The sequence below is a fragment of the Pteronotus mesoamericanus genome, unplaced genomic scaffold, assembly GCF_021234165.1.
Source record: "Pteronotus mesoamericanus isolate MK-2021 breed Mesoamerican mustached bat unplaced genomic scaffold, CSHL_Meso_final scaffold_21, whole genome shotgun sequence".
NCBI classification, from domain to species: domain Eukaryota; kingdom Metazoa; phylum Chordata; class Mammalia; order Chiroptera; family Mormoopidae; genus Pteronotus; species Pteronotus mesoamericanus.
Genome location: NW_026555310.1, coordinates 7,435,155 through 7,579,333, shown reverse-complemented (window position 1 = coordinate 7,579,333; position 144,179 = coordinate 7,435,155). Strand labels below are relative to the sequence as shown.

Below are 144,179 nucleotides of genomic sequence, written 5' to 3'. Positions count from 1 at the left end.
TGATTCCCAGTCAGGGCACATTCCCAGGACAACCAGTCTGGGTTGCAGGCCTGGTCCCCAGTAGGGGGCATGCAAGTGAAAACCACGTATTGATCTGTCTGTCCCCTTCTTTCTCCCTCCCTTCTCCTCTGTCTAAAAATAAATAAATAAAATATTTTAAAACTAAATATATGCTTTACAGCTCAAATCTATTTGCAACTTTCTCTTTTCACTAATCATATTTTCAGATGTATCTGTATGTGTGTATGTGTTTTAACTGTCAAATAGTGTTACTTTGTATGAATAAACCACCATTTATATATTTCTCATACATACATAGTCTCTCTTTATTAAAAAAAAAAATGTTGCTGTGGCCCTGGCCAGGTGGCTCAGTTGGCTGGAGCATCATCCCATATACCAGAAGGTTGTGGGTTCAGTCCCCAGTCAGGGCACACACCTAGGCTGCAGGTTCCGTCCCTGGTAGGGCACATACAGGAGACCCCCAGGAGACACCAGAGTGATGTTTCTCTCTCATATCCATGTTTTTCTCTCACTTTCCCCCCTCCTTTCCTTTATCTCTAAAATCAACAAACATCTCCTCAGGTGAGGAATAAAAATTTTTTTTAAACGTTACTACTAAACTGTTGTACATGTCTCTCCTTAAGTATAAGTTTAAGAATTTTGTTAGGACTTTTTTGTCCAGTATGGGAGTCATTAGCTACATGTGGCTATTGAGCACTTAAAATTCAAATTGAGTATGCTCTTGGCAAAATAAAAAAAAAAACTGAGTATGTTTTAATTATAAAATACATATCAGAAGATTTAGTACCAAAAACATAAAATGCCTCAATACTTTAAAATATTGATTACATATTGAAGTGGTGTTTTGAATATGTTAATTACAAATATTATTAAAATTAATTTTACTTCTTACCTTTTTCGTGTGGCTGCTAGAATATTTAAAATTGTATATGTGGTTCACATTATATTTCTACTAGAGAGGCTTTTTCAGAGGGTTTTCATCTCCCGCTCTGCTAGATATTGCCAAATTGTTCTCCCAAGAGGTTGCCCCAGTGTGCTTTTCCCTAGTACTGTTTCCAGACAGCACTTTCTGCCAGTTTGATAAGATATGAAAAATGGTATCTAATCATTGTTTTCATTAGCATTTCCTGATTACTAGTGAAGTTAAGAACTTCTCATATGCTTATTGGCCATTTTTCTAATAATGATTTTTAAGGTCCATTTTTATGTGGTTTTAATATAGCAGTGCTACCTTTTTTGGATTACAGTTTGCCAGTTTTACTCTCTGCTTTTCCATGAATTACTGTTTTGAGTTTGTACCTTCATTAATTCTTCGACTACCTAGAATAACTTAGAAGGGTAAAGGAAAATTTCTTTCTCCCTTCAGATGCATAAAATTTTTTTTTAGAGAAAGTAGATATATCAAAATGTTATCTTGAATGTACTGAAGAAATAGCACCAAGTTTCTGCACCCCTCCTCTTTAAATTTCAGAATGTTATTTTCATCTTTTTACCTTGGAATTTTAACAAAGATAGTTTAGTTTGACAGTCTGTGAACTTATAGACATTTTAAAATCTGAGAGAAAAGTTAATATGATCAATAAAAGCACTACTCACCAAAACAAACAAAAAAATATGCGAGGGCACAGATTTAGGATAGAGATGGTGGATTCGTTCTCTGTTGCTACTGTACCACATTTCCACAGACTTAGTGGCTTGAAACAACAGGAATTTGTTACTGAAAGTTCTGCAGGTGAGACATCCCACAGGAATCTCACTGCGCTGCAGTCAGGGTGTCAGCAGGGCTGTGGTCCTTTGTGGAGGCTCTGGGAGAGAATCCATTTCCTGGCCTTTTCTATTTTCTAGGATGCGCACTTTCCTTGGCTCCTGTCCCCCACTTCCTCCATTCTCAAAGCCAATGGCAACTCTCTTCTCACCTGTAAGGGCCCTTGTGAGTACAGTGGGCTCATCTGGATAAGCCAGGACAGTGTCTCTAGTTTAAGTTCATTTGATTAGCAATGTTAATTCCATCTGCAACCTTAATTCCCTTTTTACCATGTATTACCATGTAATATAGTCTCAGGACCTGGGGATTAGGATGCGGATGTCATCGAAGGGCCATTATTCTGCCTACGATAGATGCCCAGTTCCATTTGGGACATGTTAAATTTAAAGTCTCTGTGGTATATCAAAGTGGGATTTCTTATATGTTGCTGTGAAGATGAATTTAAAGCTCAGTATACATATATGTATATATATATATACACACACACACAGATTTAAAGAGGTATCAATATATTTGTAGTCAAAGCTGTGCATATTGTAGAGTTTATGATGGAATAGTGAATAGAATGAAGGCTTGAAGTGGTCATGGGGGACTGAAGGAAGGGGAGCTGACTATAGATTGGGTAAAAGGATTGCTGAGTTGTTGCTGGGCCTTAACTGGGCTTATTCTAATATTCTTTTGAAAGAATGGTGAAAACTAAAATTCTCCAAGAAAGAATAAAGATTCTTGATAATTAATTTTGAAGCTATCTAGTCACTGCATGAAGAGAGGAATGTGTATATTAGGGCTCTTCATGACTTAGATCATGATTTGTATCCTTGTTTCATATGAAAAAAAATACGATTTCTAAACAACAATCTAAAGCACAAACTTTGGCACTTGATTCACTGATAATTCACCTGTCTTTTCATGTTCTTTATTACCTGGTCCTACATATTAGCTAACCTCATTTTTGACTTTAAGTCTCCCTGGTCTAGTTAGCTAGTTGCTTCACTGACTCAATACTTTTTTTTACCTTTTGGCCTTCACTTACGATCTTCCGCTTCTACCTGACGTGTGGGCGCCCTCTCCCCAGTGCTTCTGCCAATAGTCCTTGAAAGTTTGCATGCGTGCTCACTGTAATGACCTCAGTCCATAGTAATCCCTCTCTTCTCTGCATTCCCGTATCTCTGTCTCTCATCACCTATGGGAGCCCTTAGCTATGAATTAACTTGCAACATTCTTTATAGCTTCTCATGTGTTAGTTTTCTCAGAGCTCCTATTCACTCATTCAATTAATATTTTTTATTGTTTCACATGTGTCAGACCCTATATCAGGGGCTGGGTATAAGGTCATGTTAAAAAAAAATGTGGTCCTTATTTCTACTTCTGAATCTCCCACATCACACATGCTATTGATTGTGATATGAGGCAAGATACCCATCAAGGCTATACTTGATGCTGGTGTTGCAGTCTGGAGTGGGAATCCAGGCCTCTACTATACTAGACGTACTGTACCATGTGCTTAATCTTGGAAATCCATTGGTAGGCCCCAGATGTTTTCCAGAGAGCAAAGAGATGCTGAGTAAAAGACTGATTTTAGGTTTGGAATGTAAATGCTTCAGACGATAACAGACCTTTGTCAGACTAATGAATGGGCAGGGAAACCAAAATACAGGCTGCAGAAGATTCTGAAATTATAGGTCACCATACTGAGGGTACAGAATGAAGCATTCTAGATTTCCTGGAAACTGAAAGACACTTTAAATCTGCAGCACTTTACAGTAAATATGAAGGCACCCTATTGAGCTGTCTTGTAACAAGTAGAAATAATATCATTCATGGAGGTCCTAGGACACACTTAAGGTGAAATTAAGCAATTCAAAGTCTACATGCACAGAATTTGGTGTCCAAGATGGGGGAGGGGAGGATGGACCAGTAGACCAACTGACTCACATTGGGGTCTTTGGAATCTCCTTCTCCCATAGCCAAGGAGTAGATCAAAGCTGTTCTTTTTTTTTTTTTAATGGAAAAAATAGCTTTGTTACATGTATATGTGTGAGTGTGTGTGTGGCACACATAAGGGTGTGGGGAATGCTAACTTTGTATGGGGGTTACGGTTAACAGGAAACTAAATCATTATGGGGCTGAGAAGCTAAGATTAGATACGACTGGGATGAAAAATTTTATAAGGAAATGAAAAACCAAAATGAACAAGGAGAAAATATCCAAAATGAAAAAGGAGAGAACGAGTGAGGAAGTTAGAAAGATAACCTTTTGCATTCGGTGAGGCAGTGAGGCAGTGAGGCAGCGGTCCGCGGGCAGAGGGTGTGCGCGCAGTCAGGGGAGGCTGGCAGAGCAGCCTGCGGAACCTGACTGGGACCTGGAAGGGCTGGGAGAGGTGGGTAGGGCTGTTTACTGTGGGCATGGGGGGAAGAAGCCCAGGGCGTCAGGGACCTTCAGGAAGAGAAATGTTGGCTCGCACCCACGGATGATCACGTTGAACTAGTCAGAAAGAGACTGGGGGCTCATTTGATATTCAGAATAACTGTTAGGAAAGTATTAGCACTGTTTTTATTTTCCAGATGAGGAAGCCAATTCATAAAATGACATGAGGCTACTAGATGGACAATTCAGGAGTTGAACCTCGTTTTAAAAATATGCAAGCCCATTTCTTTTTTCATTGATGGATATGAACTCCTGTCATACCCATAGGCAGGCAGAATGAGGAATTTTGAATCAAGTGGTTTGACTTTGGCCACCTTTGTGTCCTCACTGATTTTATCTCCATCCAAGACTTTACTTTTACCTCTAAATTGAAGATAGTTAATCTAAGTTTTACTTCTCTTCTGAGGTCCATAGATACAGTTGTGACTGTTTATCGGAACCTCTAACTGGCTAATTTTCCCCTGAGCCACTTTCCCCTCATATGCCTGTTTTTCCTCAGAATGTTTTTCTAGCACCCACGTTCCAAAGCTTGAAGATGCTTTTGACTCCTCTCCCTCCCTTCCCTGTCATACTGCGTCTTATCAATTATTTCTCTTAAAGGTTTTCAAAATTGTCCCTTCTTTTCTGCTGCACCTTCTGTCTTCTGCCACCTTATATGTCATTTTTATTCTCATTACTTCTTTCCTAGACAGTTGTTAAAATCTCCCTACCTGGTATCCTTAATCACAACTTCTTTATCTTCCTTTAATTTCATAAGTCTCATGGATAAAGTAATCACCCTAAAGTTTCAGCTTCAGATATTCAGCTCTTCTGCTCAGAAACCTTTGATAGCTCCCTGTTGTTTAGTAAATCAAGCACACACTTGCCAAGTAATAGGTAATACTTACTGAGCATTTACTATCTTCCAGGCACTAACCGTAGGACATGATTTTTTTCATTTAATCCTGAAAACAACTCTATGAGTTAAGCCCTACCATTGTTGTCATTTTACAGAAAAGGCGATTGAGGACCAGACAGACAAAATAACTTGCTCAAGGTCACAGGAAGGGCAAGTGGCGGGGCCTGGGTCTGACCTGACGCCTGATTTCAGAGCCTGTATGTAATGCTGCCATCCTAACTCAGCTGCCATTTTTTGGCTGCAAAGATTAGGCTCAGAGTAGCCAAACTGAACACATCCTTTTCATAAACATGATCGGTATCTCCTAAATGTTTGTGAATTTCTTCTCCGCACCCAAATCCCAAACTACAAAATTCTACTTCTTCTTGAGCTCTATTCAAATTCTACCTCCTTAATGATTGTTGATCACAGTGTCTCCAACCAGGTGTGCTCTTGCCCATCTTTGAATCCTATGTGGTTTCAAATATTATAATCACTTGTTTAGCTTATCTTTGCCACTGGTAGTATTCCCCTCCCTTCCAAAACAGAGGCTCTTTTCTTATTCATATGGTGGAAAGTGCATTAGGTTGGATGGGCTGATACCACGTTCCTGGAAAAACTGCAATTGCTCCAGGGGCTAGACTCTGTGCCCATGTCTGTGCAGATCTTCCTAATCAATGCCCCCTGCAGAGCTGAGGGTGCTGGATGGAGTAGGCAGCCACACCACAGTCTGCTGGGTCATGCGAGCAAGTGATTATTGGGAGACAAATTTAATGCGAAATTGCTTGGCCCCTCCCTGTCTCTGGCTCTATGAGTCTAGTTTTCATGGACTAAAGAAGAGAAAGTGCCTTCCCAAACTAAATGATTTTCTTTTCATCAGGAAGGCTGAGATAATCGTTCTCAAACTCCTTTCTAACCCTGACTAGGTGCAGGCTCTTCAACTTTCTTCCTGGATTTGCCCCCTGGATGACACATTTAGGTTAACTTTTAGCATTGAGCCAGGTTTGCCACTTCAATTTACAATTTACTAAAACCTTAATTGATAAGTAGTGTTTACTGAAGTGGAAAATTGAGGAGTTATCTTAGTGATTCAGGCCCAAGCAAATTTTTCCCCAGAAATATGCAAATAATCAAGCAAAACAGAAGCAGGATCATACAGAGGCTGATGCACTCCTTGGAGCTCAAACCCAGAAAATTGAAGAAAAATAGAAAGAGGCTCTACTTATTTATTTTAAATTCAACCAATATTGATGAAATACCTTAGCATACAGTGGGAACTGCACACACGGCCAGAAATATGTGGGTAAATATGGAAGTTCAGGTCCTTGCTATCCTCTGTTTACATTATTCATAGCATATTGATCAGGAAACAGCTCACCTGAAGAATGGACCACCTGGAAACATGCTTTCAGGAAGCGTTTAGGTTCATTTATAGATGTGTATAGGGTCACTGAGGGGAAAATAGGGCACTGTGAGAAAACATCCTTCTCTCCCTTTGAGGAATAGCAAATAACCGTATTCTTCCTGCACAAAATTCCTCAGTGACGCAGGGTTGGACTGACGGCACCACCAGATATCTTAGCATAGAAATGTTTATGTTGCTTTGTCTCTTTTTCTTGTTAATGTGTTAATAGAATGATTCAACTGTTAATTCAGTCCTCCATTGAAGTAGGCAGTTTAGCTTTCTAACCTTTAAATTCAGACACATGCCTTGGTTTTCTTTTTCAATTATACCAAGTTGCATGATGATTATACCCCGTAAAGTTAACAGTCTTGTAAGTGTCAATTACTGTGTTCAAAGTAAGAAAATATAAACATCTATTCTGAAGTTTTTGTTTAACCGTTTTAAAAAACATTCCATACATACCTTTGTGTTCTAATCTGCACTTTTATTCAGTTGTCAGTAGGTGACAGCACATTATTTTTTTTTGCTCACTGATGAAGGAGCGAGGCAGAGAAAGAGCTTTTTCAATGAACTCTTTGTAAAGACAACCCTGTTTAGAACAAGGCAAATAGTTTCCATAGATAATTCACATTATCTCATAAAGGTATTCCTTTAATTCTATACATTATTTTGTGGTTGTAGTGCCTTTATTTTAAATTATGTCCTTATCATCTCATTATTGACACACAATTATATGTACAAAATTAGTTTTATTTTGAGTTTTGGGAAATGTAGCATTTTTTGTGACTTAAGGGCCTATTTACAAATGAAAACCCTGAGGAATATGAACTCGTTGTGGGCAGTATTCTCTGAGCCAATGTTGGATTTTTGTGATTGGGGAACTAGGGAAAAATTATCTTCCCTGTGTCAGTTTTCAGGATTGTTGTTGTACCTCCTCAGGGTAAAACAGATAGAAATAAAAATCACTAATCTATTATTTATCTATTTGGACCTTATAGCCATGTAAGGATTTTTAGAGAAAGGGGACATATTTGCTCTTTATAAAAACTCAAAATAATTCTACTTGTTTTTTAAAGCTAAAAGACTTTGAAGCTTCAAAATAAAAATGTCTAAGGACAAAGTAAGTTCAGTTCAACAAATACTTATTGAGTGATGCTTTATTTAGTTATCCAACAAACACTTTTTTGCATTCCTTTATTTTTTTAATCATGTCTATTCTGTTACAGTTTTCTCAATTTTTCCCCCTTTGCCCTCCTCCACCCATCCCACCCTGCCCCCCTCACCCACAGTCAGTTCCCACTCTGTTGTCCGTGTCCATGGGTTTTTCTTTGTCTAGTCCCTTCCCCTTCTTTCCACCATTGTCCTCCTTCCCCATCCCCACTGGTCACTTTCAGTCTGCTCCGTGTTTCCATGCCTGTGGTTCGTTTTGTTCATTAGTTTATTTTGTTGGATAGAGTCCACTTATAGGTGAGATCATATTTATAGGTATTTGTCTTTCACTGACTGGCTTATTTCACTTAGCTTAATATTCTCCAACTCCATCCAAATGGTAGGAGTTCCTTCCTTCTTTCTTTCTTTCTTTTTTTAAAATGCAGATTGATTTTATTTATTTTTTAAATGTCAAAGTTAATTATAAAATATTTAAAAAATTTAAAACCATTATAAAGTCTCAGCAATTAAAACAACATGACACCAGCACAGAAATAATCAAGTAGATCAATGAAATAAAAAGAGTATCCTAGAAACAAATGTATATATCTAACAGTGTAATATATGATTAAATTGATATTTCAAATCAATAGGGAAAATAAGGCTTATTTAACAAATAAGATGCATGGACCATTAATACTTGAAATAAAACAAATATAGAGCCCTATTTCACACAGTATACAAAAAATATTCAGGTGAGTTAAAAATCAATATGTAAAATCTAAGGAGTTTTAGGGAAAAATACAAACTATTTTTCTTACCCAGAAGCAATAAAGTAAAATATTGACAACATGACTATATTAAACATTTAAGACTATACAGTAATATACATATAAAAAAAGTTAAAGGACAAGTAATAGAATAGGAAATTATTTGTAACACATCTAAAAAAGGATTAATAGTTTTATTTGGTTTTTTTAGGGAAAAAAATTCTACAAAAATTTAGTCAAAAAATGAATAAAGAATACCAAAAAGTCATTTAAAGCTTTTTAAAAATAATAGAAGTAGGCAAGAAATATATAAAAACAGGTTTAGTTTCAACAAATAATAAAGTAACAAAATAACACACCATTGTCACAATCAGATTAATAAGTATTAAAAATATTGGTAATATCAAGTATTGGAGACTCTGAAAGGAACTGGGTATTCATAGGCTCTTTTTCTTCATCTTCTTAAAGCAGTCCCTTTAGCATATCTTGCAATGCTGGTTTGGTGGAGGTGTATTCTTTTAGCCTTCTTTTGTCTGGGAAACTTCTTATTTCACCTTCCATTTTAATTGAGACCCTTGCTGGGTAGAACAGTCTTGGTTGCAGACCTTTGCTTTTAATACGTGGAATAATTCTTGCCATTCCTTTCATGCTTGTAGTGTTTCTGTTGAGAGGTCAGCTGCTAGCTGTACTGGGGCTCGCTTATATGTTAGTACCCCTTTCTCCCTTGCTTCCTTTAGGATTCTCTGTTTGTCTTTGATATTTGCCATTTTAATGATGATGTGTCTTGGAGTGTGCCTCCTTGGGTTCCTCTTGAATGGGACTCTCTGTGCTTTTGGACTTGTGTGACTTTTTCTCTCCTCAAATGAGGGAAGTTTTCTTCCATCATTACTTTTTCAAACATGTTCTCTATCCCTTGCTCCTCTTCTTCTCCTTCTGGTATCCCTATTATACAGATATTATTACATTTCAGGTTGTCCTGCATTTTCCTAAAGACCTCTTCATTCTTTCTGAGTCTTTTTTCATTTTCTTGCTCTTTCTGGGAGCTTTTTTGTACCTTATCCTCCAGCTCACTGATTCGATTCTCTGCTTCATCCAGCCTGCTTTTGATTCCTTCTACTGTGTTCTTCCATTCAGAAATTGTATTCTTCATTTCCTCTTGCATCTTGTTGAGAGTTTCTCTGTTTTCTCATGCTGATATAGTTTGTAGTAAGTTCCCCTAGTTTCCCTATAGTTTTCAGTAATTCTCTCCGAGCTCACTGAGCTCATTGAGGTTCCTTAGAACCATTGTTTGGAACTCAATATCTGATAGTTTACTTGCCTCTATTTCATTTATTTCTCTTTCTGGGGATTCCTCCTTTCCCTTCAACTGGGAGGTTTTTCTCTGTCTTCCCATTATTTGTGAGAATGTTCTTTTTTGCTTCTGATTTTGTCTTGATTTCGTGACTTTGTGCTGTGAACTTCTATGTTAGGAGACTGCCGTTTTTTCTTTCTGAATATGCCCCTGATGATGTCAGCTGTTGACCCTGTCTGACCTTAGGCAGTCTGTTTGAGAATTCCAGGAATCTTCTGTCTGTGGCTGTCTCCTTCAGTTGTGCCCAACAAAAGTTTCTGACCTTTGTTCTTTAAAAGGTATTACGCTAGATTCTTTGAAAATACCAAATGATGACAACCTACTTCCTGCTTTCAGGTCATTGTTCAAAGGCAGAGGATGAGACACGTATGCAAACAAAAAGTGAAGCACCTGGTGTGTGTTCAATAAACATTTATTAAATGAATGAATTACCATAAATAATTGTTAAAATGTGCTATGGGGCTTCAAAGAGGGAAATCAGGTAGACAAGGTTATGGAAAAGTACATAGAAGAACTGGTTTCTGCCATGGCTTTGGAGAAAAGATGCACTGAGGGGTCAGGAGGTGGAAGGTACTCTAGGTGCTTGGGCCACCAGGAACAAAGGCATACTGGGAAGTAAACAGCACATAGTCCAGTATGGCAGGAGGGTAGCTAAGACCTCAGCCTTCCATTTATAGAGTTAGCGAGGTACACTGTGAGACATAATAATCCCCTGGCAGTGCATTTGCTAGCTCACAAGTTCATGCATGGATTCACACTACCAGAGCTTTATCAGGGCCCTCCAGGGTGGCATTTGGCATTCAGAGCCCAGACCCTTGTAAGGTAAGGACAAATCCCTTGTTCTTCTTTGTCAACCAAGCTAACAATTGGAAAGAATTTTTCTTGGTTTATGTAGAACAATGACTTTTTAGAAATAATATATACTTCACAATTCAAGCAATTCTGAGAAATATGAATAAGAAAAAAATACCCCAAATGTCATCATCTAAGAAATAATCAATGTTAACATTAGGTGTCACTTCATACCTCTTTCTTTGCATGTATACACCTGGAGGGCTGGCTGGCTGGCTGGCTAGGAATACTTTAGCAAAACTGGGACCACATTGTGCATGGTAATTACATTAAAGTATTAAATTTAATTCTACTTGAATTTTAGAAGAAAAAAAAGAAACTGTGGTTAAAAAATGAAGAAATTATAGATCCTTGGGTGTTTCTTTACTTATATTTGCTTTTTCAAAAAGTAGGTAATATATCCACATTGCACAAATTTTAAAAACCACATGTTGGGGAAAAGCCAGTGATAATCCTCCCCTCTCTCTGCCTCTCATCTACCCAGTGTTCTTACCCAGAGGTATTCATGTTATCAGTTTCCTGTCCACCTTTCCAGAGAGTTCAATGTTTTAAAAATGTCTTTACCACAGAGGCATTTGTTTCTAAGAATAAGAAAAAAAAAAGATTATAAAGGATTATATAAAACCCTACAAATTTGGAGCTATTATGTTTTTATAATTATATGTTTTAATTTTTTTAAAAATAATAGTAGTATCTAATGCTAGGCACTGTGCTAAGAACTTTACATGGATTATTTCATTTGATACCCATAACCCTCACCCACATCTTACCAATAACTTACCAAGGCAGATTAAATAATTGTCTGAGGCCAAAAATGAGAATGGGCAGAACCAAGATCAAAACTGAGGTAGTCTAAATCCTGAACTACCCGCTACATATACTGCGTCCTTTTAAGACTGAATATAACACCAGTGTTTTTCCCCTAGTGTGTCCTCTTATTTCTTGTGTAGCTTGATTTCGTATCTGGTAGTTTTTCCCAAGAAGGGCTGTATCTGCTAAGGTCTTCTGTGTTTGAGAATGCATACCTGCTGCCTTTATTCTCAAGCAACAAAACTGTCTGGATATTTTTAAGACACACTTTCCTTCCCTTTGAATTTTGCAAACAAAGCTTCATTATCTTCTGGCATTGATTGTTTTGGAGAATTTTAAGCCAACCTACCCGTCTAACTTTGTTCTCCCATGTAGGTAACTTGCTTTTTTTTTGAACCTTCATTCCTCTAACTCTTCCTTTTAGTCTCTAGAGGTAATTAACCCAGCCAGGCTATGCATCAGTTTTAATTATTCTATCAGTTTTTCCTAGAACTCAAACTGTCTATTTTACATGCAAAATTACTTCTTTGTTAATTTTAGGGAAATTTTCCTTTTAAAATACTCTTTTTTTGTTTTATTTTTCTGGTTCTCCACCTCAGAGACACCAATTATCCTTGTATAGGATCATCCCTACCTCTTATTTACATGTTATTGAACACTTCCTCTCTATTTTGTCAAATTCTTTATTCTTTGTTTTGAATGCGTAATGACAGTAGCAGACCTCCCCTCTCTGTCAGTATTGCAGTTCTATTTTCAGCCTGTTTGATCTTTGATCTTTCTCATTTAGTAGTTCGTTTATCATGTTATTTTCATCCCAAGTTGTAGTCTTCAGCACTGTTTCCCTTCTCACCTCTATTATTTTATTATTTTGTCTTTGAGAGTCTATTAAGTTTTTCTATAATGTAAAACACTGACAGGGAATTATTTCTAATTTTTGAGTCATATATTCTTTCAGATTGGGTCCTTCACCTGTCTTTTATATGCTTGTTCTTACCTGCACTCCCTTTAATTTTTTTTTTTTTTGCCGTAGTATATTTTCACAGTCATCATATTTATTTCCCTCTTGCTTATGCTTAACAGAGAAAGCATTTGCCAACACTTTCTACTTACTTTGATATATTATGAGTAAATTCTTCTTGATTTCCTCCCCGTACTACATAGGATGTGTTGTTCCCTCTAAGTTGCCGATGAGGACCAAGATGCTATATTTATTGATTCTCTGTCACCAGAGGTGTGCAGTGGGGATGGGGATGGTAATAGGCAGCTGGGCCAGTGTGCAGCCTTTGATGGAAAATCATATATTCCTATTGAAGCACACACACATATACACATACAGCAATGCTGCACTTTAATTCCCAGAGATGATAAAATCAACATTTATATTTAAAAAGAAAAATGTTGTCCTAACTACAGTGTAAACTGCACCACTGCATCTGTAAACACAGAAATATTTCTTTCCTTATCATACAAGGGGCTGTATAATGTGGTGGCTAGAGCTAGGTTCAAATCCTAGATCTGCTACTGAACTAGCTATATAACCATGAACAAGGCACATGACTTCTAAGCCTCAGTTTCCAGATTGAGGATGATAATAGAACCTACCCATAGTCCTGTTGTGAGTAATTAGTGGATTTGTATATAGGACGCCTTTAAGCAGAATGCCTGGCATGCAGTAAGCACTCAGTTAATGTCAGCTGTTATCATCTGGAAGAGTAGCAGTTTCCTTTTGTTCATCCTCCTGATTTTGGAGTTTGACCAGGCCATTAGATAGCCATCCACTTTCTGTTAGCACGTCTTGGCTAAACAAGGACTAAAAGGGCATCTAACGGTAAAAATGTCCATCACACATGCATTGATGGTGGGAAGGTAAATGATAGTCACTCTGTAAAGCAGTTTAGCAGTTTTTAAAAAACTAAACACAGAATTACTGTTCAACCTGGCAATTGTACTCTTGGGCATTTACCACCCCCGCAAAATGAAAATATGTTCACTCAAAGACCTGTGCATGAATGTTCATGGCAGTTTCGTTTGTGGCAGCTAAAAATTAGAATCAATCCTATACTTCTATGGGAACTAGTGATGGCTATAGTGGTATATTTTACCTGTACAGGCACCTAAAATACTTGTTAGGCAGTTTCGATTTCTCTTTCTCCTTTTTAAAAGTTGTCAAAGACTTTTGATTTATGCCTACCAGTGTCAAAATATCAACCCCCCTTGAGCATTTTCATCAAGCGACCAGCTAATTCATTGAAAAAGAGAGGGAATGAGAGCAAGCATTCACTGAGAGGACGTGTTGTTTAGCTGGATTGGCTGGCCGCTTGAAAGGGCTGACATCAGTCCGGTCCGGGTTGTCAATCCAGCCCCGCGGGACAGACGGCCTCTCTCTCTCTCTGCCAAATCACAGCATAATCAAGTTTTGTCTACATTTCTACCTTCACATGGAAATGTTTAGAAGAATACACAATCCAAATTTTTCGTTTAAATCATAAATATGATGTGTTATCCCTTGTACTAAGCATTGTGTTTTCTTTGGAGGGGGACGAAATAATCTCAGGCTTTTGTGTTTCTCCTGGCTTTTCCTTTAGGTCAAATCAGGTAAAATGCCAAATGGAAAAATCTTTATTATTAGACTTCTTTAACAAACATGCTCTTTGAAGGAGGACTGTTACCTAAGCAGCACACTCTCTGAAAGGGTGACTTTAGAGATCTTTATATTTTGTCAAAATCCAGCCTAGGTTGGTGGTGATCTGACCAGGGACATCTGCACAGTCATCCACGGGCAATGAGGTGGTCCCTTCTCTGTACCACAGGGCCTCAGAGCTGGTACTAAGTGGCACCATTGTTGGCAGGCCCAGCAAAAGGCCAGGGACCGGGTAATCACTAGGCTCCGTCTCTGCGCCCGGGTGAGGAAACACTGGTGCACCATTGTAAGGAGGCTTGTTGTCCTGTGCATGTGGCCCTCGAATGAACAGTACCAGGGCACCTCAGCTCTGGAGTGAACTGCTTGCCCTGTTCACAAACTCAAGCCCACATAGTATTTAGGAGAATCACTCTGTATTTTCACAATGCATTTTGCCTTTTGTTTGTTTGACTTTGTTCTACGGAATGTCTCATTCCTCAAGTCCCATTGAAAAAAGTATCATGTTGATTTCAATTTGGGCAGAGACTATTATTACGATTGTTGTTATTTTGCTACAACAGTCCTATCATAGAAAACACTTTTATAGGATGTTGATTAGAAATATACTCTGGTTTGCATATAACTTGCATTAAATTTGCGTGTTCATTTATGGCCAAAAATCATAGATGCTTCTTTTCTTAAAAGTATATTCTACTGATTATGCTATTACCCTTGTCCCAATTTTTTCCCCTTTGCCCCTCTCGCCCAGCACCCCATTCCCCCCAGCAGTCCCGCTCCTCAATTCATGTCCATTGGCCACGCATAGAAGTTCTTTGGCTTCTCCATTTCCTATACTGTTCTTAACATCCCCCTGTCTGTTTTGTACCTACCAATTATACTTCTTAATCCCTGCACCTTTTCCCCATTCTTTCCCTTCCCCCTCCCAGCTGATTACCCTCCAATGATCTCTGCATCTGTGATTCTGTTCTTGTTCTGCTTGTTTGCTTAATTTGTTTGTTTTAGATTTAGTTGTTGATAGTTGTGAGTTTCTTGCCATTTTAATGTTCAAAGTTTTTTTTTATTGTTGTTCAATTACAGTTGTCTCCATTTTCCCCCATTTCTCTCCCCTGCCCTATCCACACTAATGTTCATAGTTTTGATCTTCTTCCTTTACTTAAATAAGCTCCTTTACCATTTCATGTCATAATGGCTTAGTGATGATGAACTCCTCTGGCTTTACCTTGTCTGGAAAGCACTCTATCTGCCCTTCCATTCTGCTCGATAGCTTTGCTGGATGAGTAATCTAGGTTGTATGTCCTTGATTTTCATCACTTTGAATACTTCAAGCCAGTTGCTTCTTGCCTGAAAATTTTCTTTTGAGAAACCAGCTGATAGTCTTATTGAAACTCCTTTTTAGTTAACTCTCTGCTTTTCTCTCGCTGCTTTTAAGATTCTCTTTATCTTTAAACTCTGGCATTTTAATTATAGTGTGTCTTGGTGTGGTCCACTTTGGGTCCAACTTGTTTGGGACTCTCTGTGCTTCCTGGATATGTATGTCTATTTCCTTAATCAAATTAGAAAAGTTTTCTTTCATTTTTTTTTTCAAATAAGTTTTCAATCTTGCTTTTCCTCTTCTTCTTCTGGCATCCCTATGATTTGGATGTTGGCACATTTGGAGATGTCCCAGAGTCTTCTTATACTCTCCTCATTTTTTTGAATTTTTGTTTCTTCTTTCTGTTCTGGTTGAATGTTTATTTCTTCCTTATGTTCCAAATCATTGATTTGAATCCCAGCTTCCTTCCTTCTACTGTTGGTTTCCTGTGGATTTTTCTTTATCTCATTTAGTGTAACCTTCAATTCTTCCTTACTGTTATTGCCATACTCAATGAGTTCTCTGAGCATCCTGATCACTAGTGTTTTTTTTTTCCCAAAGTTTTTATTTATTTTTAGAGAAAGGGAAGGAGAAAGCGAGGGAGAGATACACCAATGTGTAGTTGCCTCTCACACACGGCTAGCTGAGGACCTGGCCTGCAACCCATGCATGTGTCCTGACTGGGAATCAAATCAGCGACCCTTTGGTTTGCAGGCTGGCACTCAATCCACTGTGCCACACTAGCCAGGGCCTGATCACCAGCGTTGTTTACTCTGCATCTGATAGGTTGTCTATCTCCATTTCATTTAGTTCTTTTTCTAGTGTTTTGTTCTTTTCTTTCATTTGGGCCATAGTTCTTTGTCTCCTCAATTTGGCGGCCTCCCTGTGTTTGTTTCTGTGTATTAGGTAGAGCTGCTTCGACTCCCTGTCTTAATGCACCTGTAAAGTTGAATGGGGTGAAGCCTTTGGTATTCGCTAGGGCAGGGCAACCCGCTTCACTGCTTTTTGCCTCTGTGTTGCGGGAGGGCGTGGAGATAGGACAGTGCTGCTGCCTGGGGTCCAGAGGTTTCCCTGGCATTTGCCCCATTTCCAGTCACTTCATCCACTTCTTTGTAACTGGTGCCCTAGTGAGTCGGTTTGCATATGTTCTAAGTCCATGACTGGCAGTTTCTTCTGGCACCCCAACCCCCACTGGTTTTACACCCAGAAGTCATGGGGGTTTATCTTCCTGGTGGTGGAACCCTGGGCTGTGCAGTCTGGGCTGTGCGGTCTGGCCTGGGGCTGGGGTCACTCCCTCCTGCATCCCTCCTGATTTTTACCCACCACATGTGAATGTGGGGCTGCCTGTTCTAGCCCTGCCCCTGCTCCTCTGCACCACACCACATCTCCTCACCTTCCCTCCCTGACTCTGCATCTCTGCGCCTCCTATCCACCTGGATGAGTGTGGCTTCTTTAAATCATTGGTTGTCAAACTTCCATACACTTCAATTTTCTGGCAGTTCTGGGTGTTATTTCTTTTGAGGTTAGTTGTATTTCTTCTTGTAGTTGCACGGGGAGGAGGCATAGCATGTCTACCTACACCTCTGTCTTGAGTGGAAGTCTGCATAGGTGCTTCTTTACACCCTAATACGCCTTCCCCCCCAGACATTTTGAACACCATTTCTTTTAAACTTAATCCTCCTAGACTCTCTGTCTTCACTCCAAAGAAAAAATCATTTGTAGGAGGGGTTCTGAGTATATGAATAAAATATTGACATTTCACAGATGACATAAAGATGAATAGAGTATTGAAGTCCCACATTTTGGTGAGGCTCTGTTTGGAGTTCTAGTTGATTTGTTATCTGTTATTTCATGCTTATTAAATAAGAAACTGTTATTTTATGAAGAAGTTTTGAAGTGGTTATTATTTTTAAAGAAGGATATGGACAGTTATTTAAATGATTGAAACTTTTGCTATTTTACAGACCTGTGATATCACTTTGAAATCTCCTTTGTTCAGTTATTTAGTATATATTTTTTGGACATCTGTTATGTGCCAAGGAATGTGCCGGGTACTGGGAATGTAAGATGGTACTGGTGAACCAAGAGACTTGCCTTAGTCTCTTCCCTTATTGCAGCTCACAGTCTGAAGAGATGGACAAATAAAGAGGGAGTTACAATACTGAATTGCAAGGGTAATAGTAAGGGCATAGTAGAAATCCTAGTTGCATTCAAATTGAGTCTTGACTATATTTAAATTATGAAACGAAACAACACTTCTTTCCTTAGAAATCTACTCTACCCACACAGAATGGAGAAAACCTTGGGAGTGTGTTTAAAATTGAATGTAGACATAATTGAACATTTGGGGTGTGTGTGTGTGTGTGTGTGTGTGTGTGTGTGTGTGTGTGTGTATTACATCTGAAGTGCATCAGGGGTCATGATAGAAACCCTATTGTAGGAAGGTAGACCCTGGTATGATGAGCCAAATTTAGCAAAGGACTAACTGATGGATGGAGAGAAGTTGTTATTTCATATATGGCATGGCAGTGGGCTCTGAACTCATTTAATCTTTCCCAGCATCCCTAGATCTCTGTGTGTGAATTAAAATTCCTCTTGTTTTAAAATTCAAGCAACCCTCTGCAGTGGGATCCTCTAAATAATCAATGACAGATAATAAAAAACCCTCTAACTAATGGACAACAGAGAATCTCTTCACTTTGCAAGAGATTGCAGAGAAGTCAAAGCGCTGTGAAGATGGCTAGCATCAGTAGTAACGGCGACGAGCAGTAGTAATCTCCATCTCAGGAGGGACCCTGCAGAGCTTGGAGTGACTGAGGTCAGTGCTCCTGAATGGCTTGGATTGCTGGAAGCTAGCAGGAGTAGCAGTGTATGTAGTTTTGCACCTTTGAACATTCCTGGGGTCCCTCAAGCACACTGCATGAAATGGTCATAGAGACGAGTGCAAACAGTGGCCCAGACTGATTCTTATGTGGGTGCAAGACCCTCCTTGGAAACTCCCGTGAACTCCTAAAGGACCTCACAAGGAAGCTCCTTTATGAACTAACTAGTGGGGGCTTAGCACAGTCAAGATTTGGTATGAATATTAATGAATCCTGTATTCCTCAACTGGGAAGAACTCTTAATCCTGAATCAAATCCTTGTTTTTGTTACTTTTTTTTCCTCAGTCTCATTCCAAACCTGCCTAGATGCCCTTTATACTGAATCCACTTTGTTGGTTCAGTTGTTTTCAATTCTCTCTCCAGCTGGAATCCTAAATAGAGTGAGCCAGTACACACTGTTCTTACGTGTACCTTATCACTGTCTGTAGAAAGCAAGGAGGGCTAACATCAGTGATGTTCTTGCAGAGCACCATCCTCGGCCCCGCCTCTTACACAAAGACAGAATTCCTCATTGGTGTGTCACATGAGGAACTTCTCTCTTGTATGTTATTTAGCTTGCACAACGTCTGACATTGTTAATCATGAATGCAATCCCCCCATCCAGGAACAGTACTTGGAATTCACGCCAGTGATAAATGTAAGAAATAAATTATTTAACAAACCAGTGGGAGCAAAAGAGAAAAAGGCAAAGTTTCCAAATTTAAAAACATTTTCTCCACAATTACATAGTATATATCTTCATTTTCAGGATAATAAAAGGGTACCAAAGGGAAAGACAGCGTAGATATGCACAGACACACACACACCAGCTTGTATTTTGCCACATATAAAGAAAACATGAATTGTGAAATATTCATTGTTGTATTATTGAAAATTAGGCAAAAATTATTTTCAAATTGTCAGGAGTACTTAAATGCATATGCTACTGTATACTTAAATGTACCTTTTCAAATAAAAAAGAGATCTGAGGCCAAGTTTTCCTTTAACACATTTTACCAACAATTGGCACATATAAATAAATAGGTCCTAGGAGGGTTCAGAAACCCTCTGCATAGCCAAAGCAACTGCCCTCTTCCTACAACCAAATACCTAAAAAGGCCCCTTTGTTTAGGAGCTAAAAGACATAGAATGAGCAAACTCTATGCTTTAGTATAGGTGCCTCTATCCTCCAATGGATTCCTTCCCTTAGGTAGTTTTCAAACGAGACCTCAAATTCTTTGCCCCACTTTGAGGTGGCATCTGTGTTCCCCTCCCTGAGTTTGGGAAGATTTGTGAGTCCCCAACCGACAGAGTAGGATGTAAATGTGTGTGAATGTTGCCGTGTGACTTCCTCCTGGAGGCCTCGGATGCCACATGAGAAGTCTCACTTCCTGTGACCACTCGCTGGCAAGGCAACAAGCAGGTGCTCTGGCGGACAGTCCCACCGAGCCCAGCCTTCCTGACGTCCCTGCACCAGACTTGAGATGAGCCATCTTGGATTCTCCAAACCCATCGCCTGCCAGCTGACCCCTGGGTAACTGGCCAGCAGCATCATGAGGAACAGACAAATCACCCAAAGTCCCTCAAAAATACTGTTTCTCCATGCTATTTCAATTGTTATGGCTCATATTTAAAAACCTCATTTTTAATAAAAAGTTTACCGGTAGGAACTGTATAAGTGAAAAAAAGTTCCTCCTTCAAATCTGCTCACACCCATAAAATCATAATAGAACAAAATGGCCATTGTTTTGTGCCACTCTGTTTTGGGATAGGTTGTTACCCAGCTATAGAAAAGGTAAATGGAGCAATCCCCTTCAGAGTCACTTTTTTAGGAAGCCTGTTGTGCCCTGAAATGACATGTTCTTGTTTTTAGAGTTCAGAATTGCATTTTGTACAGTGTTGACTCTATGGGGTTAAACAATGTCAAAGCAGTCTTATTAGTTCTGTGTGAGAGTTATCTTATGGCTTGAATTGGCTTTATTGGCTGGTCTGGGGACATCATCGCCAATCAGGAATCATGAGTGGGTGCTGAGTACCGAACACCTAACTAATGAATGGATTTCTGGAGTTTAGCTGTTTGTTGATTGGGAACTGTTTCTATCGAAAGCAGTCGCAGCTCTGGGAATAAGCTCAGCCGCGCAGCTCAGTGCCGTCTGCAGACTGAGTGGGTGTGGCTGCGGACAGGGCCCCGGGGCCAGCTCCTCGGCCTTCCTCCAGCGCGCTCCCCTCCGCGCTCCGCTCCAAGTCAGTGGGAGCCTCGCCGACAGCCCTTAGAAATGCTCGGTAACTTCCTGCTTATATGTCTTTCCTGGTGTTTCCCACACTCCGCCTTGAATTTTACTTAGTCCTACATATTTATAATCCTCTCTTCTACTAAACTGTTAGCTCCTCAAGAGTGGGAGTTATGCTGCATTAACTTTCTGTCTTTGGGCAGAGCGTGCTGCCTTGTGAGACAAATATTTGACAAAATGGATGCTTCTTTCCTAAAATGACTGTAACGACCAATGGATGATCTAGCCATAACCTGCCAGCCTGTGGAACTTTGCTCCTTTCTCTTCATGGTTGAAAGTCACAGAGTATCCGAGCTGGCTGGGGACTTAAGAGACCGTGTGCAGATAGAGGCACTGAGAACAGGGGCTGGAGCCCAGGACTCCCGACTCCACGCCAGAGCTGCTTCCTGCCAGCGAAGCCGGCTCTGAGTGTCCCTGACTTACTGCTGTACTCATCCTGGCAACAGTGACAATGCACCACAAAGCAGCTGCTCCTCAGGTCTCTCTAGCCACTTTGCATCTTTGACCATTTCCCTCAATTTTGCTTTTCCATCCCATCTTAATTGTTGTGGTTACATCATTTTAACGACTCATTTTCAAGTGTTAGCTTTCAGGTAGGAAATTGGTAGGGGGAAGGTCTCCTTCAAGTAATACTTCTCCTAATGCTCTCAAAACCACATTAAATGTATTCATTGATTCAGTAGGTATTCATCATACATTTATCCTTAATTAGCATTGCAACAGATTGCTCCTCAGTGTTTTTTCTATTTTTCATGCTATCATAAGTTGCTTTTTCATATCCTCAACATTATTGTTTGCTTTCATTTCTTACTCAGAATATTTACTGTTGTTTTGGATTTGCTTTTCATTCATTCATTCAGCAAATATTCCTTAGAGCTCCTGTGCGCTCTGTCCTAGGAACTGCGGATAGAATGCTGGACGAAACAGGTATGGTCCTTGACTTCACAGAGTTTACAGATTAGCCTTGTCTTGGTTATCTTGGTTCTGCCTTTCCCTCCACCCCATTCTGAAATTCCCTGGGCGAGAAAAAAAAAAGCAGCACATTTTGCATCTCATCACATTCTGTCTTACATCTAAAGGTTTGGCCCTGGCTTTTGCTCATGGCCACACTTCTCTCTCCTACACCCATTCCCAGAACCTGGGGTTCTATTGTTCCTTTGCACTGCTTGCTCATACCTCTGGGTCTTTTTGCAAGGCCATTCTCAGACTCTGCAGTGCCTCCGCCACTCCTCTCTGTCAGTGACACCCATTCATCTTTCAATGTCTAGACCGCATGTTCCTTTCTCACGGAACTTCCCATTCCTCAGCCACACTAACCACCTTTCAAGTGCTCAGTAGCACCCAGATTCTTATTTACGAACACAGAACTAGTCTAGAATATATGTGAATACAATTAAAATTAGAATACTAAGATTTTATAAAGAAGAAAAACTCAGAACTTTTTATTTTTTTAAAGTAATATATGCACATGTTAAAAATTCAGTTGTGTGAAGTCCCAGCTTATTCCCTTCCATAGAGGAAACTATGGTTAGAAATCTGTTGTAATCTTTTCCAGATACAAACTCTCCACATATATAAATAGGAATCCTAAGAATTTTGTAGGGGAACTGGACAGAATTATTTTAAGTTCACTTAGACAAATAAAAACCAGAGAAGAAATAAGAAAACTATAAGAATAGCGAAAGAAAATGTAGGAGGGGGGAATGTTTTCCTCAACCCTCTTTGGGTCCCAGGCTGGGTCTGAAAATTAAACTGACAAAGACAGATTTCCAGGAAAAAAAACATACAGATTTATTTAATATAAGTTTCATGCGACAAGCAGGTCTTCATAAGAAAAATGAAGACTCTAAGAAACAGACCTGAGTATTTTTATGCTGGGTCAACAAAGAGTAGATGGTCCTGGAGGAATATGATGGGTCAGAGAGTGGGAAGTAAGTGCGGGAAACTGGGGGAACTTCAATAAAACCTGTTTGTTAAGATTCCTCTGTGTCTGTCTGTCTTCGGAGATAAGGATGCTGCTTTCTTCTAGGGTGTAGGTGGGCACCTGTCACATGGGGGCTTTATGACATTTCAGGAGAAAATGACTGTGGGAAGATCAGAGGGACCTTCTTGCTTCTGCTGTTTTCTCAAAATCCTACATCTTAAAATATTCAGTAAGCCATGGTGCCGTATTTGGGAGTAGAGTGTCCTGAACCCTATCAATGACATGCCTTATCAGTTATTATAATCATGACTAATACTTACCACTTGCCCCATGCCAAGCATTGTTGTGAACACTACGTGCATTAGTTATTTAATCCTCACAACAACCCCCTGAGTTAGGTATTTTTATTCGCTCCATTTATAGATGAAGATATCGAGGTAATTTGCCTGAGATCACAAAGTAGGTGGACTCTGATTGAAACCCAGACTTTCGGTTTCAAGAACCCACATGCTTACGTATGATTGCATCCTGTTCAAGATCATAAAGACAGTCATTAAAGCTATAGCAATAAAAAGTATAATATTGACGTAAGAATAGATAAATAGACCACTGGAACAGAACAGGAAGTCCAGAAATAGATTCGTGGTAAAGGTGACAGTCCAAGCTGTGGGAAAGGGCGGCATGGCTAGGGAGCAATGGCAGCGCAGTGCGCGGTGCCTTCAGGATAAACCGCACTTGGAGCCGTCCCTCACTGTGTAAAACGTCTAGATGAATTGAAAGGCTCCGATCAAAAGACATTAAAAATTGAGAAATTCAAAAGAAACTCAAATGTCATAAAGGAAAAAAAACAGACACATTTAACTACGTGAAGTGAATTAAAATCAAAAGAATGATTAGAGGGTGAAGAAAATGTTTGCATTGCATGCAGGATCCAAAGGACTTCTATAAAATGTTAAGACAAATAAAGAAGACCTAATGGGAAAATAAGCAAGGAACATGAACAGAAAATGCACAGAATAGAAACTCTTTGGTCCAATAAACATAGGAAAATTTATTCAATTTTCTAACTAACCAGGGATATTTAAATACATTGTATTATTTTCCATCTACCAGACTGACAAAGTCTAAAAATTAATAAATAAATTAATAAATAAACAAACCTAAGCAAAAGTTTGGAAAAAAAATTTTTTTTTTTTTTAATTGTTTTACAAAACAAAGTGAGAAAAATTTTTTTTTTTTTTAAACGTGTGGTTCTGAGAGAGAGAATAAATTTTCTAACTACCAGGGATATTTAAATTTGTTTTTTCCATCTACCAGACTGAAGTTAATTATAAATTAATACCGCAAAAGTTCTAGGGGAAAAAACAATTATTTATTTTTTATGTCAGACATTGCACTGGTTACACAAAAGCGAGTGAGACAAAATTTCTGCATTTACTAAATGTGGAGTCAACTTGGAGAGAGAGATATAAATCAGATATTTTGTAAAGTAAATTGACAGATGCAAATCTAAGGACTAATAATAGTAAAATAAACTTTCTTTACCCCATTGAATAATTTCAATTCTCCCAATTTGAACTCTTAAATATTTTATGGCAGTGATATACTGAACTTTGTTATATACTCTTAATTGTTTAAGGATTTCCAAAAGCAAACATGATACATTGATAAATAACATTTGCATTATTACTGTTATTTTTAATATAAGAGCTTTTAATGCTAGAGAAGCTATCAAGGAGCTTATTGTTTAAAGAGCTACAGATACATTTAACAAATAAAGCTGACTGAAACTTGAGCCCTCATCCATTGTTAATATGCAAATTACTAGAAGTTTTTTGAAAGGAAGTTGGTGTATCTATTAAGATTTGAAGTCCATGTAGTCTCTGACTCAGAAAATACATACTCAGAAGCCCATCCCATATAAATAAATACACAAGAAAATAAGGATACACACCAAAGGGTGGTCATTAAAGCACTGTTTGTTTTTGGAAAGAAGGAAAAAGAACGAAATGAAATAAGATGAATGTCTAAGAATAGGGAAATGATTGAATAGTGCACAGTCTGCAATGTGAGGCAGTTATTTAAAAAACATATCAGATCTATACTCATTGACCAAAAGAGAGATCCTTAGGTAGATTGTTAATTAAATTTTAAAAAGAAAATTGCAGAATAATGTGGGAAGCATGATTCCATATTTGCTAAGTAAAGCAAACCAAAAGGAAGCAAATAGAACCATTGTAGGTGTGTTTATGTATTTGATGGAGAAGGTGTGGGCAGAATCACTTCAGGCTGTTAACTCTTACTACCTTAGGAAGTGAGAACGAAGGAGTGGGGATAGGGGAAGGTAATGAATGCTTTGGACTTTTTAATTAAGTGTTTTTCTATTGCTTAATTTGTTACAAGGACATACTACTTTGTAAGGTTTTAAAACTCTTCTTCTTTGAGCACTCCAGTAGGATTATAGCTTCCCTCTTTCATTATGCCTTGGACTGCTACTGATACTCTATCATCACTTCACATACCTTGCTGAAGAAGAAAAGTATTTTCACATGGGGCTTAAGAGCTTCTCCATCAAGAAGCTTTTCTCACTTGTTGCCCATGTACACTTTTTTTGTACCCCTGTTTGTTACTGCTGCATAGCAACTATCAGAGTTAATAGTGTTTTAGGTTTATTTCTCTGTCTGCCCTTTGCTACAAAGTAAACCTTCTAAGGGTAGGGACTGTAGTAACCTCTGAGTAACCTCTGAGTTTCACCACTTAGTAACCTCTGACTCAGTAGGACTTAATAAATGTTTCTTAAGTGGGGAGGCTAAGTCTTTGAAGGAGAAACTTACCTTGGCTGGTGTAGTTCATGAGCCTATTTATGGTGCTGTTCAAAAATATCATTGTTCCAGTCAGCAACCTTTTAAAAAAACTGATGATTAAGGAAATTATAAACTCTCTTCGGCTGAAACTTAATGGAAAAAAAAATCCCTAGGATAGTTATATTTAAATTAGCCTTGGGAGGTTAAGCCCTTATATCAAGTATTTATATTTGTAATAAAAGTGAATTTTCTCCCTAGTTTGCATTCACTCTTCTGCCCACCAAACACATACAAACATTGCTGACAGATGTAAATGGTGATAGGAAAGGGATATATCATACTCACCTTTAAAGGCTTACTTCTGTTTTGATTTCCCCAATGGAAAATATTTTTTTAAAAATTGCTATAAAAGTAATACCTAATATATTTTTAAAAAATACATACAATGCAGAAATTTAAAAAGAAGAAAGTAAAAATTTCCTGGAATCTTATTATCTAATAATTAACACAGTTAGCATTTTAGCAATATATATTTTTTCAGGCTTTTTTCTATGCCCACACCCACAAAATTTTTACAAAAAAGGGTCATAGTAATCATGCTATTTTGCAATCTGATTTTTTCTCTTAAAATAAATCTGATAATTTTCCATATTAATCAATATAGATCTGTGTTATCACTTTTAGTAGTATTTCTTATCTGGATGTATCATAAATTATTGAAAAAATTTCCTGTTGATGGACATTTTAAGTTGCTTCTAATTTTTCACTGGTATAAAAACATGTCTTGGGGTTGTCACCTTGGAGTCTGCAGTTGTCTCATTATTTTCCTAGGATAAATTCCTTATTGTGGAATTGCTAGGCCAAAGGGCAGATACATTTTAAAGTTTTGGAAACAGATGGCAAATTTTTCTCTGGAAAACATTTTCCACTTTCTACTTTGGTCAACACTATAGATAAATGCCTGTTTTGCCTCATTTATCTGCAGCACTGAATATGGTCATTCTTCTTAATTTGCATTTCCTGATCACTAGTGAAATAAAATATTTCCTATTGTTTTTCTTTAAACTTTCATTACAGAGAGTTTGTCTTTATGTGTAGTATGTCACAGAAATTTTCAATTTTTTAGGCATTCCATCTATCATTTTTTAAGGTATTGGTTTTTATGATCATATTTAGAAAGTTTTCTTTGATGACTAAGATAATAAATTAATACACCTATGCTTTCTACTATACCATATCATTTTGTTTTTTTCATGTTTAAATCTTTGATCCGCCTTCCAATTATTTTGGGTAAAGTATGAAATAAAGTTCTAGCTTAATTCCCCACCACCACCATTTTAATTGGTTATCATACTTCCTTTTAAAAATAATTTATCCTTCCTCTGTTCAATTATACTGTAATAGCAAATATTTAAATAATGATTTGCATGCCAGGCACTGTTCTGCATGTGTTATGTATATGAACTCATTTAATCCTGGCCACTACATGATGAAACAGGTACTCATATTATTATCATCCCCAATTTATTAATAAAGAAACTGAGGGCAGAGACCTTGCCAAAGGTCATGTGGCAAATTATTCTGGGCCAGGTTGGAATCCAGGGAACTCAGGTCTAGAATCCACTCTCCTAAGTGTTACCTGCCTCAGTGAAACACCTCCAGATCCACTTCGAACGCTGCTCCCTGTCCCACCCCTACAACTCCTCTGCTCCAGTGAGACCTGCTCTTTCTCCTTCTGCTTGAAACGGGAGCACTCACAGCCCTTCCGTTCTTGCACGTGGCTCCTCTTCCCCAACAAGTGCCCGTTTCCTTGGTTGCAGGGACAGGAGATTAAGTATATTTGCCCCAAAAGCAGTGCTTTGCTCATAGAAGCACAAATTTTTCTTTTCTCTATCAACAGTTTCTGTATTAAGTGAAAAATAACATGAATGTAGTGAGCATTTCTGCAGCACAGGAGTAAACACTGAAATATCTCGTTGCTTCTACAATCTCCTTCCAGAGACGGTTACTAGAATTTCTAAAATGTAGTATATACAGGTATATGTGGATACTGTTGCTTCACATAAATAGGAATATTCTAAGTATGTCTTCAACTTTTTTCTGTTTTTTAAACTCAAAAACATTTTTGTCGCTTAAAAAAACATTTAGAATATATAAACCAAAGAAACCTTTACTCTTTTTTTCTCATCTTCCAGTGTGGGATCTGTCAGTGGCTTCTGCACTCTTGGGCTGCTGCTCTCCGAGCCAGTGTTCCCACCACTGGTCCCTGCCTCTGTCACACTGTGCGCCCCTCCCGTCCACTCTCCTTGTCCTCAGGAGCAGGTGTGACTTCTTCACTGTTCTGTTGACTTTCCCTCATTTCTTGAAGGCGTGTCTCCTGTGTCTCCCTTGGAACGCTCTCGTCTTCTTTCTCCAGTCTTCTCACCGCCTGTTCTCCCTCGGGATCGACGCTGCGCTGGCTGCTGGCCGGCTGCCTTCAGTGTGCTCTGCTTCTCCTTCCCCCTTTCCGCCTGCCCTCTGTGAGCCTGCGTCTCTGCCTGTGCAATTTCAGCTGCAGTTTTTCCACATCCACTTCCACAGTATTTAACCAGTTCCCTGTGGTCGAGTGGACATTTAGATTGTTTCCAACCTTTTGTTCTGACTATGATGAAATGAGCATCCTTATACATTAGTCTTTAAGGACATATGGGAGAAATATACATATAAGATAAAATTATAGCCCTGGAATTGTTATTTCAAAATATATGTGTGTCATAAATTTTGACAGGCAATGCCAAATTGAACCATAGTTTCTTTTCAAAGACAATTATGATTTGCATTTATTATACATTTAGTTTCTCAGCTCTTAAATGGGTAAAATACCACCTACTTCACAAAGCTATGCCATGAATTAAATGCAGTAATAAATGTGAACATTTTTTGTAAATTGCTAATTACTAAGGTATCATCATCCATATTATTATTTAAGGATATTATTTTGAGTGGGTATTCATGTTTTATGGCCAGTGCAATTTTGAATGGAAAGAGACAGCCACATTTACACATTAATACCTACAACACTAACTAAAAATGCCTTTTTTATTCCTTAAGTTCAAAAGCAATTCAGGGCCTCACAATGTAAGATAAACAACCCAGTAGTAAATAGGGTGCAAAGTGAAAATTCCCCTTTACCTTCTTCCTTAAATCCTACTTCTCTGTTAGCATAACAGAGTCATAGATTTTTTAAAAGTTAGGTAATATTTTATAAACTACATAGTTGAAATTCAATAAACAGTTATTGAATACAGAATTACTTTTGAAGCAAGTTAAACCTATGTAGACAAAAACAAATATTAATAAGTACGGGAAAAGGCTTACAAATTGACTTGATATTTATTCCAAAGTAAGATAAGCTTGGATTGAATTAATAAAATGGTAAGGGGTAGCCAAAGTCAAAGACCACTCACGCCCCTCCTGCCATACACTGGTTGAGAAGCAGCATTAGCGTGATTAAAATTAGGGCACTGGAAACCAGGCTGCCTGTGTTGGAATCCATGGTATGCCTCTTCTTGGTTGTGTGACTTGGGCAAATTTACTTAACTTCTATGGACCTCAGCTTCCTCATCTTTACAAATGAAGGAAGTCATAGTTCTTGCTTCACGTGAATAAATGAATACCAAGGTTGGTACAAGGCAAGTGCATGGACACTGTTAGCCACCAAGTTAAGTATCAATAAACTAATAGTGGTAAATGAAAAAAGATGATCAAATGAGCTGACTGGTAACATATTGACAGACTAGAGAATTGAAACACAAAAGTGCAATTAGGGATAGATATAATAACCGTGTTTATCCACAGTGCTCATCTGACATAGCTGCAGAATCTTCGCCTTTGTTTTCCAGGAAACACAATTGATCTTGGCTCCACACTAGAGGACGCACATGGCTCAGGGCAGGATGAGACCAGTTTTGGCAACTGAATGGAACACTGGAATGTTCAGTTTAAAGGCTGATTTATGAAAAAACAATGGCAATAAAGTCATTGATTTAAACATCATAATACAACAATACAAAAAAAAGATTGTTTAGAGTGTTAGACATGATTTTCAACTCTTGAATAAATTGCTTTGTTCTATTCATGAGAATAGCAGAGATTTTAACAAATATTGTCAGTGTTTTCCATTTTTTGAAGACTTTAAGTTTGTATAATTTTATATACAGTTGAAAAAAACTATTATATAGAGCTATACTTGATCCACATGTGAATCCTTATATATTCCATACTATTAATGGTCCCTTGAACTTATACAGTAATGACAATAATTCTGTACACTTGTATAGTGCTTAAAATTTTAAAACAAATTTTTCAATTTTTGAAGGAGACTGGTTCCTTATTTTTTTCTTTTTCATTTGCCCTGATTAATCTCTACTCTTAAAGAAAATGTAGGAAATTGAAACATCAAACTTATTTAACATCAGGTTAAAGGAAAAGTATTTCCTGTTGTAGAGAAAACGCATAGTCAGAAGGACATATAAAATTGATCCTTGTTGAAATATTAATTTTATAATAGCATTAGCTATAAAAGAAATCATGTGATAGTCTGATACCATTAAAATTAGTTGATTTTTTTAGGACACAAACTATATGAATCCCTTGTGGTGGTGGGGGAGGAATACACTATTTTTAACTTGACTTTGAAAATGCTGTTTCTGCGTTATTTTTTACCTGTAAAACCTCTTAGGAAGAAAAAAATGAAACCTTGCAATTTGGTTTTTTTTTTTATTGCACTAACTGTAGAATTACAGATGGTGGTGCTATTTTCATGAAGGAAAACATTCTATAAATCTTTTTTGATTTTTAAGAGGCAAATTATTATAATTGTTCTTTTACTTGCAAATTAAGCTGTTAAAACAGTACAATATAAATACAATTTATATTAACCATTAAAAACTACCCTTTTTTTCAATTTGGGATTATTTTAATCAGTAGTGATTAATCAGCAATGCACTTAGCAAAAAGATAGGGGTATGTACTTGCATATTTATTTATGGTAGTTAGTAATGTAAAAATGTTCATCACCATTCTTTGTAGTATTTGAAAAACCAAATGTCCAGAGAATGCCCTTATCTTTGCTAAACACAGTGCTGCATTTATGAAAATATAAAAACCTGTCAAAAAAAACAGTGCTAAAATCAAGAAAAAACTATTACTAAAGTGATTGAACTGGCAATGCTATTCAAATTCAAACAAGGAAGCAGACTCTTAAAGCCACACAATCTATAACTGCCAATAGCACTGCTTTTACTTTTATTTCTTACTGCTTTTACTTTAGAAAACGTTTTGTCATTGTTCTCTTTTCAGTTTGGTCTCCTTGGTGTGAAAGTCATAAAGCAAGAAAAGTAGGTACTTAATATATTTTTATTTTCAAAAATCACTTCCCAAGAGATGAAAATTTCTTTGTTCCCTTATAAAATTTCCTATATGAAATAATGCCTGAATATCTGTATATGGCACTCTGAATGCCTGTGGATGCTTATAGGGGAAAAAATCACCACATATTTACTTAAATTTGATAAAAGCAAGTGTTTTTGGTGAGCGGTCTGCAGCAATTCTGTGAATTTAGTCATGGGATTGTTGGTGGCGTGGAAATTGCTCCCCAAGGGGAAGCCCATATTAAAACGATGGAATGGCTCTCTCACTGTTTTAAAATCAGTCACTCCTGATCAGGAAATTAGATACCTGATGTACCTTCCCTCAGTTAAAATGTCCTGAAAGTTTTTGAATTACTTTCTATTTCTATAGGAATAGGCAGCATCGTGGACTCAGAAAGTGTTCCAAGAACCTGGATTCTAGAATCTCATCAACTACTAACATTTAACCTTGGGAAAAGTGCCTCACTTGTTTGAGCTGTTCCTTATAAATAAATGAAAGGGTTGGACTAGTAGGACTCGTAGGACATAGGCAACCTCTAAGGCTACTTCTAAATCTGTAACTAGGATTCCTCATCAAAGATATCAGCAGAAATGCAAACATATATTAACTATGTAAATGAATATATATAATTATATAGTAAATACATATTTAAACAATAAGCAAAAATCTATTATTTCCCATAACAGGCAAGGGGATAGGATGATAATAAGGCTGCTTAATTTTCAGTCAGTGACATTATCAAGGATGTAGTTCTTTTTCGTCTGTTCTGTTATCTTCACTGCCTTGGGTTTTGTACTTAAACTTATCTCCTCATGGTTGCAAGATGACTACTGTAGTTGTAGGTTTTACATGTAGACATGACCATATCAAATAGATGAAGAGGGGCCATTTCATTCTGTGGGCCTCTTGTTATTAGAAAGGAAAATCTTTCATGGAAGCACCCCTGCCCCAACCCCACAGACTGGCTTTCATGAATCATGTGTCATTAGCCGAAATTATGTATCACATGTTCATGCCTAAGCCATGACAGGCTTAGACCAATAAAAATTCACCTCCTGGAAGAAGAAAGGACCCAGATATCCATAGCTCAATGAAATCGGGGTTCTATCAGCAAAGAAAGAGTAAGAGGAAGGAATGATGGTTGGGTAGGCAACCAACAGAGCCAGCTCCACAGCTGAGTAGTGATTATTTGATGTCATCATGCCCACAGGTTAGGATCAGAACTATGTTGCATGGCTACTAACATACTGTACCCATAATACATGTCATAAATCAATAATGATGTGACTCTCTTATGAGTCACTTCCTCAACATCAGAGGTTATATTGGAGTGCTGAGCAAGAATAATACAAATAACTCATTACCACCACCATTTGGGCTTAAGTTGCTAATGTGGTGCCCCATCACTCACAAATATTTTAGAGTGCAATTTCTACACACATGGATGTACTCCTACATAACAACAATACATCCATCAAAATCAGGAAATTAACACTGATACATTACTACCACCTTATTCTCAAAACTATTCACATTCACCCAATGTCCCAATAATGTTCTTTATAGCTATAGGATCTAATTCAGGATTATGTGATGCATTTTGTTATGCCCTTCAATCTGGAACACTATTCCTTAATCTTCCTTTGATTCGTATGACCTTGACACTTTTAAAGATTATAGGCCAGTTATTTTGTAGGATATTTCTCAATTTGGGTTTGTCTAATGCTTCCTTATAATTAGATTCAGGTAATGCATTTTTGGTAGAATTATCACAGAAATGATGCTGTAATATATACACATATATTTTGGAAAGCCTTGATAAATAATCCTTAAAGTTTTAATTTAATTTTTTGCCCAACTTAAAAAAAAAACAATTGCTCAAAAATTATGCCCATATTAATAGTATATATTCCATCCCTTGTTGGCCAGAATTTCTGAGCTTCCTAAGAGACAAAACTGGTTAAAAAGAGAAATAAAAAGTATATCAATTATCTTCTCTGAGCAGATTGTGACACATAACTTGTTCAAAAGGAAAGGACGGTTTGTGTGGCAACGTTTAGAATATAAACTCTAGTGGATCATAGACTAAATGCAAAAGCTAAAACTACAAAACCCTTAGAGGAAAACAGGAATAAGTTTTATGACTTTGGGTTAGGTGATGATTTCTTAGTTACAACACCAAAAGCACAAGTGACAGAAGATTGATTATTGGAATTCATCAAAATTTAAAATGTATGTGCTTCAAAGGACACTATGAAAATAAAATGACAACCCACAAAATGGGAGAATATTCGCAAGTCATGTCTTTGATAAGACACTTATATTTAGAATAAAGAACACTTAACTCAATAATTAAAAAACAGCCCAATTTAAATATGGGCAAAAGACTTGAATAAACATTTCTCCAAACAAGATTTATGGATGATAATAAGCACACAAAAAGATGTTTTCCTAGGAAAACACAAATCAAAATCACAATGAGCTACCAATTTAAATCTGCTAGCATGTCTGTAATAAAAAAAGACAGACAATAACAGCTACTGGCAAGGATGTGGAAAAATTGGAACCTTCATACATTGCTGATAGGAACGTAAAATGGTGCAGCCACTTTGAAAAATGCTTGCCGGTTCCTCAAACAGTTAAATATAAGAAACAGATATCCCACTCCTAGCTATCTATACAAGAGGAATGAAAATACAAGTCCATGCAAAAACGTGTACATGAATGGCATGGCAACAGTATTCATTAATAGTCAAAAGTAGAAATAATCCAAATGTCCATTCAATGAAATATTAGTTGGCCATAAAAGGAAAGAAGTACTGATACATTCTAGATGATGGATGTACCCTCTAAATGGGTGAGCTGTGTAGTATATAAATTTATCTTAATAAATTTGTTTTAAAAACATATACATGTATATGTGTAATACATATGTGTACAAACTCCAACATGGCCTGGCATTCCTTGCACTGCAGCATGCAGCATGATCTTAGAGCTTCCGTATGTGTAACATGTTATGGGGTCCTACGAGGAGGAAACACAAACATACAGAACAGTAATTTGGCTTTTTAAGTGCCCGATTTCAAGGCAGATGCTCTGGACAGGCCTGGGTTCAATGTCATCCTTCACTGGAACAAAAGTTGTAAGACCAAGGACCTTACACCTAGGATGCTGTATTCTGAAGCCCATTTTCATTGTTCTCGGTATCCCAGGTAAGTTTATAAAAAAATTGTACAATCTTTGCTTCCTGAGCACAAACTTCTTTATATATATTAGACCTGCTTTTAAACCATGCTTCAAATTCTATGCAATTTTTTTTGGCCTACCTGATTTCTCCGTCTCTAAGAGAGGTGGGTTAGAGCTTTCCACTCAGGCTGTGTTTTGACCTGTCTTTGCGCACCCACCGCCCATCCCCTAGTTATTATCACCCTGTAGCGCTAGGGGCATAAGGGCTTATGATTGCTCTGCCCTCTTAGTCAATTGTTCTGTCAATATAAAATGTTTCTCTTTATTCTTGGTAGATTTCATCTTGAATTCTATTTCTGTTTGATAGGAATGGTGCTAATTCCTTTCTATTTCTTAACATTTGCCTGGAAAATGCCTTTTTTCCCCCCTCCTTCCTGTTTCAGGCATGTCTCTTACCAATAGCATATAGTTGAGGTTTTTTTCTTTGTTTTATTTTAACCCAGTCTGAGAATCTCTGCTTTTTGATAAAGGAATTTAATCTATTTGTGTTTTCATGATGTTGATTATTATACTTATTTCAGCCATATTAATTTGTTGTTACTTTTTAAAAATAGTTTCATACTTAGGGAGTATTTGTAAGACTAGTACAAAGGACTTCAATATACTTTTCACCTAAACTCACCAATTGTTAATATTTTGCCACATTCTTTATCATTCTAACTCTCTCTCTCTCTACACACACACACACACACACACCTATATCAGATGTATGTATTATATATTTCATAGTTATATATATACACATACAATTAGTTTTCATTTCTGAACCATTTGAGATTACATTGCAAAGGTCATATCCCTTTATTCCTCTATACTTCAATGTGAATATTCTAAGAAAAAGAAAATTATCTTATAAAACCACAGTATTATCATTAAAGTCAGGATATTTAACATTGCAATGATACTATTGTATAATCTACAATCCATATTTAATTTTTTCCAATACTGTGACTTACAACACTTCCTCCCACCCCCATATCCAATCTAGGATTGTGCATTACATTTAGTTCAGATATCTTTAGTATCTTTCACTTTGGAACATTTTTAGCCTTTTTATCCCTTTTATTTTCATGATTTTTACATTATTTGAAGAGTATAAGTAAGTCAGTTATGTCATAGATTGCACCTCAATTTGAATTTTCTATCATCCTGTTATGTATTTTTCATTGCTCTTTTTCTCCTCTTCGTGGTTTTTTGTTCACTTGAATTTTTTCGTTTGTTTATTTGTTTTATTTTGGTTGCATTTAATTTCTCTAGTTGCTTGAAAGTTACACAATCAATTTCTACTCTTCTAATGCTTATTCTTACATGTTTACTATACCTATAAAACATTTGTCTATCTTCGTCTAGAATTATCTAGCATTTACCTCCACCCTAAGACAGGGATAACTTTTGCACACTTTAATTTACCAGCTCCTTCTGCCTTTGCTGCCATTTTCTACCCTGAGATCATCTGAGATGAGCATTTTTAATTGTTATTCTTTTATCACTCTCCCAACGGTTAGTTTAACTATAACTTATTCTGGTTTCTTTATCCTCCTCCTGTTTTTTCTTGGGTTCATTTTTCATTACATTCTTTACTAATCTTTCCAGAGATGAATCATGATATTGATAGAATTTATAAGTCCTTACAATTTATAAAAATGTCTTTGCTTTCACACTTGAATTATAGCTTAGCTATGTCCAAATATTAGGTCAGTTTTTTTCTTCAGAACTTTGGTGATGTTGTTTCTAATTTTTTCTTGATTTTAGTATTATTGGTGAGGTCTGATGTGAATATGATTTTTGTTCATATGTTAGTTAACCATTTTTTTGCTCTCTAGAAGACTTCCAAATGCCCTCTTTATTCTTTTGGTTCTTAAATTTCACAAGAATGGATCTAGATGCAAATTCTTTTATTATTTATCCTGCCTGGAACCTGGTGGATACCAATATGAATATTTTCTCTCTCTGAGAATTTTATTTTACTAATTCCCAATTATTCCCTATCTTACATTCTCTCTGTTCTCTTTTTCCAGAATCCTCATTAAATGGTTATGGCAATTTCTGAGTCAGTGCTTCATGTTTCTTAACTCTTTTTTCACACTTTCTTTGTTTCCCCATTATGCTTTAAGAGAATTCCTCATCCTGGTATTTCAAGATGTTATTTATATATGTCCATTTTACTATTTAGCTGGCAAATTGATCTCTTTATTTCGATTACCAAAGTTTTAATTTCTACAATATTCATTTATATTTTAATTATAGTATCCTACATCTTTCCAGATATGTTGTTGTACTTATTCTAAAACCTTGTGAACTCTTTTAACTCTGATTCTTTGGCTTATTTTATTTGTTGAGGTTTGGCCTTTGTTTTAAGGTGTTAGTTTCCCCCATTCTAAGTTGTTTGTTCACATTTTGAGAATCGGTAAATTTGTTCTGTCGAAATAACAATAGCAAAACCTTCTACTGCATAGGATGAAAGATGCTGTTTCAACCATTTGCAGAATTTTTTTTCCTCTTAGTAAGCAAGTGGAACCACATGCTTTAGAAATGTCTTTTGACATTGCAGAGGAATGAATGCAGAGTTTTCAAGAAAGAAAAATGTAGATGGAAAGAACAATAATGAGTGTACCAATATCCATAGTGTACCAATATCTGAAACATAGGACAAGCTTGCTGTCATTAATCTAGGCAATAAGACAGATAAGGATGTCAAGGTAATGCATCAACAAATGTGGGAAAAGAAGAGTGTAAAAATACAAAGTAAACTAACTTTCAAAAAAAAGAAAAAAAAAAGAAACACTGTCTCTGTGAGAGAGGGGAGACACACTTGGGGTTCAGGCTGGTGCTGGTAGTTTGTCTTCTCCTGGTGTACCGTTTCCAGCCCTTAGAGGGCACCCTTGGTTCCTCGCGCTGCATCCCCAGGCCCAGGACACAGCTTCCCGGATTTAGTGTGAGTCAGTACTACTGCTTTTCTGTGTCTCACTGTGTCTTTCAGTCTTACTTGGCTGGCTGGCCCACTGCCCTCTTCCTGTTGTGGGCTGTAATTTCCTGAGTAAAGGGGAGAATATGATGGTGAGGTCTCTGTTATTTTTGAATTGTACTGTTTTTAACCATGTTTTAGGAACTCAGGGAATTACAAATCTTGAGGTGAAGAATCAAAGAATGTTTAACCAAAAAGATGAGGTCCCTGCCTCAAACTATATACTGTTAACTTCTTTAGCCTTAAGTACTGCTTAAAACATGGGATGTGAAATTAGGAAAGCTAATGTTTGAGTTCTGGTTCTGCCACGTTTTCTAGGTGTTGCAATCAATCTCTGAGCCCTAGTTTCTTCATCAATTAAGTTGAAGATAATAAGAATATGTGCTACATGTGTTATGTGATGATGAAACATAGCAGAAATGTAAACATGTTTTGTGACTGTCAAAAAACAACTGAGAAGCTATTATTCATCAGACTAAATAATGCTTCCTCGGAACTTCTGTGTGTGGGAGGGTGGAGTGGGGAGTAGGAGGAAGTAAGAGCCCAAGATGGGGAAGAGGAGACTGCCACAAACTCTTGACCCAGACTTCTGTTTTACAATCACGGCTCTCAATTCCATAGAATTCATAGCGCAAGATTTTCCGTATGACAAATGCAGAAACCCTGCTTTCCTTATGGTATAAAACCTAGCCAACGGAATCGCTGTAAAGGCTCCCATTTAACCACAGCAGATGATTGGTTTGTTGGTGAGGAGGGAGAAGATAAGGGAGGGCTATTGGCACTCAGCAGATAGGATTATAAAATTACATTCACTATTTTTTGGGAATTTCATCAAAGTAACAGTGTTATATGTATCTTGTCCTCTGTGTAAAAAAACAAACAAAAAGAGGAAAAACCTTGGAGTTATCTAAAATACAAACTTTAAAACATCTTTTATAAAGAGAGGACTTTGTAGGGTTTTGTTTTTTTTTCCTCAGTGATGAAAATCTGGATAGAGCTGTAAACATTTCAAGGGATCTGAAATCCATGTGGGCTGGATCCCTCTCCTCAGGGGATTCTCATGCTTTCCCTTTCTTTAGGGAATACAATTTCCCAGCCAACTCAGCTCCAGATGTGCTACAGTTACAGGTACTCGCTTTGGGGTCTAATGTTAAGTGTTCCAATGAGTATTGATAATACCACAAGGCAATGGATAGATTTCCTTCCAATGCACTTTCACATGGCTTATAACAGATGGCCCTAGCTAAGATTGGAATTCTGTGTTTTACTTCTTGGTTAAAATAATCCTTTGCCAAAATGTTTCCTCACTAGTGTGAAACTGTCTAGCTGAATGAAAATGGTGCTGTCTGCCTACGGATTTCTTACGTGGGTGATTACCGTTTTTTAGAGAGGCAAGGATATTTGTTTCCCTCCATTTTCATTCTTCAGAAGTATTCTATCATACAGGATACGGGACTCACTCACTCTTTGGGGTTCAATTAAAGGATGAATTTGGTCCAAAGTTTACCGTATTTTGAAATGGAGCCACCTCCTGATGGTCACGATTTGAGGAGAAAGTAGATTTATAGACCTGGAGAAGGGAAAGAAACTGGACATCATCTGGAGCTATTTTTAGCTAGATCAGCCAGATTGTTATTGACCTAAAGCTGGCAGCTTTTCTGTGGCCTACACAATATGAATATAGTGAGCTCAGCCAATTCTCAGCTGACAGGCTCTCATATTTCTAGACTTTCCAGTAGTGGTTCCCAGAAAGTAGCTTTCAGGGATGAGTACAATTAAAATAAAAGACATATGGAGATACATAGAAAACCAAAAAAAAAAAAATCTTAGAATAAAGATTAGCTCTTTAAATGGAATAATGTCAAATACATGAAAAAAAACCCTCACTATAATGTCCTTAATTTTCTCATTTTTTCCTGACCAGTGAAAATCACACCCTCAGTCAGCACTAGGACCCACACCTAGATGTTTGAGAACCACTATCCCTAGTCTGTGGAATAGTCTGTCACTTTTCTTTTTTTTAAAATATATTTTATTGACTATGCTATTACAGTTGTCCCAATTTTTCTCCCTTTCCCCCCCTCCACTTGGTACCCCCATTCCCTCCAGCAATCCCCCTTTAGTTCATGTCCATATGTGAATAAGTTCTTTCGGTTGTGAGTATAAGTTCTTTGGCTTCTCCATTTCCTATACTGTTCCTAACATCCCCCTGTCCTTTCTGAACCTGCCAATTTGTACTTCTTAATCCCTGTGCCCTTTCCCCCATTTTCTCACTTCCTCCTCCCAACTGATAACTGTCCGAATGATCTCCATATCTATGATTCTGTTCGTGTTCTGCTTGTTTGCTTAGTTTGTTTTTTAGATTCAATTGTTGATAGTTTTGAGTTCATTGCCATTTTAATATTCATAGTTTTGATCTTCTTCTTTTTCTTAAATAATTCCCTTTAACATTTCATATAATAATGGTTCGGTGCTGATGAGGTCCTTTAGCTTTACGTTATCTGGGAAACACTTTACCTGCCCTTCCATTCTAAATGATAGCTTTGCTGGACAGAGTAATCTAGATTGTAGGTTCTTGCTTTTCATCGCTTTGAATATTTCTCATCAGTCCCTTCTAGCCTGCAAAATTTCTTTTGAGAAATCAGCTGACAGTCTTATAGGAACTTCTTTGTAGGTAACTCTCTGTTTTTCTCTTGCTGCTTTTAAGATTCTCTCTTTGTCTTTAACCTTTGGCGTTTTAATCATGATGTGTCTTGGTGTGGTCCTCTTTGTGTCCATCTTGTTTGGGTCTCTGTACTTCCTGGACATGTATGTCTATTTCTTTCACTAAATTCGGGAAGTTTTCTTTCATTATTTTTTCAAATAAATTTTCAGTTTCTTGCTTTTCCTCTTTTCCTTCTGGCACCCCTATGATTTGGATGTTGGCATGTTTGAAGGTGTCCCAGAGGCTCCTTAGCCTATTCTCATTTTTTTTTATTCATTTTTCTTCTTGCTGTTCTGATTGAATGCTTTTTTCTTCCTTATGTTCCAAATCATTGATTTGATTCTCAACTTCGTCCTCCGCACTGTTGGTTCCCTGTAGATTTTTCTTTATTTCACTTAATGTAACCTTCATTTCTTCCTGGGTCTTTTTTATGCTGTTGAAGTACCCAACAAGTTCCTTGAGCATCCTGATCACCAGTGTTTTGCAATCTCTGCATCTGGTAGGTTGGTTATCTCCATTTTGTTTAGTTCTTTTTCTGGAGTGTTGGTATGTTCTCTCATTTAGCCCATATTTCTTTGTCATCTCATTTTGGCAGCCTTCCTTTGTTTGCTTCTGTGTATTAGGCAGAGCTGCTTTGACTTCCTTAGTAGCATGGCCTCTTGTAGAAAAATGCACCTGTAAGTTGGATGGGGCAGAGCCTTAGGTAGTTGCCAGGGCAGAGCAACCTGTGTCACCATTCTGTGGCTCCACATGGGGGAGGGCTCGGAGAGGGGACAATGCTGCTGCCTGGCCTCTGGAGTTTTGCCCAGGAGGAAACTGTCTCTTGGCACTCGCCCTGTTGCCAGTCACTTCAATTTCTTCCCATGTGCTACTGGAGCCCTTCCAGCTGTTGCCCTGGTGCTAAATCCCAGAGCAGGTGAGTCTGCGTAAGTCCTGAGTCTGTTGTGGTCCCTTTAAGTGGAGTCTCCTGAGAATCCCATATTTTCTCCTGTTGTCCCAACCCCCATTGGTTTTTACAGCCAGACATTACGGAGATTTATCTTGGTGCTGGAACCCTGGGCTGAGTGGTCTGGTTTGGGACTAGGATTCCTCACTCTGAAGGCATCCTTCCTGATATTTATCCACCATACGTGGATTGGAACTGTCCATTCCATGTCTCTGTGCCTCTTTATTCCTCTCCTCATCTCTGCCCCTCCTACCTGTCTAGATGAATGTAGCTTCTTTAAATCCTTGGTTGTCAGACTTCATGAAGCTTGATTTACTAACAATTCTGGGGGACATTTGTTCTGTAGTCTAGTTGTAATTTTTGCTGTAATTGTGTGAGGAGGTGAGGCGTGCTTAACTACACCTCCATCTTGACGGGAAGTCATCTGTCACTTTCCAATCTGCAAATGCACTTCAATTATTTAAAGAGCACCTACTATGTGGGAATAAAAAAGTCAACAACAATAGTTTTCCATTCTAAACAAACCTGTGTAGCTAATTGTTCAAAACTCTTCACCAATAAGGTCTTACTTGAGTTCACTATTGTTTTTAAATAAAAGACAAGTTTGTGCAATTAAAATCACTCCAATAGCCAGTTTTGGCTATTGTTTCAATCACAAATTTAAATGGCCCTGAGGGGAGGCAAAGGGTAACATTGAAACATTACTTGTACAAATGTAAAAACATCAAGAGTATTTTTATATTTGAGCTGATGATTTTAAACCTCTGAATGATGAAAAAGCAAGAAAGTATGAAAAGCATGTATTGTGTGCTTGTTTCTTTGGTGTTTTGTATATGAAACTAAGAAGTCAGAACTCAGATAAATGATTTGCAGTGTTAATAGCATGCTCCAGGAAGGCCAAAGCTGTATTTCTCTTTTGTTAGGACTGGAAATATGCAAATTGATTGCCCAATTAAGGAAAAGTTGACTAAAGGTAAGGAAGGTTTTACTGTTCCCGCCTTTATTGCTCAAAAAGCTCTTTGAACAGGCTAACTGGGAGCAGGGCAGTGTTCTGGGGGTGGGCAAGGGACTATTTCTCTCCAAGGATTATTGGGCAGCTGCCAAAACAGTTAAAAAAATAAAATAAAATAAAACTGTGTAAGCATCTAATGCCATGAAGTGCAAGATTGACATGTTGGTGCTTCCAGTTTTTGTTACAGCAAACAAATTTCTGCACGAGTAATTTCTAGTTATGGATACGGTGTCATTTGCACAGCACCTGGTACTTTTTATATTAATTTTATCTCCCCTTGGAATCTGCAGATTAATAGAGGTGATATATTATTAGGGAAAAAGATTGAATCTGGCAAGGATCTCAAACACTGAAGGAACCAGGTGTCCCACAGCACATGTGATTTTTCATGCTTCTTGGGAGTCCTTCCACTTTCACTGATACTCGCTTTTAGACATGAGCTTTCAGCCTGCAGGCCTTATGTGGCAGCCCACATATCTGATGTCACAAGGTCATGCTCTCCCCTCTGCCTGGAGTCTCTGTTGCGGGCACACTTCCCTGATGGCAATCTGCCCTGCTTTGACTCTTGACTGCATCAGTCTCTGCAATTACTCTTGTGAAAGAAAAACCTTTTTAAAGCACTCAGTGTATTTGGTTTTTATACAATGGTCTAGTCACAAACTCTCTGTGACAGCTCTACCTAGAGTAGAGCTAGAGTAGCCCCTTAGGGAATTCAGAAGGCCGAAGGTTGAAAACTGTAAGAGCATAAACAATAAAATAAAATAAAATAAAATAAAGTAAAATAAAGTAAAATAAAATAAAGTAAAATGAACAAAAAAGAGCTAGTGCTGTGTTTGGACTCTCTTTTAACTACAACATTCTTTTTGCATTAATATTGGCCTCAAACCTGGCATAAACAGTGATTTTTGTACTTGCTGAATAGTGTTTCCTCACCCATTTCTGTCATCAACTCAAAAGAAACATGAGGTTGTGGAGAAAAGGGAACCCTAGTACACCATTGGTAGGAATGCAGACTGGTGCAGCCACTGTGGAAAATAGTATTGAATTTCCTTAAAAAACTAAAAATGGCACTGCCTTTTGACCCAGCAATTCTACTGCTGGGATTGTACCCAAAGAATTCTGAAACACCAATTCACAAGAACCTATGCACTTCAATGTTCACAGCAGCATTATTTACAATAGCCAAGTGCTGGAAATAGCCCAAGTGCCCATCAGTAAAGGAGCAGATCAAAAAACTGTGGTGCATTACACAATGGAACACTATGCAGCAGAAAGGAAGAAGGAACTCTTATCCTTCACGACACAATGGATGGAACTGGAGAGCATCATGCTAAATGAAATGAGCCAGGCGGTGAAAGACAAATACCGCGTGATCTTACCTATAAGTGGAACCTAATCAACAAAACAAACAAGTGAGCAAAATAGAACCAAAAACATGGAAATAAAGAACAAACTGACAGTGACCAGAGTGGTGGAGGGAGGGGCTAACGGGCGAAAGAAGGGGAGGGGTTAAGTCAAAAACAGGTATAAAGGGCCCACGGACAAAGCCAATGGGGGGATTGAGTGTGGGAGGTGGGGGTGGGTAGGGCAGGGGAGAGTAATGGGGGAAAAATGGGGACAACTGTAACTGAACAACAAGTTTTAAAATTTTTGCATTTATTCTTACATGTTTTAAAAAAGAAACATGGACTATGGGCCCACAAGTAAGATAATCATAATGATAATAAGCTACCTTCATTGTGGGCTTCCTATGTGACAGATACTGTGCTAAGCAATTTACAATGTGCTGTCCCACTTATACCTCGCAACCAATCTATGGGATGGACGTAAGTTCCCATTTTATGATTAAGGAAACAGACCGAGAAAGATTAAGAAAACCTACCCCAGCCCTGGCTGGTGTAGCTCAGTGGATTGAACACTGGCCTGCGACCTGAGAGGCTGTCAGTTCAATTCCCAGTCAATGCACATGCCTGGGTTGTGGGACAGATCTCCAGTTCGGGGTGTGTAAGAGGTAATTGATTTACGTTTCTCTTGCACACTGATATTTCTCTCCCTTTCTCCCTCCCTCCCTTCCCCTTCTCTAAAATTAAATAAATAATATCTTGAAAAAAAGAAAAGGAAACCTGCCCCAAATCACTTAACTTGTATGTGGCAGAGTCAGGATTTCAGAATAAGTCTGAGTCCAAAGGCATGTTCTTACCTCCTTACACTTTCTCCTGGACAAGCCATTTGTCCTTGGGCCATGTGGAGAATCCTGAAAGAGAAGATTAAGCAACACACACACACCCCCACCCCTGAGTGTAGCTTTGCTCTTAATCAAACATGGTATTAGTGCTTGTGGAGCTGACTGAAGGGTGTGTCTACTGTGCTCAGGAAAGGAAAGCCCTTTCTTGCAGCCTCACTGACTTTGGGTGGCGTTAATGAATACTTCTGTTGAGGCCAGTTCAGCACCCCAAAAATGGAAGTTTGCCTCTAACTCACCGCTTAAGGATCACTCCCCTAAAGGAAGGCCAAGCCAGTTTTCCAAAAGGCACGGCATGCTGTATGACTCTTTGGACAGGACGAAAGGCATGTTTCCCAGCTTATTCTCACATTATGTAGAGGTTTGATCTAAGGCTCTGCATGGGGGCTGCGCTTGGCACTGGCGTGAGCGGGAAGCCCCGAGTGAGGGCAGCCTCCTTCACCAGTTAACGCTTCCCTTCACTCGCTTGCCTTGTAAGACGAACACTCCTTACCAAATTCCTCTCTGTAGTAAACAGTGTTATGAGGTTCTAGTCTATATTTAATAAGTTTAGGGTGGGGTAAAAGCAGGTTTACAGTTGTGAATACACAAAACAGAGTTTACCCTTGCATTATTATTATTATTTATTAATTATTGTTTTATTCTCCATATGAACAACTGGAAGCCTATTGCCCCACCCTGTATACAAAGTATATACCCCTCTCCCCCAGAGTTGGGAAAATTGGAAAAGTAGTCATTTTTGCAGTATTATTCAGAGAACTCAAAATTAACAAATAGTATAGAATAAATAGGAATTCCAAAATGATAAACATTTCAGCATGCCATTCTAAAATGATGATAAAGAGAACTCTCCTTTCTAAAAGCAACTGAGTTCTGAAGAGATGAATGTGTTGAAAGTTTTCGGTCCCCTAAGAGGGTTTTTTAATTCTGCTTGGTAGTCAGAGATAGTTGGGATTTCACTTCGAAAATGAGATAATCTAACACTCAAAAAGGGTCTGGTTGGAATTATCCTCAAGTCGGCTGCAATTGCTTTTAACTTCAATGATAAGAGAGAGAAACTGAACAGAAAGATCTTCCTTTGAGGGCCCCTTTAATGAAAGCTGAATCATTTCATTTTAAAGAGAACCTGAAATGATAGGAATTATATTACCCAAACTTCCTCTATTGAACTTTTCTTTAAGAAACCTTCTGGAAGATCTTAAGAGTATTTAAATATTAGCTAAAATCAAACTGAATGACTTCCTGACCTTGGACTTCTTTGCCGCTCAGTCAATGGGTTGGTCTGTGAGGGAGGCGTGGCCCAGGTCTGAGGTTCGTGATGCGTTGTTCTAGATAATGGATGATGTTATAGATGATGGTGCGCCCAGAACATTTTTGTCTTGGGTTAACTGACATTTTGAGGCATATTTTAGCCTCAAGTTCTGCTGTGTTCCTGTATTTGTTGTGAAACCATTCACTTTCTGCATAGACAAACCTTAAATTCAAAGGACTTACTGCTCTGGAGTTGGGGATAAAGCAGTTCAACAGTTCAATAAAAGCCAAACTAGGAGAACAGAGCAATTTGTGTGCTTAGGTAGAGTATGAGTGGATGCCCTTCTTATCCCCTACCTACAAGAAAGTAAAGTGGAATAAAATGGTCACAGGAATCACTGGATCAGGTACATTCCATCCCTAACTTCCCAATCAGTTCCAAACATGGACTCTTTTCAGAATAGTCTTTTTAAATGTTTTTCAAAAGTGAAGTTAAAAGTTGAGATACAGAATAAAAGATAAAACAGTACAGACAATTTAAACTAGAGCAAAGCGAGTTCCTTCCCCAAGAGTAGTGGCCTGCAAACTCTAGAATGCATCAGAATTCTCTAGGGAGATTATTGAGTTTGCAGATTCCTGGCCTTACCATGCAATTTAATAGGTCTGGGAAGGACTCAGGAATTTACATTTTTAAGAGACACCCTGCAGACCATACTTGAAAGACGACTAAGCCATACAAGAAGACATTTATGTCTGTAGATGCTAGGATAGAATTTCTTCTGGGAGTGAAATTTCATAAAAGTTGGGCAGAGAAGCCTGAACAGAGGACCTTTGGGGCCCACATTTGGTGTGGTGTTTACGTGCTGTTTTTTCCCCTATGGATTGTATAAACTACATTCAGGTAAAGGTGTGGAACAACAATAACACTGTACACACACATATACATATCTACAATTTCTAGACTCATTAATATCTTCTACAGATATATTCTGAGATGCTTGTTTCATCATTAGCAAAGGTTTTCTTTAGTCTGGTCTACGAATGAACTCTTGACCTTTCTTTCTTCAAACCTCGACCATCTAGAACTCTCTAAATTCCAATCATTACTTACAAGGGAACTCTCAGCTGAGCCTTAAACTGCTCCGAGGTTGGGGGGAACTGCTGGCCGTTCTTTCCCTTTCCCCACACCTGCTTCTGCTTTGACTAGACCCTCCTATCCGGGTTCTTTGAGGTAGGCTCCATCTATAAGCTCTGACCTGGCCCAGTTCCTGACCCTACTTTTTCTGAGTTAAGCAGCACGTGAACAGACCCCAAACCAGCAGGATTTAAAATTTAAATCACCTTCCATTCATTCAACAATATTTGAGTGCATACTCAATATTTGAGTGCCTACTATGTGCATGGGCATGCCTGTGGGCATGGTTCTTAGCCCTTGGGATACATCAGTGAACACAACGGAAAGATCCCTGGTTTACAGAGCTTATATTCTAGCAAGGGATACAGACAACAAACAATGAATATTATTAGCAGTAATTGGTATGAGAAAATGTAAAAGTAGAACAGGGGATGGGGGGGTGTGTGTGTCAATTGTGGTATTACATAGAGTGGTCAGGATAAGCCTTATTAATAAAGTGAGAATTGTTCAAGGATTTAAAGAGTGGGAGGGAGTTAGCCAGAGGATATTTGTGGGAGTGTTCCAGCCCGAGGGATAAGCTAAAGCAATGACCCCATGGCAGGGATGTGACCTGCATGTTCAAAGAACAGTCAGGAAGCTGGCCCAGCTGGAACAGATTGAACAAGAGGATAATAGGAGATAAAATAAGAAGTAATGGTGGGAAAAGTCAAGAATAAATTTTTGTGTGAGCTACCAGGAGATTGGAGTTGATATTGGCTGAGGACGGAGAATGTTTAGGGAATAGGGCAAAATCAAGAGGTTTGTTTTGGAAATGTTAGAAATCTAAGTAGAGATGTTGGGTGGGCATATAAGTATATGAGCTTGGAGTTCAAGAGAGGTATAAACATGGGAAAGATCAGCACACTGATTTTATTTAAGATACGGGACCACTTGAGATTAACAAGATGCGAATGAAGAAAAGGTTGGAGAAGTGTCCCGGTTGCCACGTACTGTCATATGAACTGGGAATCACTTCTGATTCCCTGCTGCAGTTTCACCACTAGGAGGAACCTGGCCACTTTCCTCGTGGCCTCTGCAGCTTTTCAGTTGGTTGATCACGACAGGAGCGGGTATGACACTGCCCCCGGGCCTCCCTCGCCTCTCCCCATCTTCAGAGTCAGCCTTGGCAGCTGCGTGGGGTCCCCCAACAGCCTGTTCTCGTGCAGAATTGTTCTCCCTCCGCGTCTGTTCCTGCTACAAAGAGGCCGTTACACCTGGTGCCAGAGGACTGTGTTATGAAAATATGACTGAAGGGAGGATCCATAAACAGGCACAAGAAAAGTGGCAGATACGAGTCACATAGCAATCCTTTAAAAAGTAATCTTATGTCCAACTCCAGATCCTGTATACCTAGGGTTTCTTCTCATAAATATTTGCAAAATACTTTTTTGGTTCAGAGCTAAACATAAGCATTATGTTAAACTTTCTGGCAAAGGAAAATTATAAGTCAAATATAAAGCACATGATATAAAGCAGAAATAGCTTTCCAAACATGCTGTAATTTTTTAGAACTAGAGTAATGGTAAATTGTAAAAGAAAAAAGAATGCCAATGATACTTTGATAATGGTGAAAAGGAGGTACTTCTTCTACCTGACATAGTAAAATAAGGAATCTAGAGTCTGCTAATAATTAGTTAGAAATGGATATGGGGGAAAATATTCAGTTTATAATAGTTACAAAAACTGTAAAATTCTTAGGAATAAAATTATAAGGGAATGGGATCTTTATGAAGTAGACTGTAAAAATCTTTCTGAAAGATATCAAATGAGACCTACATAAATTGAAAGACATTTTTGTTTTGGATAGAGAAAAAACTCAACATAAAAAATATCTGTTCCTCCCAAATAAGTATGATTAGTGACCTGTTATTCCAACATGAATCCTAAAAGTCTTTTTAAAAAAAAAATGACCAATAATTTTTTAAAATAAGGATTTAAGAGCCTTGTCTTAGCAATTATTAAAACATAAAACAGATGTGTACATAGTTGATAGCACTGTATTATGTAAATGAAATTTGCTAAAAGAGTTAAATGTAACTGTTCTCACACACACACAAAAAGGGATAAATACGTGAGGTGATAAATGTGTTAATTAACTAGATGAGAGGAATTCTTTCACAATGTATACATATATCAAATCATTGTGATGTACACTTTAAATATCTCACAATTTTATTTGTCAATTATACCTCAAAAAAACTAAAAAAGAGGAAAAAAGCAAAAAGACAATGCATGAAGCAAGTTGAAAATGTTTTAGAAACCAAAAAATAAAAATAAAAAATTAAATGATTGTAACTTAGATAGTTTTAGCACAGGAACAGAAAAATTGTTAGGACAGATAGAATAGGAAGCCCAGAAACAGATCAAAATTTATTAAAAATCTTAATAAAAATTAACAAAGCATGGTTTATATAATAAATGGTATGGACTTAATTGAATTCATCTATGTACTGGTAAAAACTGTAAAAATCTGTATGTCTATCAATAGGAGAAAGATTGAAAAAAAATTACATCCTTGGCTTATCCATATTAGAGAATGCTATGCAACTACTCCTAGAATGAGTTAAATCTATAGGTACTATGTTGGAGGGATAGCCGAGATCACGTGCTAAGTGGGGAAAAAATTAGATAATTTACTGCATGCCCACAGTACAATGTATACTATTCTGGCTTTTGTTGTTGTTTTAATTAAGTCACTTTATCCTCACAAGAAGTCTATGAAAAGGTCTTGTTATTACTTCTATTTTACAAAGGGAAACCAAGCATCAAGGTATTAAGAAACATGTCTGAGCTTGTAGAGTCTATAAATTTGAATCCAGACAGTCTGACTTTAGAATCTTGTGTGTAACCACCATACTGAATGTATTTCTGATGTTTAGTATTGGTCTAGTAATCTAAAAACAAAGTCAGACCTACATCTATGTAGATCTGTATGCATATAAGAAAAAAGGTGTTCATTGTGGCTACTCCAGATTATAAGAGAAGATTATTAACCATTTCATCGTGCATCTCTATAATATTTGACTTGTTGAAAGGGGGGGCTTATAATTTTTAAAAATCTACAAAGAAAGATATTTTAAAATTAAAACTTAAAAATTGTAAAGGGGGATAAAATCAAATCTAGGAACATGATATTGAATGCTGTATCTGATTATTACACTTCAGAAAGGAAAGTGACTTACTGTAAACTCTTTAATTTAATCATTCAGTCATTTAACAAATATTTATTGCATGCCTACCCTGGCCCAGGTGCTGGGGATACAGCAATGAAGAAAATAGACATAGACCCTGTCTTCATGGAATTATATTGTAGATAAGGATAGTCTATACACAAACAAGCAAACCAAAGCATTTAAGATGGAGACAAGGTTTCTAGCAATAAGATTCAAGCAAGCCAAGGGATATAGGGAGTGAGATATGAGTGCTACAGGTAGGCAAATTGCTATTTTTATAGAATGGTCCAAGAAGGTCTTAGGGATAAGGTGACATTTGAGAAGAGACCTAAAGGCAGTGAGGATAACTGGCACGTGGATAGCTGTGGGAAGACTGTAACAGGAGAAATAGCAAGTCCCAAGGCCCTGAGGTCAGAGTAGGCTTGGTATGTACGTTCAAGGAACAGAAAGACCCATTTGGGGCGGGGTTGGGAGGGAGGAAGAGATCATGGGAAGACCACGGAGAGAAAGACTTCAGTGACGTGAGTGATATAGGAAGGCACTGGAAAATTTTGAATCAACAGTGACGTGAAGTGACTTAAGCTATGACCTGAAGAATATTTACTGGCCATCTTGAATTTGAAAGTAGTACAGTAGTTGCCATTCACTCCACATAAGACACACAAACACTGCAGAGTATCCCCCAAGAGCATCATTTGAAAATGTCCTGGGAGAGTTTTCAGAGAAAGCTGAGAGGGGAACTGAGTGGGATAACTGAGAATGTTCGAAAACCCCGTCACATTTGAATGGACCCTGCTGGCAGAAGACGCTGTTCCGCGTGGTTTGTTTGAGGCCGTCCCAGGCAAAGAAAGAACCTTGGGAAAGTGATAAGGACGTCATATTCCTGAAGGAATACTGTTTGTTTGATTTTGAGTGAGGGGAAGAACATTTGTAGGACCTAGCTAAGGCTGGATCCCCTATTCCCCCAAAACAAAAAACAAACCTCTCAGGATTTTGTCAACAAAGCTCAAAAAGTTTACGTCATTTAACATATATTGCACACATTGCGAGCTGAAGCAAACTTAGTGTTTTAGGTCAGGTTCCCCAGAAGCAAATCCTGAGACAGAACTTGTGTCAAAATGATTTATTAGGAGGTGTTTCTAAGAAGAACCCACAAGGGGTCAGGGAGTGAGGCTTGGAAGGGAAGCAGCCAAACAAGGAATGGTGCAGTACTGAGAAAGTCTGGAGGGAAATGCTCCACCCCACGGGGGAGTTCCGCAGAGAGTGGGCCCCCTCCAGGCCGGCTCTCAGGACAAGGCCGTTGAGCTGTCTGTGCATCACACTTGTCAGTCATTGGTAAAGTGCTGTGGGAAGGGGGCGGGATGCTAAATCCTCAGGCATGGAGTTCACAGAGTGGGCTCCACCAAAACTTTTCTTCTGAGAGAAAAGACCCAGGGATTAGGAAACCATTTGACTGCCAAAGGGGGTCTTTGAAAACTGTAATGGAAAGTAGATCTCCCACTTTCCTTCATACTCTGTCAAATCATCAAGCTGTTCCACAGGAAAAGAATTCTTTACCTCCAACATAAACTTTGATGTTTGAGAAGTGAAAGCAAGCTGCTTCCCCAGGCAAAAAGGACTGCTTCTAAACGACTTAGAAGAGACATCTTTTCAAATGGTAGGGACAGTACATAATCTGTTCTCTGATGCCCGATTTCTAAGCCCTGAGCTGCCAATAGAGACCCAGTTTGCTTCCAATTGCCTGACTGAGGCCAGGGACCTCAGATTCACTCTGTTTGGCCTGCCTAACATGTTTAAAAATTGGAATTGCAATATTTTCTTCAAAAAAGATGTATTTTGCCTACAAAAAAAGTATTAAAAATTATTCTGTGTCCAGAGTGTTCATATTATGAATAAAAGGCTGAGAAACAAATATAAAAAAAATCACATGCTAGGGGGGCAGTGAGTATGACAACATAAATTATCATAACAGAGATAGGAATTTCATGTCTGTAGGGAACATTTTATTTTCCTTAATGAAAACAATAAGCCAAAGGTAACACACAACCAACGTGAAGTAAAATGGCAAAACCAGAGTAAAGGGAATTTTGAGAAAGTGGTTGTTTACTGATATTTAAGGAGGAATGATAGACTAAGACTGCTAACTTAGATACAAAGTTTTTGAGGTTATATTTTTACTGGGCAGAAATCATTTATATCTCAACCAGACAAAAATCTGTAAGTTAACATTTAACATGTAATGCTTACCTTTTACAATATGTAATATTTATATATTATATAGTACATTATAATTATGCAGTTCCATATTACAAATTACATGTGTAAATATGTAATTACATATTACAGTTAAATATTATAATATGTAATACTTACATATTATAACTTATAGATTTATTATAAGATCAGAGTCTTTAGTAAATAGTAAACAACATATCAAACAAAAGTACATTCCTCTAGATGATTAGATATAGATCATCCATGGCTGGCACTGATAAATAATGTCCCAGTCCAATATCATGTCCTGTCTTATTTCTAAGTTTTGGATAATTTTTGCAACATCTCTGCCTACGCATGAGTTGTTAGATTGATAGATGATCATGATAGATTATGATTTAATTGGCCTGAAAAACAAATCTGTCATAATTATTTTTTAAAGCAGTCATACATTTTTAAAATACATAAAACCCACTCATCATTTTGGAACTAGCTATGAAGAACCAAGTTGAGGCTGAACAGTATCTAGCAATTAAAATTTTCTGATGCATAAAATCAAAAAATGTCTCTAGTTTCTATCTGTGATATGAAGTTAGGCTAACTGGGAGCCTGTGTGTGGGAAATAGGGATTGGGTTTGGGTTTAGTGGGGAAGAGTGTTAAAATAAAGATTGTTCAAGAGCTTATTAGGTAAAGAGAAGAGATGAAGAAATTGCACAAAGGACAACAGAAAAAGTAAAAGAAGAGAGACTAGAATGTGAATTGAGATGAAAAGATAAGAAAAAAATCTAACAGTACATTATTCCTATATTTTGTACCTTCTTGTGAGTTAGAAAAATTCACAGACATGGAATTGATGGGGCAAAAAGTTAAGAGCATTTATAAAATTAATAGATAGTGCCAAATTTCTCTCCAAAAAACTTTGTGACAATTTGCACTCTCATTGGCTGCATATGAATATGGCTGTTTCTTACAGCTCTACCAGAACTATAATCTTTGCCAATATGAAAGGAAAAAATTTTAAAGATATACGTAGATGTTCTAATTTGCATTTATTTACTTATGAGTTAGATTATCATTAGATTGAACATCTTTCTACATGGTATTTCTTTTTCTGGTAAGTCCTTTTATATTTTGTAACCCATTTTTCTATCAGGTTTTTAATTTTTTTTATAGTGATTTTTAAAAGCTCTTAATTGGTTAAGGAGATTAGCTCTCTGCTATGTAGCCAAGCACTGTGTTGGCAGAACTTTAAGACGCTCCTAGGAGCTTCTTTGAAAAGACAACTTAGTCACTTTTAAACAAGGAAAGTTAATCAAATGGCCCCTCTTAAGTTCTAAATAGGAGCCAAACAGGCAGGCATCACCTCAAGGGAAGGATGTAACTGGAACATTTTTGTGGTTTCATGTCCGTCCAAAGCCACACAGCCTTTGGTGTAGTGAAACAATGACTGTTGAAAGGAGCGGGAGAGTTTGAAGAGGCACCAGGGAACAGTGTATTAAGTCTCTCACCAATTCCTCCTCTTTGGATTTCTACTGGTTTTAGACCCTCTCTTGCAGATCGAGATGCTCAGAAAGGGGCTTGCGATAGTCCTAAACTCCTCACGGAGGAACGCACTGCGAGGGACATCTCAAGTCCAGAACTGGGGTCAGTGTCAACCAAATGGCCCAGGCTTGGGGGAAGGGAGAAGGCTGGCTCTGACACAGTGGGCGGCTGTAAGTGGAGCCCTTTCTGAGCCAGACAGCCTGGAGGGCATGAGTTGGGAACAAACTTGTAGCAAACTGAGGTGTCATTCCTTGCTTAGGCTCCTAAGGGTTCAGCCACCAAAGCACTGCATGGATTAGGGCCATTTTTCCTCCATCACTTCAGCCGTCGCATTGTGGGCCTGTGAGGGCAGGATCACAGCAGAGCGCAGGTGTAACAGATTGTGCAGAGCCAGTGTTCACAGTGATACTGTGTGGCAGGCAGCGACAGAAGCTTCCCTGCACTGGGAAAAGCGGCCTGCTGTGATCTGATTAATTTCACCAGTTAGCTCTCCTTTGCCTGGGGTTCCAAAGCAGGCTCGTCCGCAGTCAAACGCCTCAAGAGTTCATGGACAACTTGGAGGTGGGAGTAGCAAGAAAGAATGTTGGGCATCTTGGTGATTTGACATGGGATTACTTTGAATAATTTCAAGCTAAAACTTGAGTCAGGTCCTATCAGTTGCAATATATGTGTTGCAAATGTTAGTTTTCTTTTGGGTATTTTTTTGTTTTTTGTTTTTGTTGGTTTGTTTTTTTGCATTTTGGTACTATTGTTACATCATAGAGTTTTAAAATATTTATTGATCAATTATTTCCTTTGTGATACCTGTGTTTTTATACCAAGAAAGGCCTTCCCCTCTCCAAGGTAGTATGTAGATGAAGTATAGAGAGAATGAGAGGAATATTGTGAAAGACTTTGAAATGTGCACAAAAGATTACTGGGTGACCTTTCAGTGGACTATTACACAGTTCTTCAAGGTTATCTGGAAAGATATCTATGATAGAATGCATACTTATGATAAAATGGGTGCCTGTGATAGAATTGCTGTAGTAAATTAACCAGCCTGTCAGTCATTTTATTAAATAGGTTTCTGCTTCCTGAAACTTCCCTGAGACTATACCATAAGCTACAGGCCAAATTCTGTTTTTTGTTTTTTGTTTTTTTTTAAAGATTTTATTTATTTTTTTAGAGACAGGGAGAGAGGGACAGAAAAATCAATGTGTGGTTGCATTTCATACTCCCCCTGCCGGGGACCTGGCCTGCAACCCAGACATGTGCCCTACACTGGGAATCAAATCAGGGACCCTTTGGTTTGCAGGCTGGTGCTCAATCCAGTGAGCCACACCAGCCAGGGCTAAATTCTGCTTCTTTAACAAAGACACAACCCCAGAGTCTCATGGAAAAGGACTGTGTCAGGTACAACAACTGACATTTCAAGGAATAGACTCTTGGGTCCAGGCTTCTGAGCTGACATTACATAGACTACTTTCAGGCTGTACCTGTGGAGTGAGTGTTGATTTACAGGACTCTTGTTAGTTCAGAAGCAGACAACTTTATGAGAGCAAAATGCTAACCCAAAGACTCAACAGAACACAATTACAAAGGATGGAATGGACTGATGAAGGAAATTTACTGTGGTTGTGTTGAGGCTGTTTTAATGCCCTATTTTCTGGATATATAGGAGGCCATTTCTTTTTCTTCTTAAGCTATCTTTAATCTACAACAATTCAGTGGACTCTGCTTTTGTAAAGTGAAATTAAACTTCCTTCTGCTTCTCACTGAATTTGCCTTCATTTTCCCCCCAAATTAAAAATTCTACTTGCTTACTTTTTTTACAATATTGGTATTGGCATAGATTCAATGAGAACTTTTCATTTCTACCAGTATACAATTTTTTAAAAAATTGATTATGGACCCATGGATTTCTTGGAATGTCATATTTGAGAATGATGATCACTTAATCAGTTAGGTCAAACAACTCTAAGGAACAAAGGTTTTTTAACTTATGGAGCCAAGGAGAACAAAACTGTCCTAGGGAAGCTGGCCTGCTACCATCGTTACAGGTGGTGAGAAAGGGCATTTCCTTTCAGGCCAGTAATCTTATCACACTTTGGGGAACTCAGGCAGAGAGGAATCCCCCCAAATCTACAGACTGTGTTGATGAAATAAAGTGGAGTTTCTTGGGCTTGCTTTCCTGGCCTTGAGCTAGCAAATAATAGATTTGTAAAAGTGCAATTCTGTGGCTACTAACTGTCCAATCCTCCAGATTACAAAGCAAACCCAGGGAAGCCTATTGGTTAATTAACACTGTTGGACCTATGCAAACAATCAGGCTAGACTTAATAACATCAGCCTTTATTTTTATAACCAAGAATAACCTTTGAAATTTTATATTCACAAATGAGGAAATTGGAAAGCATTTTGAAAGGCAACTTTTTGAAAGATTGCCAGGTGTATTTTCTATGCAATTCTAGATGTCCCTTCTAGGTTACCTAATTCTAGACAAATTTTGCCACCCCACACACTTTTGGGGGAGGTTTTGAGCTATTTTATAATTCTGTAAATTTCAGGAAAATCATAGAGAAATTATTATTGCCCAGAGAAGCAAATGGATTCTGTCTGGTGAGATGCAATTAATGACCCCCTGTGAGGAAGGCCAGTTTCACATCTATTAGCAAATTCATTTTAGCATCCCTGATTGCTCATATATGTGCTGTTCCTTGAATTCTCCTTTGAATTATTTTTGAACATTTTACTTGTTCCTTCATTAATAATGAGCTAAATAAAATTTTTGACACAACTTCTTTATATGAGAGTAATATATTTACATCTGTACAAGAAGATATATTTACCTGTGTCATGATTAAAGTCTTTAATATATTTGAGCTTTCTCTAGATACAGGGGATGATATAGGGATCTAACTTAATTTTCTTCAAAATGCTAGTCATTATCTTTTAATATTAACTCTGTGATGTTAGGAAATTCAATTAAACTTTGCTGGCCTTGTTTAAAAAAAAAAACTAGTCATCTTTTTTCACCATTGAGTGACTCTTATTCTCCCTATTGATTTGAAAGGCCATTTTTCTGGTGTTATTTGGGCCATTTACCTATATGTTCTCTATTATGTTCTATTTATTTATTTGTACGTCTGTATAAATCTATGTCATATTATAGCTTCATAATACATTTTGATAATTTAACAGGTTATTTTGATGTTGCATTGACCATACTGAAGAACAGATTATCCTGTAAATTTGGATTAGTCTAAAACTTAAACTAATGAAAGATAAAGAATTGGTATACAAAAAACTGGCCTCATTATTTGGGCCTTATTAGCCCCTTCCAGACTATCCTAACCAGGCAGAACACAATTATAAGTCTAGAAGGTAAGTGAAGAGGTCCTTAGAATTGCAAAGGTATCAGTAACTCCATAGTTTATTCCATAGGAGAGAAGGAGAATAACCCTTACCCAGACAATTAAGTGTCAAACAGGGCAGAGTAGAATGGTATTAGCAGACACTCCTGGAACCATAGTGGAAAAAGAGCCATCAAAAGTACAGCAGGACTGGGGACATTTTGACTTAGAGCAAAACCCACAATAGCCTTTTGGATGCATGCACTTTCACAACCACTTGGGTTTTAAAGCGATCATTACTCACACACCCTTTGCCCCTGAAGTTTTGGTCAGTTATGAAATACAAACAGCATGCACATAAGTATAAAAATGTCAGCTTTATTGCTAACGGAGCAAGAGTGGAGTGTACAACTCGGACTCCTGTGCTCCAGATTTCCACCCTGATACTCACATCTGCACCAGCGTCGCCCCACAGAATGGGTGGCCACATCCAAGCACGCTGGGAGGCCCGGGTGTTCCTACACTGACTCTGCCCACCGGAGAAATCTGGTTATTAGACTCCGGCTATCTTGCTGGTCTGATGCAGCTTTCCTAAATTCATGGGACAGGGCTGGTGAGGGACAAGAAAAGGCCAGGCTGTAAAAGCTTTCCCCTCAATCATTCCTGGACAAGTAGAAATGTGGACACAATTTCCTGTTTTATGAGCAGCTGTAATTCAGGTAGAGGAAGACTAGAGTCCCTCCTCCAACATACAACAAAAATGGTATTTGTAAAGAAAAGATGAACTCAAGTTTAAAATGTTATGTTAAACCTACTCTGATTATGAAGAGGGGAGGAATATGTAATATGTTCTGGACCAGATTACTAGCATGGACTTCGGTGTTCTAGAACACTGACAAATGAGAGCAAGTCTGTCTTCAAGAATCCTGAATAGAGTGCATAGTAAGTACTCAAACATCCCCATCTTTTAGCATTACATCCCAAAAGAATGAACACAAGATTCACAAATAGTTTTAGTTCATGTTTTTAATGTTTAAAAACTATGTTAATAGAGCAGTTATAGAACAGAATTTCTTACATTTCTTTATTTACACCACATTCTGGGTGGGAGGAACAAAACCTCTATTTGATTAACAAAGTTTTGTAACTTGTGACTCACTTAAATTATTCCTCTATAATTCATTTACAAGGTTCTTACATTAATAAAACAGAGGTGTGCCTACATGTACTGGACTTAGATGAGGTCTAATACACACTAGACTCCAGAGAACGGGCTACATACTAATGATGAAGACTCATGTGCTTTGGGAAAAAATTACTGAAGACAGTCTGTGTTGGCGTCAATACTGAAAATAAACAGCAAACATGCAAGGCTTTCAAAAGCTTGATAAAATAATGTTTTTTTTTCCTCCTTCAAATTTGTGCTCCTAGTTAATGTTCAGATTCTTCCCCCTTTCAAAAATTCCAAAGTTTGGGAAATGCAGCAATTCAATTTTGAAAAATACAACATTCTCCCCCTCAGCTTCTGTTTTTATAAATACTGTGTAGTGGTATGTGCCAGTGTTAACAGTGGAAGAGCATTATGAAGAAACCGTTTGTCACTTTAGGTCATCTATCTATATGATAATAATTTGGGTCTAAATATTCCTTAGTTGTAGCTCAGAGGACTACCTTTTGAATAACTGACTTTAATATCAGTATAAGAAATCAATACAACTATTTCTGAGACACGCCTCTTCCTAAACAATTAAGTAAGATTTTTAGGTTCCAAGTTTACATTGAGAGAACTATGTTACCTGGAAGAGAATGTAAAATTTTCTAATTCCCAAATGAAACCACTAATATCTATGAAAACTTTAATTCTTGATATACAGAAGCTAGAGACTTCTATTTCAGTGTGGATCAACAACTGCAAAAATATACAGCCTCCTATTTATTTACAGCATATTTACATACAAGTGAAGTATTTCCTACAATAAAGCCTCAGCTGCATAGATACTTCCTTTTAAAAACACAAATTCAAGCCTGTATACAGATGAGCCCAGTTTCATAGCCCTTCCCTGCGAGAAAACCCAAAAGGGGAATGCTTAAGCCTTGTGAATTTTATATATTTTCCAAAAACTTTCCCTTTTATATTTGGTGATATTTTTTCAGTTGTTAGCCACCCCACCCCCAATTTGTACCCAAAAACCTTATATCATAAATAATTCACTGTATTTTAGAGGAAGTAGGTTCTATCGCTGAAGGATTCTCAGACCTGCCCATCCCTAAGGAAATCATTTATTAGCACTGCTAAATGCTGTAGTATGTAACTTCTTTGTTTTGAAAGTGGCTAGAAGTTTACTGTGAATTGGAATGGAGGAGTTATATCCTTGAGGCTTATGCCCTTTCTAAGCCTCAAGCCATTTATATTGATAAACTGAGAGAAACTAATGGTTTTTGCTCTAAGGCATAAAATCAAATATCTGATCATATCACCGGCCTCCTCCCCAAGCCACTTAACTGCGCTGCCCAGCATTCTGATCTACGGAAACGGAACTGAGCTCCACTTTCTTTTCCAAGCAGTTTGTAGCTCCTTATTCTCCTTACTCAGTGCAGACCTTTCCGTAGAGAATTCACTTTAAAAAAAACCCCTTTGGGATTGATCACATCATGAACCCAAACGTTCTGCAGAACTTACTCCTGACATGAATTCATTATTTCCTTTAAGGTTGCATTTACAAAGGGTGTATTCTTTAAATACCCCTAAGCAAACAAACCAGGAAACAGTAGCACCTCACCTTCTTCCTATGTCTGAAAAATGTGAACTTACTGTGCCTCAACCCGAAGTTCTGCCAGAGTGCAGACAGCCTCCGCTTACAATTCAACACCTGCATCAGCTTTCAGTGGGAAGGGGGCGGAGGCCCTGCTGCTGAGGCATCCCCTCCCCTCGCTAAGTCCTAGCCCCTGGTTCTTGTCCTGCGAGGAGTAGGACTAACGGGGAGAACAAAAGCGAGATTAACTGGCTCAGAGTGGTACTCAAACTTAATGTGCATCAAGACCAGGGGGTCTCGTTAAAACTCCGGGGGTTCCTCCAGCCCCCTCCCCCAGAGTCGGCTGACTTCACTAGCTCTGGGGCGGGGCCTGAGAATTTGCATTCCCGCTAGTTCCCATCTGATGCTGATGCTGCTGGTCTGAGGGCCACACTTCGAGAACCGCTGGCTTAGAGGCTTGTAGTCCAACTCTAGAAAAAAGTCAGTTCAGGGATAACTGCGGGGTCCTCTGAAATACCATGGAATCCTACCAGTCCTTTGTCCACTCCAAGCCCCAAGACCATCATCCAGCTGTGCCTTTCTCTACAGGGTGTGCAAATGGGGGAAAAAGGGAAAGTGGGTAGAGCGTGGTTTCACCCCCATCTGATTACTGGGCAGTGAAACCATGGTTAGCCAGCCCTAAACCCATTAAAAGTGCTATATGCTGGCTCCAGGAACTGGCATATGGCAGAGGCTCTGCAGCAACATCATTTCTGTGTGTGTAGTGAGCAGGGAAGATGAACTATTGCAGCAAAGGTCCTAAAAATAGAAGCAGGCAGGCCAAGCCTGGGACCTCCAGGGAAAAGAAGGTATCAGCTGAGGAAGGTCGGTCCCTGGAGGTTTACAACTCACAAGAGGCCCCCTCGTCCTCTCTCATACTCCTCCTACCACTAGGTTCTCTGGCGGCCCCAGATTTACTCTTCCCCTCCTTTGCCAGGGACCCTGCTTCAGGCCACTCTGGTCCCCTCTAACTGGTGGCGACCCTGCGCCCACCATCTGGCAGGTGTGTGTGCTGCGGTGGGCACTCCACATTCCACTAATAATAGGAATGACACGTCCTTGGCGACTCTGAACAACTACCCCTAGAAAGACTACAATATTTAGTGGTCAAGTTCTTTAACAATCTTGTTACATTATCTAAGTTCAGCTAAACCATGGGTCTAACAATCTTTTCTAGCCGGTCTGGGGGCCTAACCACCATGTATACCTGTTATAGTCCAGGTTGCAAATAATCAACTAACAGTGTTCTGCAATATGATCAGCTTATAAATTGGAGACTGCCTCTGTGACAAGACTAAATTTCTTTCCTGTGCATACTTCACCACCCCTACTTCCAATAAGTAACATTAAGGAAATTAGGGATTTACAGTATTCTGTATTGCAATAACTAGAGAACAGTTCTAAATCTAAAGTCTGAAACTGGCACTGTTCACTAGTGCTGAGAGCTATCTACCAAAGGAAAACGTGCTGCTCCCAATGGCTAAGGTGTAAGAGTCTGTAGTCTACTAATTTAGCAGAAAAACTCCTATAGTACTTGACTATGTTGTTTAAATTCTACCTAACATCTGTGATACATGTATTTTTGGCTACCAGTTTGCTACTCTGAACAAGAGAACAGTATACTTTACAGCTAATCTGACACAAATGGTGTAATTAATTGGTGATATTTGACAAATTACGGTAGGGACTGTTATAGTCAATCAAAAACAAACAAACATATAAAGAATATTTTTAAAAACCTGTGGTATCACAGACATCAACAATGTATCTCCTCTAAATAAATATATTTTAAATAATAATTATCCCTTGCACTAACACATAAAATCCAGAGATCCAAAAATATCACTACACATCCTTCTTTCCCCCAAGAGTTAATGATTAATTTCTAATTTGACGTTGGGAGTATAAAATAAATTGTTATAAATTAATGAGGAAAATAAGAAGTAGAATATAGCTTGGAAACTAAATTATGTGTTTTTTTTTTTAATGGTCACTCCCACTATCTAGCTACTTCATTGCTCGGTGCTCTAGACAAGCTCCAGGGCCAACTGACTTGGCTTGTTTTGCTCAGTTTCTCTTCCCGCTCCTCTGATGGTATGGAAGACACTGCTGAGAAGGACAGAGCATTTTACTGGATTAGGTATTCATTTACAGGTAGTTATTCATATCTAAATATCTGAACTCTGACCTAACATGGATGTAATTCTGGGACATTACATTAAAAGTTATGATGGCCCTACCCAGAAATGCAGGAAGTAACCTTTCTCCTCCCCCAGGAGGATCACAACAAGGCACCTGCCTCTTCTTTGGGGCATTAGTCTGTAAAGGGGAGGGGACAGTTCCATGTTCTCTCAGTGAGTGTGGAGGTTTCTGGGGATTTGAGTGAGGGAGGAACAGAAGCCAGAGCTCGGGACCTGGAAACTCTGCCAAGAGTCTGTGGTTAAATCCTACTTATCTCAGGATAAGAAATCTGTGCTCTGTGAACTTAGGTGTTTGGGAAATTCAGTCAGAATATACCAACTGAAACACAAGGCCTGATTCAACAGACCGGCTCTGAGAGCACACACATTTCTTACTGTGTAATCTGGACGATCCAGTCACAGGCAACGGCCCAGCCCAGGGGCCAGGCAGTTCTGGGCTTCTGTTCCCCACTGCTTTCCAAGCTAATTTGTCCCACACCCTCTTCTTTTCCAGACTCAGTGTAGCTTCCTTCCTGTGCCTTAAGGACAGGGGCTGGGGTAAGAGTGTGAGGCAGCTCTGTCCTCCTGCGCGGGTGGCGGGGAACGCCCTGTGGCCGGGAGCAAAAACAAAGAGCACAGACACACAGACAGCAAGGTCCTCATCTGGGGGGAGGAAGGTCCTTAGTGGTTTTGTCACAAGTTCTCCTCAAAGACTATCTCTGAGGGGTCTCTTTCTTCAAGACTCTGGATGGGTTGTTAATGGAGAAGAAATAGGAATGAGGCTTATTTAAGATACAAAAATCTTATATTTGAAATAACCTAAATTTATAGATATAAAACAAGTCTTTTAAAGACCCCCCCAAAGTACCCAATATAAAACAGGAATTACTTATCCTAGATCATCCTTGGTTAGATACATGTTATTCTCTGTGCAAAAGCTGGTGGACATGAGTAAAACTGCTGACTTTGTAATTTAAGAAAATGTTTTCCCTCTTCAACAGTACAGTGTAGGGTACAGGGCTGAAGACTACCTGCATCCGAGGAATATTTTCTCAGGCATTTTGGACAGTCTTTTTGCAGCATCTTTGCTCTTCAACTTATTATGAAGGCATCATGGGACTCCTCCAGTAGAAATTGACTCAGATCAGAGTAATTTTGACACAAGTTGCCAAGAACAGAAAAAAAAACTTCACTTGCTAGATTATCCAGATGTGTAGTTTGATATATTTACCAAGGTAAGAATCCTTCCCACCCCCCAACCCCCACCCCCAGCTGCGAGCCCTTCACCAGAGAACGTCTCCGCGTGGAGCAGGACAGTACCGGTGAGGCCACCGGACTGCAGGAGCGCCGCGACCGGGTGATCACAGCCACCTCAAGTATCGGACGGGCTCTGCCCCAGCAACGGCACACGCCCTGCGACTCTCGTACGACTATCCCTGCGTGTGCTATGTTAACCAAAATAGGCAAATTATTTATGAAACCATTTTTTTCTGTAAAGCAAAATAAATATATACAATTCAAGAGTCTTGTCTCTTCTAAAAAGGTACAGATAGTATGAGCTGAACATCAGTAAGAAAATTATTTCAGAATCTGTATCTCTAATAAATAAACATGATTGGTGATCATGATTTTAAAGTTCTAAGAGACCATGACATCACAAAAAATTGAGTTAGGAGAGTGAAAAATAACTGACTGTGGAAAGTACTAGGAAATATGATTGCATGAAATTTGGAAAAAAAAAATCCATGATCTTTACATTGATCCCAAACCTTCGAGAGACATGAGCCATTAAAGAAACAGGTCCATTTTGCTACCAAAGTGCTATTCCATTTTAAGTATCTTGTACATTTTTGTTTGCTTCTGTAAACTTGCAAAAGAAGATGATGAGAGTGGCTGATGTATGGTGACTGGACTGAGCAGCAGACAGGACTGTTCCTTTTCTCAGCTGGACTCAGTGGCCTTTGTCACCACTCGATGAGCAGGCCCAGTCGTAGATGACCAAGGGGATGCTGATCAGGGAGAACAACACCCCTAGACCCAAGAAAAGGGCAGCCTGGGACAACAGAAAGGCACGGGTTATTTTCAGTGACACAAATATGTCCCACATGCACCTGGGAAATGAACATCAGCGCTTTCCCCCTCCGTTTGTGCGCCCTTGTATTTGGAGTTTGTGGCAACCAATGATGAACCGTGAGGATCTTTCTGAAACTGTGTGTGAATCTGGGTCTCCAAGGATGGGGAAATAAGAGCAAACTATACAAAGCCGTCCTCTACATTCTGTGTTTTGACTTTATGGTCACCACAGAGTGAAATCTGTTCTACAGCTGACTGGGTGTCCTTAAAGCTGCTTTCAAACTAAGATTACAACTTAAAAAAAAATGGCCTTGGAAAACATACAGGCCATTTCATTACTCTTTACCAACCAACCTAGGTTATTGTTGGCAGGCAAACATTTCTGTGTGAAAAGTGGAAAAAAGATACAAAAGCAAAGTAAATCTGATCAAGTGAGATAGAAAATGGGTTCAAAAACTAACTTACTTCTTCAGTAATAATTATATATGGTGCCAAGTGGGTGCTTGAAATTGCTGGGGGACCACTTTGTAAATGACTGTCTAACCACTAGCCTGACACTAATACAAGATAATATTAAGTGTAAAAAAAAAGAAAACAATTAAGTTATTTAAAGGATTGGAGAAGGCCACAAGTGGATAGATTGTTAAATCCAGAATCTGGAGAACACAAGCTTATGAGTTGTTTGGCCTTGAGACTGTCCAGTGAGAGCTCTGCAGGGACGGGGTGAAGCATCATGAGGGCCAAGGGGCTGGACCGGAACCTGGAGGACAGAGCTAAGGGAAGGACAGGGGGCGAATGGCGGGATCTAGAGGGATGCTCATGGGCCAACCATCAAGGGTCTGGTCTAACTCCAGGGGGTCCTCAAATGGGTAGGAGCCCTTATCTAATGCTGTTCAGTATTTCCTACCACCAGTTTCATTATGGGAGCAGGGTTGGGGAAGCCCAGAGAATTCACGGGCAACAGGCCTCTTCCATCTTCAGACCTTAGTATATTTTAGTGCTGAGCCAGAGAGACCGCTCCTTCCTCTCTGTCCTCATGGAGCAATGACTGGTAAGGTTTAGAAGGACTTGGGAGTTATGGCTTCAGGGATAATCCTGTTGGAGAAGGAGATGCTCTAGCAGCGCCAATGCTACTTCTCCTAACTGCAGAAGGATGATCCCTCCTGCCTACGTCTCTTTTTCAGGCCTGTTGACTCTGGTAATATGTGCAAGTGGAGTGCTTACACTATCTGGGAGGGCAGCTGAGAAGCCTTCTCCGAAGCCAAACAAAATGGTGCTCCAGAAGGTACTCATGTAGCAGCCACTTCACCCCTGCTTCCCTCACTGTCTCCAAGTGCACCACCTTGAAGATGCCCTTGAACTTCACCAGACCTGGAAACAAGAATCCCAATATAGAAAGGTAGTTTCTGAATCCAGGTCTGCTGCTCCAAAGCACTTCTGTCAAATTATAAAAAGACTCTTGAAAAGCTAACTCAGCCATCTAAAGTAAGGCATCACATGTTTCCTGAACTGCAGGGGGAATTACAAGACTAGGAACTGTACAGAGACAGTGGACTGCCTAAAGTCTGTGAGTCCCTTTCCACTACATTTTGTTGCAAAAGACAAAGCATCACCTTATAGAGACATAGGATGATAAACATCCAGCCTCCCAGCAGGCCCTGCCCTAGCTCAGAGCAAAAGCAAAGGTAGAGCAAGAGTAACCTGAAAAGATATTTTTGAGGTAATAGAATTCTGATGATATATTTTAAATCTCCCAAAGGGGAAATCTACAGTGCTGCTGCATTTCTTCAAGGCTGCTAAAATTAGTATTAGATGGTAGAGGTGGACTACTTCTTTGGCAAATTTAAGTGTAAAAGTAATCAGAAAAATTAGGGTGGCTAGCATAAGACATACCCAAATTCTTTGAGTTCCTTTATCTCCATCCTGGTTTGTGATTTTTAAATAAAGAGATGAAGGAAGAATGAAAATAAGCATATTAGCAGATGTAACACCTGTAAAATAAGAAAAAAAAGTTTGAAGTTATTGTGACATTTTAGTTTCTTAAATAGCTGCTGTAGAACAAGCATGGAGGCATAAAGCCATACCTACGACTCCAAAAATGTCCTTCATAGAGGGGATGAAGATGACCAGCAGGTTGATAATAACCAAGAGTATGAGGGTAACAAAGATGTGACGACATAGATTAAACTTTGTTTTCTTAGCCAGTTCAAATAAAGATGAGCGAACCTGCAAGGAGAGAAAACAAAGGTCTGTCACAGCCTGCAGCCAATTGGCACCGCTCTCGGCAGAAGCGGACGTCCTGGTGCACAGGGCTTTGTGAAATGTTTGTAATTCATCATAGCCTAACAGTTTGAGGAGCAGAGGGGCTTCATTTAAGATAGAAAGGTGTTTTTGTTTATGAACAGATTGTTTCCTTGTAGGGGGGATAATTTCTGTTTTTGTTTTCTCTATGGCAAAAGTGTTCCCTTCAGGTCCTTCTCCATTCTCTCATCGTAGAATTCAAACATTCTACCTGCATCTCGCTACAAAAAAGAGGGATGGGTTCCTTAGAAATAAGATTCGCTCCATCGGTGTCTACCCTATCTCACTGATCCCGCTTTGTTTCTGAAGGGTCTCAACAGCGTCTTGGGAGCTTTCTCCCTGACGCAGGTTCAGTGACACAGGAAAGCTACCTGCATCCGGCCTCCTCTGGACTGGGCCCTTGAAGACAGAGGGAAAGGCGAGCCCTCGGCATTTCTCGGGTTGCACTGAGGCTGTACTCACTGTGAAAAACAACACCGGCACTGTGAGGATGACAGCAACAATGACAGCCAGCCGCACTGTCAGGATGAGAATGTCATCTTTACTCTGGTACTTGTGAAGGAGGTCTGACTGCACGTTTTCTAAAATAAGGGAAAAAAAGAGGGTGTCAACAAGAAACAAAGCACATTCCTGAATGATGGTTTTCCTGAACAACCCAACTAAAGGGTAAGAAAAGCAATGATCTGGGTTGTCAAAACAATTGACAGAGTTTAAAAGAAAAGTCCCCTGTCCACTGTAACCTAATTTTAACTAAAAGGAATTTAGAGTATTCACTAGAAGCAGCTACCCAGAGTAGGTATGCTTTGTTTATGCTAAATTAATCTTAGGGGTAAATTGCGATTATACATAATATAGGTTGAAGCACAAAGCTATTCTTAATCTAGATTTCCTCCCACTTGGTGCCACTCGTCAAATGCCAAATAGCCACAGTCTGGTGAGTGGACGGGCAGGCGGCAGGCCACTCGGGGCCTGTTTCACACTCTCCTCTTACAACTCAGCCTTCAGTGGCCAAGCAGCAGAGGTGCCAATGGAACTTAATCACCATCAAGAAATAAATCTTCTCTTTCATGTATGTTTTTCTTACCGAAAAAAAAAAAATTATTTTGCTTATGTACCACTTTGACCTTTTTTCCACTCTGAACTTCAGAAAGTTTGCTTCAAAACCCCCAGAGGCAGAATGGCGGTCACTGAGAGCTGACAACGCTCACTCCTTTGACAGAGACTGTCCCCCCCACCACACCCCGTCTCCTTTCAAGGGCTCTTCACTGCACCTCAGGTTTCATGCACTTGAACTTTATGTCATTCCTCCAAATCTTCGCAAGGCTCCAACTTCCGGTGAAAAAGTAGGCATTTTATTTTTAATTAATGAGAAGTGTCATGAGTGTGGCACTTCGCTCTTTCTCACTTTCAACATCTGTCTCTATTTCTCCTTTCTATTAATGGAATCTGACCCAATTTGCAACAGCAATTAGGAAATTCTCTGATATAGTTTTCACTTTCCTCGGTACCAGGTGGTATGCTTATAAAAGGCTATTTCTTTTAAGGACTGTGTTAGGAGAAAAAAAATACAGTATATCATTTTGGTAACTATTCTATTGTGCAGCTGCTTTAAGTAGAGGAAAAGACCAGCAAAATCAATGGATAGATGGGTTGTTTTTTTCACTGTCATGTTAAACACTATTTTGAGATTGCTTTTTACTAATTCATTTACAATTATCTACATTTATGCACAGACAGGAATTACTTACCATAGAATGTCAAGTAGCCAAAAATGGCAGTCAAGAAGTACATAACAAACATGGCAAAAAAGGAGATATTTGAGACCATCTGCATCTTTTTCTGGGATCGACTAAAAACAAAAATAAAAAATTTTGAAAAATTAAAAACCATGTTATGGAATTTAAACACCAGTGTTCATATGGAAGTGTTAATTAATACTAAACTTCCTATCAGGGTGGGCAGATCTGACCAGCTGAATTAACCCTGGGCAATTTTGCCAGTTTAGAATAACTTCTTTTCTACCAGATGGGTATTGTGAGTGAGAGATCTATGGAACTAACAATTATTTGCATGTTCTTACCTATTCTTTTGAAAGAATATCAAGTTGTTATCTGAAGGGCAGAGAGTATTTTTTAAATATTTGTGTGATATTATCTCCACATTCAGCCTTCAGAGGAAAAAAGGCAGAATAAATTCAAATACTGTTCTCCTAGCCCCAGAGACTAAGGGCAGAGCTGGAACTTGACCTCAGGTGTTCTGTTGCTAAAGCTGTTAGTTAGGTTCCAGTTTTCCCACTGAGTAGCCCGAGGGACGCATCTAGAAGTCTATTTCTCCACAGCAATAACTACCCAAAAGATCACAGGAAGGTGATGTTGAGGGACCCTGGCTCTTAGGTCAGGTTTACTCTGGGAGTTTGGATGGGCCTTTAAGTTTCTTTAACTGCCCAGATAATTAATCCACAAGACTTGTAACTCAGTAACAGACGACCAATAGTCATATCTGCCTGTGTCATAACAGGGAGTACGGAAGACAAGAAAAATTGAGAAGTACACACATGAGAAAATTAGAAACTAAAAGCTGGACAATAAAATTTAAAAGATGCCAAAGATATTTAAATACTCTAAATACAGGATCATAAAGGTAGCATTGATATACCCATAGATAAGTAGATGTAAATATTTCAAAATTTACCTATAATGATTAAGTATGAAAGAGGAAGAATCATGACTGAATTAAATGCTAAATGATATTAACTTTATTTTTGTTTCAAAATGGTAATAGCTATGTTATGTATCTTTTCTGAGCTTAAGATTAGGTCAAGATGACTTTTTATATAGAAAGTATGATAGCAGTAAGCTAAAAAGAGGACCAATGAGGAAATCTGTAAGGACACCTTTAATTTTCTCTAGAATAACAATCAAAAAATAAATGCTCAGAAACATCTTAATAATTTAAAATGAACAACAAAATTCTTTTGTCTAGTTTGTGGTCTTATCATTAATTTCTCTCTGCCTGATTTACCAGCCTTTTCCACTTAAACCAACAGGCAGGTCAAATATAATGTATTTAGCAGTTTACAGAGGAATCTGAAGATTATATTCTACCTGCCAAATAAGTGTAAGTTACATAGAGCAACACAAATACTTGAATTCTCCTAAGTAATACACACTTGAAAATCCAGATTAACAACAACAAAAAAAGCCCACATAGTTGGCTACTTAATATATTTACACCCAAAATATACTGCAGATTTCTGGTTTTTCTTGCTTTTTTTTCCCCTTAAAATACAGCACTGCTCAAGAACGGCACAACATGCATGTTGAAACTGGGTGGTAAGGCCATGGGAGCTCGTTACATGAGTCTTTATTTTAATACAGTGCTTGCCCATTAATGAGGGATTATAAAATGATTAAGATTAAAAAACTCTTACTCTTTAAGCTCGCTGTAAATTGGCAGAACTGATGGATGGCAGACAAATGCAAATGCAATGGTTGGTAGAGCATACACGGTCTATTTAAAAGAAAAAAAAACATTAAAAAAGGTATTTTTACCATAAAATTATATAGCCCCAGTATTTCTCAGCTGTCTTTTTTTATCTGACAGTTCTTCAGAATCCCTGGATTATTTGGTTATTAGGAGGGCTTTGATATCTAAAATAGGAGTAGCTTTTCCAAGACAGCTTATCTAGCTTGAGACATTAGGTGCTTGGCACAGAAGGATTTTAATTCAGCTCACCTACAGAGTACTCTACATACTCTAGACATAGCATAACCCATATTTACATGGCGCTAACCAGTTACATAGCACTTTACTACATTCTCTCGCTGGGTCCCTCGCAACCCTGAGCAGAAGACAGGCCACTGCTGTTTTCCTGACTCCCTCCAAAGGTTAGGGGACATGCTTAGGACTTCCACATCCATTTTACTGCTCTTTGCTATGTATAAGGTACCTTTAATCAGATTTAAAAGATGGCATCTAAAAACAAAATTAGCTCCACATTCACTGCTTTGGTTGCATCCATAGAGTTAAGAGAGAGAGAGAAAGGGAGAGACTTAGTTTTCTTAGATATGACTTTTTAAAACTTTCACATTCAACTTCTTATGCAAAAAGAAGCTGGTAGAGAAGGAAAAGTAGCATTTCTCATGCTCTAATTCTGCCCAAGCATTATACCAGGCACAGTCTTTAACAAACAAACAAATAAATAAAACCAAACCCTGTAAGCCCTGGCCAGTGTGGCTCAGTTGGCTGGAGCATTTTTCTGCAAACCAAAAGGTCACGTGTTTGATTCCTGGTCAGGGCCCATGTCTCGGCTGCGGGTTCAGCCTTCCAGTCGGAGTGTGTACAAGAGGCAACCAATCGATGTTTCTCTCTCACATTGATGTTTCTCTGACCCCCTCTTTCCCTCCCTTCCCCTCTCTCTAAAATCAATAAGCATGTCCTTGGGTGAGGATAAAAAAAAGAAAAAAAGATTCTAACTGAAGAAAAGAAAAAACCTGTAAGATATAGAATAAAATACTCGCTTTCACACATAGGATTGGGTAACCTGCTTGAGCATTCGAATCCAAGCCTACGTGGTTCCACAGTCCCCTGTTCCCTATACCATTAGCAATATCTCAGTAGTATGAAAGCTTCTTAAGTGCCATTGTGGCAGCATCTATATTTCAGCTGTGCAAGCTGGAGAAATTTGAAGTATTCCTTTTTGTTTCCACCAGAGAGGAAGCAGTGGGCTACGGGTGTTATAAATCCTTAACATCCTAAGGATGTTTTTTAAAGATCTATAAGGAAGAGAAGAACTGAGACAATTATTGAGAAAGAGATTTTCACAGAGAATACTTAAGGTTGTCCTACATGTAAACTAGGTTAAGAGAGAGCATGAAATCCAATATTTGTGTATTTCTCAAAGGTCTCTAAATGCATTGTGGAATTTGGAAGCAGGGATACTGTATTGTTTTAAGATTGAATGCATTCAAAACAGTTTAATTACTACAAGAATAAGAAATATAATGCCCTTAATAAAAATGTTCTTTTTATATTTAAGGATAAAGAAACTTACCTTTGAATTGAGGGTAACATATTTTGGCGTACACATGTCAGCATTTGCTGAACTAGCATTCGTTGAATTTAGATGTTGAACAGTGCAGGGAATCTGAAATTTCTTATAGATAACCTGATATAGGAGAAACAATATAGAATTTCTCAACCAAAGTCAAATAAAGAATAATTGTTACATGGCATTGTACTATGGCAAAACCAAACCAACCATTCCAACCAGCACTTACCACTATTAGGAAAAAAACCATACAGCTCAAGGAAAATCCACTGGTATAGCCAAGATACCCTAAAGAAAGTTTTAAAAAAGTATTATGATTTCATCCATCACCTGATTTCTTTCAATGCATTTTTTCAAGTGTAGTTTGGGGTTCCAACAGTATACATACATGCCAATATGAATATAAGATTTATTATTATATAGTGCTATTTTACTTGGCAAAAATGTGACTTTAATTAAAAACATTATATTATGTGCTTTGATTCCAGTTCTCCCTGGCACACTGGAGAACACAGATTCCTAGAATTCAGGGAAAACCAGCCTCTCAGACGTAGTCATAGGTTTCTGCTGCTGTATTCTGGTAGATACCTGCAGCCAAATCCATTACTCTTTATTGTTCACTTATTGTGTGCATGACGGCTATCAGCCACAATACCTCTCTTCCCCAATGAGGCATGCACAGAGGAGATGAAGTGATATCTAGGGATAAATTGAGCATCCGTGGATCTTTTCCTTGCTCCCCTTAGAATGCCTGACCGAGCTCCCACCACCGTAACCTCCAGAAAGGCAGAGTTAACTGGCCTCTAGGGGCTGCACTATTCTCATCCCTAGGGGAGAAGAGCCCTCCTCCACTTAAACTGAAGAGTTATGTGGTCATGCATAGAAAAGCCTAAACACAGACCCAGAAACCAGAGAATTAGGTAGGGTTTTTTTTGTTTGTTTGTTTTAAGTCTACTTATAGATCTTACAGGACAGCTACAAAGAAAGGCTTGATAATTTTTTATACAAAATAAAACAAAAAACTATGGTTAGCTCTCATTTTGGGAAGAACTTTAAATGTCTGCCTGGAATTAGCCCAGAACTAAAGAAAACACATTTCAGAGGCTTTGGAGCAGACAGCAGTGCGGCCACATTATTCAGTGTGTGAAACTCCCGTAATATCAGGCACACTTGCCTCTGATTGTAAGCACACACAAAAAAAGTCAAAACAGAATGGGTATGACGACTTAGTGACTGTTCACCACTTCTGACTTTTCACTTCTCTTTCCCTTTAATGAAGCAAATAATTGAGATTGGTTAGACTTTGATAATTTAAGAGTAATTCATTTTACTTTGGGGTATAAAAATATGCAATTTTCTGTCTTGAGATTAGATTTAAAAATCTAACTGACTAAATAATCAGGGTATTTAAGACCTTGCATGAGAAGCATTCCATTTTTTGGCCTTTTCTCAGAATAGCCTACGAGCACTGTCTGTTGCTGGCCCAGAACCTCACTTCTCCCCTCCACAGCTAATTAGAGCAATTGCTTAGGACCAGTGTTTTTATGCCTTATTAAAGCTAACACTGATTAATACTTGTAATTTACCATTTACTCAGTCTTTACCATACAAGTAAAAGTAAAAGGCAAAGTTGTTCATTTTGTTAGGTGTCTGATTCATCTGGGCACTGTAAGAGAGTATGATAAAAGCAAGGTCTTGCCTTACCTAAATTCTTCAAGAGACACAGAGGGAGAATTATGCCGACAGTAACTATCACCACCAGAACACGGCCATCCACGTACCAGGCTCTGAAAGGCATTTAAGCAGTTAGGTCATAGTTCCTTGAAAGCTACACTTTTTTCTTAGGCGTAAAATTTCACAATACATTTTAACTAATTTTTTTACTATTATTAATTTTTATCATTATTCAGAATCTATAAACACGTTAACCCAACCACTCATTTATTATTGTCTTTCTCTCAAGTGATGGAAGGAGGGATGTTGTTTTCTTTTTCTTCCCCATTGGCTAAATGTGGCATTCCTTTGAATTATTTATGTGGTTTCAAAGCTGAATGCACACATTGCATTCTGTCAGATTACAACTTGTATTATCAATTATTTAAAGAGAAAGTTCCTTTTTGTTTTGCTTGGCTACTATCACCAAAAAACAAGTCCTCACAGGTAGGCATTGCTCTCTCCCTTCTCTCTTGTATTTGACCTTGAATCCTGATTATAGAAGACTAGGAACTATGGCTTCTATGATTCTCCCTTGAAGGAAAACAGAGAAACCGAGACCGACAAGAACTGTTAAAACAATGGAGAGTCAAAATATAATGGATGTGCCAAATGTAGCTGCAACATTTTCCAGGATTAACTGCATTATTAATGAAGGTGGCTCATGTAAATTCTGATACTAAAATGCTGTGTCCCTTCTTTAAGAAAGGTTCTTCTTCTTATTTTTTGCCTGTTCCACCTCTGTGTTAAAAATATTCCATATATGCTCTATTTCACATAAACCAGATACAGATTTCAAACTCTTGGGAAAAAGCAGCATCTACCATTTGCAGCATGGCAGACGAATCTACCTTTTAAATGCTCATATTCAAGTGGTTCTCTCTCCTTCTTTTATTTATATGACTCCAGAGAAATTTGTTATAGAAACAACAAAGAAAAAAACAGCCTGGGGAAAACTTTGTTTTGACAATTTTCATAAAATGAAAACCTTGGTTAGCTCACATTTAAATTAAAAACATTTTAGTTATCTTACAAAATAAAAAAGGGACTATAACTTACGAAAATGCCTCTTCCTTTCCCATTAGAAACTTTAGGGCAGAGGGTAGTTCATTTTTTACTATGAAGAGGTAGCTCAGCATTGCTAGAGGAAAATGAGAACATTTTAGAAAGAAGATACTGAGGCTCATGTTGCAAGCTATATAAAAGGTTACCAGCCTGTTCTTAGACTAACCTTCAATAAGGCACAAAGTCTGCTTTAGATACTCTCGCAGTATCCTTGGTTTTAAATAAGTTACTGCCGTCTCTGCTTTACTTTCCATGTGCCATTTTAGCCGTGAGGATAATACGTTCTGAATTATGTTAAAATCCATATGACCACCCAACCACCAGAGTTAGAGAACATAATAGTGTTCACCTACTTTAACGTTATGTACAGAGAAGCGCACTTGCGTTTGTCTTTACCTCCGGTGTTCTGTAGAGAGGTGGCTCCAAAGATGACAAACTTCCCCGTGGTGCCAAAGACCTGTTCACCCAGCTTCTCATAAACCATGCAGCCTATTTAGAAATCATATTTGAGAATATGAGAAATGGCAGGGCTGTAAAAGTTAAAAACTGCCAAGATTTTATCATGCTTTGACTATTTCCCACGTTATTTTGTGCCTTTTTCAGAATCACACCAGCAGCCTCCCTGGCTTTGCGAGGGTTAAGGCATTCTTACTATAAAACACTCTCCTGACATTTTCAAATGTCAGCCATGACCACAGTTTCTCCTTTTTCACATTGTCTACAAACTGTTAAACTATTAGGTCATAAGGCCTATTTTTAACTACCTGTACCTCAGATAATCTTTTTACATTATTGGGGGAAAATTCCCACTCTGATCTTATTCTCGGGTCTGGGGAGTATCATTAAAATAAAGATTTGATCTAAAACTAAAAATCCTGATGGTTGGGATGAAAGGTTCCTTTCGAATTAATAAGCTGAGTGATTAGCTAACAAAGAACTATCTTGGTCATATTCCATCAATGCCTGTGCCCCAAATATAACATGTTTAAAAACATGCAACAGTTGTGACATCAGAATTCTGACCGTTTATAAAACTTAGTTCAAAGATAAGCAACTCACAAAAAAGCAGTAGAGAAGTTTACCTAAGAACAATTTGGCTACAGCAAAATTCTAAAGTGTTCAACTAGCTTATCTCAATAAATACTAAGATTCTAAACCATTCATTTAAAAAATGTTTATATTTCTTTATGACAGTTCAGCTCACATTTTCAAAAGGTTCACAGAAAGTAATATGGGTCAGGCTAAATTAAACTTTTGTTTAATCTCTCGTAAGGTTGGTGTTTAAACCAGACAATGGTTAGATCCTCAATTTATTACAAAATGTGCCACTTAAATGGAGTTGTCTATATACAATAGTTGGCCAATGTGGTTTTAGCTAATGTAAAAGTCAAAGTATTACAAACATAAGCCTGTATCCCAGGAACAGAAAATAAACACTTCAGGTGTTACATTGCCCAGAGTACTTTAAATCTTTCCATAGCACACTCACTCCCACATTGCCTCAGAAGTAACATTTTCTCCTTGGAATATGTACAAAAGAGAATGAAAGCTCTGTTTACTTTTAAAACCTGGAGGCTATAATATAAAAAAACATGGGATCCTTGTTCTGAATTTATAAAGAGCCAAAGAAAAAGTGAAGCCTTTAAAATGAAGTCATCTTAAACTAGAAAAAATGGGTATAATTGAGGGTTTACTTCAAATGACACTATTGTTCATTGTTCATGATAATTTACTTTATAGTTGCTCTATCTGTTTCTCTAGGTAAAAACTAATATAGGTCTCCCAGTGACTAGATCTAAGTACTCTTTTTCTTTAATGATCAAGTTTCTGAACAGGGGGAGCATCATTTGTTGACGATATCACCATCAAAATCATTCATCCTGGCCTTAACTGAATTAGACATATTATCAGCTTACCTGTTTCTTTTGAACAGATCAACAGAAGGTTTATCGAATATATAGACAGCAGTGTCACTGAAGACAAAAGTATCCTAAAGCAAAGACAAGATGTTGTGTAATAACTATAAAAGAACATACTCTCACACCTTACATTTTAGAAGGACAAGGGTTTATTTATATGGTTAACACTATTTGTTGATGGTATCCAAATTTTGTAAACTATTAATCACACTTTCTTTAAAACCCTCGATAAAAATGTTCTACCAAATAAAGAACTGTCCATTAGAATCTGAGTAACGGACAGTCCAAAGCCTAAATAGCAATTGGGAGGGGGGTCTCTTCAGTTAGGATGATTCTAAAACATTATGAAAGAAAGCTTTTGCAGTCTGTGGTGCCCTGTTCCATCCGAATAAGAAGGCATGAGGAAGGGGTCCGGGGACTGGGGAGGCTGGGGAGGACCCTTAGGTCAGTGACCATGGGTGGGACTTTGGGCAAGTGGCTCGGTTTCTCTCGTCCCTAGATTCCTCACCTACAATCTAAAGACACAAGCCAATTAATGTCCAAAGTTCTTTTCATCTAATAAATGGCTATTTATGAGTCTATATGTTGGACCACTGATATAATTCACTCCCCCCCCCCACACCTGGTCCCTCTTGAAAGAATAAGCATCTCTTCTAATGGATGGGAAAATTTTTGACAATCAAGCACAATGAAAATACATTTTTGAATGATGAACTCATGTTTTTGTTTTAGTACATCTGGCTTATTATGAAATCTTCCTCAAGGAAAAGCAGTTAAAATGATGTGGCAGATTACACAGATTATTTCTGAATCATTTGGTGGAAACAGACATATAATTAAAACTAAAGCCTATTTATTAAAAAGAAAAAAATGTCCAGTCCCCCAGATGAAACCACTCATTTCCTGATATAAGGAAATATATTCCTAAAACAGTACATTACTGTGATGGATTCCGTGTTTGAGTAATTGAGGCAATTATTTTTCTAGCAGGTGCTCCTGAGAGGTACTTGACACAGCATGTGATTCTGTGTGGGCTGTCTCCTTCCCAAACCCTTTCCCCACCTCTCCCACCTGTTGAATCACCGCCTTTTGGCCCAGCTTGCAATTCCCCTCCTCAGGTGCCTTCCCTTGCCCTCGACAGAAAGACGGTTCCTTAGCTCTCTCAGGCACTACGGCATTTTGTTTCCACTATGGGCGGTACAGCCGTGAGAAGGTAAATGGGGAGAACAAAATGGCCAACTGCAGAGCAGATGGGCTGCCAAGGATGGCCAGAAAACACAAGAGGGACAGAGCTCAGCAGGAGTAAAGCAAACACTGGGAGAAAGAATAGAAAACCTAGCATTTTGGGTGAAGGTTAGTAAATAAAAGGGACCAGCTAGTAAAGGGAAATTTAGGTAAAGATATGACTGTAAGGAAGTACATTCAAATATGCACTGACTTGGCTCTGAAATCCCCTGAGCAGAAGGGTGATTAGTAGAAGTCCCTTGTTATCTCTTCTGGTTGAGGGACACAAGAAACTGAGAGCAAGCATTTATTAACCAGTCCAGTAGTTTTGAGATACGAATGGAACATAATTTGATATGCTCTGCCAGAAAGTAAGATACAGGATACAACAGATGTTTCTTTCATCTTATCAGATAAACAATATTTATGCTGAAGAAGTAAACTTTGAATTTTACTCAGAGTTCACACATGATTTTAAAGTCACTGAACACTAAGGGGCAACTTCTACACGCACATGTGACAGGCCATCGAGGATCTGTGTGTGGCATAGAATAGCATGGGCTTCCCAGTTGGGGGTAGGATGGGTGCCAGATTAGGATTAGCCCTGTGCTATTCTGGCGTGACCGTGCAGCCTGTGGAATCAGTTCTCCTGGGACTGACCTGGGGAAGTAAGGTGTTTTACCGCTGAGCTCCAGGCTAATGAGTAAAGAGTATGACCTTGTAGGAGTTGTGTACCTAGCAGAAGGGGTAATTACTAAAATCTACATAATGATTAACCAAAGGCCTTTTGTCTGGGAGAACTAGTTACCTATTAGCAAAAGAAATATTCTAAGGCAACTTCTGTTGAACAGCCCCTGGGACCACGTGGCTCCTGCACGGGGTTACCTCGTTAAGCAGTCCAGCAGTCTGTTAGGCTGCATCTCTTCGTAGATGATGCTTAGCTGGCTGCTGTGGCCCTTGCCAAGAGATAAAGGATTTCTTCATAAACTCCTATCACTTATTTTTCTTTTTCAAGTAAGAGAGTGCTTTTTAAAAGATTTTATTTATTTACACTTAGAGAGAGGGGTAAAAAGGGAGAAAAAGAAGGAGAGAGGGACAATAACATCCATGTGTGAGAGATACATCGATTGGTTGCTTCTTGCACGCCCTGAAACCTGGCCCACAACCCAGGCATGTGCCCTGACTAGGAATCAAACTGGTGACCTTTCTGTTCACAGGCTGCTGCTCAATCCACTGAGCTACACCAGCCAGGGCAAGAGAAGTACTGATCAGGGAGGATTTTAGTAAGGAGTTCACCAATCCTCTTCCCCACACTTAAAGGGAGAATGAGGTCCTCCCACAGTGATGAAGCAACCCCTTGTTCCCATGTTTAAGAGATATAACACTGCCCCCAGACAAAGGACCTGTACAGTGCAAGTAGGGTAGCATTCGTCCTTGGCCACCCACTCTCTGAAGGCTCTCCACTTCTCTCAAAACACAGATTTGCCTTTCGAAGACTAAAAACTAATAAAAACAAAATCCTTTTTCTATTTGGTCACTAAAAGGCAAATTCTGTATGTGAAATTCTAAGACTGCTCTAGGCTATCACAGATTCCAGTACTAACAGGACTACACTTTAGAAAAATCTATCTCCTTGTTTAGATTCTTAGAAGCAGTAAGTCATCTAATTGGATATAACAGATCCTAGAAGAGTTTAAGAGGATCCAGTCATGAGACATCCAGAGATGTCAGAGACATAGAAAATGTGACATCTAGAAGAAAATAAACTCAAAGACACAGATAACAGGAAGGTGGTTACCAGAGGGGAAGGGTGGGTGAGGGAAGATAAAGAGAGTAATGGGGTCAAATACATGGTGACGGAGGGACTTTGGGACTTTGGGGGACTGTATACTGCACGATGCAGTATACAGATGATGTATTACAGAATTGTACACTTGAAACTTATATAATGTTACTAACCAATGTCATCCCAATAAATTTAATTGAAAATAATAGCAAGTGAATGTGATTGTCTAAGAATTTTAGAGTACTCAAGTTTATTTTTTCTTAATTTAAATACTTTTTAATATCCTCTGAGTGGTACTTTTTTCCCCTCTTGGGGTAGGAGATTTTTGCTTCCAAGAGAAAGTAATAATAATAATAGAAATTAAAAAAAAAAAAAAGCAGGAGCAATGACTCAGGAGAATACAATGACTTACTTGAACATTGCTTCTATTCTAAGCAAGATGGTGCCCCTATTTGTCCAATTATATATTTCTACATATAATTATAGTTTTCAGGAAGAGAAACATAAGCTGGTATTCCTGTGCTAAGAGAAATACTAATGATTCATTTTTTCACTTCACCTGGATATCATGTAAGCTTTCGCACTTCTAACCATTAACCTACAGTTTTAATATGACTAGGGCAAAAGCTGCTTGCCGAAAAACATTTCAATGGAAACTGAACCTCAGCAACAGGGAATTTGAGTTGCCAGGGTGTTGATATTTCAGACTCAGCATTAAGGCTTGAAGAGACAGGGACCTAGAACATGTGACTGGACCTGGGCCCGGGGGGAGGCAGAGGCAGGGGCAGGGGAGCGAGCCTTGTGCAGAACGTGATCAGGGAGCTTTTGAGAACCTTCTGTCAGCCTCACTTTGGAAGATGTGGCGCAAGAACATCCTAGGAGACTTTGTGTCCCCTTAGAAGAAAGAGGCTTGTTAAGAAACACAATTGTAGACTCCTGGAGTGGGAAGAGACCTTTAGAGACCACACTGTCTGGCTTTTCACCCAGGACAGGAGCTCCCCGTGCTCCATGCCAACACACAGGCATCGAGGTTTGCTAAATGTCTTCTGTCAGGGGACACATATACAACCTATCCAGTTTCTTGAAAGGGCTATGCATTGGGTCTGACGCTGAGCTAAAACTACTGTAGCTATTTCTACCCTGGGGTCTTCATTTTACTCTCTGGCCCTACTTGAATCTACTTGAAATTAAACCCTCTTCCACCTTACAGTCCGCCTGATGGGGCTTATTTCAGGATTGTGCTTTTTGACTTCAGCGTCTCCAGTTCTTCAAGCTGTTCATCCCGTGATGCAGAGTCAGGCTGTGTACATGTCAGTCATGGTCCAGTTTCTCAACCATCCTTTTTTAATGGCTGTGTGCCACGAAAAGCACAATGCCATCACAGCGGTTTTGGTCCAAACAGTACAAAGCATGGTAAAAGTATTAATTAGAGTTGGGCATCATGCTTCTCTTAAGGCAGACTATTTCAGTATTCATTTCTATGGCATCCACGTCACACTTTTCATTCTTACTGAGCTTCTGGTGTGAACTGCTATTAGGCTAATCTTCCTTGTCCTGTCCTACATAATATTTTACCCCCTGCACTTACTTCCATTCCATTTTATCTCTCCAGCCTTGTGATTTTTAAAAATTGTTGATCCTTTTTACTAATGTATCAATGACCTCATCAAGCTTCCTATCTTGAATCGGACTTCATCCAAGTCACTGAGACTATGAATAGGAAACCATCTGGAAAATGGCTCATCATCCAGCCAACTGCTCAAGCCAGACACCTGGAAGTCCTCTCTGACGTCCTAACTACTCTCATCCTTCATCTACCATTCATCACGTGTTCTATCATTTCTGCCTCCAAAACATCCCAAATCTACACGCTTCTCCCTCCACCACCCATCTCCAGGGCCACTGCTCTAATACAAGCAACCATCACCTTTAATCTCTGGGCAACTGTCATAATCACTACTTGTCTTTCTTTTCTTGCCCCACCTGATCCACCCTCCACCCAGAAGCAAGAATAATCATTTTATTTTATTGCTTTTATTATGTTTCTTTTTTACTGGACAGTAGGACTTAAAGATTTAATGCACAGTCATAGCCATAATGATTTAATGCACAGTCATAGCCATAATGATTTAATGCACAGTCATAGCCTGTCCTCTTTACCTATTTATACACAATATCAAACATAATGCATAGTAGACTCTTAGCTAAGAATAAGTGTCTCATGACATTTGTAAGTCATGTAGGACTATGTCAAATATCTTGCTAAAATCAAGATACATGCTGCTTAAGATGGTCCTGTGACCTACTCATTCACTCATTTCAAAAGATGAAGTTAGTTTAGCATGACTATTTAGGAAAAACCCTATTGGCCTGTATGGATCAATATTTTCTGCAGTAATTGCACATAAAAAGCTATTTAATAATTTACAATATTGCTTGGGATCTTTTCAAAGCTGGGATAACATTTGCCCATTTCCAGTCCTCTGGCAATAGTCCTGCTTGCCATGATTTCTTAAATAGTCCTGACAGTGGTCTTAGATACATTTACTCTATTCGCTACATGAAAATTTTGGACACCAGACTGGTCATACCTTACACAATGAACATCTAAATATCTATTTTAAAAATATTTCTTCATCCTTGCCTTGAATCATATTGATAAGACTTCAAATCTTTGTTTTTCCCCAATTTAACCCAAAGATTATATGGACAATATTATAATAAATTTCATTTTTTAAAATACTAAATGCTAATAAAATGAAAAGTGATAATAAATGGAACCAAAACATTTTTGGTGATTGAAATGCTCTACACAATGATTGTGCTGGTGATTTCACAACTATAGTTTAGGTAAATTTATCAAATCTTATCCTTTAAATTGGGAGATTTTATTGTTTATAAATTATATCTCCAAACCTGGCTGGTGTGGCTGAGTGGATTAAGTGCCAGTCTGAGAACCAAACGGTCCCAGGTTTGATTCCCAGTCAGGGCACATGCCTGGGTTGCAGGCCAGGTCCCCAGTAGGGGGCATGCAAGAGGCAACCACACATTGATGTTTCTCTCCCTCTCTCTCTCCTTCCCCCTCTCTCTAAAAATAAATAAAATATTAAAAAAAAATTATATCTCCAAAGTAAATTTAAAAAGAAAACCAAAACCTCACAACACTGTAAGGGAGATGAGACTACTGTATTTTGAAAGCCTTGCTATAAAATGAGAGATCATATGACATATTCCCCTCCCAGCATCAGAGCCCTTGGAAGAGATGGAGGTGAAGCAGGAGTCACTGCTGCGGATCCAGAAATAGCTCAGGTGGAGGTGTTCAGGGCTGCCATGTGGATGAGCGCTTTCACCTCTTCCAGGACCCATGCATCTCAAAATACAGAACCCTTACCCACCCTCCCCAGCATGACTCTGCCAAAGTTTAGCAGCTCTTCTCAGACTTTAATGTGTATATGTGAATTATGTTAGGATCTTGTTAAAATGAAGATTCTAATTCAGTAGGTCTGGGGTGGGACTTGAGATTCTGCATTTCTAACAAGATCCGCAGTAAAGCTGATGCTGCTGGTCCATGCACCACACTTGGAGCAGCAAGGATTTAAAGCTGTGAACTCTGGCCCCACGGTATATACACCTCAGAGTTTCTGATTCTCACAGCCACCGAGGGAGCACCAAATCGCCTGCCGTGCTGTCTGCAGGTGGGGTGCCATGACAGCATTACAGCACCATTTCCTGTAACATGGTCCCCATGGCGGCGCAGGTGAGACTGCAATGCAGGGAAGCGGTTACAGTTGAATTGTCATTCCTGTGAGACACTGGCCAGCCCTCAGTGTGAAGGCAGGGCCTTATCTACTTCTTTGGTCGACTTCCCCAGGGCATTGGGGCATTACTTACTTCACCAATGTATGTATTTTTAAATTATTTCCAGCTCCACCTCCCTCCTCTCTTGGCTATGTCCCTATCCTTTCAAAAGGGGAATGAGGCTCATCACACTGTATAATTTCTTCCTCTTTTAAACCTGGTTAAAAGTATAAAGCTTTTACCACCCTCAATCAAATGAGCAGAAAATCCACATGAAAACTCCCCACACTGGAGGAAAAGCGGTCTCTTTCACTAGTCCTGCTATCGGCGTCTCCCACCGGTCTCGGGACGTCACTCCAAAAATCACAGACATCTGTGCTGGCTGAGGCAAAATATTTACAAGAAAATTTAAAACTTCAGTACGAGGGAACTGGGTAAGCTGTAGTCATCAACAGACTGTTTACGGGCCAGCCATCTTTCTCCAGTCCTTCCCCCTGCTACTGGTCTCTCCCTCACTCTCTCCTACCCCTTACCTTTCTTCTACATTTCCAAGCTGTCTTCCCCTTCCTGCACGTCTTCATTCATCTTTCATCAGCACTAACTCTCCCTGCTCTTCCACTCCACCTCCAACTTTTCCTAAGGGAAATAGCAGTACGGAGTGAGTTAAGGTTTAAAAACACTGCTGAAGAGAGCACAGCGCCAGCTGGGGATGAAGGAAGCTCTGGGCCTCCTGGAGGACCTGAGGACGGTCAAATTCAGGGGTTTCCCAGGCTAGTGTGACGGAGAGCCAGGGCAGAAGGGAAATTTAGGGTGTGGGCAAGAGAGGCATTTAAATTAGAGACCATGACGTCTGAGCTAAATGGGGAAGGAAACACAGACCAAAGGTTCTCAATGACATTCAAGGACAGGTACAGTGGGAATATCCAAGGCAAGATCCTGGGAGTAGAAGAGGTTGTGGTCAGAAGTAGGGTAACTGCACAGGTGGCGTGGTGCCATGTGGCTCCAGGCTCAGGGAACCCATGCTGGCGGGAGACTTACGTGGAGAGGAAAGCGGGCACAGAGAAAGAACCATTTATTGCATGAGAGCTCAAGTGGAAGGGGCGGAGGGAGGTAAGGTATGTCCTGGTTCCCTAAATCATGTGAAAATTTTAAATATTTTGAAAAACTCAAAATTACCTTTTATATACAAATGCACTTCCAGGAGCTTTAGTTTACTTTAATGGGGATTCAATATAATCAATACAACCGTTTCTTGATCATTACTAAAGTTAAATTTAGGGATACTCACTACGTCAGGCCCCTACTAAGCACTGTAAAAAAAAAATTTCACTTATGTGTAGTACAATTACTATCTATTTTACAGATAAGGAAATTGAAGTTCGGAGAGGATAAATATTTTGTCTAAGGTCACGTACTAACGGAGCCGTCAAGCCCCGGTAGTCGGACTCCAAAGTCCCTCCCGCTACACTCTGCTGTCTGCCAAAGGCCTATGTGCAGAGGGTGTGTGGGAATGACAGCATAGAAAGTAAGACCTAGCAGAAGACACCAAAAAATTAGAATAAAGTACATCGAAATGTTAACAGAGCTCATGTTTTCACAGTGAGACTTTGAAAGATTTCTTTATACTTTATTGTATTTATTTTATGCATTTTTAAAAAAGTCTTCAATACTTATCTTACTTTGTGTGTGTGTGTGTATGTGTGTTTTATTGTTCAAATACATTTGTCTCCATTTTCCCACCACCACTTTCCCTTACCCCACCCACCTTATCTTACTTTTATAATAAAAGTATTGAAACAAAAAATATAAACAGCCTTTCAAATGATAGCATTATTATTCCAAACCTTTTGTGGGGGCTTTAAGTCCCAAGCTCATTAATATAGCCCCTGTTTCATTTAAAGAGTTCACAAAACACTTATGAAAAGGAACAGAAACATACAGTCACTCAGTCCCAAAGTGAACTTCTTAGTCACTAAATCCTGATTAAATTTTGACATTCTGAGAGTCAGAGGACCAGCACACTAGGATCTGATTCTGAGAGCATGTGATTGTGTGTAATATTTACAGACTGAACTAGGGAACAAAAGAGATGGTTTCAAAAGGTTGGACAGGGAACAGGTGGTAGTCAATTATCTGTACAGTTCCCTCTATGTTTTTCCTTGTAGGTAAATCCAAATTCTTTAGTGCAGAGCTGCTCTTAAAATAGCCTCACTGTTGGTTAAGTATTTTGTTTTGTCTAGAGAAAGAAATATGCATTGCTGATCACCAAATCAAACAGTATCTAACAAAATCCTAAAAAGAAAGAAGTATTTAAAGAGGTATGCAAATAGAAATAGAATTTGTCAGTTTAGCTGATACTTTGTGAGGCTGAACGAATTAGGAGGAGGTCTGAGTCCAAATGCGGGTGTTACACCAGTAAGAAAAAAAGTCACACGCCACCACCACTTCCTGTTTTTGCCTATAGTCGTTGGTAGAGGGCTGTGGGTTTTGTGGGTGCTCCATTTATAACTCTTAACATTCCCTCCCTCCTCTCCTTCCATTCCACAAGGATTAACTGGTTTCCCTTCTCTTCAAACCTAGAATCCTACCGTTCGAAATGATGCCCCCTTTATCATAATGTAAACACGTTACTCCTCAGTGACAGAGAAATCCCATATAACCACGAAATAAAGGAAATGGGCTGTACTTGGTGAATGTTTTGGACTCCCATTCCATTAGGAATGACGCATTTGGGGCTTCATCCACACTCTCCTACTGTTTCTGTGGTAGGCGCACATTTAACGAGAGATGGAAGATGGAAGCCCACTCCATGGGCTTGTTCTCCACCCTTCCCCCTCCCACTGCCAGCCAGTGTCCTCCGGGGCAAATTACTTAGCCTCTGTGAATCTTTCTTTATGCTTAAAAGGAGGATGATAAATACAGCTGTTATAAAGATCCCATGATACAATGTATACTTCATAACTATCTTCTTTCTTTTAATCTTTAAAAAACTAAAAGCCATTCTGAGCTAGCAAGCCATACAAAGGGAGGCTGCCAGGGGCTTTGATCTGTAGGCTGTAGTTTGCTGATACAGATGTAGATCCGTGATAACCATGTAAGGCGAAGCCTGTGGCTGCAAAACAAAGCAAAACTAACTGGCCCACAAAGGGGCAGTTTTTCCAGTCTACTAAACCAACTACCATTCCATGAGTAATAAAAGTTCAAGTCAACCTTGAAAATCCAAACTCTGAACTCTACTGACCTACTGTGCTGATACACACGTGGCCTACTATAACCCAGAACAGTGAACGGAAAAGGCACTTTTCGTGCACCAAGGAGGCAAATAGTACTATGAAAACCTTGGTATAGTTAAGTTGCTTCTTGCAACCTAAGAAATGCTCCAAAGTGGACTGGATGCAACTCAGCATCGACAGGACTGAGCTCCGAGTACCTCTCTCACACACGCACAGACACACGCCCCTCTGGGGCGGCAAGAATTGACTTCTTGGAAACCCTTATCAGACAAATCTTCGATGACTCACCAACTAAACATAACTGCTCAATTTTTAAAAACCATTACTGGGACTCATCTGCTACAATTGCCAACTCTTTCTGTTTACAAAACATGCACTCATTTTTGGCACACCACTCACCACTTTCCTATTTCCCTATTTTGAAGAGCTTCTTAACCAATGCATTTCAATAGAGGTCAGTGGCACCGCACTGTCCTTTTTTTCCTGTATTTCAAATGTTGGCAAGCCCGAATGTGCCATTTCTCCCCTTCCAGTATTATTATTCTCAAACAAGAGACTCTGATGCCCATGATTTTTGCTGCCAGCTGAAGGACAATTTTCTCTTCAGATCATTTCTAAGGAGCAATGACTATAACTCAAAGAATTTTAAAAACAAGTAACTGACTGACAAGATGGAAGACGAATATAACTATACCCATGGACCTCCTAGGATCATCCGGAAGAGCAGGGTTTCCTTACTGACTTCCTGTTTTGCCCCATTTTTATATCACAAGATCCAATTTGGTTTTTCCTTGGGAGACAAAGAACTTCTGGCTTAGGGGTGTACAGAAAAGGCAATGTAACATTTACAAGGAATAACTTGAGAAAGATCACACAAACCATCTTTGTCACCACTGAGAGCAACACTGTCATCTTGGTGGGTGTGATCTAACTTTTTGTAATATATATAACGTAATAAAGCAACAAGAGCTCAGGAAAATGTATTTACAACGGTACACTGCAATTTTGCTCCAATTTAGTAGAATTTGCTGGAAAAGATGTAGAGACTTCAGAGAGCTATGTTGATGTAGTTATTTAAGAACATAAACCTGACAATGAGAAATTTATTTCTGCAGCACAACAGTGATGATCAAATACCTATAATATATGACCAGGACTTAGGGCAACATGTTTATGAGTCTATGTTCCAATTGCATTCCTACCTATCCCTTATGCAGGCTCAACTGTAAAGCACTGAATTTAAAATGAGAAGGCACCTGATTGTCCGATCGTAGTTTACAGAGATCCTTATTTTTTAGATATACCCTAACTAGCATGGCTATTTACTGGTTTGTTTTATAAACACTATACTTATAGACAACACAATCTTGGTAGAAAGATAATGAAAAATGTAAATATTGAGAGAGAGAAAGAGAGAGGGGATTCACCTACAGTTGAAGCAAACAATTGACAAAGTGAAGGTAATTGCTGTAAACCAACAATGAAAACTATTATCCTTTGTGTAAATATCAATTTAACAACAAATGCCCTTGTAGCAATACAATACTAACGTCAAATAGTATTTCTTAACAGCCTCTGAACTATTTTGAATTTTCAAACAAAGGAGGCATTCCCAGGAAAGTAACTGTGGTAACCTTGTGATTATTTATCATTATATCGCCATAGCCTACTTAAAATTTGAGGGTGAATTAAACTTTTCAGTTAATTTTATCTTCCTCTAATAAGTTTGCAGCTATTATGAGAGCCACTGTTTTGTCTCAAAGCCTTGTTTTTGGTCTTGCAAAATCTAATTCTTACTTATTCATTGGTTCGTTCGTTCGTTCGTTCATTCATTCATTCATTCATTCATTCATTTCAGTGAAACAATCTTGAGACTCAACCACAGGCAGGCATTGCTTTAGATCTTGCTGGGGGAGAGGCATGAATTGAACAAGAAAGAATGAGATGTTAATTCTGCCTTTATAGGGCTCAGAGTTTGACAGGGAAGATAAAATATATGCCTAAACAATGTCTTCCATCTGGAAGAATCAGAGAAACATTTTGAGAAACAGCTTCTGACCTGAGCCTCACAGGACCATCAGGCTATACCAGGGGGATGCGTATCCATCCCCAAAGCAGGGGAGGGGTGGGGAAAGGCTGAGGGGAGAAGCACAGCGCAGGCGGCCTCTGCAGAAAAGAGGGAGGTCAAGTGTGGCTGATGCAGAGGCAATCTGCGGGTAGACATGGTTGAAAATATAGTTTGGAACAGGTGGCACAGCACCAATTTCTCATTCTAGCTCTCATGGTCTATATATCTACACTGAAACTATTTTTTCCCTCAAGTGTTCTGTAGGTAAGAGGAAAAGGAAAAAGTCTCATTGCACTGGTTTTAAGTTCTCGAAAAAACAGTTTACAGTAGCTTCTTTCCGTAAAAGCACATGGTTAAAAAAGGTAATTTAAAGACTATAAACTTTCCACTCCCACTCCATCCCCAGACCCTGAGTCACTCTCCAGAAGTAACCGCCATCAACAGTTCCCTCGTGGACCCTCCTCCCCAAACAGTCTGTGCAACACACACGCACGATCTCACTCCATGCTCACCACACCCGGTATTCAGTTTGTTTTTGCATAATAATAGTCCTGGGAAATCTTTCCGTACCAGTACAGATCAGTCTATTTTACTGTTTTAAATATTCTAGTTTATGAAACTACTATGGTTATTGAACCAGTTCCTAATAATGGACTCAGCATTATTTGACTTTGGTCAAATATTACTTGGTTTAGAACCCAGTACTACTAGGTTTTTAATTCTTCAATACAAAAACTACAGTTAAATCCTTAGAAGAAATTAAATCCAAGAGCTACTGAAGGCAGTGGGAAAGCTTAAATAGCACATGAGACAATGTCAGGCACAGCTACGACAAATATGAAGCAGTTCAGAAGGTTTACTGGTTTTGCAATATACTTTAGGCATGTATGTCACTTGCCATGACTGGGAACGCCCACCCCCATCTATGGTTTGGTACTTGATGTTGCAAAACTTCTTTCAGTACAACAAAGGCGAGGGTTTTTGGTGAAACAGTGGTAAAATATAATTCAGGGATACTGACTGGTTTTACAAGGTGATTTAAAAGCTAAAGTATCAACTTGGAAGTTTCCACTGAAAAGAATATTTCTCTCGTGATATACATTAGTAACACAAGTTTGGTTTCTGCAGAAGCCACCACTAAAAGGAAGCGGTGTTTCTGATCACACAGGTTCCAGGGTCAAGAAAGCCTGGGCGGAACCCGGACTCCCCTACTCTCTCAGTCATTGTCAAGCCGCAGTTACTTCATCTGTAAAATGGCGCCGACGTTCACAGCGCTGTTGGTCGGGATAAAATGAGGTAACACGGCGTACACAGGGTGGGGCAAAAGTAGGTTTACAGCTGTTCATATGGAAAATAATACAGTAACAAATAATAACACAAGAATACAGTTTCATGTAATCACAACTGTAAACCTACTTTTGCCCCACCCTGTATAGTTACCATTCTATAAATTTTAACCATTATAGTGGCTACCTAATTAATACTTTAACAAGTATTTACTATGTAGTGTTACTGTATACCAGGCACTACTAGTGCGTGCGCATTCTCTATCTCTCTCACACACACACACACACACACACACACACACACACACACACACACGTGCGCGCTACTCATTAACATATATGGCAGCCCTATGAGGTTAATATTAATTAAATAAATGTTTTCTTACATACCACTTTTCAAAATGTGCTTATAGATATATTATCTCTTTTATTCTTACAAACACTACCCAAGTGAGATAGAAAATGGAAAACAAGACCCACAAAAATCTGGGATTACAATCAACCAAAATAAAATTTAAACCACAGTTTTATACAGATGTTGTTCTACAATTATCATTTCAAACAGACTGTTCACAAACTCGGTGTTTACAATAAACTATGATACCATTTTGAGCTCTCCAAAGTGTAATGAATTACATTCTGCTCTTTCATAGTTTTAAATTTAAGAGCTACATTATTAAAACAATAATAAATAATAATACATGCTAAAGAGTTATGGAAAACTATAAAGCATTTGTTGCTTTATCAGATTCTGTATGATGCAATAAATCTCTCATTTACCTAAAACTGTGAGGAGATAATATGTTCTAAAGAGATTCATTTTCTATAAAATGTATGCCTGTTGTAGAAATCTTTATAAAATATAACTTTTCTGTTTTGGGGTGCGGGGAGGGACATAGTAATGTACACAGAACAAAGCCAAGCCCACCATTCTTCCATGCCAGTATTTACGTTCATGCCAATCCCTACTTTTGCTTTGATGGAATTATGGGAAAGCTGTGCAAAAAGATTAACTATAGAAGAGGGAGTTACAGTGGAAGGAGATTTCTTCAGAACCCATTGCCTTTTCCTTGGATCCCACTCAGGAAAACTCAGTTCAACGGGAGCATTTCACCCTGGGGAACTTATGCCTCAGCACACTTGTGAATTACTGCTTCAGGATATAGCCCCTTTTTGTTTCCAACAGAGAACATAGACCTTCAGAACAGTCGATCGTAAACTGACATTCCCCCTACCATACTTCCTCTCCCTCAGATAGAATTGTAAGGCCTCAGAATTCAGGGAAACACAAAACCTCACAGCATTCTTACAATAGGGCAGAACTCACTGAATCTACCCTAATTGAATCAGATGTGTGTTAAAGAGGGATGACAGCCATTATGGTTAGGTCAAAAAAAATGAGTCCCAAACTCATCCGAGAAAAGGAAATCACGCCAGCAAGTTTCCAGATGAGCCCAGGGAAGAGCCCGCACCCAGCCTCAGTGAGACACAGAGGAGCCTTCCCAGCTGCTTTTCTAAAGAAGCCTGGGCAGGCTTGGAGTCGTCTTCCGTGTTGGCCAATATGAGTCTGGAACAGGGCCCCGTACCAGATGAAATATCCTGATCCTGCCAACTGCTTCTTGGCTTGGAGCAGCTGTGGGAGCAGCTGGTTTTACAACACACAGAGCAAGTCCTTGTTCTGAGCGAGGAGACTTCGACATTTTACAAAAAACTTAAAAGTTTGGGTCTTTATATACAACTACCTTCATGAGCTTTAACCTGAAGATTTGGTGTGTTGTACTTGCTATTCATGCATCTTGCAAATAACCAAATGATCTATAATAGTTTTATCCATGGGAAATCATCCTGCAACTATAAATGTCCAGTTTATACAATTCTTTGCTTTCAGTCAGAAACTGAAGTGTCACGAGATAAGAAATCAATTATCTCTGAACCAGTAAAATTAAAAATCAACTGAATTCCAAGAATCATAGATTGAATATAAAAATTTACTCGTGCTCTCTCCTGATATCCCAGTAGAGGGATTTTTTTAAAGGTATAAAACCACTAGAATAGTAAGAACATGAGAGAAGACAACAATAACAAAATTTCAGAAGCTGGAAAGTAGCAGAGCTGAATCTTAAATTGGCAGTGCAGAAAGCCAAGACTAATCCAATTTATACCACAGAGTTCCCAAAAGGCCCTGATGGCATTACTGGAAGTAGGTGACAATGGAATGGCTAAAATAAAGAGGATCTGTTGAGCTTTTAAGAAACAGCAAGATTCCACAGGCACCTACTCTGTAAAGCTAAGTGACTGAGTGTCTCCCATCCTGGCAAAAGATACGCATCTCTAGATGCATTCTCTGGAAAGTATAAAAAGTCTCTGGGTGAGGGACTCAGCACAACTTGTAGGGGCAGGGGTACTATAATGAAAACTAGGGTTGGATGAACACACGCATGCTGAGATGGTCACCCTACCCTTTTCTTCCACTTGTTTCTCAGAAAGATGGCAGCAATGCCCAGACCTTCCAGGCAGGTGATTGGAAGATCCTTGGATGATCTGAGTAACCAAAGAGAAACTGACACTGGTGGTCCCCTAATTAAAGAGCAATTAACAGCACCTCAGGTGAAGCTATTGCCAACAAGCCCCACTCACGTGTGCCAGGCTCAAATTAACTTTGCCCCCGTCCCCATTCTTGAATAGAGCAAAGAAGGACCACCTGACATCTGAGGAAAGATTCAAAAATGAAAGAATCCAAAACAAACAAAAATATCAATATGCACCATTAGAATACAATCAGCAGGATTCAAATTGTTGAAAACTCTGTATGACAAATGGCCCAGTTTCTTCAACATATAAATTGCATGGGAAAAAAGTGGGGGAGAGAAATGGGGGGGAACCTATAGAGTAAAAGAGACTTAAAACACATATCAACCAATTGCACTATACGGACCTATTTGAGTATTGGTTTGAACAATCCAATTGTTTTTTTATTGTTTTTATCAGAGCGCTTTAAATATTGGTTGGATATTTGATGATATTAAGAAACTTGTTAATCTTTTAGGTATGACATCTGGTTGTTTTAACAGTCCTTTTATTTTAGAGAAATATACTGAAATATTTATGGAGGAGAGTATATAATAGCTGGGATTTGCTTCAAGACATTCTGGGTGAGGAGCCTGACTGAACAAGCATGGCCATGGGATAAAGGACACAAGGACAGTTTTTATAATATTATTTTTATATATAATATTATATATACTATAATATTATATTATTATTATAATATGTTTGAAATTTTCCATAACAAAGAAAACCATCATTAGAAGGCAATGAAATCATAAAACAGAAACAAAATAATGTTAAAAATTTAAAGAATTTTTAAAAGCTCATGTAAATAACAAAAATAAAACATTCAGTAAATAATTAAGGAAAAAGTTGAGGACATATCCCAGAAGATACAAGTGAAAAATGACAGAAATGAGAATAAAGAAAAGAATAAAAAATTAGAGGACTAGTCCAAAATCTCAGTAACAGTCCCAGAAAGAGTGAAAAGAGGAAGAAGAAGGAATTCATCAACCAATAATATAAGAAAATTTCCCAAAATTGAAGAACACAAATTTCTAAAAGAAAAGAATGCACCAGCAGCCTGACGTGATCCAACAAGCTCACATCAAGACACATTGTAGTGAAACTGCAGAACACCAGGAGCCAAGAGATTTGACAAGTTTCCAGAAAAATCAAAAAACAAAAACAAACCCCCGCAAAACAAAATACCCTAGCTATATTTGAAAGATCAGGAATCAGAGGTATACAGGACTTCACAACAGAAAAAAACTAGAAAGCAATGAAGTAATACCTTCAAAATTCTGAAGGAAAATTATTGCCAATCTAGAGTTTCTATGTCCAACCAAACCACCAATCAAAGGTGAAAGGTAGAATAAAAACATTTTTCAGGCATGAAGGTCTCAAAAATTTTATTTCTATTTGTTATTTATCAACAACAAAAGCAAGAAAGCAAATACAGAAAGAGGAAGGAATGGAATAGAGGGAACAAGGGGCCTGGCAGAGAAGAGAGGTGAAGTGAATTCCCAGAATAGTGACAAATAAAGATATCAAAATACAAGTTACTCTCTATGTCTCAGTTCTCTTACCTGTGAATCAGGGAACTAACAACAGTACCTATCTCATAGACTTGGAAGGATTCAGCATAAAACAGAGTAGTCAGTACCTGGCACAACGTAAGAGCTGCAAGAGCTGACTTTACCCTATGTTAACACGTAACTACTTGACATATTACAATAACTAAAAAAAGAGAAATCAATGTAAAACACATTTCTGAACTGAACATATTTCTAGCTTTGGAATGACTAAAAATAGTCAATAGAACCATAGGATTCTGGAGGTTGGCAGGGTTCTGAGGTTTTTCAGCGTAATTTCCTTGTTTTAAAGAACAGGACATTGAAGTTCAGAGTGGCTATGTAGCTTAAGGCTACATAGGCATTTAGAAGAGGAGTTGGGACTAGAAGTCAGGTATTTCATGCCAATGCACTGAAAAATCAGAAGTGCAGCTATTCTTTGAGGGTCAGAGTTTCACACATACAAAAAAATCACAGTAGAAATATTTTGTCCTACTCAGTGGTTTTTCCCTAACACCTGGCACTTGGCTTAATACACACATCAAAAGGAAGGCCAAATAGAAAGATCTGCTTTGCAAGAAAGAGAGAAAGCTACAGTTGGGTTTACTACAGAGTTAGGTTGACCATAAGGAAGAAAATGCATTGCATTCTCCACACAGAGGTATTTTAATCCTAGGAAGGACATCTCTAGTGGGTTTACACACAACAGTGACAATATTAATCCATAGTGCTCTAGACCAATAAGAGGCAGCATGGATGGGCATTTCTGATCCCTGAGTAATGGGAATGGGAAGCAATGCACTTCCATCAGTTTTCTAAGTCTTTCTAAAGGAATACATACCGTTTTTAGAATTATTGGCCTTTTTGGTCACTGCAACCAAGAAAATGATCTTCTATCAAAGTGATCTGACAATGAGGACTACTGAGTAGGGCCAATGGGGAGCATGAGTGTAGTCAGGGGAGAAAAGGCAACTCCTGGGAGAAGGGAATTTCTTATCAAGCAAAGCACCACTGATACTCCTTTGAGGTTTGAGAGGGTGAGAATCAGGTTGGGTGAGAATTTTCCTGGTAGAAATCCTATGATCTGTTTTCAGCTTGTGCCAGCTGAAAACAAGCCCTCTGTACATTGGCACCAAGTTCCACTCAACAGTTTGAGATGAACTTATTTTAAAAGAAAACTTCCCATTTTCTTTTCACTGAATCTCAGAGGAAAAGTACATGCTAATTTCTCATCTTTAAAATACTGGCAACTTCTATGCTTCTTGAATATTTATTACAAACAAATTTGTAATAACTTTTGGATATAGTACATGTCTCATAGCAATCCAAATACCACAGTGGCGACTGGCTGGATTAAATACCTCTTAATATTTTGACCACTTAGCTGAGGTTTAAAGGGACAGGTAAAGAGTTCAAAAATACCAGAGAATGCTATTTTAAAATCTTTTTAATCCTTTTCATAAATGCCAGTTCAGTGTTTTTGACTAAGATTTTCTCCTTTCAATTTCTTATAAACATTAGGTGCATCTTGGAAAATCACTCAAACAATCAATATAAAAGTATGTACTGGTGACTTAGCTAAGTTAGTAAAAACATAAAAAGAAATAAAAACTATTTAGAAATATTTCTAATTTCTTCTGTGTTTGGACAAAACTATACATACAGAAAATACAGTTTAAAATTGAAAAATATTGCAATGTCAACACTCACAGGAAAAGTAGGATGCCGGTGTTTGCCAGGGCAAAGGCGAGTCCCAAAATCCCACTGCCCATAATGGCGTTGCTTAAGTTGAAAACTGACATGCCTAAGGAGGTTGTTCCTGGAATCTGGATAGAGACAAACATTCACACTAAGCGAAACAGTCCCCAAATCCGTTCATCACACCAAAGCCTTTAGAGCACTATTAGGAACCAACACAAATTAAATTCAAGAAATCCTTCCATAGTGGTCTAGTTATTTTTTTAAAGGATTTTCAGAGACAATACATAGGATCTGAGGAATATCTTGGTGAATATAGATAGTTGCCTTTGGTACTATGCTGCATGAATTAAAAACAACTGTCACAATTTACGTGGTTAAAAATATAAGCATACTTATCATAATGACACTTACGTATTCATCACATTTCTTTTTTTCCAAATGGCTGTTTGTGAGACTTCTTCTACTTTCACGATCAGAAATAAATTTGCTGTAAAGACATGTATAATACATTTAGCTTCATGGTAATGATTTGAAGTTTAATATTACATCTAAGTGATTATTACTTACAAAAACATACACACATGAAAAGTTACCAATTTAACTTCAAAATATTTTAATACTAATAAATTAAAACACTATATGCAACGTATGTTAACTTTTATGTAGATTTTTCTCTAACTAAAAATTAGATGTCAAAAATACTATAAAGCTGTGATGTAAAAGAATACTAGAGGCAGGATTCCTTTTGAGCTCACCCTCCTAGAGTACACAGTCATTAATCAGGAATTCTATCTCCCCTGCAAAAAAGGAAACAACTCTTTTCCCATCAAATATTCCTTCAGCACCAGTTATATGCATGTCACTAGACAAAGTGATTAGGGAGGCATGAGGGTATGTAAGAGAAGATGTAGGCACTAAGCTACAGGAGTTCAGGAGAGGAAATTGTGGTGACGGAAGGCAGGGCATTAGTCCATGGGGCAGAGCTAGGGCTTTAAGAAAAGCATGGGATTTTGAACGTGAGTTCTAATCCTTACTAGCTATGAGGGCCAGGGTATGCCACCTCAGTTTCCTCTGTGAAATTAGAGTAACACTATTATATTATTTCATGGTGTTACTGGGAAAATTAAATGATCAGTACAGCTCCAGGCACAGAGTAAGAGCAACAGACGTTAATCACTCCTCCAGAGGAGTGGGACTTGAGACAGGCTAAGTGGAATAAACGATCTGCAAATACACAGAAGGAATTCAGAATGCTCTAGGGATCATATCCAGAATTAACATCAGAAAATTATGGCCTAAATTTCTAATTTTTAAAAAATCCACTATTAAAAAATAAGTCCACTCATTGACAAATTGTTGCATACACTAGTAAAACATGTTAGGTAAATAAGCTTCTTAGGTCTTCTTCTGGAAATTTAATTATCTGGTCTTAGTAAGAACTAATTGTGGTAGGTTTTTTACTAATAAATGTAAAGCCACTTGAACTGAACTATTTTAAAGAAGCATACATCTTTAAATTGTACATTATATTGTCATATGCTTTTTTGAACAATGCTATATCTCACAATAAACCATTTTTAATGAAAAACATACATCATTAATGTTGGCTTTATTCACCTATCTTTTTCACTTTTAATCCAAGGGGGTCTAGCTTCTCCCTGGCATTACTTCTCCAAGTTTGCATCATTTTGTCAAGATATATCAGACAGGCAATATACATACTACATACTTCCTCTGAGATCATCACCTGGAATAAGCAGCACAATCTGCAGTTTATTCCCTTCTGCATCTGCCTTTGCCTAGGACCTGGTCAGTTACTAAGAGAGATCAATCAGAAGGTGAAGAAAACCTTGGTCTGAAAAAGGAGCAAGCACACCAGCTAACACCAAAATAGGAATGTCAGGCTGTGCAAAATTGAGATGAGATAAGGAATCCAGAGAAGGAAGAACCATTATTGGGAGGGATTAACCAGAGGAAACTTAAAGCCAGAGGCCTGAGAAACAGTATTACAGGAAAACAACATAATGAAAGCAGTATCTTTGGAGACGAATCTGGCACTTGTACAGTGTTTGGCCCTTCTTTTGCCCTTCACATTTTAAATCTTTCCACAGAATTGAGGAATACAGATCTGGCTAGAGAGGCACACGGCAACACAGCCTTCCTTTTCACACAGGCAGCCCAAGGGAACATGGGTGCTGGACTTACCAAAATGAAATTGATTTCCAAAATAAAATTGCCAGTAAATAAAAGACTGTATCTAAGCAGGCTAATTTTAATAATCAACTCACATCTATCAACTCTTTATCCAGAAGGTCCCCGATTTGCCTTTCTTGTGGAGGGACTTCTGTTCCAAAGAGAATTTTCATTATTTTTATATAAAGGGAAAAGCCTGCACATTTTCAAACAAACTGAACAAAACGCCAACAAACTACCTGTGGCAGATGGAAGTTCCCTGGCCTGGCCACATTCACCAGAATTGGTGGCAGAGGACTAGTGGGCAGAGAAGAAAGGGATACAGACAGGCATTGTAACACAAGAGCTACTCAGTCGAGTCAAACACTGCGCAACGCAGGAGGATGAAGGATGAGGCCCCTGCACGACTGCCAGGGCTTTGCTGCAGAGCTTTTGCAGGATGAGGATGATCAAACCGACTTACGGAGCTGCTGGAATGAATAACCACTAAAACGCATTGCGTGTCAAGTTCCTCCCTGATTCTGCCTCTTCTGGTGCACTTTCTGCAGCAAGACTTTAACAGGTTTTCCCAAAAATCTTCGCTGGCTCAGCCACTGAAAAGTTTCAAGTATAAATTTCTCACCCTGCAATTCCAGATACTGCTGAATTTTATTTTGCCTCAGTGGCCCAAACTCAGCTCCCCCTGCTTCTCAAAATGATCTTCCCAAGAGGGGGTGATGACCTGAGACAAGATCATAGCACTTTGAGAGTAGAGACGGAAAAACAAAGCAGTACTGGGAATCCACTCTCCGCCCAGGAGACCCTCTATCCTCTCGCCAGTGCCTCCCTGCCCACTCAAACCTCCTTCTTCCACGAGTCTTCTGGCACGCTGGTTTGAACTGAGTTTTCTGACTCTGTGCTACTGAACTCATCTGGCATCCAGACTGGCTGTATAGTTCTCTCAGTCCCTCAGCTCCTTCTTAAATGTATCTGCCCAAGTGTTAGCAACTCAGAGGAACCCTTCATAAAACCGATAATGCATCTTCTATCTGGGAATTAGGGAGTAGCTCAAGCTGCAGGGAAATCGAGTTTAATAAGAATGAAGAACTTAAAGAAATCCTCTTTGGTCTCTTTATGACATTTCAATTTTTTCTTTAGTCTTTAAATCTTTGCATTGTATTTCTGTAAACTTCTTTTTTTAAACAAAATAAAACCAATCTTTTCAGTAATGGAAAAGTCCATTCAAAATAACTAGGTTAAGCAGCTCATCACAAGTGTCTGTTATCTTACCATTTGAAAAATGCAATAGTGTGTTAAAAAGCACTGACCTCTGGCAAAGAAGTTGAGTTAAAATTTTCTTTATTCAATGAAAAATGGGCTATGGGAGACGGTGCCTTTGGCATGTGGTCTCGGGATGATAAAAGTATTATTTAAAAAGAGTTTTTACTGGATCAGTCTGTACCCAGAAAGGAGGATTCAATCAACAGTTAGGTTGCCAGTTGTTCTGAGAACAAAACCAAACAAAACATTACAGTGGCTGTCATGGTGACCTTTAATAGACAAAGCCTTAAAAAGGAGCAGGCGTTAGATTGAGGTAGTGCGACAAGAGGCTGAGCAATGTAGAGCAGCTGTTGAAAAACAAAAATAAATCAACATTAACAATAATTGAACAAGGATCAGTTGTGCAATAGAAAAATAATCTTCCTACTGTAATCCCTATCAATCAGACTCTTACTAGATTATAGTGTTTCATTTGAAGATTCATAACACAAAAGAGAGAAATGAACTTAGATGACCTTTCCCAGTTTGTTCACTGAAATTCTAACATTCTATAAAAGAGGAAAAGCGAATAGGAGGAAAGAAACTGGAGAACATGAAAAAATTAAGCAGCAGGCATTTAAAGAGTAGACTGAGAGGTAAGCGAGGCCTTACTTGGTGAATAAACTCTACTGAAAATAGGAGAAATCCAGACTTTAATTGTAGCAGGAGCTATTAAAGCAAAGAAAGAATTTTCTAATGTAAAAACCGAATATAGGAAGAAGTGATAGAATCTTCTTAACATATAAAAAGATTATTAGAAGAAAAGGGATGACTTTTCAAGATCCTCCCAAGTGATATAAATTTAGTACATAAACTCTGAAGGATATGCAGTAACAAACAGACAAACAAACAAAAAAACAGGGGCTGATGCAGGGTGTAGTGACAAGAGTTGCTCCAAATTCTTTTCAGAAAAATTTTAATGAGGGACTCTCAAACTTTGTTAGATGCTTCCTGGGTCATGACAACAATAACTATGCATAGAGATGAGAACAGTAAATAAATATTAAAATATGTGACTATTTGCTAGGAGACAGCTAGGAGAATGTACTAATATTCTGACAGCTTTAAAGTAACAACAGTCAGCAATCATCCAAAACCTAAAGCAATGTTATTATTCCTTGGGGTAGACAAGAAAGAAGTGCTAGCCAAAGAAAGAGGATGCACTTTTATTGATAAAGACTCATCTTATACTAAAAGGCTTATTATTGCCAGACACTGTGCCAAGTACTTTGCACGATCTTCTCATCTATTTTTGCAATTGCATGGGGTTGGTACTATTATTAGCTCCATTTTATAGAAATTAAAGTGACTTGATCAAAGTAATACCGCTAATAACTAAACCACTGAGCCGGGACTTTAACCTAAGCTGGCTGATTGCAGAGCCTACAAGTAGTGTTACATTTAATGCTCCCCAACACTCCCATGAAGTAACTACTATTACTGTTCCTGTCTTGCAGGCACGGAACTGAAACTCAAAGAACAAAGTCACACAAGACCCATTGATAGAGCCAGGCGTCAATACAAGTCTAAATTCAAACCTGCTCTCCCTCTCTTCTTTGTCTGTCTCTGTTTTCCTCTCATTTAACACATATTTTTGCAATGTCCTTTCTGTGTCAGCACTATTATCTATCATTTCAAAGTACGAGAGATATAATCCTTCTCTCCAGAAGCTCACATCTAGAAGAAGAGTCTAAAGCTTGCTACTCAAAGTGTGATTTATGGAGCAGCAGTATGACCATTACCTGGAGGCTTGGGAGAAATTCGAATCCCAGGCTCTATCCCAGACTTACTGAATCAGAATTTGCACTTTAACATGGTTTCTGAATGTTTCATATGCTCATTAAAATGGGAGCAGAACTGGTCTAGCATTTTCAAAGGGCATTTTCAAAGGTTTGCTGTCCCAGGTATAGATTTCTATGACTATAACCCAAAAATTAGGGCATAAAATAAAACTGAACTGGAATAAAGGCAGGTGTCCTAATGCCCGAATGGCTCTACTCTATTTTTTTACCTAAACTTAAAAAAATGATTCTTACTGACTCCTACTGGGGAGTTTCCAGGCAAAGCTATTAGCTAGATGGCCAGGTTATCAGAGATCACCATTTGTTTTTAACATTTTTTCTAGTTCCTAAAAAAAAAAACTGTCACATGAAAGTTCACTGTTTGGGGGGATGGTTCTCTTACATGCATATCATTGGGCCTGCTTTCCTCCCATCAATGTAAAAAAGTTGCAAAAAGAATGAGAGGTATTTAAGTGTAGCTTTTGCAGCAATCATGGTGGGGGTTTTTTTCTGATTTTAGTTACCTTTTTGGCTTCATGACATAATATGTTGCTTTTAATTTTACTTGTCCTAGAGCCAAAAATAAAGTGAAGTTCATTAACTGTGTTGGTGAAAAGGGAGAGATAAGATAAAAGAAGAAATAAATGCATCACACTTTATTTTTGGTAATGGAACCAAATTCTGTGAAACAAATGGTCAACACCCAACAGCAAAGCCACTGTACCAGCTCACTGCCTTAGTCATAGTCTAGAGGGAAGTGAGCTCGCTCACTGGGCTTGCCTATATGGCTGAGTCAGGGGCGAGAAGGGTTGCTTCCATCTACTGCAGGTGGTATCCACTTCAAAAATTTAATATTTTTAGTAAGTAAAACTTTTAAAGATCAAGTTCAGATTCTAAACGGAATATTATAAATGACTTTCATTTTAAGGTCTTCAAGGTTTGCATTGCTTTAGGAATGAAGCTCCATTATAACACCAAAGTGTCCTGCTTGTGAAATGGCTGGAATCCCGTGCACGGTTAAGTGGAGGTCAGCAGTGACTACAGAACACTCCAGGAGTACAGAGCATAAAGTAGCACTGGTAGAATTTAACAGAACCAGTAAACTCTGTCTTTTTCACCAATGCCTGAGCATTATAATCAGAGGCAGCAAGATGGAGTAGAAAGACATGGATTTCACAGGGACCTTTGTATGCCCTTGAGCAAGTTTTTTTATTCCTCTGAGGCTGTTTCCTTACTAGTAAACCAAAATTTTAAATTTTCCTCATTTGAAAAAGAACACTTTGCATGATGTTATAAGGATAAGTGGCAATATATATAAACACAGCTGGCAGTTAAGAAATATAAGTTATTACTAATAAGCACTCAGAAAAGGTAAAAGAAGTAAACTTGAGTCCAAAAAGAAGAAATATCACAACAGAGTAAACGATACTTGAACTATGAGGAAGTATCTGGTTGGAGATATAACCTCTAAGAACATTTAAGGAAGAGAAGAGGGAGGAGAGGCAGGGCAGAAATTTCTGAGTGTATGTCAATGATGGCAGCTAAGTCCTAGCCTGGACTTCCATTTATTTATGTATACACTTTATCAGAATATAGAAAAGACTATCAGAAATTATTTCTACGAAGATGCCTGGTTAAGTGGTAAAATGTTTTCATCTTCCTCTGCCCCCATTTGCTTTTGACAACCCTCCCACCCCAAAAAGTGTAGCATCACTACTTTTCTAATAAGTAGCCCTGTATCCTTCCTCCTTTCTCCTCTACAGGCCTTTTAGGAGGCTTTGTGCTTCAAATAAGCCACACCACTAACTCCCAAGCTGCAGCCTTTCCTGTTAAGGGATCCACAAAAGCTGGCTACAAAATCAGTAGGTCAAAGAACGCCCCACATCAGTGAAAAAAGTAAATAAAGACATCTGACTCTACTCTTGTAACATAAGAAACACAGAACCCAAGAGTTGGAAAGACATGCTGAGGCCAAAAGCTTCCGGGCCAGCCCACCTGCCTCTCTACTTCCTCTCACTCATGGTATCTTTTCTTTTCTGTCTGTTTCACTTACTATTTCTCTACTATAGTTTCTCATAGAGCTATTTGGGCTCAACTATAGTTATTATTATTTAAAATCCACGTTGCAAATGGTGCTCATAATGATGTCTTTGTAGCTTTAACATGAGAACATTAGCAAAAGTGACTTGGACCATTTCTTAATTAAAATGTGAGTGAGGTCAGATGACTGTGGTATACATTTAGATATGGTATGAAGCGAAATTCCAATAGTTTAATTCATAAGCACAGCGCTTTTGAAAAGTTAGGGCTGGCTGGGGACCAATATATTTACACACTTTTATTAGACTCAATTGAAAGATTTGAAAGAATGAATAAATTACTTTTCTGTTTGCTTCATCTGCTATTGCAGGCTATACTCAACGGATGTCACATAAGAGATTCAAACTGCATTTTCAAATGGAGCATAACTTCAGTAATGAATAATTCAAGAGAATAACTGAAAATCAGAATATTTTAGAGACGTTTCTTTTGTTAGGTTAAAAAAAATACTCACCTATTTATTTGACCATTTTCTACTTCAGTGAAATCATTGGAGTCATTGCTAATATTATCATCTTCGGGAACCGTCATGTTTTGTAACTCAGTTAATTCGAGTCCGCTTTTGAAATGCATCATGTTTAGAAAGTCCCTGTAGTCAAAAAATTTTTCCAAATTCTCCTGTTCTGAGCGTATTTACAAGTGGATAGCAGCAAAAATATAAGCTTGATACCCCTAAAATGCAACACAATAAAAAAGTTAAACTTATGAATACATCTGCTGATTAAAAATAGTTTAAGTGACCAAATAGTGAATTCACTGATAATGCAACATCTACATTTTGCTATTCAATACATTAAAAGCAATCTTTGTACATCAAGTTATAAAGGCTCTAAATTGTATGCCTGTAATTAATCTCCCTCCATTTTTAACTATAAAATGAGTCATGTCCACCCTGACCAGTGTCGTTCAGTGGGCTGGGTGTCATCCCACAAAGCAAAAGGTTGCTGGTTCAATTCCAGTAAGGGCACATGCCTGGTTTTTGGGTTCTGTCCTTGGCTGGGATGCATGCAAGCGGCAACCAATTGATGGTTTCCTCCCACATGGATGTTTCTCACCTCTTTTTCTCCCTCTCTCCCCCTCTCTCTAAAGTAAATAAAATCTTTTAAAAAAATAAGTCATGTCCTATAATCTTTATGATCACATTTTATAGGAATACCATATCAGTGGCAAGCAATATAGACACCCTTGTATAAAACACTGTGTTTAAAATGAAAACAAGTTGATTACTTTAATGTGTTAGCTCATAGGACACACATACAGCTGCCTGCAGACCACAGAGCCACAAAAGCACCTCTGATCTAACCATCCTAGTTGAAAATGAAAATCTGCCATAAATGGCATCATGAAGGATCAACCACCCAACCCAGAGTCCAAGAAGCAAAGGACAAATCTGTGTTTTGAAATTTAGCAAAGAGTTTGTCCATCAACTGCAAGAGATTAAATCAATCTCATCAATGAAATCACTCTATGTCAGGGAATTAGAGAATTAGAAATTTGTGCTCAGGGGATTTAGGTTAATCCATCTAAAACTGTATTTCCTCATCAGAGAAAAACAACTTGCAGAGTTCATGTTTTTCCCCCATGCAGATGACTGCGATTTAAATTTCTGAGGGGGTCAGCAGTAGTATAAAAGGAGGGGAACAAGTTTCAGCCATACAACATCACACACCAAAAAGCAAATGACAAGAGTGGTGAATGCAATTTCAAAAGTAAAGCCTCCGTATGTGCAGGAGCTTTATGAGGAGAATCTCCCCGTGGATGTACATGGTGATGAGGACCATGGAATGAAGCAGAATGTCAATGAGATTTTTTTTTTCACCTCCAATAGTACTTAGATGATATTGTGATATTTTTTTCTGATCCTGAATTCCATTAAGATGCCTGTAACCTAGTTTAGAGTCAAAACACCCATCTGATGTGCCCATTTGAGATTCCTAGTATATGTCAGGAAGCATTTTGCTAGTTGATAATATTTTCAGGACTCATAGAAAGTACCCTAGAATGATACTTTTTGCAGAATTTTCTTCTCTTTCTCTCCACAGCCAGGCCACATGTTATTCCTTTTTATTCACACAGTCTCCTATCTAAACTGAAACCTCCCGGGTTCCAGGATCCTTTACAACTTCCACAACACAAATACCTTCTAATGCCTCAGGTTCCAGGAGCATCACCCTTCCTGCAGGGCAGAGCCCCTCCTGGGAAGCAGGGAGCCAAGACAGGGAGATGTGAGCTCCATGAATGCCTGGTCTAAGGCCAACCTGGCAGCTCAAGGCTGGCTCTTCTGGCCAGGGTGGTAGTTCTGGAGATGGGCCATCTCTAATTGCTTTTAGTGCCTTCATACAGTAGTAATGTTTACACCCTGTCTTTACTTTGCAAAAATTGAAATGCATTAAAACAGTTGCACACCACCTTATCCCTTGGCCCCCCCACCCCAAGGAAAGCTGCACAAAAGGACTAGATGGGGCCATTTCCCAGAGCCTTGACACACTGGCTCTCTCCTGCATGGCTTCCTCAGAGGCTATGGAAACGATACTACAGGGCCGGGAGAAAGTTGATTCAGGGGATGGTGTTTCCAATCTGGATTAAGGAGTCCTTCACTTTCCATAAACTGGAAGGAAATACGGCAGTAGACCAAAGCTTTCTGAGGAGAGGAAAGATTGACTAACAATAGATTGGGAGTCTAGTCTTTGAATTTAAACTTTCATATCAATATATGTATGTGTTTACACAAATAACATACACATATATAAACATATATACATAAAACTAGTCATTTAAAAAATGGACAGAAGGGAAAAGGATAAAAAGAACACAGTAAGTCCTGGCCACCAAAATTATGTCAGTATGGGGCAAAGGCCAGTCCTGAGTTAATCACGTAGAATTTTTTTCCCCCTTTGGCTTAAAGAAAAAATTCTTTTTCACAGTTCTGGAAGCTAGAAGTCCAAGATCAAGTCCAAGCTTCCTTCTGAGGGCCCTCTCTTTGGCTAACAGAGAGATGCCTCCGCACTGTGTCCTCACATGGACTGTCCTCTGTCCATGGGTTATGTCCTAATCTTCTTATTTATTTATTTGTAGTATTATTATTTTTTAATCCTCACCTGAGGACATTTGTTTCATTGCTTTTAGAGAAAGAGGAAGCCGGGGGGGGGGGGGAGAGAACTATCAACTTGGTTACCTCCTGGTATATACCCAAACCAGAAATCGAATCCCACTGGGAACTGAACCCGCGACCTTTTGGTCTACGGGACGACACTCCAACCAACTGAGCCACACTGGCCAGGGATTCTTTTTATTTTTTAGAATAAATTTTAATTGTTAAGAAAACACCTATCTGAAACCTAACTTACTCTTAAAAATGAAAGCTGGAACATAGAAAAAAATTAACAAAGTTAGTGACACATGGTACTAAGGCTGAGGACACACTTAGAAAACAATATCCATTCAATTTATACATTTACTGAGTGCTAGGTGCGAAGGGATGTAAAAAGTTTGGAAAAAGTCAAATTCAGTATCTGAAGCAGCATCATAGAATAGCCACATTTGGACTGGCTCTTGAAAAAGAAAAAAGAATTTTCTGATTCTAAAACTAAAACAGACTCACGGTAGAATCTTTAGAACAGACATTGTAAAAGAAATTTCAACACCCAAATATCGCTTGTTAGATTTTCATGTCTTCCCTTTTTTCTTCCTTTTCTTTTTTCTTTTTTCTCTTTCTTCTTCTCTAGTTTCCCTTCTCCTCTTTCTCTATTCCATTTATGAGTAGGATCTTAGACTGCTCTAACCTACCTTTTTTATGTAGCACTACACTGTAAGCATTTTGAAGTGTTTTTTTTAAAAATCTTTAGTCCCTTATTAATAAATACTGTGGGTTTTTGTAGAAAAATTATAAAATACAAGTTTGCAAACAAAGGAACAAGTAAAAAGAAAAAAAATCACCTGTTATCTCAGCAAGCAGAGACAATCACTGTATGTATATATTGGAGTATGACCTTCCAGGGTTTTTGTATGCACATAGGTATAGAGCTGGTACACAGTAGGCACTCAATAAATATCTGTTAAATGAAAAGAATGAGTATAAATTTAAAACATGTGTACATTTCCCAAAAATGGAAATCATACCATAGAGGTTTTTTATTATATTTTACTGTTTACGCTATTACAGTTGTTCCAATTTTTCCCCCTTTGCCCACCTCCACCCTGCCCCCTGCTCCACTCCCTCAAGCAGTCCCCACACCATTGTCTGTGTCCATGGGTCATGCATACATGTTCTTTGGCTAATCCCTTCACCTTATTTTACCCTGTCCCCTTTTCCCCTCTCCCCTCTGATAGCTGTCAATCTGTTCTATGTTTCCATGCCTCTGGTTCTATTTTGCTCATTAGTTTATTTTGTTCATTAGATTCCACCTCTATGTAAGATCATATGGTATCTGTCTTTCACTGACTGGCTTATTTCACTTAGCACAATAGTCTCCAGATCCATCGATGCTGTTGCAAGAGATAAGAGTTCTTAGTATTCCACTGTGTAAATGTACAACAGTTTTTTTAATCTATTCATCTGTTGATGGGCACTTGGGTTATTTCCAGATCTTGGCTATTGTACATAATGCTGCTATGAACACAGGGGTGCACATATTCCTTTGAATTAGTGTTTCAGGATTCTTAGGATATACTCACACCAAACATATTTTTCACTTAACAAGATATGGTCTCCTATACTAAGTTATGCCAGTATACACAGGTCTATACAATTACTCCCAATGACTGCTTAACTGCTTGACTGTGCCATAAATTGATATCCAACCTATTACTACTGGTAATAGTAGTCACACTGCTTGGTGAACATGAGACTGATAGGCAGAAATGAGGCCTGAGCTGAGGCTTCTCAGTGAGGAGAAAACATAATCAACAGTACAGAAACAAGAGGTGCAGGTGGAGTTCAAGAAACAGAGAATTATAGTTTCACTGAAAGATTGAAGCAATTATCAGACTATACAATTAATTAAAAAGCCGAATGGGGTCATCATGTGAAGATCTTGATGTTAACACAATCATAATTACTATCTCACAACGTTTATATTAGGTTACAAATTACAGTTTACTCATCACAGAGCCTTTCTGATCCTTTACTGCACCGTTATGTCAATATGCTTATTGGCACGTTTTATCAATAGTACCAATGTAAAATACATAAACTTATTTTCTGCTCTTCATGGTGTCAGGTAGCAAAGGAAAGGATATGCAGACAAACTTGTCTGGTTTTACATTGCTCAGAACCTATTTAAACAAGCAAGATCACCCCACATTAAGTGACAATATACTATAAACCATTTGCATGATAGAACCAAAGTATGTGGCAGAACAGCAGTAGTCTTCCTAATCAAGACAAGAGGGCATTCATTGACCTCCACCAACTTGCTCCTCACTGCACCCTCCTAAATGCTCCTTCTTGGCCTCCTTCGCCAGCTCCCTTCCTCCTCCCCGTCTTAGGGAAGGGGTGGCTCTCCTGCCCTCCACCCGTCCCTCCAAGCACTCCAAATTCTTCCCTTTTTACAGTTTCAGGCGTGTAGTGTCCTGTTCGCCATCCAGGGCATCTTTCAGATTTTCCCCCCAGGTATTTTCATTTCATAAAACTAGAATTCCTTTGGAGTATGAAATAGGATTTCCCTCATAAATACTACTTGATAATAATCCTGTCACTTAATATGCCACATGTTTCTTCCTCTATACACTGAGAAGGCTGGAGGGAGATGATCTCTCAGGTTCCTTCCTGCTCAGAAAAATTTCCACACTTACTTTCTAGACTAGAGCTGCCCTCTGGACTTCCCCACGTGGATGTCTGCCATTACCTCAAACTCCACGTGCCTAACTGGGAACATCGCCTGACCTCACACATCAGCTTTTCTATTTTGGTTAAAGATAATGTTCATTCTCCTCATCACTTAGACTTGGAATCCAGCCGGCTATCACTACAATGTTACCTCATATCTAATCAGCCACCATGTCCTGTCAACATTCTTTCATGGTGTCCTTTCCCTTACTCTCATTCCTTTCAGCTCCACAATCCTGACTTTGCCCATTGCTTTCCGCCATACTACCTGCTGATCCTTCCCCTCTCTCATTTACAGGTACAGACTCTTCCTTAAATATGTCTTGCACATTCCTCTTCCCTCCCTGCCAATGATAATTGCTGCTAATGCCTACAGGATAAAGTCCAATCTCTGGAACCTCAAATTCAAAGACCAGGATGCTCGTAATTATCTCTTTAATTTTTCTCTCCCATGACTTTCTTTCTGAACCTTCCATTTATACAATGGATCTACTCTTACGCAGTTTTCTGCTTTATTCACATTTTTCTCTTGGCCCTGAACATAATCCCCCCCATCAAGCCCATGCCTACACTTCTTTCAAAGCCCGGCTTGCTTGCTTGCATGCTTTTTTTATTTTTCAATTTCAAACCAAACCTCTCTGTGATGTCTTTCTCCAATGACCAACCTGTGTCTGAGTATATACCTCTGATGAAGCATTACATTAAAGCAGTGGTTCTAAACCATGGACAATTTCGCCCCCCGCCGCCCCCGCATCCTTTGGTTGGCATTTGGCAATGACTGGAGGCATTTTTGGTCCTCATAACTGAGGGGATGCTGCCAACTTCTAGTGGAAAGAAGTCAGGGATGCTGCTAAACATACAGTGCACAGAACAGCTGTCCACAAGACAGAGTGATCCAGCCCGAAAGAGTTATCAGTAGTGCTGAGGGGGAGAAGCCCTGTGTTAAAAGAAGCTCACTAGAGGATGAGGATGAGTATTAACCACCTCTGTTTGGGCCAGGGAGATGACCTGCTCACTTCCTTGGACAGACTGTCCCTTTGCATACTACCTTGTTCATCGTATCTGGACACCAGCTCCTACAGCTCAATAATTCCTTTTCTGCTCAGGTGCCCATATGATTTTTTAAATATCTGTTATCAATATGCCCAGGCTATGATGTCTGGGAATTAACCTTCACATATTCAGATGTTTTCAAAGTATTTGTGATTTCTCTAAAACAAAAAATACTGATAAACTCCAGAAGTTAATGAATTCAAACCGTAACTTTGGATATAGGAGGATGGACTATGTATTATTTTTAATTGAGGCTTAATTTAATTAGAACAGTGAGTGTTTCTGACAAAAAAAAAACCTTTCTCATCAACTAAAAAATCACATATTTAAATAATTACTAAAAACTTAGTTGAAAACAGCCTGGAATAGTTCAATCTTTGAGAAAATTATTTTTCTTTGCACATGAATGTTTTTGCTCTAACAATATCTCTCATCAAGAATTGCTATCGAACTAAAAACAATTAATGGCAGTTTGTTGGTTTTTGAGTCTTGGCTGTGACAGTTAACTCCCCACAAAATATTCTGAAAAATGTAAAGAGGATCATTTATTTTAAAAAAAAAAACATTTAAAAATATGCCTTTATTTGAAAAGAGAAAACATATTATAATACAATAATAGGTGAAGCTGTAGTCTTTGAACAAGCCTTTTCCTTTTCTCTGGGCTTCTGCCTTCTCACCTGAATACAGGAAAGGCAGATTAACTGATACACTCTCAAAGATCTCCTCCAGTTCGAAAATCCTCTGAATTTATGATTCTATAGACTATTTCTTAGTGGATCTTAATTAGAAATAAAATTATGGGCTTGTGGACAAATCTTTTGAATAGCTGACTTAGATGAGTAGTCCTCAGTTCTGATGAGAAATAGGAACCACCTCAGGAGTTCTTAAAAAATAACAGTGGAGATTGAGTTGCATGGCTCTAGGGCAGGGGCGATTCTTTTCTCACATGGCCAAGCGGTGCACAGTGTTACCTTTACTGTGGCCAAATCTTGGTCTGTTTGGGCCTAATAAACTCTCCTGGTCTCATCTTGATGACTCTCTGAAAACCTGCCCCACTGCAAAGGTTTGTGGACACGTGGCTGGTGGCAGCTAAGCTTGGTTTACCCTGGGACTTTTGCTGAGTAGATTCAGACCCAGCACTGACAGTAAGTTTGATCCTGTGTCAATCTTGTTAACACCACTCACCCCTACCTGGGGACTCACTGAGAACCTACCTCATGCAACTTGAGTACTGCCAGAGGCTCTCTCAGTGACTGAGCCTATCAGTCGGCCAGCCAGCAGCTGGAGGCAGCTCTCAGGGTGCCTTGGGACTTTTGCTGACTTGCCCCTGGGGCTGATGCTGGTATAAGCTGTCCTTGGTGCACAGCTTTGTTCTTCCTGCACACACCCAGGCCCAGCAAAGACAGCCAAAAACTGTGGATTGCTTTGTACCTCCAGGTTGCCCAGAGCTCATAACAGGGAGCATCTGACATTGGTTTGCACCAGAGTCCCTCCCAAGAGGCTCCAGAACCAACACACCCAGTGGCCAGCTTTAGACAACACCCAGTCAGTTTCACAAGCAGCACATCCAGAGAGAGATCTTGGCAGGCACCAGGCCCTGTTGAGGTGAATTCCACTTCATGTGGTCAGTACCTACAGAGCAGCTCATACACTGTAGGCGAGGCTGATTCTCAGTCAGCCAGCCTGAGAGTCAATCTCAAACATGAATAGGCCAATAGCAACCAAGATTCAAGTACAACAGCAGGGGTTCATATAACCCACACAGGGATATTTCTGGAGTACCCAGAGCCAGTGATCAAGGAGGCTGTGCCACTGGGTCCCAAAAGACTTATGTACTGCATAAGGCCACTCTACCAACACTGGGAGTCATGGCAGATCTACCTAATACATAGAAACAAACACAAAGAAGCAGCCAAATTGAAGAGACAAAGAAACATGCCCCAAATGAAAGAGCCAGAGAAATCTCCAGAAAATGAGCTAACTGAAATGGATGTGAGCAATTTACCAGATACAGAGTTCAAAACAATGGTTATAAAGATGCTCAAGGAATTTAGAGGACTTCAACAAAGAGTTAGCGAGCATTAAAAAGGACACAGAAACCATAAAAAAGAACCAGTCAGAAATGAAGAATGCAATCCTGAAATGAAAACTAAAAGGTATAAACAGTAGGTTGGATGAAGCAGAGAATCAAATCAGCAATTTGGAAGGCGAATGAGGACAGTGTAAGGAACCTTTGGGACAACATGAAGTATGGCAACATCTGCATCACAGGTATACCAGAAGGGAGAAAGCAAGGGATCGAGAACCTATTTGAAGAAATAATAACTGAAAATTTCCCTATCCTGGTGAAAGAAGAAGACATACAAGTCCAGGAAGAACAGAGAGTCCCGAACAGGATACCAAGAGTCCCACACCAAGACACATCATAATTAAAATGACAACGGTTAAGGACGAAAAGAGACTCTTAAAATCAGCAAGAGAAGGACAGCTAGTTTTACCTACAAGGGAGCTCCCATAAGGCTATCAGCTGAATTCTCAGAAACATTTCAGGCCAGAAGGGACTGGCACAGAATACTCAAAGTGATGAAAGGCAAGGACCTACAGCAAAGACTACTTTATGTAACAAGGGTATCATTTAAAAGTAAAGGACAAATAAAGAGCTTTCCAGACAACAAAAAGCTAAAGGAGCTCATTACTACCAAACCAGTATCACAAGAAATGTTAAAGGGTCTTCTTTAAGAAGAAGAAAAAGAAAAAAACCCCACAGGAATATAATGATAATGAATAAAATGGCAATAAACATGTACCCATCAATAACACTTTAAATGTAAATGACTTAAATCATTCAATCAAAAGACACACGGTAGCAGAATAGATAAGAAAACAAGACCCATATATATGCTGTCTACAAGAGACCCACCTCAGAACAAAAGATACACAAATATTAAAAGTTAGGGGTTGGAAAAGGATATTTCATGTTAACAGAAATTTTAAAAATGGGATAGCAATATTTGTATCAGACAAAAGACTTCAAAACAAAAGCCATAACAAGAGACAAAGAAGGACATTACATAATGACAAAGGGATCAATCCAGCAGGAGGATATAACTCTTGTAAATATTTATGCACCTGATATAGAAGCACCTAAATACATGACACAAATCTTGATGAACATTACAGGAGACATTAAAAAAAAAAAAAAAAAATCATCTTCTCAGAAAAATAAAAAAAAAAAAAAAAAAAAAAAAAAAATAAGAGAAAAAAAGGAAAAAAACAAAAAAAAAACAGGGGAAAACGCCCTCAACTTTACAGGATCTAGAGAAAGAACAACAAACAAAGCCCAAAGTGAGTAGAGGAAAGGGAATAATAGAAATCAGAGCACAAGTACATGAAAGAGTCTAAAAAAGCAATATAAAAGATCAATGAGAAGGAGCTGGTTTTTTGATAAGATAAATAAATCTGACAAACCTTTAACCAGATCCCTAAAAAAAAAGAGAGAGAGAGGACCCAAACAAATAAAATAGAAAAGGTAACAAGTAACTCCAGAAATATAAAGGATTCTAAGAAAATATTACAAACAACTATATGTCAGCAGATTGGACAATCTGTATGAAATGGATCAGTCCTAGAAACATACAATTTTCCAAAACTGAATCATCAAGACTCAGAGAATCTGAACAGACAGATTACAACTAATGAAATTGAAGCAGTAGTGAAAAAACCAAACAAACAAAAAACAAACAACAAAACTCCCAAGAAACAAAGGTCCAGGACCAAATAGCTTCACAGATGAATTTTACCAAACATTCAGAGAACTAACACCTATGCTTTTCAAACTAGTCCAGAAAAATTCAAGAGGAGTGAAGACGCCTAAACTCATTTTATATGTCAGCATTATCCTAATTTCAAAACCAGATAAGGACACTACAAAGAAAGTAAATTATAGGCCAATATCCCTGATGAACATAGATGCTAAAATTTTCAAAAAAGCATTAGCAAACTGTATCCAGAAATACATTAAAAAGATCATACACCATGATAAAGTGGGATTTATTCTGGGAATGCAAGGTTGATACAATATCTGCAAATCAGTAACCATGATAGAGCTCTGGCCAGATGGCCCAGTTGGTTGGAGGGTCATCCCATACACCAAAAAGGTTTGGTCAGTGCACATACAGGAGGAAACCAATCAATGTTTCTCTCTCACATCAATGTTTCTTTCTCTCCCCTACCCTCCACCCTAAAATCAATTAATATATCCTCAGGTGAAGATTAAAAAAATAAACCTGATACTTCACATAAACAAAATGAAGGATAAAAATCACATTATCATGTCAATAAACACAGAAAAAACATTTGATAAAATCCAGCACTCATTCATGATAAAAACTCTCAGTAAAGTGGGAATAAAGGGAACATAGCTCCACATAATAAAGGTCCTATATGACAAACCCACAGCCAGTATCATACTCAATGTGCAAAAACTACGAGTGTTTCCCTTAAGATCAGGGGCAAGACAGGGATGTCTGCTTTCAACACTCTTATATAACATATTATGGGAAATCCTAGCCACAGCAATCAGATAAGATAAGAAATAAAAGGTATCCAAATTGGAAAGGAAGAAGTAAGACTCTCATCATCTGCAGATGACATGATACTGTATATAGAGAATCCTAAAAATTCCCCCCATAACTACTAAAACCAATGAATGAATTCAGTAAATTGGCAGGATACAAAACAAATATTCAGAAATCAGTTGAAATTTTAAATGATCTCCAGGGGACTCTAATGTGCAATAAAATCTACAGATTTAGACTAAGGGTTAAAAACAAATGCAGCCATGGCCCAGATAAGTAAGACAAATGAGCAAAGCAGATTGGGCATAAGGGACTGAAGAACATGTGTCCCATCTATTTCAACAGAAAAAAAAAAAGCCAGATCTTTTGATTTTTTTCAAGAAATGCCAGAAATCCACATTTTAAATGAAATCCTGCTACTTAAATGTTGACAACTAATTCCAAACAATTTTGAAAGAAATCATAGGTCACACAAAATACACCCACAGTCTTCATTTGTTTCTATAGCCACCAGTTTGCAGCCTAAACAAAACCAGTTCAGTGCAGCAAACTCAACATTTTCCCTGTACTCTGTCCTGCCTCTCCCTCTCAGAGCCTCTTTCCCTGTGCCCTGGGCCAAAGCCTATTCCTTTCCTTATGCTTTCCATTGTCTCTTTCTTTTCCAATCTTCATCACTCCTAAGAGATGGAAACTGAGATCAACACATTAAATCTTTATGTGGCCCTGGCTGTATCACTGGACACGTTTCTATGCCTGGGGAAATTCAGGTTATAAATTGTAATCTGAGGCTATGGCTCCATGATGTCAACAACTGGTTAGTTTAATTGAGTCAAGGGAAAAGTCATCATGATTTCACATTTCAAAGATTTTATCAGATAACATATGGAGGTCTTCATTTGATTTTGTTTGGTCTGCTTTTAAGTCTAAACCACTGCATATTAGAATTATCCCTGCTGTTATGGGGGTTTATATTGTTTGTTTGTTTTGTTTGTTGTTCTTTTTTTTAACTTCCATACCTGGCCAACTAAATCTAATCTCCAGAAATGGAGTCTAGGCATTTCTACCCTTTAGTAGACCCCAGGTAAGAACAATGTGAAGCCTGAGTTGAGAATCTCTGATCTAAACCCATCTTCTAAATGTTAGCAGTGTGTTTATCTTCAGATAATTATCATCGTGCATAGTTCCTTTAAATTGTCCAAGGATTTTCTAGGTTCTGTTCTCATTGTATCTTTACAACTATGTGAGTTAGGCTGCTCAGACACTATTTTTAGCATTAAACCAGTGGTTTTCAACCCATGTGACCAAAAATTTTTAAAATACGCAATATCTCGGGGGAATATCGGGGGATAAATACCCCGACTGAGTATTTAGTCGGGGACACTGGCCTTTTCTCTTAGACTGTCAAACCAAAAAATATTAACAGCGAACAGAACAACAGCCACTCAATGTGAATGAATCAAAATTATACCTATTTTTTTTTTTTGGTCAGGTCGGCAAAATATATAATACATATTTTGGAGTGCTGCAGAGTTTTAGTAATTAGTTTATGTGCCATGAAATGAAAAAAGTTGAAAATTGCTGCATTAGACAGATGAGAAAATAAGGCATAAAAAAGTTAAATGAGTTGCCCAAGTATAACCAGCCGGTTATGGGCAAAGACACATTGTAATTTTTTCACTTGACGCAGAGTTCCTTGATGGCAACCCCAGGACCTACAAAGTTTCTCCAAACCACAGGGCATTCCTAATCACTAAATTCCTTTACTTTTAGTGAGTAATTTAACACACAGGTGGTAACTAGAAAACCAATTAATGTAATGTGATTAAATTTTAGAAACAAGTATAACAATGACTCAGTTTAGGATCCGCGTTAAAAGGTGTGTTTTTCTGAAGTTACAAACTTGTTTTGAGCGAGCTTACTTCCTCACACATACTTCCCCCGCCCCCACACCACCTTTCACAGATGCATATGCTCCCAGAGACTGAAAAGATTCAGGTAGTTTCCATCAAGATATTACTTTCAGAAAAGTATTTTTAAATGATTAGTCATAGAATATAAGAGATAAGGAGAACCTGACTGATCAACTTTCCCCACTCCCTATGGTACATGAGAAACCTGAAGTTCCTTTTAATTCTATATATATAGAGCCCATGCCAAGCACTTCATATCCATTATCTTAATTAAATCGTCAGGATAACTCAGTAAGATGCGTTCCACTACCTCCGCCACCACCACCACCACCATCATTATTCCTATTAAACAAAAAACCAAAAAAACAAACAAACAAAAAGAAAACCCTGAGGTTTAGAAATGCTAAACAACTTACTCAACCTCCCTAGGCTGGTAAATTGAGTCCCAATACAGCCATCCCTTGGTATCCTAGGAGGAATGGTTCCAGGACCCATGCAGATACTAAAATCCAAGGAAGCTCAAGCCCCTTATGTATTGGATTGGCCAAAAAGTCCTTTATATTTTTTTTTTTCTGTATGATGGCTGTAGTAGTGCTTAGCTGTCTTTAACTTCATTCAAAACAATTTTGCTAGATTGTATTGTGACAGCTATCATCATATCAGCATGCATTTTAATAAAACTTATGAAAATTGGTGGATTTTTGTGTAGCCATTTTAATATGGAATATGGAAGAAAAGACACATTTTTGGTGTATTATGCTTTATTAATAATTTCAAGAAAGGTAAAAACGCCACCGAAATGCAAAAAAAGATTTGTGCAGTATATGGAGAAGATGCTATGACTGATCGAACATGTCAAAAGTGGTTTGTGAAGTTTCTTGATACTATTGACATTTTGGCCAAATAATTCTTTGCTGTGGGCTATCTTATGCATTGGAAGACATTTAGCAGCACCCCTGGCCTCTCCCACTAGAAGCTAATAACAGAAGATAGCCAACATACTCAAAATAACCAAATCAATAAAATTTATTGGCAAAAATGAAAAAGGTCTTTTATTTTATGGAAAAAAACACAACAGCCTTTTTGGCCAACCCAATATAATGGTGTAGTATTTGTACATAGCCTAAGCACATTTTCCCCGTGTACTTTAAATCCTCTTTAGATTACTTATAATACTTAAAACAATGTAAGTGATATGTAAACAGTTGTTATACTGTATTGTTTAGAAATGACAAGGAAAAAAGTCTGTACATATTCAGCACAGATGCAACCATGGTCGGCCTAACTATATAGTACAGGTCAGCAACAACACAACATTTTTTAAAAAATATTTTTGATCCGTGGTTGGTTGAATCCAGGGATACAGAACCCTCAGACACCAAGGGCTGACTGTATTTACATTTGACTCAAAGCCAGTGGCCTTATCCACCACCTTCCATCACCTGGAGTGACAACAGTACAATCGGCAAAAGGTAAACAATATTTGTGACAACGCTGGGAGGTGAACATTTATTCAAAGAGGTAGAAAACTGGCATTTGGGCTAGGCCTTCACGGACACGTAGAATTTCAGTAGGCATTCCAGTGTGGAATCAACACATATTAAGTCAGAAAAGTGACAGGGAGGGGATGGGGCAACTGGGACAAAGAGATGGAGAGAGGTGAGGAGTCAGTTTGTGGAGGGTCCTGAGTGCCTGGTTAAGGATTTTTTTTTTTTTATCCTCACCAGAGGACATTTTTTTCAGTATTTTTAGAGACAAAGAGTTATCGATGGAAGAGAGAAGCATCAAACCATCAATCAGTGTCTCTCACACACAACTGGACCTGGGACCGAACCCACAACCTAGGTATTGTGCCCTGACCGGGAATCAAACCCACACCCTTAGGTTATGGGATGACACTCCAACTGAGCTACACCAGCCAGGGCCTGGTTAAGGAATTTATAGTTTAATGAACTTGCTTCTAAACCCATTGAAGGTTTTTAGAAGCAAGTTCATTTAAAAAAATGCAAACTGACTTTTAAAAATATAGATCTTATGGAAGTGTCAAGGTTCAATCAGGGGTGGTTGGTATGGAGGAGACCAGAACTAGAAAGCAGCTACGCCTCCTCAGTTAGCTGCTTCACTCTAACCGCGTGTTTCTTCAGGGCATCTCCATGTCTGTTTCATGATTCTTGTATTCCACACTCTACTAGAATTGCCATATGTAGGTCAGGTGACAGGGACTTGAAATTGGACAGTGGGACTGGGGATGAAAAGATGACTTTGAGGGGCATTTGCAAGGGCCTTGTAATTGCTCAGAAGTGAGGACACGGGAAGAGAGAGAAGCAGAGGAGAAAAGGAGTGATGTCTCAACTTCGGAGAAGGGGGACAAATAATGAGATGTAGAAAGGAAAGGATGGTCAACAACAACATAAAGTGAATGAGATGGAGCTTGGCCAAGATCTCAATCCAGTGGGCATTTCATTAAGCAGCTAATCTGCTGGATATTAGGGGAACAATGATGAGTATGATAGGTTTTCCTTTCAAGTATGTACCATCCCAAGAGAGGAAAAGGCAAGACTAGTGATAGCCTGATGCCTGGCCTCCTAGTCTCAGGACAATCGTCACCCTCTCACACAGGCACTCCCAGAGGGTCAATTACCTCAAGCACCCTCTCCCACCAAACAACCCTGTTGTACTTCTTCATTGCACTAATAAATATCTAAAGTTCATTTATATGCATTTATTGCCTGTCTCCCATGAGAACAGAAGCCTTGCAAGAAGCTGGAAGTGCATCTTGTTAGTTGCTGCCTGCCACAAAGTAAGTCCTCAAATACGAAATATTTAGTGAATATGTTAAAAAAAATTTTTTTTTAAATGAATAAACCTCATGAAGGTTAAGAGCTCAAATCAAATTAGGCAGGTATCCAGATGCTTCAGGTGACACACGGAGAGCTGAAGTGACCTAAGAGTAAAGCCATTTGAGGTTGGGGCTGGACCAAAATCCAGGGGGCCCACCAGACATCTGTGCCCCGACTTGACTGGGTTTCAGGGGTCCCGACCCTGCGTGAGATATTTAACAATGAGGGCAGCCGGACACCTAGATCAGGTTTTCTTTCCATTCTCTTGCTGACGTCAGAAAAAGCACGAGTTGCTGCACAGTTTCTTCCATCAAAGTGACAAATTACAGCCTTGCTGGGCCCTGCAGCCTGCAAACCATAGATTTAGTCTCTCCTCCCCCTTACATTAAAAAATTTTAAACCCACCGCAGAGATGTCAAATCCATAAATACCGTTTCCCAGCTCTGGAGTCTTTTTTCACTCTTACTACACACTCACCATGGATTCGTCTGAGAGAGTACGTGATCCTGGGGGCAGTTCGGTTTTCACCGGAGAAAGAGTGCGATAAAATCCGAGTCTGCGCCGCAGAGCGAGACACAAAGGACTTTTAATTTTAGCACCACCCTCCCCAGCCCAAGACAGCCTGTGAAAGGCACCCGAAATGCTGTGACGCGGTTACCGCGAAATTCCTTTTGCCGCCATAGGCACTTACACCTTCTCTGACTACAGTTCTGCCCCCAAAACATGGACGAAAGATTCCGCAGGGAAGCAGCGTCTAGGCAGCCCCGCATCGTGCGGGGTCCCCGTGGGTGCCGAGGGGCTCGACGCTCTGGGAAGCGGATGCGGCGAAGAGCGCCGTGAGACGCACACTAGCGCCGCATCCACGCGGCCAGTTTAAAGGCCATTTGTGACAATGTAGGGGGACGCGAGCGAGGTGCCGAGCTGTGGGGAGGAGGTGGGCGGGAGGCAAGGGCAGTCCCAGCCCGGACCCCGCGCAAGCGGTGGCTTTTGTTCGCCAGCTCCGGCGATCTCAGCTCTCATAACAACACTTTGCTCTTTCTCCCTTTTTTGATTTTCAGAAGAACCTCTTTAGAGCGGGAAGGACAGTGAGTCACTGTCAGCGACCTTTTGAAATCTCTCCCCCGGCACCCGCCTCCTCCTCTCGGTTACTGAGACGGGGCGGCAAACGTGCCCGGCCAGCTCGCGCTCCGCGGCCAGTCCTCGAGAACCAGCCGGCCGCACGCACACCCCCAGGAGCATCACACGCTCCCCTCTGGGCCCTATGGACGCAGGAAACCACCCCATAGGTCCAGGATGCAGACACTCCTTGGGTCGGCAGTCGCGCCCTCACGTCGTCCGCTGGGCTCTGCCCGCAGACCCGCGCGCTATCTGATCCTTGTATAAAATATAACCAGAGCGTGTGCCTCACGCTGCCACTACGAAAACAGAACCAAAAAGTAACCCACAGCCAATGCGAAGGTGAAACAGGGGCCTCTGCGCCTCCCGACGCTGCCGCGAGCATTCGGAACAACAGGGGACCCGGACTTTTCCTTTCCCAAAAGCAAAATCCGAACGCATCGGGCACAGCCGCGCACCCCTTCTTTTCAGGCCCGCCCCGATGACTTCCGCGGTGCCGCGTCCCCCTCGCACATCTCCAACACCCCTTTCCTCCCGCGCTGCTCCCTCAGCTCTCCCGAGTCAGGAAAATCACCCTACCTCGGGCAATAAAGGGAAAAGGGTCAAAAGGAGAGACGTCAAAGTGTCCGCCCTTCCAGATTTTCCCACCGGCTGTGAGCTGTCCTTTGTGCCAAGGTCTGGCTGCCTCGGCCGGTAAAACGTGGCCTCCGTCCGCGAGGGCCGGCGGTGGGGTGGAGGGGAGCTCGGTGTGTCGAGCCAGGCTTCCGAGGGAAGTAAAGGGCAGCGGTGCTGGCGACCTTCAGGAAGCGTGGCGCGGCCGCCCCAGCGCGCGCTTCACTGGCTCTCCTCCTCCTTTCGGGGCGGATTGCATCAGTCACCCCCCTCTCCCCCCCACCCACACTCTGCCCGCCAACCTCGCACTTACTGCGACACGCTAGGGCGCTGAGGGTCTCGAATCGTAGTCTTTCTCTTACTAGGGGGACGCATCGCCCGCGCCCATCCATGGCTCGTGATGGTTTAACGGGAAAAGTCAAGCCATCCCTCCGCGTCCCGCGCGCAGTCACCTCCTCCACCGCGCGTCCGCTCTCTAACCGAGGCTGTGTGTCACTGAGCAGCGCCGTCACATGGTGTCTCTGCTGGCGGCCGCGCCCGCTGTCTCCTTTTCGCCGCTCGCTGAGGATGCAGCGACCGCGGCTGGCGGAGGCTGAACATCGGGGAAGGGGTGAGGGAGGGGTTGCGGGGTGTGCGTGTGCCGGGCACACTGACGGCGGCGGCGGGAGCGGAGGCTGCGCGCAGCCTGGACACCTGCCCACGCCCTCCTGGGGTCCGGCAGCGAGCCCAGGACCGGGCTGCCGCGGCGGCCGGAGTCTGGGAACCCTTGGGGATGGAAACGGGGCGGCTAGGAGGGCGCGGGCGGAAGAAAGGAGAGCTGTTCCCTTGTGGGGAGGCACGTTTTGGGGTACGCCAGAGTCCAGCCAGGCCTCGGAGGGAGGGGAGTTGCATTGTGGGAAGGGCGCGGAGCGAGGATGGCCGCGGGAGCCGCTGGCCCTCGCGCCGCCCCGAGAGCCGCCGGCAGCGCCTGGAGCTGCGGGCAGCGGTGGAGCGGGGTGTTTTCTCCGGGGACAGCGCCGAGATCGCCTAGATGGGCGGGAAGGGGTCCGAAGCGGCGCGGGCAGCGGGGCGCACGGGCACCTTTAGAAAGCCTTTGTCTCCGAGCCGCAGTGGGAGGGGGCCTCCCCTCTTCCGGAACCTGCAGCCGCACACCTCGTCAGCGCGCCCTGGTTGCGCGCTGCGGATCTTTGTTTCGGGGACTGGGTGTGACAGGGCGGGAATCGTTCGCTGGGCGTGGAGCGCGCACCTGCCTAGGCGCGAAGAGGCCCGCGGGGCCGCGGCCGGGACACCCCACGTGATTCGGCCCCGCGGGGCGGGCGCGCTGGGGTTAACGGAGCAGGGGCGCTCCGAACCCGGGCGCAGTGCGAGCGCGGGAGCGGGGTGCAGGGGGCCGGACGACTGGGCCCGTTTCTCTGTCTTCTGCGTACCCTTTGTTTCAGCCCTTTTTAATTGACCGGGCACTTCCTTGGAGGAGATTTGTGTTTCCTTAAAATGGCGACAGGAAATCCCACCTGCGCGTCAGCCAATTAGACTGTCATCACAGCGCGAATTTGCGGGGTGGAAACTCGAGCTTTTCATTGACAAGAATGGTTCAGTCTTCGTGTTCCATCAGGACAGGAAAGGGAAGATGAATCATAATTCAAAATTTAATCTACCTGGAATGTTTCAAGCAGGCGGACTGAGTAGTCACTGTAATGAAGTGGCTATGGCTTTTTGTTGTTGTTTTTTAAATCACCTCTGGGAAAGCGAGAGGAAGACCAAATTTTACAATTCTTAGAACTGACTAAAATCCTAATTCCCATCTAATGGCAGTAAATGTTCTTCTCTAGTTCAACAATGTCTTCCTGAGAACCCTATTTAGGAGGAATGCTCTTGAATAAACCTGAGAAGCTGAACAGTGAGGGCCAACAGAAGTGGGTAAAATGATGGGAAGCCTCAGACCTGTGATCAAATTCTGCCTCTGGTAACTATTGCCTCCTTCACCCACTTTTGTCCTAGTTCTGTTTCCCCATTTTGTTAAAAGGAGGGTTAATAGTACCCACGTCATAGTAATATTCTACAGGTTATCAAAAAGTTGGTTCCTCCCCTGGCCGCTCTTTCCTAGAGACAGCTCTTTTAGTACAGAAATTACTAATTATGAGCTTGTGCATCTTGTCTGGCTAGCACCATAATTCTTATGAAGAAGGTAGGAAGTCCGAACAGCTCCTGTGAGCACAGCTCCGTAAGCCTTTTGAAATGTTTACCTTATTAAGCAGAATGTATATTCACCAATGTTTGTTTGGAGAGCTTATCTTTTGATTACAGTTTTAACTTGCTAGTATTAATGCATCAAAAAAGACTGCAGTTACCTAGCATTTTTTTTTTAAATTGGATTCCATAGTGATGAATTGAGCTTCTGCTCTTTGCCAGCTACTGTACTAAGCACTTTAGATATAAATACTCTCTCATTTAATCCCTTCAGCCACTTAATTAGGTATTAACCTCTTTTTATAAACAAGAAAGCAGGTTCAAAGTGGCTATATTGGCCATGTTCTCTTAAAGACTAAGTAGTGAAAGGGGAGGTGAGGGAAGTGATTCCTATTTAGATCTCAGTTCAGAACGTCCATGATGTTATAGCCATTTGCATCCAGACACTCTTGGGCCTAGAATTTACAAAGATCTTCACCACCTCCCACCTCCTGCCCCCAATCTCGATTTTAGTTGACAACCTGTAACTGGAACGCAAAAGTCAATCTAGAGACTGAAATGAAGGACTGTTGTTGTGTGAACTGGGGGGAAGGAGGGAAGAGGTAGTATTTACGATGAGAAATTTCAACATGAGTTTTTCTCCAGAACTACTGGTAGGTGAAACTTCTCAGAATAAGTAGCTCAGCACCTAAACCCAACTTCTGTGGTTTCAGATGGGGCAAAGATGGGCATGATGACAACTGTTCACTGTGTGTTTACTGAGAGACACATAACAGAATAAGCACTTTCCAGATGGCCTCTCATTTAATCCTCACAACATTCCTCAGTGGTACAGACCGCACTAATCCCTGATTCAAGGGTAAGGAATTTATCCCAGCACACAACTCTAATTGGCACATCTGGGTCTTGAATCCAGAGCTGACTACAAAGCCAATCCTCTTTGCCTGGCTCTGAAATGTTCCCTGATGCTGGGTGAAAAATGTGACGGGATTAAGAAGTACAAATTGATAATCACAAAATAGTCATGGGGGTGTAGAGTACAGCATAGGGAATATAGTCAATAATATTGTAATAACTGCATGGTGCCAGGTGGGTACTTGAATATTAGGGGGGTCGCTTTGTAAAGCATATGATTGTCTAGCCACTGTGCTGTACATCTAAAATGAAAACTATTGACTATAAGCTGTAATTGGAACTACCCTCTCTGGAGGGTTAGGAGGTGGGACAGGTCCCAGACCACTCTGCATTCAGTTGGGAACCACTGACCTGTTTTTAGAGAATCCAGGCAGTCATTTTACTCTGCAGTAGGTTTGTGAGCTCCAAGGGCATTGTTGATGGTATCTAACGTTCTCAAAATGGTACTGAGGTAGTCAGGACACGTTAACAGGTTGTACTATTACTGAGAAAAGAAAAAGTCTGTATCTGCTCTGAAAGTGAGGTTGGAGAAGGAATTTGTACTGTAAAGAAGAATTGAATCACCTCAGGTCACCTGGGAGTTTCACATGGCCCCACAGGTCTTTTCTGTGTAGTTTCAAGAAGGAGGGACAGCTTTGTGAAGAAAGACCAATCACACCCCGAAGAGGATTCAGTCTGAACTTCAGCCACATCTGCTGTCAGCCCAGCTTCACCCTATACTCACCTGGGTTGCACTGGCTCCCCATCTGAGTTGCCCATTAGGGTTAATGGGAGCAGTACCACCAGCTGTGTGCTTACAGAGAAAATGAGCTTTCCTCTGTAGGTTTTCCAAATAATCTGGCCTGATTTCTAGCCGATTTCTTCTGTATGAGTTTCAATAGTAGGATCAAAACTGTCTTCTGAATAAATAGAAAAATTGTATACACACAAGCAGTAGAACCATCTATGAATGAATCTTACCTTGTTAGAAAGTAAGTTATGTATTCTGAAATCAGCCTTCTATTCCTGTTTATAGGGTCTACTCTGAAACAACAGATGGTCTTTAAAATTACCGGGTTCTCTTTTGACTGATATAATCACATTTCCTTGTCTGATTAAACTTTTTTTTTTACCACCCTTAATGTTCCTTGGATCTTATCCACAGATGACAGAATTTTGACACTAGTAGTTAGTTTAGCAGCCACAGCAAAAAGTAATTTGGTCATACTTCTTCATGTACATGGCACTGTGTATCCTAACCCTGCACCCTCTGTAGCATTGTGGCAGGACCTACTGTCACCTCTTCCAGCATCGTGATGAACATTCTACCTCACCAGATTTATAATCGGTTTTAGCAGATCATCAACCCCCACTGACTTTAAGCTGAATTTAAATTAAAATCCCAGAATGGGCCTCTTAAAAAATATCTATTGACTGTGATTTGGGCCTGGGTCGACTTTGTGAGGTCACTTATATTTTTCTTCTTAGGGAAGTGGGGAGTAGAGCTCATTAGGTATTACAATTGGATGGCAATACAGTCTTAATATCCAAGCCAAACTAAGGAACCAGGGCCAGTGATCAGCCTTAGAAGTTTAATGTTGAATTTACCTGACATTTATGATTCATCATGCAGCTCAGCTGTGCATGTATCTTCCTAGCTTGTTGCCAGATTGGATAATGATACCCATCTAATGAGCATATGACTCAGTGTCTACAGAATACTTACCACATAGTAAGTGCTCAATAAATGGTATCTGTTATTATTTTGCACATTTTGCAGAAATGAGCTCTAAGCAATGAATTTTCAAAGCCCTCGTTGGTAGGCACAAAGTATTTTATTATACTCCGTACTGAAGCAGCTATCAAGCAAGCCCTCACCTCTATTCCCATTCCCCTCACTGTGGGAATGAGGAGACAGATGGTATTTCAAAAGTCATAATTATAGCTAATTGTACTTTTTCATTTTTTTGTTTGCCTTTTTTTTTATGTTCAAAAGTTTAAAAAAAATTTAATCCTCACCCTATGACATATTTATTGATTTTAGAAATAGAGGAAAAAAGAGGGAGAGAGAGAAACATCTGATGTGAGAGAGAAACATAGATCAGTTGCCTCTCATGTGTGCCCTGACCTGGGATTGAACCCACAACCTAGGTATGTGCCCTGACTGGGAAGCAATGCGACCTTTTGGTGTATAGGACAATGCTCCAACAAACGGAGCCACTCAGCCAGGGAAGAAGTTTAAAATTTTTATGTTAATGAACTATTGCAATTATTCTTACACCTACAAATGCATTTCTCATACAGATATAATATTCATCAGAATTTGGCCTTAGTTTCTTATAGCTTAGGTTCCTCCCACTTAATTCTTTAATCGATCTAGTGAGAGTTAAGAATCTAAATTGATTTGTTCCAAATCACTAACCGGTTATTTCAGTGCCCCTCATGAAAATTCCTCCTCCCTTCAGTTGTGGTGCCTCCTTACCAGACATTACTACGTTTAAATATGTACATTACCTATGGCTGTACTTCTAATGTAACCTGTCCACTGATCTGTCCATTCTTTTATTACCTAGCTATTAGACCTTTGTTGTGTGTTTAATATCTTCTAAGACACAAATCTATTCATATTTTTCTTAGCTACTGTACCTGTTTATTATTCTGGGTGAATTTTAAGATCACTACAAAATCAATAAAACAAAAACACTAGAATTAGACTGTTGTTATACCTGTAAATATATTTAAAAACATGCATAAAACATTACAAAAACACTGAATATCTAAGCATTCCCTTGACAAAAAATGCATAGGCTCTCTTCCCATAATTTTTAAAGTATAAAATTTTGCTTACATGTAAGTGAAGGTCTGAATACATTGATAAGTATACCATTCATTCTGAAGATAGCAACTTTTCCTAAATTAACTTATAAAAAATTAACTTTGCACATAAAATTCTTCTTTAAAAATAAAAAATTTATTATGCTAACTATTCACAGGTAAGGCATTTTTAGGTAAACAACATTTCTATACTAAGAAAGCAAAAAATAAGAACTCCTCATGTGCTTAAGTTTTAACCATTCACAATATATTTGTTGACCTTATTGTATAGGTAAAAATAAAAGATACAACTGATGTTTGCTATATGGAGTAAAAGAGAATCTTGGTCTAGGTTGCCAAAATCATTTTTAAAAATCAACCCATTAGGTATCTGTCACCGATTGGGTTCCCTGGTAAACAGTTTGAGACTGAGACTAGTGAGCAGAAAATTTATCAGGGGGTGCTCTTAGGATCCACACTTGAGAAGGGAGGGAAAGGAAGCAAGGTTAGGGGAAAGGAAGTTTGGGCTATGACATAGCCTCAGTGAAGGCCTCAGCCAACCCCACAGAGAGTGCTGAGCGTGCAAGACCCTTGAGTACTGTCTTGAGGTAGGGTGAGGAACCAGATATTTTGCCCCCATATTGATCAGTCATTAGATGCCTGCTATGAGAAGAGTATGACCTTGGGTGAATCAACTTTCAGTAGCTGACATACTTCCATAAGAGGGCAGAGAAATGAGGGTGTCTGCCAGCAGCAATTCTAGCGGCAGTCCTAAGGGGAGATATGGACAGTGTCCCACGATGTCCTCTTTCATATAAACTTTAAGTAGTCCTTATAATTTCTACATCATGTGTCAATGTATACTCAATAAATGTAAATGTAAAGTAGAAAATTCTTGAGAGAATTATTTTTACACACAGCCTACTGTAGTTCATGTCATAAGCAGATAAGAAATATGAAAGAAAGGATTCTAGGGTTCTTGTTGCTCTGACTTCTCTGACTCTTGGACATGAAAAGACTAAGAAGAATTTGAATTTCATTTTCTTTGCTTTCCTTCCCTTCACCTTTAGTGAAGCAGCAATTTTTTTTTTAAAGCCAAGGGGAATAGCAAGGGACCAAAATATACCATATATCCTTGAACAGAGAGCAGTTGTTTGTTAAAAGTAACCTATTCATATAAGGAAAGATCACTAGTCCTGGCCTGATATTTCAGCTGGTTAGAGTGTTGTCATGATGCACCAAGGCTGTGAATTTGATCCCCTGTTAGGGCACATACAAGAATCAACCAGGGAATGCATAAATAAGTGGAACAACAAATTGATGTTTATCCCTCTCTCTCTCCCCCCTTCACCTTTCCACTCTCTCTAAAAGCAATACAAAAACTTTTTAAAGAAAAAAAGATAATTTTCCCCCTTATGAAGTGAGGTTAGGAGGAACACTAAAGCAGGTAGAGGTAGAGGGAAGAATGATGAACACACAGAGGTATGATTGCTGAGGAAGACTGCAGGGGAGGGGACAGAAGGAAAATGATTCAACGCTTGTTTGTGCCCATCTCTGGGTCATGTGTTTGCATGTCACCTGTTTCACCTTCACAGCAAACTTTGAGATAGATGCTATTATCCTAAATTTTCAGAGGGAGGATTTGAAGGGCAGAGAGGAGATGTAACTTAGTCATTATTTCACAGGCAGTAGCTAAACTAGAATTCAAACTCAGATCTCTCTGCTCTCTGTTTCTATTGGGCGCTGTGCATATGAGGGATAGAATGGCACAAAACAATGAGAAATTATCCCTCTCTTTTAGCATGACTCATTTTTTAAAAATCCTCACTTTAGGATATGTTTACTGATTTGAGTGAGGAAAAAATAGACAGAGAAAGAGAAACACTGATGTGAGAGAAAAACATTCATACATCAATTGGTTGCCTCCTGCACATGCCCCGATCAGAGATCGAACTGCAACCTAGATTGCCCTGACTGGAAATCAAACTCACAACATTTTGGTGCATGGTATGACACTGTAGCCAACTAAGCCAACCCCCCAGGACAGCATAACTCACTTTTATCATTCAGTGGTTTAATGAACATTTATTGAGTGCTTACCAGGCACTTTACTATTTGTGGGGATTGCAAAGAGATGAGCTTTTAGTCTTGAAGACTGACTGAGTTTATCAGTCCCATTAATTATTAAGGCATTGGTTTTGACATTTTGTTCCTATACAACTGTTTGAGAAACTGAAATAATTATCCAATTAATTCCTTTGATAGTTTGACCAAGTTATTTAAGTGCATGTCAAGCTGACATTTGAAGGGCATTAAAAACATAGGGTATGCTAAGAATAAACCTAACCAAGGAGAAAACTCCTTGGTTACTCAGAAAACTACACAACACTGAAGAAAGAAATTAAGGAAGACACAAAGAAATGGAAGCATATACAGTGTTCATGGACTGGAAGAATTAACATCATCAAAGTGTCCATAATGCCTAAAGCAATTTATAGATTCAACACAATCTCCATTAAAATACCAATGACATATTTCACAGATATAGAACAAACATTTCAAAAATTTATATGGAACCATAAATGACCCTGAATAGCCTCAGCAATTTTGAGAAAGAAGAACAAAGTAGGAGGGATCACAATACCTGATACCAAACTATATTACAAGGCCATTTTAATCAAAACAGTCTGGTACTGGCGTAAGAGCAGAAACACAAATCAATGGAACAGAATAGAGAGCCCAGAAATAAGTCCATGTCTCCATGGTCAATTAATAGTCCACAAAAGGGGCAGGAGCATAAAATGGAATAAAAATTGCCTCTTCAACAAATGGTGTTGGGAAATCTGGACAGCCACATGCAAAAAAATGAAACTCGATTGCCAACTGACACCATACACAAAAATGAACTCAAGGTGGATAAAGGACTTAAATATAAGTCACGACACCATAAAAGTCCTAGAGGAGAACACAGGCAGGAAACTCAGATATTCCACACAGCAATATTTTCACCAATATGTCCCCTAGAGCAAGGGACATAAAGGAAAGAATAAACAAATGTAACTTCATCAAATTAAAAAGCTTCTGCACAGCTAAAGAAAGCAGAAGCAAAATGAAAAGGGAACCAAGCATATGGGAAAATATATTTGCCAATGATAACTCGGACAAGGGTTTGATGTCCAAAATATATAAACGCACATGACTCTACTCCAGGAAGACAAATAATCCAATTTAAAAATGGGCAAAGGACCTGAACAGACACTTCTCCAAGGAGGACATACAGAGGACCCAGAGACATATGAAAAGATGCTCAACATCACTAGCCATCAGAGAGATGCAAATTAAAACCACAAGGAGATACCACTTCGCACCAGTCAAAATGGCCACCATAAGCAAATCAACAAACAAGAAGTGCTGGTGAGGTTGTGGAGAAAAGGGAACCTTAGTACACTGTTGGTGAAAATGCAGGCTGGTGCAGCCACTATGGAAAATAGTATGGAATTTCCTCAAAAAGCTAAAAATGGAACTGCTTTTTGACCTGGCAATTGTACTGCTGGGATTATACCCTAAGAATTCTGAAACACCAATTTGAAAGAACCTATGCACCCCAAAGTTCAAAGCAGCATAATTTATAACAGCCAAGTGCTGGAAACAGCCTAAGTGTCCATCAGTAAAGGAGCAGATCAAAAAACTGTGGTGCATTTACATAATGGAATGCTATGCAGCAGAAAGAAAGAAGGAACTCCTACCATTTGTGACCGCATGGATGGAACTGGAGAGTATTATGTTGAGTGAAATAAGCCAGGTGGTGAAAGACAAATACCATATGATCTCACCTTTAAGTGGAACTTAATCAACAAAACAAACAAGGGAGCAAAAAAGAACCAGAAACATGGAAATAAACTGACATGGAACAAACTAACAGTAGCCAGAGGGGAGGGAGAAGGGGGATAATGGGGGAAAGAATGGGAAGGGTTGTCGAGGAACATGTATAAAGGATCCATGGACAGAGACGGGGGTGGGGTGGGGGGAGGACGGAATGTGGGAGGTGGGAGTAGGTAGGGCAAGGGAGAGTAATGAGGGAAAATAGAGACAACTGCAATTGAACAACAATAAACAAAACAAAACAAAACAAAACAAAACATAGGGTATGCCCTAAAGTGGATTTTTGGAGATGAAAGGAGGATATGCTGATGAGGACCGGCATCCCATTTTTCTACTAGAGGCAAAATATAAGAATGTAATGTAAGGGGAATAAAAAGGTGAGATAAGAGGAGCATTCCTGAATTATTTGTTGACTTTAATGAAGAACCTAAAATGGTAAGTTAGATGTCATTCGGTTTTTCTTTTGTTAGAGGGTCCTGATTATAACAAGCATCATGCACTTTGCTAATAAATATACCCAATTCTAGTTTTGTTTACATGTAAGATGCATGTGTGGGCAAGTGACAGCTTCCTGAATCTTGAGTATCTTCATTTGCAAAACAAGGGTGATAATAGTACTTGTCTCATCAGATTGTTGTGTGGACTACATGAGATAGAGGCTTAATAGAGCCTGGCATTTAATGCTTACCATTTATTAGCTCATGTTAAAAATTAGTATTCTTTACTTGAACTCTTATTTAACTATGTTTTACATTCAATATGGGAGACAGTAGAGTCTGTTTGTTATCAAAGTGGTTTCTGGAACCAGTCAGAATTCAAACACAGGCTGTGTGACGTTGGGCAAGTTACTTTCCCACATTTTTCCTCAATTGCCTTCTGCAAAATAAAGACCATAACAGTTCCTACTCATAGTGTTGTGAACATCAAGCGAGCTTGTGTACATAAAGCCTCTAGAACAGCACCATATAGGAAGAATCGTAAGACTATTAGCTATCATCATCATCATCACCATTATCATCATCATCGCTGCTTGGATTGTTAAAGACATGTCCTCCTTACGCAGACTGGTGTGGCTCAGTTGGTTGGAGCATCGCCCCACAAAGCAAAAGGTCACTGGTTCAACTCGTGATCAGGGCACATGCCTGGGTTGCGGGTTTGGTCCCCTGTCAGTGTACATACGAGTGGCAACCGATTCATCTTTCTCTCTCACATCGATGTTTCTCTTCCTCTCTCCCTCCCTTCCCCTCTCTCAAAAAATAAATAAAATCATTTTAAAAAAAGACATGTTCCTCTAGATCAGCTGACATAGCAAAACACACAAGCCCTCAGATATACATGAACACACTGATATGTACACACACACACACACACACACACACACACACACACACACACACCCCCAGCTACACAGAGTCCAAACTGATACAGACTCTTCTCTGGGGAGACTGGCAATGCACTCTTCCCCTGCTGAATTTCCCTGGAAAAGGGGGCTGACTTCTGTAACAAAATCTAAGGGCCAGATAAGCAGGAGGAATGAGCAGCCTGTGTCAGGGACAGCCAGCCCGGGACAAAAGGTAACACTGGTGCTCTCCTCACCTCCCTGACCAGCTTATTTTTCTTCCTTCTGCTATTCCCGCCCAGCTCTGCCGCCAGGGTCTCTCCTGCGCCAGGTCCCTGACTTCAGTGATATTTTAGCAATGAGTCCTCCTGAAGGATGAACTCTAAGATATTTGCTGCTAACTCCAGGTATGAAAACTCCCAGAGGGTCTTTTCCCTTTTTACAGGGGGAAAGAGCAATGCCGGCTTTGTTACTCACACCCCTCCAGCCTCCGTCTTCTTCTTAACATCTGTTGGGGGCATGGTGAGAGCCCACACCGGAACCCATCTCCTCTACCTCGTGCCCCTCCGGAGGCTCTGGATGCCGCCCACATCAGCTGTTCTGATCTCTTACCAGATTATACGTCAAATCAGGGGTCCATATTTTTAGTTTAGGAAAAGCTGTCACCAGGTATCTAGTCAGTCTCTTTGACTTCCTTTTTTTAAAATTGTTTTTTATTGATTTGAGAGAGAGACACAGAGAGAGAGAGAGAGAGATCGATTTGTTATTCCAGTTACTTATGCATTCATTGGCTGATTCCTGTATGTGCCCTGCCTAGGGATTGAACCTGCAATTTTGCAGTATCCAGACCATGCTCTAACCAACTGAGCTATCTGGCCAGGGCTTTGACTTTTTTCCGACAAGAAACTTACATGCTTTTAGTTGGAGAAAAGAAAGGAGCCACATTAAAAAGAGAAAGGAGAAGAGGTAAAAGTGAGGGCTCTGATAAGGTCCCTGAAAAGATGAGACATGGCTTAAGTGTGCCAGTGTCGATGAAAGTGTCAGCTAAAGGTATGACCAGGTAGATCTTGAAAGCATCACAGAAACATAGCGTTCCAAGCTGGGAGGCTGGAACTTCCTCCGTGAAGTCCCTGATAAGTGGTCTTCTAGCCTTTTGGAGCTATTTATTTTGTTTTCAGGTTTTATTGTCTTTATCCTTGCTCTGTCCTTCACCACCCACTCTCCTCTTCCCTCTGCCATGTGACAGACACTCAGATATTTGGGAGAAGCTGCTCGTGTATTCTCCCTGTCGCCACCACCCTCTCCCCCACCCCAATATGTCTTGTCATCTCTTCCTCAGCATAAATATTTCTCCTTCCCTGTATGTGTATTGAAAATACATTCTGCACTTAAAAATTCCCAGTATGTGATCTGTGTTCACTTTGGCTATTCCATTGTCATACCATGTGCCCCATATTTTGTTTAGAGATGTTGTTCTGAATTGCCAGGCTACTCCTTCAAACTTTATAATTCTGATCCCTGATATTTCTCTCTTCCTCTCCCTTCAACCCATAAAAGCTTCCTAAATACTTTCCATAGATATCTGTAAAAGTTGCTGATCTCTAAAGAACTCTAAATGTTATTCCAAGGTGCTGGTGGGCATGGCATACAGGAGTGACCAGAATGTGTCAGGAGGATGTACAAGCGATGAACCTTGTGTGGCGAAGAGGAGTACCTTCAGGGTCTAAAGTTAATGTGAAAGAGGAAAGGTACATCCAGTCAAAGTTATTCCTGAAATCCCTTAAAACTTTGGGTCTTCCTGTTACTCGATAAATATGTGTCTTCTGTAGATCATTTTTGTTTCTCTAACTAGTCCTCCATTAATTTTTCAATTTCTTCCTTGAAAACATCTACTCGGCCTTTGCTGCTCAAGGACCAGCAACGTTGGCATCACGGCATCACATGGGAGCTTGTTAGAAATGCAGAATCTGCAGCCCTACCTCAGACCTACAGAATCAGAATCTGCTTTTTAAGCAGATCCCTATGTGATTGCTATGCATGCTGAAGTCTGGGAAGCACTGCGCTAAACCCTCACAACCACATGTTTCTTTGTCAGGGGCTGGAAAAACCTTAAAATAATGGTGCTTTATTCCAAAAATTCCACCAACATATATCAATCATTTTATCTTTGCCTGCATGCATTGATTTTTTTTTTTAAAGGTGAGTATAGTTAAATTCAGGGATGTTCAAGATGTGGGTGATGCACTTCAAGAAGCACTTCACTGTACTTCTAGGAGAAGATAGAAATTTACATCTCTGTGTTATGATGAAAATGGTAATGAAGAAAGTAACCTCAGAACTTGAGCTGAAAAGACAGGATGCACTTGGAATAACCATACTGGGTAACCCAATACCCATGATTGGAAAGCTGAAATAATATGGGACAGTTAACAGAATACCTTGTGGACATTTGAGCTAAGAAATAATGTGACTAAAAAAGTGTTGGGGACCTCTTTGTGTGGTATCGGGAACTGTAGCCCCAGGTTGAGCCCGGCCCTGCCTGTAAGCCTTGACTGGCATGCCAGGAATGCTGAGAGGCGCGTGACTGGTATTAGCACCAAGGGTTCCAGGGGGGTATCCGGCCTAAAGAGTGCACTATATTCTCTGAGGCTTGCTCTGCTTTGCACTGCCCTGATAAGGAAGAACCAAGTGTTTAGTCTCAAAGCAGGGGAAAAGATTCTGGAGCTCTTGAATCTTGGCTCAATGACCACCTGACATCAGTATATCTGACAGACCCTAAGCCAAGGCTGATCTATGTATCACTTTTATTGTTATCTATAGCCCTCTGATGTAGATTGATAAGCTTTGCATGTATGTTTGCTGTATACCCTGTGCACATACTGTTCTCAATAAAAGCCATTTCAGAGAGGGGCTCAGGGCATTCTCCACTAGAGAGAATTGCCACCCCCTTTTCCTGACAGGTAAATTGTGTCTGGCACAATTTATTTCTTCATCTGCGGCATCCAGGAGGACTATGCGGGACAGGGCCTATCTCAAAAAGGATTTGAAATTTTTAAAAGAAGTTGTAAAGGATGAACTGAAACTTTTCTAAGCCTCAGTTTTCCCATCTGTGAAATGGAGGGTAATTTCTAGTGTACAAATTGTTGTAGGGAATAAAAGTAAACCAGACGAAGAGCTTACACCAGGTTTGGCACGCAGGAAGCACTCATTTGGCACAGAGGTAGTTGTAATTGTTCTTGTACGGGGGTTGAGAGGCTGAAAGCGGAGAAAGCACCTAGGAAGCTCCTTCAGTAGTAATAATAATAGAAACAGTGATCAGGTGCTCACTGTGTGCTGGGCGCTATTCTAAAAGCACTTTACAGAAAGTAACTCATGTACTCCTCACAACAGTCCTAGGAGGTAGACACTGTTATCCCCATGTGTCAGAAGCTGAGGGACTTGCATAAATTACCTCCGATGGGATTCAAATGCACACCGTGACTCCAAATCTGGCTAACCACCAGGCTATTTCACTTAGAGGCGTCCCAGGGAAGACAGGAGGAGAGGTGTAATGGGAGAAATGGAAAAAAGAGGGAGGAGCAAAATCCCATCCATGAGGCAGAGATGGCAGTGTGTGAGCAAATAGCTCTGGATAAATACGCCAAGTCCCAAATAGCTCTAAGCTGGTGAGCAGAGCCAGAGGAAAATGGCTTCAATGCCAGGATGGAGGCTTGTTTTGTTTTGTGCTTACCGTCCGTGAAATGTTTAAGGTTTGATCAAAATCATTTGGATCATGTTGCAGCTATAAAAAATTACTTTTGAAAAATAAGATTGCTTTTGCTCTCTGAACAAAGAACACTCAGAACTGGTCATTCACCTGAAGCTGTGTGTTTAGCGATTAGTTCTGTACATAGGTGAACATTTCTCTCAAGAAGCACATATTTAAAGAGCATGAGTGGCTTTTTTTCACACCCCATTTAATTTACACTGGTTTTACCTTCCTGCACAGATGGCCTGCTTTTCCCCTTCCTGTGCTTAATTCTCACTGAAGCCAGAGCGTTAGATACCCATGAGGATTCAGCAGAGTTGAGGAATACAGGAAGAGGAGTCAGACGGTGCTAATATTACAACAAAACTGCAGGAATGGTTCCTAAAGCTATGACAATATGCATAAAGGACTTAAAACATATTTTTGTAGCACATTTAATAAAATAGGAAGATGCAAGTACTGTTAATTGAAAATAAAATAGGAAACTAAAAAGCATATGTAGTATAATTCTCAAATGGTGACATTTTAAAAGTACATATAACTGTATATTTTATATATGTATATCACATATGTTTTAAAAACCAGGAATTTATTTTAAAATTTTATTAGTAGTTATTCTGGGTGAAAGGCCTTGGGTAGTTTTATTTTCTTCTTTAAATTTATTTTAATTTTTCTATACCAAGTACATATTAATTTTATAATCAGAAAAATACCATACTTTTTAATGGGGTATTTTTTTTTTTAGAGAAAGAGGAAGGGGATGGGGAGAGAAATAGGTATCAATTTGTTGTTCCAATTATTTATGCATTCATTGGTTGGTTTTTGTATGTTCCCTAACCAGGGATCAAACCTGCAACCTTGGCAGACGGAGTGGGGAGGGGGTTGGGAAGAGAAAACCATACTTTTAAATAAGAAAAGTGACATCTAGAGTTTTTTGTTTTCTTGGTCTGTTTGTTTGTTTTTAGGTGTTTAAATCTGAATTAAAGCTGCAGTTTCTGCTTAGTTTTTGCCAGGAAGGGGCAGTATTAGTCCCCAAGATTTCTGCAATTGCCATGTTATGGGTGTGTTGGGAAGAGACTTGAGTGCATGGAAGAAGTGAGGGTCCTCATCTATCAGCACCTGTTAATTGTTTAGCAACAAAAAGTAGACTTGCTCTTCCTCTTAAGTGGAAAAGCCAGCCTAGAGGATCAAAGGCGGGGGTGGTGGTGAAGGAAGAACCTTCAGAAGGGCCTTCCTCTTCAACATTTTTCAGTGATGATTACTCCAGGGACTCAGCCAGCTGCACCCTGCAGCTGTGTTTCCAGCTGTGTCTAGTGGGGATGGATGGTGCTTATGTCAAGGGCTCTATGGCCTTTTTCCGGGGCATGTAAACTAGCCAGTAAATAGTGTAGAACTATGGCTACACTGAAACTCTGGGCAACAGCCTTTCTGGACAATTTTCAAACAGTTGAAGTTCTACCTCTAGGTGTCAGAAAGATCAAGTGAGCCAATGTACATAAAATTGAAACCGCCAGAGCACTATATTGTTGTGTTTGTGTGAGATTACATTTCTCTCTGTAAGCTCTAAAACTTTAAAGCTTAATCACCATTACTTCATAAATGAAGTTGACAACATTTTTTATTGCTTAGCATATTTTATAATTCCTGAAGCAATAATATGATGACCATTAAGAATGCTTTAGAACAAGAAAAGAATGAGCCATCATTCAAGAACCCAGTTATTTCCATTTCAGGGGCTTTAAAATGTTTATGCTTATATTATAAGAATAATTAAATTATATTTGGGGAAAAAATATCAACCTTCTGAAATTCCACTATCCTAAGACAAGTGCCATCAAGTCTGTGTATTCTCTTTCAAGTTTTATTTTTTTTTGCTAAAGGTAAATCTTTAAAGTTTACATGATAGTGGATATAATCATTTTTCAAATCTGATGTCCTATTTCTTTTCTATTTAATACCATATAAAATAGGAGACAGTTTAGAGTAATAGTTTAAAAAAAAAACATGCTCTGGAGTCAGGTTGGAGCTTCTCTAAGGAGTCCTCTTCCCACAGGTGGAAAAGGGAAGTCAACCTGGGGGTGGCCAGGAGCAATGAAAGAAAAACCTTCAAAAGAACGTTAAGTGGGGCAATACCTACGTCACAGAATTATTGTGAGACAGAAATGAAGTAATATCTACAACATGGCTAATATATGGCTTGGGACATAGTAAGTGTTCAGTAAATGGTAGCTTTTTATACCATACGTATGTCATTACATAGACTTTATATGGGGTGGAGCAAAAGTAGGTTTACAGTTGTGAGTATGAGAAATAGAGTTTATTCTTACTATTATTTATTAATTATTGTATAATTTTCCATATAAACCATTGTAAACCTACTTTCGCACCCACTCTGTACTAATTATTTTAATATCAACATAAAATTCCATCAGATAAATGAACTCTAATATCTTTATTTTTGACCATTCATTTCATTTTTAAAAAAGATTTTATTTACTTATTTTTAGAGAGGGAAAGGGAGAGAAAAAGAGAGAAAAACATCAATGTGTGGCTGCCTCTTGAGCGCCCCCTACTGGGAACCTGGCCCACAACCCAGGCATGTGCCCTGACTGGGAATAGAACCGCAACCCTTTGTTTTGCAGGCCGGTACTCAATCCACTGAGCCACACCAGCCAGGGCAACCACTCATTTTCTTATAATTTTTCAGCATTATAAATAAAGCAGGAAATGGATCTTGCCACATTTTAGATTCTCTCTTGAGACTATATATAATTTAATGGAAAACTGTGTCCATGAACATTTTATGGTTCCTATACAGCAAAACTGTCTGTCAAAAGTGAGGGGGAAATTCGACCACTCCCAGAAAAACAAACTCTGAGAGAGTTTGTCACCACTAGAACTTCCCTGCAAGCAATACTAAAGGAAGTCCTGCAGGTTGAAATGAAAAGACAACAGACAGCAACTCAAAGCCAAATGAAGGAATAAAAAGCTCAATAAAGATAAATACATGGGCAATTATAAAATCGAATATTACCATAACAATGGTTTGTAATTCCACTTTTTGTTCTCTACATGATTTAAGAGACTAGTACATTTTTAAAAACCATTGCTTCTCAGCCTTTTGGCTAAGATCAAGTGTAGTAGCTGTTCTTATCAGTTTTAAAAAAAACCAATTATTTATCTAAAAATTAGAATTATTGCAAATTTGGTTTATAACTGCAAATTTTGTTCTCTACATAATTTAAGAGACTAATGGTTTTTTAAATGATTAATTTGTTTTTAAAGACACAATGTATAAAGATGTAATTTTATGACAAAAACTGAAAGGTGTGGGACCAGAAATATTAGAGCACAGTTTTTATGATTGAAGTTAAGATGGTATAAACTCAAATTAGAGCATTATAGCTTTAGGACATTAAATGTAATCTCCATGGCAACCACAAAGAAAATAACAACTCAATTCAAAAATGGGCAGAGGAATTAAATTGACATTTCTCCAAAGAATATATAAGTGTTCACATGGCCAACAAGCACATGAGAAAATGGTCAACATCATTAATCATTAGGGAGATGAAAATCAAAACTACAATGAGATACCACCTTATATCCATTAGGAGAGCTAGTATCAAAACAAACAACAGAAGACAGCAAGCATTGATGAGGATGTGGAAAAACTGGAACCTTTGTAAGCTGGTGGTAAGAATGCCAAATGGTACAGCTGCTGTGGAAAATAGTATGGCAGTTTCTAAAAAAATTTAATTTCAATATGATCCAGCAAGTCCCATTTCTGGGTATATACACCAAAGAAAATGAAAGCAGGGTCTTGGAGGGATATTTGTATGAACATGTTCATAACAGCATTATTCACAATGGCTGAAACATGGAAGCAAACCAGGTGTCCATTGATAGATGAATGGATAAGCAGAATGTGATACATATACACAGTAGACTTTATTCAGCCTTATAAAAGAAGGAAATGCTTCAATAAGCTACAACATGGATGCACCTTGAGGATATGATACTAAGTGAAATAAATTAGTCATGAAAAGACAAATACTGTATGATCCTACTTATATGAGGCAAGAGTTTTCAATTCATAGAAACAGAAAGTTGAATGGTATTATCCAGGGCCTGGGGCAAGAAGGAGATGGGGAGTTATAGTTTAGGATATTGAGTTTCAGTTTTGCAAGGTGAAAATTGTTCTGGACATGAATGGTGGTATGGTTGATGGTTGTGTAACAATATGAAGATACTTAATATCAGTAAATCGTATACTAAAAATGGTTAACGTGGTAACTTTTATGCTATGTATAATTTAGCACAATAAAAAAAAAAGCCTGAGAGAGAACCTGAGAATTATCCAATAAGCAATAAGTATGTATGTGTTGTAGTGCATGGGATTTATAAAATCTATTTTGACTCCGTATTTGTCTTTTTTGTTCCTTTCTTGATTCCCAGCTCCATTCTATACAAAGAAGTTTGACTAATAGCTGAGTTCTAAATAGGCGAGGTCCTTTAGCAAATTTCTTGGAGGTTTCTTTGCCCTCATCTAGGTTATGCCATAAAAAGGCACTAGAATGGAGCGATTAAAAGCCAAGGCTCTGGTGGCAGAAAAAGGAAAAAAGACCTGGGTTTGAATCTGAGCTCCCCAAGTAACTAACATTGTGACTCCGGTAGTTATGCCACCGCTGTCTCAGTTTATCTGTGAAGTGGAGATAGAAGTTTCTTTTGGAGTCTTTCATGAGGATCAAAGACAAAATGCATATGCTGATACACTGCACCATGCCTGACACCAGTAAGAGCCAATGCATGTTATCATCATACGGAGAAGCCCCAGCAGGATGGGGAGAGAATCTACTCTTTCTCATTCTACTAGATGATGCGTGGACCATATCAGCCTAACAGCCGGTCCGCTTTGCAATGTGAAGTGGGAATTATGTGAAAAATGTTGCATTATTGATTATTAGATAATATCAACAAAATGGGGATTTGTATAGATTCTATAAAAAACAATACTTTTTCAATTAAATTTAGAAAATAGACAAAAGAAGAAAACTCCTATTTGAGTTTACACTATAATTACAAAGTAGACCTGAGTGAGCATATGGTCTCTTAGAACAAAAGTTAAATAAAGTCTTCTAAGACCTACTTGTGCAAATTTGGTTTTCCTTAAAAGACCTGGAGATCAGATATTCAAAAGAGATACTTTTTAAACAACATTAATATTTACACTGTAAACTCTTCTTTCTCAATTACTTCTTATTTGCCAATTGGATGAAGGCTTTATGCACACACATATTCATGGGTTTATGTTTATGTGCGTGTGTGTGTGTGTGTGCTCTTAGTTTGCTTACTTACGTTTTTTTCACAGAAAAAAAAATATGTAATTGCAAAATTACCTTGGTGAACACACCCCTTCATTTTGTAACAGGAAAGGGCAATTTGGGATTCGAGGTCACCCTGCCTTTTACCTCCCTCACCTACTCTCATCCCCACGCAGGCCTAAAGAAAATATGAGGGTGTATCTTTCTCTCAGAAGAAGGCACACAGAAGAAAAAAAGCACATGTCAATAAACTATACAAATATGTATTTAAAACATGACTGGGAAGGAAACATATGTCCAAAGACTTATACATGAATGATAGCAGCATTTTTCATAGTAGATATAAAAGTTGACACAACCCAAATGCCCATCTCCTGATGAATAGACATGTGGTATATCCATGCAATGAAATATATTTATATAAATTATATAAATATATTTATATATTTATATAAATGTATCCATGCAATGAAATATATTTATACTTTATATAAATATATACATATTTATATTTAGTATGTTTAACTCTGTTTTGTATTTAAAACACACTGAGCTATATGCTTTATAAGGGTGAATTCTATGGCATGTAGATTACATCTCAATAAAGCTGTTAAAAATGGGCGGGGGGAGCAGGACTAGGTTCTGATAGAACTGTTATAATTGCTTTACTACATCTATATATAATTTCATCACAGCAGTTATAGCATTTTCATAAATAACTTGAAGTTTATTTATGTAAAGCCAATTTTTTCTGAAAACATCTTTTCTCTGGAAATCAGTTTTCCAGAAAAAGCAGGGAATATTAATAGCAAATTTGCTCAAACCCTCTTGGAGGATTATGGAAATGTTTGCGCTCTCTATTTACATTCACCAGTTGAAACTTCTGAGGCAATGTTTGTTTTCTGAACATTTAAAGCTTCCTGGAGAGTTGGAAGCATTCTTATTAAGAGTGATGCTAAAACAGCATACACATTTGACATGAAGAATTAAATAGAATGACCAATGAAGTCCTAGCAAAGCTACTTCTAAATTCTACCACTGTTCTCTACTAGTGTGTATGAGTTTTGTTTTACTATACCCAACTTATGTAAGCAATTAATTTCTTCCAGAAATTGAGACACCATCAAGCAACGATCAAGGCCACTCTAAAAACAAAGTTGAATTTTTGATTGCTTTTCCATTTGATCTTCTTTAAGGATTAGACTGAACAATGTAATTAACATGTTAAAATAATGAATGAGATTGAAATAATATTACAGGCTTTATGTCATGCATATTTTTAATTTTATAGGTATAGCAACTAATTTTGGGGGGCTAGGGATAATTTCTTAATAGAAAAATTCTTACACAGAAAAAATACACTATGTAATATTAGATTCCGAGCTTATTTGGATCACACATTTAATTATACTAATTGAAAAAAATAAATTGTAATCTATAAAAACAGATTAGAAATGACCACATAAATCTCCTTAACCTACCAACCAGTATTATTATCAGTTATTATCAGAAATTATCTATAATATTTATGAGCTAATCTACTACTAGGCCCCCAGGAACATAGCTTCAAAAATAAAACAAAAATAAATTAAGAAAAATAGAGACAGAGTCGATCCTTTGCAACCTCTTTAAAATCAGATAAATGACTCTTTCCTGGGTCTAAACAGCTTTCTTTTCAACTGTTGTCCACAAAGAATTCCATGCCCAGAAATGCCTGAGAGCTCTAGTGGAAGCGAATGGCCAAAAAGTGGAAACAACCCAAATGTCCATCAGCTGACAAGCGGTTGAACAAAATGTAGTATATCCATACAATGGAGTATCATCCAGTCATAAAAAGGAATGAGTATTGGTACATGTTGCAATATGAATGAACCTTGAAAACATTATGCTAAGTGAAAGAAGCAAATCACGAAAGACCATATATGATAGGATTCCATTTATATGAAATGTCTAGAATGGATGAATTCATAGAAACAGAAAATAGGTTTGTAGTTGCCTAGCACTGGGGGGGAGGAAAGAATGAGAACGGACTGCTCATGGACATAAGGCTTCTTTTGGGGGTGATGAAAATACTCTACAATTAGATAGTGGTGATGGTTCAGCTCTAGCACCTGGCTCACTGAGAAGAATAAAGGCTGGAAGAAATGAGGATGGACCTCCCCCCAACCTCAAGAAAGTCTTAGAATGAATTAAGACCATCCACCCATGACAGGGTGATCCAGAAAAGTGCCAGCCCAGACAGAGCAGAGATTGCATCCATGTCAAAGTCAGTTATGGGCAATAGCTCCTATTTCATTTATTTGCCCAAGTCCACCTTCCCCTTTGTTTCCTCAACCCACTTACACCGATTAGTCTCCATTTGCCGCACTCCCAACCCCAGGTCATTTTCTGTTCTTCTCCACCCCTCATTATCCTTGTAAAGGTAGACCTTCACCAATGCATCTCCTGGGTTCTCGTGCTTTTTGGAGTCTAGTTAGGTTTGACCAGAGAGGGGCATAAGAGGTAAGATTGAAGGGTGGAGGGAAAAAATTGGGATATTTATTCTTCTGGTCTTCCTTTCCAGCCCCACTCCATCCCTCTCCTCTTTGTGATCCTGGCAGTGGTTTCATTGCTCTGCAGCCATAGTTCCGGTCAGGCAACCCCCTCTCTCACATCCCCAGAAAGAAGTAATCATCAGAAAACTAAGATAGTCTGACAAGAACTGAAAATTATTTCATTTCATAAAATACAGATCCTCCAAGGTCAAAAGTTTAGGATGAGTTGAATGCCTGGTCTTAGCCCACTCAGCTCCAAACTACTAAAAACAGACCTTCTGTTAGGTAAAATCAGATGTATTGACCCATTGCTATGGGGGAGACCACACACTAGAGAAACTGTGGGGCATCTCACCAAACCAAGGGAAAGATAGAATTAGGATAGATAGAATTGTGGGGAAAAGTAGAGTTAGATAAATCAGTGTTTTGATAGGCTTCAAGCAAAGCAAAGCTGTGTAGAGTGGTCAACATAACATCCAAATTGCAAAGTAGACCAAGGGTCTTGTTTCCTTAGAAAAAAGGAAGTGATGATTGATGTGGAATGTTGTGTGCGGAAACCTCTTATCTGAAGCTTTGCACCTGGGATGTAGATCCAGACTGCTTCTCTACCACAGTAACTTAGACGCCCCCTCAACCCCCCCAAAATCCCCCGGCAAGGGTGGGTTGTATCATTCTTACTGATATTACTCCAAATAGCAATTTAAATCAAATTACTTAAATTTATGATAGTCTCTGGTTTTACAGAACAGTTTCTCGGTGAGTAAGAAAGCAATAGCCACCAGGGTTGTTATGACACTTTACAACTGCAATGTGTCCTTGGGGGAAATAATGTTTCCTGTTTACTTTGCAACTGGCTTTCTCTGTCTTTTATTCCATTCTGATGAATGGTAGGGCAGATTTTTACAGTCCTAGCTATTTTTACTTTCTCATTACCTTGATTATCTTCACTGGATGTGTAGCATAAGCCAGAAATAAACTTTAGTAGGACTGAACTGCTGATATTCCCTTTTTTTTTTTTTTTTCTACCAGAACATAACCTAGGCTATGCTGGATGTCATAGAAACTCTTGTTTTAGTTAAATTCCCATAAAATGAGGCACTGGCTTAGAGGCTGGTAGCAGGTGGCAGAAAACTGTTATTACTGGAGGATGAAAAGATGTATAGCCATGTTATGCCGTGGCAAATATTTTAGTAAAATTGCCATCTGAGATAATTTGGAAAGCACATCAAGTTCCTATTATTTTGTAGCTTTAGAAGAAGAGGTTGGAAAATAGAATGTTTATAACCTGTCTTGGTTGCTGATGACTGTGTTTGGCAAGGTATT

At 39.1% G+C, this 144,179-nt stretch overlaps 1 protein-coding gene and 1 pseudogene across 6 annotated transcripts; one reads left to right on the top strand and one right to left on the bottom strand.

Moving 5' to 3' along the window:
- Window positions 1–59,487: 59,487 nt before the first annotated feature.
- SLC38A1 (solute carrier family 38 member 1) lies at window positions 59,488–120,829 on the bottom strand. 6 transcript variants are annotated; one of them, XM_054591195.1, is made up of 17 exons: window positions 120,448–120,829; window positions 106,136–106,251; window positions 102,654–102,871; window positions 95,238–95,313; window positions 94,836–94,951; window positions 75,607–75,680; window positions 74,087–74,179; window positions 73,685–73,766; window positions 72,617–72,699; window positions 71,142–71,200; window positions 70,916–71,029; window positions 69,293–69,372; window positions 67,611–67,711; window positions 66,325–66,443; window positions 65,646–65,787; window positions 65,455–65,552; window positions 59,488–63,541 (listed from the first exon to the last, which is right to left on the bottom strand). In XM_054591195.1, exons 3-17 carry the CDS (start codon window positions 102,773–102,775, stop codon window positions 63,440–63,442), a joined length of 1,461 nt encoding a protein of 486 aa, XP_054447170.1. In that variant the 5' UTR covers window positions 102,776–102,871; window positions 106,136–106,251; window positions 120,448–120,829; the 3' UTR covers window positions 59,488–63,439. The 6 variants fall into 6 exon arrangements, with proteins under 6 accessions (XP_054447170.1, XP_054447169.1, XP_054447171.1 ...); XM_054591194.1 differs by lacking the exon at window positions 120,448–120,829 and adding an exon at window positions 120,102–120,355; XM_054591196.1 differs by lacking the exon at window positions 120,448–120,829 and adding an exon at window positions 120,171–120,355.
- A 17,274-nt stretch (window positions 120,830–138,103) lies between these two features.
- LOC129085146 (uncharacterized) lies at window positions 138,104–138,219 on the top strand (annotated as a pseudogene).
- Window positions 138,220–144,179: the final 5,960 nt, after the last annotated feature.

Coding starts and splice junctions, on each gene's coding strand:
- SLC38A1 (XM_054591195.1), bottom strand. CDS start 102,775: ATGATGCATTTCAAAAGCGGACTCGAATTAACTGAGTTACAAAACATG. Junction 94,952..95,237: donor AAAAGAAATGTGATGAATAC/GTAAGTGTCATT, acceptor GTCTCTATCCAG/ATTCCAGGAACAACCTCCTT. Junction 74,180..75,606: donor GATCTGTTCAAAAGAAACAG/GTAAGCTGATAA, acceptor ATTTCTAAATAG/GCTGCATGGTTTATGAGAAG.